Source organism: Alligator mississippiensis, chromosome 2 (assembly GCF_030867095.1).
Source record: "Alligator mississippiensis isolate rAllMis1 chromosome 2, rAllMis1, whole genome shotgun sequence".
Lineage (NCBI taxonomy): Eukaryota > Metazoa > Chordata > Crocodylia > Alligatoridae > Alligator > Alligator mississippiensis.
This window is the reverse complement of record NC_081825.1, coordinates 66389645-66503800: the sequence shown is the minus strand read 5'-3', so window position 1 is coordinate 66503800 and position 114156 is coordinate 66389645. Positions and strand designations below refer to the sequence as shown.

The 114156-nt window shown below is 42.4% G+C and overlaps 1 long non-coding RNA gene across 2 annotated transcripts; it reads right to left on the bottom strand.

Moving 5' to 3' along the window:
* Window positions 1-23486: 23486 nt before the first annotated feature.
* On the bottom strand, window positions 23487-113766 carry LOC109281595 (uncharacterized). Of its 2 annotated transcripts, XR_002088261.2 has the most exons (8): window positions 107121-113766; window positions 106399-106421; window positions 104751-104819; window positions 104525-104617; window positions 104087-104204; window positions 103652-103744; window positions 37874-37976; window positions 23487-24586 (listed from the first exon to the last, which is right to left on the bottom strand). It is a non-coding gene; the product is annotated as an uncharacterized LOC109281595 (long non-coding RNA). The 2 variants fall into 2 exon arrangements; XR_002088262.2 differs by lacking the exon at window positions 106399-106421.
* Between the last annotated feature and the right edge of the window lie 390 nt (window positions 113767-114156).

The window sequence follows — 114156 nt, the reverse complement described above, 5'->3', positions numbered from 1 at the left end:
AGCCCCCCACTCATGACTGGAACCAAATGTTCTCATCATGAGTACTGGGATCCTCCAAAACTTTATATGTAGGTGAGACAGGGCAACCTGATCTGGCTCCACCTCATGGAAGGTGGGACCACAGTAATCATATGTGACAGGAGGAGAAAAGGAGTGACAAAGGGGTTCTCGGTGAACTGTTTGGGGTCCTATTTGGTGATGTTTGCCTGACATTTAAGGCTAGTAAAGAAACAGGAATCATTGGTAATGGGGAAAAGGCACAGCTCAGTTGGATGTGTGAAGAGGAATTAAAATGTATTTGGTGTAGTGGCCCACCATGCTGATTAGGCAAAAAAACTCATCTTGTATTTGAGTAAATACAATTATCAGCTCTCATTATTATAGTATAAGGAAAGTTGTAGTTGGGTTTAAAATTAAATACATCATTTGTAAACAGCTTAATGAAAATGTCTCCTGTCAAGAATCAGAGTAGCAAGCAGGCTAAATTGGTTACCAAGTGGGCTGGGCTGTCAGTGTCCTAACTACTCCCAGCTGGCCTCAGCTGTTGACATAGGCATGGCTCTCTTCTTACAAGCAGCATTTCTTTCAGGATACTCAACAGGACAGATGCCTCTTTATCTAGCTTTGCACCTGACTCCTTGTTCTTGGTTTTCTGGTTCCTACCTTGAATTTCTAGTTTCCTAGTCCCTTGGTCCTCCATGTTAGTTCCTAGTGTCCTAGGTCCTGTTCATTTAACCTGGTTTTCTGTTTCCTACTTGTTGGATTCTGGTCTTCATCCTGGTTCCTGGTTTGTACCTACTGGACACATCTATATGAGACATTTCCTGCAGTTACCTAACTAGCTATGCAGTAACTGTCTGAGAGTCTACATGTGCAGCTCTGTAAGGCTGCAGGAAACTAATAAACTCCACAGCAGGTTAGTACTTGTAAATACTAGTACTATCCTTCTGTGGAGCTTTTTCATGCACAGCTACTTAAGTGTAGATGCTGACCCAGCTGGCTGGGGCATAAGGTGCTTCAGTGTGGAGGCTGCCTGCCAGCTAGCTCCAAACTAAAGCACCCTTGTACCCAGCCAGCTCCTCCACGGCACACTAAGCCAGGTCAGAGCAGCCCTGGGTTGGTGGGCTGGTGGGCTGGCAGGCTGACCGCCCCCCTCTCCTCCTCCCCACCCCCAGCCCTCTGCCAGCCAGGGCTGATCCAAACCAGCTCAACATGATGCAGTCCTGGGCACACATGTAAATGCAGCTCCCAGAAGCAATAAACTCCGGTTCAACACAGTTTATTGCCATGCATTAATATGCACGTGTAGATGTTCCACCAACTCCTTGTTTCAGACTCCAGCTTCCACCACTTTTGTCTAGACTGCCTTGCCAGCTCCTTGACCCCCTGTGCTTCTTTGCCAGCTCCTAGACACCTTGTACTTCCAGTCCAGTCCAGACAGCTGGTCTCTGACAGCCAGCTCCTGGCTTGTGGTTAATCACCTATGTCTCAGTGCTATACAGCTACAGTTGCCTGATCCAGACTCGCTGGTGCTAGTGACTAGTCTGGATATTTACCTCCTGTTCCTGACTCCCTCATGGCTCATGGTTCTTCCCATGAAGAAGGTGGTAACTACCTACTTTGTAGTCTCTCACAGACCTCAGCCTCCTACTTTGCCTGAATCAAATTGCTTTCCTAATCTTGTCTAGTCCTGATCCTCTTGACCCTCTAGGGTCAAGCCCTGACAGCCTACATCCTGGTCATGCCTCTGATAGTATCACAGTAATATTTAGGGGACCCAATCAGAATCAGGGCCTTACCATGCTAACACATAAAGATATGGATCCTCCCTAAGTTTTTTTACAATCTAAGAATTCAAGAAACATTTACCCAGGAAAGGTAAAGAATAGTGTCAGCTAAATAAAATGTTTATGCACATTAGCTAGGGAGAGCTAGGGAAAGGTCTCTGCAATATTCTCATTATTTTTAAAATAACAGTTTCTTCTGTTGAAGTTTCGTCATAGCTGAAGTGTTGCCATAGCTGTGAGGCTCCAGGAAATCTGTGAGAAGCAAGGGTTGTTTTTTTTATTGGTGATCTCTTTAATTGGACCTGTATAGCTGTATAGTTGGGAAAGATATTAGACAAGCTTTAAGGCACAAAGTGCCCTTCCTCAGGTCCTGAAAGAATGATCTCGCTTCCTAAAATTATTATAGATGTTCCAGCAAAAATGGTTTCTTATTGGCAGAGTTTAATGATGCACATGGTAACCTGAAATATACCTAGATCCCCAGCATACATTTTTCTACCTAAACATGGAGGTCTGAAAACAGAAGGTCTTCAGGTATAGTTCCTCAGGAAAAGTTAAAATTCCCACACCCCCAGGTCAAGAATTCATATTATTCATCCTCTACCTACTAAGAGGCTGTTGTTTGTTTATATCTTCAAAATAATAATAATTTCTATAACTTAATGTTGAGCAGAACTGTCTTGTACTATTCTACTCTTATTAACAAAATCTTAAGCTGTTGTTTTGTATTCCCAACAAAAAAAGGAATCAGCAGCATCCATTCTCTAAGGCATGAAGGAGTGAACAAAACATCTACTCAGAGAAAAATGAATCAAAGCACCAAAACAAGGAAAGCTACAAATAAGCAAATGGGAAGAACAAAGAGCTCAGACTGAAGTAATCCTAATAAAACATTACCATCCTAATTAACAGAACCAAGTGCTTTAATCGTAACCTTAGCAGCTCTTTGATAAACAGCAAAAATATTTTCATGGAGTTGGAGTGTAAAAAAAAATGCATAATGTATGAGACAATGGCAAAATATCTCCTATCCCTGAAGGAATGGCTTTTGTCTCACATGTAGGTCATTCCAACATTCATAAGATATTTTCAGTATCCTTTATAAAGCCATTCAAATGTTATAGATTATTATGTCAAACTTTCCTCACTGACAAGCTGGAATTTTTTATTTCAATTAATATCCTTGTAAAAAGATTGTAGACACTGAATTCAAATACCACCAAAAGCAATTAAAGCGATCAAAAGTGTGAAATGGGCATTCCAGTCAGCTAACAGGAAAAGTTGTGCAGCACAGCTGTCAGCCACTGAGAAAGATTACAGAAAATGAATGCCACAACACTGGAGAAGTCAACAAGGCATGAATTCAGAAGAGAACTGAAGCAGAAGGAATAATATAAACTTTACTGGGAAGAACAAACGTTCATGAAACAAACAGAGATATAAACTTGCCTATTTATAATGCTTATATTAAACCTTTTAATAACATTAAAGTGAAAGGAGAGAAAGACAATTTCTAATTTTTTGATAAGCAGAGGTGACCAAACAGAGATCTAAAAGGAGTCTAAGAAAACAACACATCAACAACACTGAAAATGAAGTCAAGATAAGAAATATCAAGTTGGGTACTTATCAGGCAAGGTTCCTGAAAGACATCAGCTGATATAGGTCTTTTAAAAAAAATCTTGGCCTAATACTTTACAGAGACATATAGATTGTAAAACAATATGAATTCTTATAAAAAATATGCTATAGATAAGGTTGTAGCCACTTTCAGTTAGCTAAAGTTCTTGTCCTTCAGACCTGAAGGAGGGTTCTTTGTTCAAAAGCTTGTCCAACATCTCTCTCAGCTATACAGCTGGCTCAATAAAAGATACCACAAAAAAATCTTGCTTTTCATAAATGTCATAGACCATCATGGCTGGAAGATTTAAACCCTACTAATATATAAGTATATAGTCACATATATGCACATAAATCATAAAAATGTACACTATATATGACTAGGGATCTCTGGAAATTGCAGAGGAAGTGCCCCCTGCAGCAGTTCCTTTCATTTTTTTTCATTTTACTGCTTGTGCCCCCACATCCCCATCCACCCCACCACCATCCCTGATTGGCAGAGGGACACCGCTAGCTGGGCCTTTTGCAGCTGATCACCGGGAAAGGGAAAACAGTGGCTTTAAATATGCTGCGGTTTTTGACTCTCTGCTGGTCAGTAGCAAGTGCCACGTCCACTAGGGCCCCTCCACCAATCAGGAGAGGAAAAACCATGGGATATTTAAAACCGTGGTTTTTCTTCCCCAGGGATCAGCAGCAAATGACCCAGCCAGCAGAGGCCCTCCCCCAATCAGAGGTGGAGGGGTCAAGCAGCAAAATGAAAAAAAAATAGAGGAGCCACTGTGGGTGGTACTTCCTCCATGATTTACGGAGATCCCTATACATGGTATTTAGTAAATATTATAAGAAACAACATGGACGGGTGTGCAAATGTAACCACCATTTCCTAATTTTTGAGCACCCGACTTTGCAGCCTTAATTATATTCTTTTAACACAGTGGGTGCATCTACACATGCCCCTATGGTGCTGTTGGTATTACACCATCATTTAGTACTAGGGCTCAGCAAAATGGCTGTGTTTTGATTCGGTTTCAGATTCAGCCGTTTCGGAGGACAGTGATCTGTTTCGGTGTTTCAGATCACTGTCCTGTTTCATTTCAGCTAAATATGTTTCAGAGATTCAACTCCCCTGAATTTCCTCTAAATCTGTTTTGAACAGGCTACAAGGGAAGCTTTGCACAGCCCTACCCAGCCGGGCAGGGCTTGGGGCCAGGGCTTGGGGCCCCAGTGGGGAGCAGGACGGGGCTGTGGGTGGCTCATCTGGGAGAGGCGGAGGGCCACTGCCCTCCGTGCAAGCAAGAAGACTCCCCCACGCAGATCTCTGATCCCTTTCATTCCTGGTCATGAGGCAGGGAAGCAGCACAGAGTGGCGAGAAAGCCTGCTGGTCCCATCCACATGACTCAGCTCCACAGGGAGCAGAGATCTGTCAGGGGTTTCTTTGCCACCGCTGCCCACCCCACACTGCCCCAGCAACATGTGGCTGCATGGAGCAGGCAGTGGCGGCAAGGAGACACTGGCATGGATCTCTGCAGAACCAGGTCATGCATCAGGGCAGTGCTGGTCCCTTCCACATGACCTGGCTCTGCAAGGAGCAGAGATCTGGAGCTGCACAGGGTAGGCAGCAGCGGGGAGGAGACCCCAGTGCATATCTCTGATCCCTGTGGAGCCAGGTTGCATAGCAGGGCAGTGCTGGCCCCTGCCACACAACCTGGCTCTGCAGGGAGCAGAGATCTGGGGCTGCATGGGGTGGGCAGCAGTGGCGAGGAGACCCTGGCAAGGATCTCTGCTCCCTGCGGAGTCAGGTCGCACAGCAGGAACCAGCACTGCCCTGCCATGTGACCTGGCTCCACAGGGAGCAGAGATCTGTGCCAGGGTCTCCTCGCCACCGCTGCCTACCCTGTGCAGCCCCACATTGCTGGGGCAGTGCAGGGCAGGCAGCGGTGGTGAGGAGACCCCCGGTGTGGATCTCTGCTCCCTGCAGACCCAAGTCACATGGCAGAACAGCAGTGTACAGCTGTTTCCCTGCAGGCCTGGCTCTGAAACTCTGAAATTTTCTGAAATATTTCCAAAACATTTCAGATGCCTTGTTTTGTTTTGGAGATGTTTCTGAGCCTTCTGTTTCGATTCAGATTTGGTGTTTCAGGTGCTGAAATGGCCCAAAACACCTCCAAAACAAAATGGCTACCAAAATTTCACAGGCCTATTTAGTACTTCCTTTAGGATGGCTCAATAACAGCATTTATGATAGCGTAGTAACAGTCAGCAGTAACAGCCAGCAGCGTAGTTACTTTTTAGCTGCTACTTTGCTGTAGTGACGTGCTATAACAATGGAGTACATCACTATGTCGACATAGCTGTGGCATCACAGTTTGTGCCCATGAATGCTACATCACTGTAGCAGGTTGCTACGTTCACATAGCATCATGTGTAGACGTGCCCACTTTGTATGTGTGTGCATATGTATATGAATATGGGTAAGAGAGGTGAAAAGGGAAAATTATGTTCTCATATATTTGTATAACTATGAATTCTCATTCTAGAACATCAAAAATATACAATCCCTGGTTTATGTGAAAACAAACTATATAACTGTACTGATGGAATGTACTGTGATAACAGAGTGCTGTTGCTTCTCCTGTCTTAACTCATGGATGCACACTTGAGCACTAACATGTGCCTTTACCATTCAGGAGTCATCAGTCTTCTCACTCATGAAGACAAACGTCATGACAGGACTTGGTTATCATTAATTTTCTGGGCATATCTCTGTATTGCTCATTTCACTGTTACAGCAGACTGCAATCAACTGTCACCTATGAGACTACCAGACAGTGGAATAATCTTCCATGGGAAGTGTGGAAGATTCTATTTACAAGACATTTGACTATGGTGTGCAGAGAAATGGAAATTATTGGGAACTAAGCAAAATAGGCTGATAAATTAGAAGTTTCCCATGATTAACTTTCATAATACCTGTAGTCCATAACACTGCTTACTATAAACCAGCTTGTGCTACTGTAAACTTCAATTACTAAGTGATTCCAGAGATAGTCCCATTGAAAGATCCTTGCCACCATTTCTGTATGGTAGGAATGTATCCAGGTTACACCAGGACTAAAACTGGTTGTCTATAGTCAATGTTTTTAAACCTGGTTGTCTAAACATAGGCCTCGCACATCTGATGCAAAAGCCATTAAAAATTAATGGAGTCATTCCCTTGATTTCTGTGGGCTTTGGATCACACTCCATATGCTTATTTAAGCCACTAAATCAATGGGATTGGTTGCTACTTAATATAAGTTATGGTTGTACAGTCTAGCTCAGTGCACATAGGCAGAGAACAGAAATGTGTAAACAGGAGATGTCATGACTAGTAGGGGTGTGCAAAGCAAACAATATTCAATTTGAATTCAGATTCAGCCCAATTCAGGGCACAGGGATTTGATTTGCTGATTTGGATCACTGTCCCAATTCAATTTGGCCAAATCTTTATCTGAAGATCTGATTTTGATTTGGAGAACTGGCGATTCGGCCATAGACACAGCTTTATATGTTTTTTCTATGTACATCGAGGTACGAGGCCTGGCTCGTGAATACTGAGAAGGTAGAGAGGATGGAGTGTCCCACAGGAACGCAGTGGGGTCCCCCACGTGCTTGGCAGCGGACCCAGAAGTGGACCAGAAGTTCTGGAAGTGCTGGTCCACTTCCGGGTCTGCCACTGAGCGCATGGTGGACTGCCCCGCACTCCCATATGACGCTCCATCCACCCCACTATCTCAGCGTACATGAGCTGCACCTGGTCCCTTGAGGTAACATAGAGAAAACATACAAAGCTGTGTCTATAGCCTAATTATCGAATCTCTCCAAATCTCTCTGAACCAAATCGGAGGCCTCCAGTTTAATTCAGAGAGATTAATGGGTCTCCTGATTCAATTTGTATTCAGAGATTCAGCCACTGAATCGGGCCGGATTTCTTCCAAATCAAATCAGCGACCAAAGCTTCACACAGCCCTAATGACTAGGCAAAAAATTAGCCACTTGTGGTTTCCAGGAGTATCAGAGAGCCTCCTTATAGGTAGGCGGTGATGATTTTGTGACCATTTAAAAAGAAGGATGGTCTTGTAGCACTGAACTAAGTCAGGAAGTATCACTTTTATCCCTATTTGTGTCACAATTCCTGTAGTCAGCTAAAATTGTCCAGTTTGGATGCATAAAGTAAGGCAGCTAAGTTTATGCTTTGATCTGACTTACAGAGATATTTGAGCCTCTGAAATTCACTGTTACAACTGTCCACCACCTCTGAAAAAATCAGGCCCTTTGAACATCTCATTATGGACTAAGTTTACAAAAGCCCCCAAAATTCTGCCCTAAGGGCAATATTCTCATAACTAATTTACACTGTGAGGCATTATGCATGCTGTGAATGGGGCTTTGCTATCACAGGTGAGTTCTGAATTCAGGATGAATAGAAACTATGCAAATTTTATCTGGAATACAGACCCAAGATGAGAAATTTCCCTAAGTGTGGATTAAACTAAAGCAAATATTGGGTCATTTTACTGCAAGTGCCCTATTTGATCTAAGCTCCTCTGTGCTAAGCCTTCTTTAAAGTCACAATTGTTGATCTACTGGTTGGTATTTTAATTTTAATCAACTATTTAATTTAACTTAATTTAAACTGAATTCTGATTATTTGAATACTGGTCTTCTAGAATGCCATTGAGACAAATTATTCTAGGTCACATGAGTATGTAGAAATGAACTGAATGATTTCTGATGTGGATATGGAGTAATAGATACATGCTTAGTTTTTTTTTAATTGCATTGAATGCTTTTTAAATTTTTATTTATTTACAAATACAATATCAAAATCAGAAAAGCATATCTATCAACTGTGCATATAAAACCAAACTATGCTACAAACAATAAGCAATAAAAGGGAAAAAAAGGAGAAAAAAAGAGGTGGGGAAAGGGCTAGAAGAATTAAAAAGAAGTATGCAATGAGCAACAAACTAGCTACCAATATATTCCAAGAATTCCTTCCAAACTGCAACAACCTTTTCAAAGCAGTTAAGTCTGCTAAACACAACTCTCCATAGATGCCAGCTGTACCATCTCATTGTACCAGATTTTGACCTTTGGAGATGTCTTATTTTTCCAATGTAGCAATATAATCCTATGCGTTACTAATAAACCCCACTGTAAAAATGCAATTTAGAAAAGATTCAGTTTGAATTCCTTTGGGATATACCCAAGAATACACACATTTGCCAACATGTTAACTCCAGGTATAATTTCTTTCCAAAAGAATTGAAAGCATATGACCAAAACATGTGACCAGGCATTTCCTGCAAAGCGTCACATCAACTTGTGTCTACTGGCAGGATATTTTTTTATTTAAGTTTAGAAGGAGCCCAATGCAGGTGAAAAATGATCTTTTGTTGTATAAGACCATGTTTGAACATAAGAGTCCATAAAACATATCAGCAAAATCCTCCTTCCAAACTAGCTGTTTGTGCTTGCTACCACTATAGTAGTTAGGATACAAACCCCAGAGGGTTATCCCAATGAAATGTAACAGCATAATGCCAAATACAAATTTCTACCAGGAAAGAAGCTCAGAGCTGCAAGTAATATTTTCTAGATACACTTATATGTAACAAGATCCAGCTTTGGTGTTAAACAGTGAATGTCTAGAGTTTCTCCTCTAAATGGGGTTCCTTTCTTCTGGTCCTGATCTTTGTTTTGCATGTCTGGCTTGCTCTTTTAGCCTTTTTCTTTTTTAATTGCTTTTACAATGACACCTTCAGCTATCAAGCAATACCTGAAATGTAACAAGACATTTTCCAGTATCTCAAATAAGCCTGGCATGATACTTATCAGAAGACAATAGTGCTTTACAACAGTCTGGAAATAAAAGGAGAGAACACTAAATAGCTAGTGAGGATTTGTAGATAATTATATGAATTGCATGGCATTCAGAACTCAAATTATAGGATGGAACAAATGGGAGGAAAATAAGGGCATCCTTTTAGTGTTTTGAAATACATAAGACTGACATTTCAGGAAGACAGAATGGGAAAAAATTTAAGCACTACAGGCCAAGGTATTACCTCCTTCAGAATTTAATCTCTCAATAGAAGTTCATTTTGGATTCCCATGTAAATAGTATGTTGCCTGGAGCTAGTTTTGCTGGAGACTGGTGAAACGCACAAGACCCCCTTCTACTGCTGAAGTAAGATGTAGTAAAACCTTTGCTAATCAAATCTGACAGCTCTCTCTTAATCAGGGACATAAAATGATATTGTCCAATACTAAATTGCTTATCTTATTGCAATGTGGCTTCTTGTACATATACCATCATCAAACTGATTTGAATTTTGATTAAATCACATATAGGTATAACTGCTAAAGTTCAGGTCTAGGGATTTTAGTTTTAGTGCTAGTGGATTTTCAGACCCAAGATTTTGGTTCCATTCATCATTCAGATGCAAACCACAGATCTAATTTTCAATCCATTTTACACAATATTCTGACATTTATGGACAAGGTGTTGGGGTTCATGCCCATTTTTAATGTAAACTTATGAAGAGGAAACTAATATAACATTAATTCATTATAGCTTTTTAGCCTGCATTAACACCACGTTTTGTTAAAAATGCCTGCTTCCTCTTAAAACATGCTCATTTTGTATGGTAGTGATGACAGGAAGAAGGGATAGGTTTTTGCAACAGCTGGGTGAAAATGTAGTCTCAAAGATGTATCATTCTTTCTATATCAGTCCTTTTTGGCTGTAGTAAATAAAACCAAACCAATACTACAGCATATCTAAACATCACAAAGTCTCATTAAATCCATTATGTATCTTCAGGGCATTCAGATATCCTTGTTATGGTTTAAATGCCACATTCAGATAAATCTGGATTTTAAAAATGCTACTTACCTACTTCCATTCTTCTCTTTCCTGAAAGGTTATTTAAGTGAAAATGAACTAATTAGTAAGCAAAATTAGACTTTGGTGATTGTAGTTTGGCAATTTACGCTATTACCCTTCTAAATTTTAAGGTGAAACCAATTAAATTAAGGATGACTTTAATTCTTCTTTATTACTATACCTTTATGTGCTGTGCATTGTTTTAATTAATGCTTATGAAGTGTGTAAAAGGATGAAAAAGAGATAATCACAATCCATTAACAAAATTTAACATTTCAGTTTTAAGGCTTGATATGCTAATTGTGTACTGCTGTTTTCAAACCTTTAAAACCCATAATTAATTACTTCCAATAAGGAGTAGAAATGAGGCCATCTGTAGAAAGTGAAATCCTATGCAATACTGAGGCAAGATACAAGACAGATGAAGAAAGGAGTTGCGTATTGCCTGGATGTCTCTTAAGGTTCTATAATCTATACCATCAAATCCACACTGTCCAGGTGAGCCTTACAGAAGTATCTGTGGCTACTAATGAACACTCTCCTCAGAGACTGGAATACTAGCCAGGATCCCCAAGTCTTATCATTTCTCTGTCAGCAAATGGCTGTGAAACACACTAATGTCAACAGCAACTGCATTAGCTCAAGTGACAAATACCTGCACAGCAAATCGAAAAGGTGGGCAAATCCTTTGACCCATTTGATAGTCAATAGGGTTCCCTCCCAGTGGGGGTGGGTTTGCTATTTAAAATCTAGGACATTACATTAAAACAAGCCTCAGAGACAAAAGAATGCTCATGTAATTTTAATTCTGTCCCCTTAAAAGTAAATAACTTTTAATTAATAGACTATCATACCATTTTGCCCCAGCACCCCTATCTCACTCAATATGGGCTTCCATATTTCTCCTAACTCATGGAATGTTATTCCCAAGCTAGCTCATAAAGCCACCACCCAGTTTTCCTCCAAATCTCTCTGAACTATGGGTGACAGGATGGCATATGTGGTGTTGTATTCACTTGTAGTCAACACAGGTATGAGAGTTGGCTCTTGCGTATCTGACATTTGTCACTAGTAGTCTATCTATCAATGGCATCACAGATTTTATGATATAAGGTTCCATCAGCATTTCATTCACACCTGGGGTGATAAGATAGTTCCCTGTGGTCATGTAAGTAGCAGTATTGTAGGTAACTATATGGCAGTTTTGACACCTATATGCAGGGAGCTACTCTATCCTGGACCTGTAGGCTTGCACATGTAGGTGCATACATGAGTGTAAGTCCCAAAAAGAAAACGGAAGAGAACAAGTGCTGCCCTCCCATGTTATATCCCTAATAACTAAATGGCTAGAGAAATCACTAGGGAACCCACAGAGCCAGGTTCCAAGCCACCCTTGCTCAAAAAAGATTCAAATCCAAGCTACTCACTTCTCAGCACAAGTGGTAAACACCATGCCAAAGGTCAGGAATTAATCAAGGTCTCTCTCCAGAACTCCTTGTGTTGTCAGTGCCCCTTTTGCAAGGAGGAAGTGGAGGAGACCCTCTACCATGCCTTCTTTCACTGCCCCTGGCTGCAGTCAATCTTCACTGCCCTTGACACCCTCTTTGTTGTAGTGGACTTGAACTTCAGCAAGTTGGCATACTTATTTTCAATCCTGTACCAGGCCTGGCTAACTCCCTCCTGCCTGAATAACTTCCTCCTGGACCAAGCTAAGATGGTGACACTGAAGAGTCACCAGAGCTAGCTTACCAGGTCTGGCTCTGATGATGCCCTCCACCTCTTTTGGTTCCTCATTCAGACAGATCTGACCTTTGAATTTGGGCACTTTGCCTAAAACAAAATGTGGACCAGTTGGCACCCCTCTAGGTTGTTGAGGGGGTCCTATGCACTGTGGAGCAGGGTATTGTCACTTTATTGAATTGTTCTTCTTTGGTTGTTTGTCTTCATGCCTATCCCCATGTGGGGTTCTGTGCTTGTAACTGATTGATTTTGACTTTTTTTTTAATATGTTTTACTTTTTTATATAATGATTTGAAAAACTTAAAAAGTATTCCTGATACCTGTGAAGATAGGAGGAAAAGAACAAGTGCAAAGTGGAGAGAAGATGATTAACTGTCCCTTGCATTTCTTAAAGTCATTGGGGGAAAAATGGATGAAGGACAGTGTAAGGGGAAGTTTTTGCCTCACTGGGAGAAAGGGCCCAGGCTAGTATCCAGGGCCTCCTGCCTTCCAGCAGCCACCTCATGGATGCATCTACACAAGATACATTACTGAGCAGTAGACTAAATCTACTGTGCAAAGCATCACTATCTACACATATACAGCATTTACTGCACAGTAGTTTAGTCTACTGTGGTGGTTGGCTACTAGATACAGGTAGTAGATTAACCATGCATTAGCTACTGCACAGTAGCACATGTGTAGACAGCTGATAAGGAGCAAATTGCTCCTGGTTGGCCCAGGCAGCTGTTTCCCGGATCCCCTGGGTAGCTGTTTCCCAGTCCCACAGTCCAACTGACAGATTGGAGCCCAGGCTGAGAAGCTGTCCTCTCCCCCAGCAGCTTTTTCCTAGACCTGCACCTCAATCAGCAGATGGTAGATAAAACACAGATTGGCAGATTGGACTGTGGGGCTGGGAAACTGCTACTGGGGAGCAGACAGCTCTCCTTGCTCTCCAGAGCCCAGACCTGACTCAGATGCCCCCTGCCAGACCAGGACTAGCACCTGGGGGAGCCTGGCGCTCCCCCTGGCTGCTGTAGAGAGGCAGGGCAGGGCAGGGCAGGGCAGAAATAGCCCTTCACTGAACTGCTCCTGGCAGGAGCAAATTTAGACGCATTTAGACACGCTCCTGGGGATAACTTACTGTGCATTATTTTATTGTGCAGTAAGCTTATGGTGCATTAATAGCAAATATAGATGTGCCTACTGAGTCACACACCATCTGGCTTGCTCTCTGGCTTCTAAGAGGGCCAGCTTCAAAATGAACACCAAAAAAGGGTATGGATAATGTCTGAGCTGTAGCTTCATCGCTAGAGCAGTGTACTTAAAAGATGTTAGTTCAGATTTCCTCCAGCTTTGCAGGTGAGTGCCTTATAACTATTCATTCCTCTCAGCCTTGTTGTATAGCCTGTTTATTATTCTGTGTATGCCATGGCAGCTAAATAAAACCTGGCATAGGCACTTCAAGTTTGCCCCATTTTTTTGTTTTTTTATTCATTACAAAGCACTTTGGCATTTAACAAATAGTGAATAATACTCTTGTTGTCATATTTCCAACTTTATGCAGTTCCTATGTTTTATTATGGCAACTAAACATGGAGCCAAACATATACACACTGTTCAGTGCAAGGCCTTAAAGTCAAATGGAATTTTTCTTATTTCATTTTTTTAATTTCAGTTTACTATTGTGTTTATGATGGGTTAATGTTTTGTGTTCTACTTATTTTTCTTACTGCAAAATGAAATAAATGTAAACATCTCCCAACAAATGTACCCTTCGAGACCCCTGCTAATTGGGACAACTGCTGTAACTGGCAGATTTTTCTTTTTACTGGGGTCTGTGCCAAGAAAGAGATTTCCACTGTATCACATTAAATACCAAGCATAGTTTTAACTCAAGAACAAATGCAACTATCACCACTCTCTCCATATTGAAAATACTATAGCATTTGCAACCAAACAAAATAAGATATTATGACAGGACACAGAACTAACAGAGTGCAAAATATCTATTTTAAGTTAGATCATTATAGAACATACATAATTATGCACTCTGCTGATCATACAATAAGAATATAGAGACAAATCCTATAACCCTTACTCATGCTGCTCTATAAATAATCCCATTCAAGACTAGTGAGTAATTGTTTAGTATAAGTAAGGACTACAGAATCTGGGCCCTAATGATTTATTCAATAAATGTATGTACATACCAGGAGACAGGCATATCATCCACTAAACATTCTAGATAGCAGGCAAAACCTATACTTGTCACAAGTCAATGCTCTTATCTCATAAAATATAGCCTTGGCTTTAGGGTATTAATTTGTACAACAGAAGTGCCCTATTGAGGCATTCCAAAACTAACACTTTGGAGGATTACTGCTGGATTAACTGTGTTTTCAAGAGATGGTTTTTAGGCTACTAAGGCTAAGACTATAAATCTGACAAGGTACACAGTGCGCTTTCAGGAAGTTAATTCTCAGTTTAAAGAACAAGCAAGTCAGCTATCAGGTTAACATGTTATCAGTGAGAAAAGTATATTGTTATTTTCTTCTGGAAGCCCTAAAGAAGAGATCTTTACTGAATCTTTAATGCTCCTTTATTATAATCTTTATTAGAGTTGAACCAGCTCACTAGAACTAGCTCAATGAATGGCACTGTAATTGAAATCACCCAGGTTAATTATGGGTCACTCTGACTGTACTGAAGAAGTACCACACATCTCCTAGAAAGAACCATCATTCATTAGCTTTGATAATTAATGAATGAAGCAACAGCCTAGAAGGTAAATTTTCTGCTGAATGGCGGTGAGACAGATGAAGAGATGAAGGAGAGGCTAGACCTGATCACTCAGCCAAGGCAAAGGATATACATGAGAGCTTCCAAGCTATGCAGAACTAACATGGTTTGCTTTTCAACATAAACAAGGAAGCCTAACACGCCACTGGAGGGAGAAAGAAGATTCATCTATAATCAGGCCAGACTGGGAATTAAAACAATAACAGCACAACCTTTTGAAGAGAAGCCCTTTATCCAGTACCTCAAAATGAAGCAATTGTCAGCAATGCAAAAATATGCTCAGCAACTAATGCCTGGTGGGCATCAAGGATAATGATTCTGTTGATTTTGTGTGTGTCAGATTTCTTCACATGTCAGTTAAGAAAACTCTATGACCTTGACACTGGAACTACAAAAGACTTCTGAAATCTGCAGACTCTCACTGAAATGACAGCCTGAGAGAAATGTCAATCATGTACACTAAATTGCTCTACAGCACCTGTAAAGACAGACAAATTTCAGCTGCCAAACTAATTTTCAGAAGAAAGTATTCTGAAAGGGGGACTAAATATGGACCCCTTTTCTTAGTTTCTCATTATTACTGCAGAAACTCGAAAAAAGATACATTTTACTTTACCTCTAAAAAGAGATTACCATTAAAAATTAAATTATTAGAACAATAATACTTATCACATCTATAGTGCTTCCTATCTAGAGATAACATTTTATAGACATTAGTTAATTTTCTCCTAGCAGCATATCTAGTATGAAGTAGGCATGCATATGTCTCTCACTTAGAGATCTTAGGTTCAAAAAGATTACCTAATTAAATGAGATCACACAAAAGCTGTGGAAGAGGGGGGAGTAGAGCCCAGTCATCTGACTGCTACTGATAAGCCTTATTCACTGGACTGTCCTCCATCAGACAGGTGAGCCAGCCATCACTTCTCAGAGTTTTTTCAATACAGGACACTCTGGAAAGTTAAGGTGAATCACCTAATTGTGTGAAGTAAATTGTGTATACCATAAAGTACATTAAACACCCTTGTGGACATTCTCAATCTGAAGTAAAGTAGCCTTACATCACTCTAATTTAATCCCCCTCTTTCTACAGCAATATACTGAGTGTAGAGGAGATGATAATGTTTCTTGTCTGTAAATATTTGTACCCCTTGTGTGCATTGACACATGCTATTAAGGCAACAAAATAAACTCTGGCACAGTTTGCACCAGTCAGCTGCTCCCAGGCACAACATCTATACATGCACCCAGGGCTACAGCAGTTTGAGCTGAGGCAGAGCAGCCCTGGGCTGGCAGGGGGCATAAGAGGTCAGCCCCAGGATCTGGGTGGTGACATTGGGCAGTAGAAGAGCTGGTTGGGGCACAAGGGTGCTAAAGTGCAGGGCTAAGCAGCAGGCAGCCCCTACACTTTAGCACCCTTGTGCCCCAGCCAGCCCCTGTCGCTGTCTACACCCCAACAATACTATCTTATGGAGGAGTTGATTAATTTACTGTACCCTAATACCAGCACATGTAGATGGTGACCACTTTACTGCAGAGCTAATTAGTCAACTCCACAATAAAGCTGTGTAGATGCACCCAATAGAGAGGAAAAAATAAGGTATATTTCTTAATGCATGGCTCTATTTCTTTTTTTCCTCTCTCTAAATTTAAACTACATTTATTCAATATATAAAAGGAGCTTGTCTTGCTTGTATCTTGAGCTTATTGTCTGTTGCCCCTTATGGCATTGCCATCAAACATCTGGGAATGGTGCTAGACCAAAGTTAATTATATATCAGGCCCAGAAAAGGTTTGTAGTTTTTCCTCATCCACATTACAGAAAATGGCTTGGAGTAATGCTTTGGCTAGCTAATCAAATGTCTTCACAACATTTGTCCCTTAGTCCTTAGTAACTGGAAAACATTAAAGAAATATAGTGATCTTAATGGCACTCTTTTTGGGGGATGCATATCTAAAAAACAATATATCAAATTGAAAAATTGTATTTTTGCCTCAAAATGTTGTCCTTATGACAGTTATAATGAACTCACAATATGTCAATAGTCAGAAAAGGCTAAATACGTATGCCCCTCCTCCCCAGCAATAATTTTTTTATTGCATTTAATACCAATTTAGGTTTGATGGAAATCTCATTAAAACAATAAACATTTTCAACTGAGTTCAACGAATATTAGTTTGGGGACTTTCAATACACAGTCAAACCCAGGTAATATCACTCTGCCTAATATCACAACTTTTATCATCAGTGGTTAACCCCCATACATAATAATGCAAAAAAACCCTCAATTTATTGTCACTCTGGACATTGTCACTAACCACTTAAAATCAACAGCTTAAATTATCTCTGCCGGGTTAAATTTAAAATATAATGTCACAAATACTGAATGCTGTGCCAAGACTGTATAAGTTAGGAGACAATAATTTTGCCTTGTTGAAGAAGTATATGAAAACATAACATACACAACAGTAAAAGAACCGTAAGTATCTTTTATAATTCTAATATAGGCTTCTCAGGTTTTACTCAGAGCTTAGAAATTTAAAGTATAATGGGAACCTGAATGTGGCTTGCCTATTTATCTTATTGTTAAAATTAACAAAGTGTGCATGAATTCTTACCAGGTGAAGTGACCTCTAAAGTGAACTTGTGAAACTCTTAAAAAACACATTTTTAAAAGGGTCAGCTAATGGATGGGGCTTACATGTGAGAAGTTAAGGAGGCTCCCATCTTTTCCATATAATGATATAGCTTCTCCTCCCTCCAATTAATTAGTACACTATTGTTATAGGTTACCATATCAACATAAGAAATTAAGTATATTAATATCACAATTGGACACTACATAAGTGCACAAAAGAATACAAAAAGAGCAGGGAATATGTTTTAGACCTTCCAAATTTAGAGCCAGGACACCACCCTTCATGAAGTGATCACAACAAAAATAAGCACGTTTTATGGACACTGGAGGCATTCTTGTCTTCTATTGTTTGCCATCATCTTGTGAACCACTTCATCACGTCACCACCTGGTGTGTAATTCCTGTTGTTGTCAACTCTGCTAAACAGCAGAGTCTTTTTTTATTGGATGTTATCAGGGGTTGACAGTAGTCAGTTTGTTTTATGTTCATGGTGGTTATATTGCTAAGATATCAAATCAGCTTTTTTTGGTAAAAAATTATTAAATCCAGCCTGTATAGATTGTGCAATCCTTAATACAGTTAAAGCCACAACAGGGACGTCTTTAATTCCCTTGCCTGATGAGAGATGTGGCACACTGATTACTTCGGGTTTTTCTCCCCGTAATGTTGACATTGCAGCACTTGTAAGGGAATGCCAGGGTTATGGTTACCTGAACCTGGTCCCTTGAAGATGTGAAGGTCTGTTAAGGAGATCAAAGGTGACTGAAGGGATGGTTACTTCAAGACTCTAAGTAAATGCAAAGAAATGACTTTTGCAGTCCAAAATAAAGGTGTTGGATGAATTTAAGCACATATTAAATCTGTGTCTACTAAAGGAGAGTAACTCTACAGAGCTCTTTGGAATTTAAGTAAAGAGATTATACCCAAGTGTCATTTAGGTACTTCCAAGTGCTTTTGTCCCTGCCACTTTGCCTGAAATAATTTACAGGTACTTCTACAAAGATTTGCCTTTCAGAGAGATCAGATCATTATAATTCAGACTCTCTTGCCTAGCTTACCAAATTTTACTCTCCTAGACCAGGGACTGTTTTAGAACTGGAGCCAAAACCTACTGCACATTGCTAGCACATTGCTTAGAGTCCCTCCAGAACAACCCAGGGGCCAGAGCACCTGTCTCCCACCCTCCAATTTAAATGCTCCAGGAGAAGCAGCCAAGATCCAAGGAAAGCATGCAGAGTCCAAGTGTAGGGGAACCGAGCAGAGATCCAGATGTTTAAGCACAGCACTGGGTCAGCAGGCTAGCCAGGTCAGGAATCCAGGAGATCATACCACAGTCAGGTCAGGGAGCCAAAGGCTCAGGCCAGCTCACGTTCCATGGTCCCTGACCTGGGTAAGCCAGGTCAGGGACCCAGAGAATCCATCAGAGAGCCAGTAGAGACACAAACCAAGAGCACAGCAGCCAAAGCACAAGGTTGAACCTTGTTGCCCAGGCACTTCCTCTTCTGGGTGAAGGGTTTATATTGTTAGGGGTGAAGGGTTGCCTGGCCCTGGCTAGCCACTCCAGTGGTAGGGAGTGGTTGTGTCACTGGGCCCAGCTGCAGGGTTCTGGCCACGTGTGTCTGCCCCAATGCTCCACTGAAGAGGGGGCAGACTGGGAGGAGTGGCCATCCCAGGCAGGATACAGCCCAATACCATCATGCCTCTGATTGAATTTCTGCAAGGGGCATATTTCCATTACTCTTCTATTCCTGTTTACGGTGGGTCAGCTTCAAGAGAAGGAGTAGAGGAGTTTCTCACAGCAGCTATTCTATAGCCTGGTGGTAGAGCATCTTCCTAGAAAATGGAAGATGTGCATTTCAAACCTCTCGGGTTGAGTAGAGCTCAGGCCTCCCACTCTCTAAGTGAGTGATTTAGCCACTAAGCTATTAGACAAAATGCTATAAGGCATTACCAGCAGCATCTCATTAAGCTCTTATCCCCAGAAGAAGGGTACCTGATCTGAATGAGTAAAATTTGCTGACCTAGGTATAAGAGCCTGAATTGCAGTGATCTGATCTGTCTGAGGCAAATCTATCTGGACATACCTGTAAATTGTTTCTGGATCTAAATTAAAATGGAAGTGCCTAATGTACCATCAAGCATATAAGCTCTGGAGAAAAGTGGTTAACATTTCTTATTAGCTGTCTTTAGGTGCCTCTGAGTTTTCTGGAATTTCCTAAGGATACATCTACACCCAGTCCGTGATGTATCCCCGCAGGGATGTTCCTGAGCTCCTGCCACCATGTACCAAACGTGAAAACGCAACAATGAAGTTGCTTAGGGAGTATCTCACCCACAGCCACTCTCAAGACTTCAGTTTCTGGTGGGCTCAAAACCTGGTGAGCTCAAAACCTGGATCTGGCCCTTAGCAGTCTGCAAGCACTATCACTGGAAAGAGTCGTTGGACCTTCACATGGAGGTAGGTGAAATTTAACAGCAGCTCAAGGATAAGCATTTAGGAAAAAATCTGTGATAAATCACAGGAAATTACAGCAAAAGCCGTCTACCTTTAATCAAATATATAGGAGGCAATTTGAAGAGGAACAGCTAGAAGAATTGGAAGATCTGGGGTTGCCGACACTGCTGGAATTAAAGGATAAGATTCTACTGCTCAATATTCTAGCAAAAGATGACTAAAGCAAGACAACTAAAGTAGAGGCAAGACAGAAAAAAATCTAGTAAAAAATTAAAGTTGCTTGAAATATCCTTTTAGGAAAGCAGGAAGGGAATTAATAGCCAAGCTGCTGTGCAAAATCTGTCACTTTCCCACTCCATCAAACAGAACCACTTTAGAAGAAGGACTTCAAAACAACAGAACTGATTGGCAACTTTCTACAAAAGGACAGATGAAGCCTAAATAGTTTGGCTTATCAAATTGAATGTGGGATTCACAAAGGACGCATGGGGACAGGGATAATGGAAGCAGTAATCAGGGGAGGCTGCCCAAGATAGCCTCAGGAGCAACTTGAAGGGAAAAACTGATCAGAGCTTGCCAAAACCGAGGAGAATCTTGAGGTCCTATTATCAGATAAAAGATGCAACTGAACTTTACCTGCAGCTATTAATAGCAGCATAATAGCCTGAAGAGTCAGGATTTTTTTTTTTTAATCTGAGCATTTGATTTAAGGCAAAAAAAAATTGTTTGCCTCACAAGACATTGACTGACCTAGGATATGAATCTGTTTTTGTACTGAACATGTTCCTCCCTTCACTCCTGACATGATCAAGAATGACAGCATTCAGACAGTGATAAGATGTCATTCAAGAGAGATTCAGGCTGCATATTAGATCTTACCTGAGAAGTTACATACTTTTGTAAGTGAAGGATAAAGAAACAGAAGGTAGGGAACAAAACCATGCTAAGGCAGCAACATTTCATACAATCACTCATATTGAGTGATGGTATGAACATAAGCCAGTTAAATAGTACCTTCTCCCAATGGAAAAGAAACCTCAAAGGTTGACTCACTGATGAATAAAGGAACTAAAACCAGTATTGATGTTATTAATTAATCAAAAGGTATACAAGCCATAAGTATATTACAGCAAGTGTTTAGAACATATTAAACACACTAATACTTACAGGAGGAAACGAGAAGACAACCCCAGAAAAGAGTATGTTCTACTTGTATGTATAGGCAATTTTTGTAACCACTGTTTCAGAAGACAAGTAAAGGAAACTGTATAAAGAAGAGATAATAGTGCCCACCTAGGATGTTGAAGAGTGTAGCAGAGACTTGAACTTCAATAAATATTTAATTTATACAAAGTAAAACAGTTGTAACAAGACAGTTTGAGAAAGATCTACCCCATAGGTAGGATAGCCAATGGCAAGGGTATTCACATAGGATGTTGGTGGCTGAAGTTGAAGTCTCTAGTTCTAATGACACAAAACAGGGACTTGAAAATTTGTCTCCTCCATCCTAGGTTATTTCCCTACCCACTACACCATTGGTTATTTTGAAGCAAGTCACTTCATCTTTGGCCATAAAGAGGTCCCTGGAGCTGAGAAATATTTCCTGACAAAACTTTTCTCAAAAAAGCTATTTTCCCACAACAAATGTTCAGTTGTTATGATTTAGCATTATCTGACAAGAAATCATTTAAGCAGAAATCATCAGAAAATTCCTGATTACTTCTGTTGATATAATAGTCAAACATTACTCCTTCTATTGACCTTCTATTAAGCACAAGCATTTTGTTTCATTAATAGTGTGAAAATGCATATTTCTCATGTTGGTGTAGCAAAAGTGGAAGCTCTTGTGAACTACAACAGAAATAATTCAGGGACTAGATTCAGTCTTGAACCAACATCAATAAGATTAACTAAGGGCACGTACAGACATTGTACTTAGTACACTCTAAGTGAACATAAATGGTTCTAAAACCATAATCATACAGAAGTTGGGTACACATAGACCAGTCTTAAAATGGCACAAGCAGTCTAAGATGAACCTGCTGTGAGGTACACTCAATTAAGATCTATTTAGGTTGGACCAGTACATTGAACTTCTGTACTCTTCGCCCATCGATTCAAATGTTATAAGCAAAATTTTAACTTCATGCAAAGGCTCTGTGTCTCCCCTGCCAAACTACAAAAACACCACCTGTGTGAGGGAGGACAGCACACAGAGAATGCGATGCCAGCTCAAGGATGGGGAGCCACACAGCACATGAGGGATGTCCATAGAAGGCATTGAAGAAGCAAGGAGGAGATGCTGTAGGCCTTGGTCACTGCCTCTGAGCACTGAGCACACAGCTAACTCCTGGCACCATGGGCTGCAAACCAGAGTGAGAAGAGATTCCAGGCATGGAAGGGGGGCACTCTCAGGCTGGATGCCTAAACTCAGGTTGCTGAGGTGCAAGAACAGGAACTCAAGATGGCCACCTGCTGTCTTGAGGAGACAACCTGCACCTTTGTGGAACTGACAAAGTCCCAGCAACAGGAGAAGGAGTTTATAAACTGGATCCTGGATTGCTTTGCAGCCACTTATAACACCCTTGACTGGTACCAGCACTGCCTCCCATAAAAAGCCCATAGCCCCCTGGGTCAGAAGTGGTGGGAGAGGCTTTCTGACCAACCCCCAACAGCAGTTTGTGTCAATGGGAAGAGGGACCAGGTTGAGACACAAGCGATGTTCAACAGGTTTTCTTTATTAAAAACAAGAAATGTTGGCAACTGCAATGCTGTAAACTGAGGCACATCTCTCCCTCACACATCAGACCACATTCCCTTACGCCCAGTGTGTGTTTCTCAGGGGAAGAAGGGGATGGGAATGGAGTCCAAGCAGCCTGGGTTGTGGGCAGTGCTGCCTAGGATGCAAGACTGGAGGAGCCCGTGCCAGGGCATGGACACTCAGTGATTCAAAGCCCTCTGGCCCTGCTTATCCAAGGAGTCCTCCTTGTTCCCAAGGGTGAAAAGGTAGTCAGCCAGGGCTTCGCAGATCCAAACTCCCTGCTGTTGTGCAGGACCAGTGCCCCCAACATCTGGGTTGGGCTTGTTGTCTCCAGCATCCCTGCACCATGCATGCTCAGTGCACAATCTGCATCTCCTCTGCCCAAGTTTTGCAGAAAATCTCCCCATTGGTCTTGCAGATGTTGTGGAGGATGCATGTGGTGGTGACAAGGTGCAGCATGTTCTCCTCCACCTTGAGGCACATGCTGAGAGCCTGCCAGTGCACTTCAGAGTGGCTAAAGGTACACTTCACAGTCATGTGACACCCATTCAGGCAGTAGTTTAAGTGCTCCTTTCAGTGGTCCAGCTGCCCATGTAGGGCTTCATGAGCCAGGGCAGGTGGGGGTAAGATGGGTCCCTGATGATGAGGGAAGGGTGTCACAGGTCAGCTGGGCACTGAGAGTGTATCAGTTTAGTTGCAGGCTGACTGAGTGCTGCAACTGTATCAGCCACTGGGCTGTTTGGTTCAGGATTGAGGAGGCAGAGTTGGGAGTGAAGCAAAGGCAAATTTATTATAGCTTACACACACAACAATTAACAGAAAGATAAATGCGACAAGCAGATAATGCAGAATTAAAAAGCTAATAGTAAATAACAACAGATAGATGGATCAATCTGTCGCAGGTAAACTGGGCACTGCGAGGGTATCAGCCACTGGGCTGTTCAAAACAACAGGTAGACAGACATGGGTTGGCAATTTATCGATAGTCCCTTGATGCCAGGTGCACGCCAAGTGATTCCAGAGAAGTCAGGCATCCCCGATCGACGCTGTCGGAGGGATTACTAGGGAAGATCAGAATCCCTTGATCAGAATCCGATCCTCACTCACACCAGGAGTCCGGAGTCTGGGCTTGGAACAGCAATGACCGTTCGGTTCTCTCCTTCCTGCTGGTCACCTGACACATGCGCTTTTTATACCTAGCCTTATGCTAATCTCTTGGCTTTAGAGCCACTCAAATGTTGCCCTATAGCTGTTACCCTATGGGATTGAAAAGTTTTAAATATTATTGTAAAAGATTACTACCCAGACTCAGGTTTATCCAATAAACAAATTACAATGCAGCATTTTTAGGTTTGAAATTAACATTACTAAACCCAACCCTTTTAGGTTTTTCTGAATATGCTTCTTGAGACATGCTTTCCTGGAATGTGTTGGGTGTGCCAGGTGGTTGGATCCAGTTTTCATCATCAAGGCTGAACCCTGAGCAAAAACTGTTAGGTCAGCTAATCTTGCAGCTACAGCTTCGCTTTTGGGGCCCAGTCAGTTCCACGAACAGTGAGTTTTTATCATTTTGGTTAAACTTATGACAGACACATTACATTTGCAGGTTACAAACTTACAAGCTTTATATTAGGCAAAAATACCAAATGCCTCCAAGAAGCACATATTTATTGCTTATTAATCCCTCTGGCTCTGGCCATCACAGGAGGGACAATGATGGCACCAATGATGATACTAGAGACTCTTGAAGCATAGTAGCCATTCTTCATCATCTGGGTAAGTGGGAAGTTGTGGAAGATGCTGGCATCATGGGCACTGCCCACCCAGCTGGCAAAGTTGCAGGTGAAGCAGCCCTGGTTGTCGATGATACCCTGTGGGATGACAAAGAAATAGTCTTTGTGGTTTATAAATGCCCAGGTACCTTACGGTGAGAAGAAGATGGGTGTGTGGGTTCCCTCCATGGCCCCCACAAAGTAGGGGAAGCCCATGTGGTGGAAGCTAGCAGCAAGGTGTTGATGAGGTGGATGAAGCAGATGGCCAGGATGTTCTGAATGACTAGGCACATCTCCCACACAGCCTCTCCAATCATGGACATTCCACGCTGAACTGATTGGTGCCATAGCAGAGACTGCTGGGGGGTGGCTAGCTTCATGATGTTGATGACCACCTGCTTCCCCAGAATGAGGGGTGGCCACATACTAACCTCCTGGCAAACTATGTGGAGGGCCACCTGGGTGGCAATGTCCATGAAGCTGGTCTGGTGCAGGCAGAAAGTCCTGATCAGCATTTAGGTGTTCAGGACTATCTGTTCCCACCAGTCACTGCTCATGACATGGGCCCAGAACCAGTGCTCAACAGTCTGAAGGTGATGCCAGAGCACACTGGCATCCATGGGTGGCCTTGTCCTTGCCAGCCACATGGAAGTCAGTGGCCCAATCAGGATGCTTGGCAGGCATAGGGTACAGTAAATGGCCCTGCATGGGATAGTTGACTGCTGGCACAGGGGCAAAAGGCTGCATCCCCTGGTGACTAGCTGCCAGATGATGTCCAGATGGATGAGTGTGATGTCCCACACTCTCACACAGGATGACAAGCAGGACATGCCATAGCTCTTGGATCTCTCTGTTGGGCATAGGCAGTGGGGTGCCATGCACAGCCAGGCAGAAGCACATGCATTTCATGAAGAAGGGCACTTGCTTCAGGGCCCTTCTGGAAGCCTAAGGCTGGGGTGTGGGGGAGGGTCCACATTGACATCATGAGGGGTTGGGGGTGTGCTTGCCCATGCCCAGAAGCCAATCAGGGGTGCCCAGGGTGCTCGGCTGCACTCAACAGTCTTCAGCAGCTAAGGGAGCCTGCAGGACATGCTGGGAGGCTTGCAGAAGCACATCTCTTGCCCCACCTCCCAAAGGATGAACTTATATGCTGTTCACTCTCCATCTAAATTAATCCACTTAGAGAAAACCGCATAACTTAGATCAATTCCTCTTCAGACTTTTTGAACATCTGTACGTGGGCTAAGAGTTGTTAGTTATGGGTCAAGAACTAAGATCCATCCAGAAGAAAATTTGCTAGCTTTGAAATCGGCTATAGCTGAGAAATTTAATAACTACCTTTATCGTACACAATCCTTCACAGTTTACATCAACAACCAGTTAACCTTTGTATTCATCTCACCACAACTGATCACCACAAAATACTGGTGGATTGCAGAAAAAACTGACTTTAACTTCAAAGTGAAATCTAGTGGGAAAACAGATGCTTTATCCAGAAAGTGCCTTGATGCGGGAAAATATGACAGAATACACAAAAGAAATATGTCCTGGGATAAATAATGAAATGGCATGTATCTTAATTAGCAGCTATTACTACCAAACTTTTGGCAAAAGAAGACTTTCCCTTGTGCATTAAATCTATATCAATATATGTGATGCAACAAGGCATTTTGGTAGAGTGGAAGGAAGCAGTAGCTATGGCTGAAATACTTCATTATAAGCCTTTGGGGGAAAAAACTAAGCAGCAGAAAAACAACAGAGAAGATGGCAAAGTCTCTGCACTGAGGTGTGAATGCAACTGGTTGCTTCCGAATAAACAAACATGCAATGCTGAATAAGAAAACCAAATTTCATATTCAACTGGCACTGCCTGAAAAAATAAGAGGGAAATAGAACAACAAAACTATATGAAGAGAAGATATTCTAGAAGCCAAGAGAATAATCAATCAGTCTCACAGGAGATGATGACTAAGGAATATCTACTTCTCATTTTTCAAATCAAACTATTGGTCTGGTGATTACATGAGGGGGTTATCCTCATATGCCAAACCCAGTAATTTGTCCACCAAATCCCAGAATACTAGAACTAGGGGACACCTACTGAAATTAGCACAAGACAGGTTTAAAACCAAAAGTACTTTTTATGAATAATTAACTTGTGGAACGCTGTAGGTTGTAGAGACAGATATAGCCAGGTTCAAAAGAGGGTAGATAAATTCATGATAGGTCCATTAATAAATATTAAACAGAACAGTCAAGGATATACCCTCTGACATCCTTAAACCAATGATGGTGGATGCAAGAGAAGGTATGGCAAGGGATGGGTCACTTTTCATATGCCCTGTTCATATACTTTCCCTCTAAATTGTCTACTGCTGTCACTGTCAGTAATAGCATACTTTGTTAGGTGGACCCAGCATGGTCCTTCTTATATTCTTATTTCTGTACCCTGTCTATCATTCTAGCCAGTACTGATGTAGTAGTATAAAATGAAGTGATGGAGATATAGTATGGATAATGCCCTACAATGCTTAATAAATTGTCAGCTTAGTATATTTTTTTCCAAACTGCTTGCCATATGCGCAATGATTTGAAGTTATATGATTATATGATTCATCATATAGGAACTGTTATTGCCTTAGATATGAATACTCTTGGAATTTCAATTGTTTAGAATTGGCTATTCTGTTTAACAGTTAAAAAGAAAAAAACAAATTCCTTGTTAATATTAAATAAACTTGAGAGATGGAGAAATGTCCATCACCAATATTAAAAGCTGTGAAAAACGAAAGCGTTCTATAATTGTTAGTAGAAATGTCATGATGATATAACATTTATGAGGGAAGACTGTAAAAAAAAATCACATGAGAAAGCTACAGTTATACATATACACACAAGCTCTGTCCCTTTTGGGATTGCTGTTACAGCAACAGAGTTTGGCATGCAAATGAGCAGCAACTGGACTGATATAACCACATTCAATTTGGATGCTTAGGTTATGTTAAAGTCCAGTTTTAAAACTCTTCTTGCTCTGGGGATTTCACAAAAGCATGCACAAAAGAATTAAAACATGGATTTGACTTAGCTGTTGGCTATTTTAAAGAAGTTTTGAAAGCCTCATATGACCTGGTTAAAGACTTTCAGGATATACCCTCAACTTTTAAACAGTCTGTCTGGAAACATGACTCTTTTTATGGCTTGGACCTTGGCTTCCACCTCCTTCCCAATTTGAGTATCAGATCTTCTCTACTCAGAGGATGGGTTCTCTGGCTTCAGAAAAATTGGTCTCCAAAGGGTTCAAATAAGTATAGACCCTTTTAGAAAGCAAGACAATCATTCGTATTTATAGCATGTCAAGGACAGCCCTTACAGAGCAAGATAACATTCATTTATCAGTCAGAATACAGAATTTAGGATCCTTCAGTTAGGAGGATACATGAAGCTTACATGAAATCTGTAAAGCCAGAGTGACCAGCCTCTCTCCCCACCTAGGATTCCTCCCTGTTTCTCTCTCAGCTCAAGCCAGCATGCTCTGGCATTGATTGGTCCCTCCATTGAAACATACTCCTCCTTCCCTCTTATCCCAGCTATAAAAATATATTTGTCTTTCCCTCCCTCCTGCACCAGTACTTCTTGGGTAGCACCTTTGTGCCCTTTTGACCCACACAACTTCTGTAGTTTTTAAAGGCCAGCATTCAACCGCTTCCTGCAGACAGGCTGGGAAAACTACTTTCTGGATGCTTCAGTCAATATACTGGCTCCCTACTATTTCCACCTGAATAGATGAGCATTCAGGTTTAATAACCAACTATTATCCCTAATTTGACAGAGATGTGCTATAACCCTAGTAGTCAATGGTTCATTCCACTTCCACTGAGACAGTTAATGATACAATAACTTTGTAACAACTTCATAACTTCAATCAAAATTCATAAAAAACGTTTATAGACAGATTCCACAAAGCATCAGAGGCCCTGCCGCTGTTCACCCCAGAACAACTGAAGACATTATGTAAAAAGCATGTCCCATGCAACTCCTATTTTGGAAATCCATGTTGATTCCATTGCAAGTGTGGTTTTTCCAGGTAATGGTCACCCAAAGTGGGACTTTGTAATGTGACCTCAGGCTGAAGCCTACCTATGAGGACTGCTTATGAGTAGGGGGACCATATGTGCCTGTTTAGCAGGGACAGTCCCAAATTTCAGAGGCCAGCCCCAGTCAGCTGCTGAAAATTAAAATGAACATCCTGGAAACACAGGGGTGCAGGGTACAGTCCCACTGGGAGGCAGAGTGGCATGGAGTGGCACAACACACCAGGCAAGCACCATTGCTGCCTGCCTGCCTGTCCGACACACCATCCCACCCCACCCTATCTCTGCCTGCAGCAGCACCACTGGCTTGGGAGGGGAGAGTCCCAGATTTCCCATTCTCCCAGACAGTCACTGTACCTATGAGGAACAGCCTATGAGGACTGTTCCACACTGACTGACCCTAGGTCATGTGCTCAAGCTAACTGGCTTGAGAGCAAGCAAGATGGTACTGGAAGGTGGGCTACATGGAATTCACCTCACATAAGGGTCAAAATAAGGAAAATAGCTCCCAAGGCTACTACAGGCTGGGGGATGACCTTCTCAGCAGCGCAGCAGTGGAAAAGGATCTTGGAATCATAGTTGACTCCAAGATGAACATGAGTCATCAATGTGACAAACTGATCAACAAGGCTAACCACACTTTATCATGCATTAGCACATGCATGACAAACAGGTCCAGGGAGGTGATGCTTCCCCTCTATGCAGCACTGGTCAGGCCGCAGTTGGAGTATTGCATCCAGTTTTGGATGCCGCTCTTCAAGAGGGATGCAGAGAATCTTGAGAGGGTTCAGAGGAGGGCCACTCGTACAGTCAGAGGCCTGCAGGCAAGGCCCTACGAGGAGAGGCTGAGGGACATAGATCTCTTCAGCCTTCACAAGAGAAGGCTGAGATATGATTTTGTGGCTGCCTATAAATTCATCAGGAGAGGGCAGCAGGAAATAGATGCTCTATTTACTAGGGCACCCCCTGGAGTAACTAGGAACAATGGCCACAAATTGACGGAGCAGATTTAGGTTGTACATTAGAAAGAACTTCTTCACAGTAAAGTTTGCCAGAATCTAGAATGGGCTTCCAAGGGAGGTGGTGCTCTCCCCTACCCTGGGGGTCTTCAAGAGGAGACTGGACAAGCACCTAGCACTCTTTCCTGCCTAGGGCAGGGGGTCAGACTCAATGACCTAGTGAGGTCCCTTCTGACCCTAACATCTATGAATCTATGAAAATATCTAACAAAAACATGCCTCCAATTTCCATACACAGGACACTATGATGGACATAGGTCAAAATTAAATAATCTCCTACTGCCCAAGAGTACAAAAGTGTTATCACCTGTTCCAATACCTACAGTCACACACTTCTACAGGATTCAAAGATCACAGGACCACAGAACAGAGGATTTTTAAAGCTAAACTACCCCTCCCCCCCCTTTTTTTCTTTCCTTTTATTGGTGGAAAAAAAGCCATTTCTGTTCTCTTACCTCAGGGCATAAATATGTGGCCTGTGTGTATGTTTGCATGCATTTAAAAAGTACACACCAGGAATATCATGGATAATTATCCCATAACCTTTAAATGTAATTCTTCAAGAATATTCCTTGATTACTATGACTGCAATTTGAAGCTGTTGAAACAATTTTCCCACATATGCTTTTACTTTTGCAAAAATAATTTAGTAAACCTGCATCTTGGATTAATCCAGAGAGGGAAGGGATAGATAATAAAATAACAATATTAGTCACCATAACAACCAGTGAATGTCTTGAAGGAAACTTCTATTAACATTTAGGTCATAATATAAAGAAACCAGAATTTAGTTTCTGACTGCCTATATTGATTTCATGTCAGGTAAAATCAGTAACAGCCACATCTTCACCCTCTAAATTGACTTCAATGGCCAGGATGTTTAAAAGCCAAGAAGCTACCTTCTTCATTGTTATGATTTTTTTAAGTGATTTTGTTATATTAACCATGTGATTTGATTGCCTGCTAAACTGATTCACTAGCTGGACCAAATGCTGGCATACCTGTTGTAAGCCCTTGATTCAGTGATTGGATTTTAATTAGGAACTTGATCTGATAAATGTAATGATTAATTTCTTGTTAGTTTAGTGAAATGTATATAATTTCAACTTTAGCAATATGGTTGGTTGCTTGCTTGCTCCTTATGGTAGAATTCATATAAAAGCACATAACGTGTGCTTTTGTCCCCTTAATTCCAATTTATATCAGAATCTTGAGGGCTAAGGTAAATTAACGAACTGCCACTTGGCTCTTAAATCTCTGTGTCTTATAAACCATATTTAGGTGCCTAAAGATACAGATAAATCCTAGTAGGCACCCATCTGCTTCTGAAGGCATCTCAGTACCATTTGCAAACATGGTTCCCAGTGTTTTGCCCAGAACAAGTCCCACTCCGGCATAGCAATTTAAATTAGACAGCGCCAACACCTGACTTCATTCAGGCATTATGAGGGGTTTGTGTACACAATTATTTTGTAGTACTGAGGCCTTAGATTTTCTATCACAGAAAAGATACTTATAAGCAAAAGGATGGGGAGGGGAAAAGTTTATCAAAGCTTTTTCTGTTTGTTTGTTTTTTAATTCAGTATTCTCTATTTAAAGGGTGCCCCCAAACCAACTTTATTTCTTATATAAAATTATAAAATTAAAAAATAATAATTTAAAGGTGCCCCTTTCATTTAAAAACCATTATAAAATTTACCTTCCTATACTAAGTATCCTATTTCCCAGACTGGAAGGAGCTATCACAAGCTTTGATATGATGAAGCAAAGTTCTGTAAAAGAACTTTATGATCATGCCCTGTACGATGACTTAAAATCATAGAGTCATAGAAAATGACTGAGGATCCCTTCCAATGAGCAGGGGTCTCATTGGAAGGGATCTCAGGAGGTCATCTAGTCCAACTCCCTGCTCAGAGCAGGACCATCCCAGGCAAAGCTTTGTCTAGCCAGGTTCTGAAAACCTCCAAGGATGGAGCTTCCATCACCTCTCTGGGTAACCTGTTCCAGTGTTTTTCTCCTAGTGAGAAAATTCTTCCTAAAATATAACCTAAACTTCCCTTGCTGCAACTTGAGGCCATTGCTCCTTGCTCTGTAATCTGTCACCACTGAGAACAGTCCAGCTCCATTCTCTTTCGAACCCCTCTTCAGTTAGTTCAAGGCTGCTATTAAGTCGCCTCTCAGTCTCCTCTTCTCTAGACTAAATAAGGCCAGTTCTCTCAGTCTTTCCTTATAAGTCATGTCCCCCAGTCCCCTCAGCATTTTTGTGACCATCCACTGGACTCTCTATAATTTGTCCACATCTCTTCTGTAGTGTAGGGGCCAAAACTGAACACAGTACTCCAGATGTGGTCTCACCAGTACTGAATAGAGGGTAATAATCACTTATTGGCCTACTTATGACCTATTGGCAACACACCTACCAATGCAGACCAGTATGACGTTAGTCTTCTTGGCAACAAGGGCACACTGCTGGCTCATATTCAGCTTATTGTCCACTGTAACCCCCAGGACCTTTTCTGCAGAGTTGCTGCCCAGCCAGTCAGCCCCCAGCCTGCATGGGATTGTTCTGTCTTAAGTGCAGGACTTTGCACTTGTCCTTGTTGAACTTCATGAGATTTCTTTTTGCCCAATCCTCCAATTTGTCTATGTCCCTCTGAATCCTAGCCCTACCCTCCAGTGTATCTACTACTCCCCCCAGCTTGGTGTCATCTGCAAACTTGCTGAGGGTGCACTCTATGCCATCTTTCAGGTCATTGATGAAGACATTGAACAAAACTAGCCCCAGAACCTCCTTTGAGTGACTTCACTTGATACCGGCTGCCATCTGGACATTGAGCCATTGATTTCTACTCTTTGAGCCCAATGCTCCAGCCAGTTTTCAATCCACCTTACAGTAAATTCATCCAACCCATACTTCCTTAGCTTCCTGGGAGAATGCTGTAGGAGACTGCATCAAAAAAACCTTGCTAAAATCAAGGTACACCACATCCACTGGTCTCCCTGGATCCACAGAGCAAGTCATCTCATCGTAGAAGACAGTCAGCTTAGTCAGGCATGACTTGCCCTTGGTGAATCCATGCTGTCTGTTCCTAATCACCTTCTTCTCCTCCTCCAAGTGCTTAGAAATGGATTCCTTGAGGATCTGCTCCATGATTGTTCCAGGGACTGAGGTGAGGCTGACTGGTCTGTAGTTACCTGGATCCTCCTTTTTTCCTTTCTTAAATATGGGCACTGTGTTTGCCCTTTTCCAATCATCCAGGACCTCTCTTGGTCACTATGAGTTTTCAAAGATGATGTTCAATGACTCTGCAATCACATCAGCCAACTCCCTCAGCACACTTGGGTGCATCCCATCCAGCCCCATGGACTTGTACACATCCAGGTATTCTAAGTAGTCCCTAACCTGTTCTTTCACCACTAAGGGCTGCTCACCTCCTCCCCAAACTGTGCTGCCCAGTGCAGTAGACAGGGAGCTGACCTTGCCTGTGAAGACTGAGGTGAAGAAGGCATTGAGCACTTCAGCCTTTTCTGCATCCTCTGTCACAAGGCTGCCTCCCCCATTCAGTAAGGGACTCACACTTTCCCTGGTCCTCCTCTTGCTACCTACATACTTGTAGAAACCCTTCATGTTACCCTTCGCATCCCTTGCCAGCTGCATCTCCAGTTGAGCTTCGGCCTTCCTGACTTCATCCCTGCATGCCCGAGCAATGCTCTTATACTCTTCCCTAGTTATTTGTCCAAGTTTCCACTTCTTATAAACTTCCTTTTTGTGATTTAGTTTACTGAAGAGTTCCCTGCTAAGCCAAGCTGGTCATCTTCCATAATGGAAAACTCATAAAAAGCAGTGACATATTTATTCTCTCTCAGGTTCTTCCTGTTGAACAGTTCAACTTATTAAGGTAATTCCTCATTACATTTACTGTCATAAAGTTTATGGTTTAAAAAATGAGAGACTTCACACTATTAGTGGTCTATATGTGTTTGCTCTGTCACAGTGAAAATGCACATCAGTCTTTTAATAAACATAAAATACATTGCAATCCGAGAAAATAATTAGAGAACAATGCACTGCTCCCTAAACTATATTCTGCAAATAGATTTCATTATATTATTCTCTACTAAAAATTGTTAAAGATCTTTTATTTCAATATATTTTTATTACATTAAGTAAATTGGGAGTAACTGATTTTCATTTCACTCTATTTTGCTTCCATTAACTGTCATTTTTAATTCTATTATTACTTTAATTCATTGCAGTTACTTTTGATAGTTCAATTGCTTTAAAATAAGGATTTTTTTCTCTATTTCCTTAAATTAATTTCCATCACAATTTATTATCTCCTATTGACTTATTCATAATGTCATAGTAAAATACATATTTTTCTATAGGCTTCAGTAAGTTTCTCTTCAGTGATTAGACACTCCCATTTAAATTAGTATGACTAACAATAGTTAGTATGACTAACTGATCACAGTTCAGTAGCTACAATATATCTCAATAGCTGATATTAATATCAATTATTTTTATATTAAATTAAGTGACTTGTCCAAGGTAAAACAGCAGTACAATGGTAGAACTAGGACCATCACCTACTTCCTCTAGCTGAGAACCCAGTGCCCATGTCCACTATTAGAAACAAATTCTGCTTTTCATTATATATTGGGAACTGAAATCCACAGAATTGCTTAGTTGTAAAAGCAAGTGAATTAAGTCCAGTAAAATGACTTGGAGACCAAATCTAACCACATCTAGTTCCACTGATTTTAATTAATTTACACCAAAAATAATTTGGGTTTTACCATTCATGTTCAATAATGTGTGTCAGATTGTGGCTTTAAACAGATCCTATTGGTAAGCTGGGAGGGCAGGCGCAGAGCAGCCCACAATGTGATCCCCGAAATAGTGGCCATAGTTCACCCCTGCATATAGGCAGAGCCTTATGTGGTAACTAAGGGAAGGCAACTGGCATTGCCCTGTGGTGAGGCTGCTGTTCCTGACACAGTAACACCTCCTCTGGCCCTTGTCACTTCTGACTGGACAATAGTTGAACTTAAATGTGGTTAAGTAGACCCCATTCAAGTACATCAGGGCATTAAAAGGCAGACAAGGTTCTTTGGCTAAATGTGATATCTTTTATTAGACCAACTAAATAGTTGGAAAAATTGTTCTTTGCAAGCTTTCAGGCACAAACACCCTACTTCAGGTATAGGGAGAGTCTGCTGGTGTTATGTGTTCTCCTAGATGGAATACAAGCCAATAGGCAAAATGCCGGTCTGTGAAAATGCAAATGCCAATGAGGATCAGAGGTGATGAGAGACAATAGGTGTAAGACAGGTAGGCAGGGCGGGGTGGGGGGAAGTGGGGAAATGTTAACCTGGTGGTACAATGTAGCTGGTAAAATCATAGCATTAAGCCTCCTTTTGTTCAGGTTCTCTAAAATGCAATTGGACTCCTCAGGTTCAACTGAAACCAGTGTCCATAAGTTTCTTCGCCAGGTCTCTGACAAGAAGGTGTTCAATATCCAGTCCCATTAATGACTATCTAGATGCATACCCTGTTACAGTAGACCGGGGGTTGTCAACCAGGAGTACGTGTACCTCCGGGGGTACTTTAAAAGGTCCCAGAGGGCACCCGGGGGCAGGCAGAGACATCTGCATCTGGCTGATCACCACCCCCTCCCCTCCCCACTCCACATCTGGCTAATCGCCACCCCCCACCCACTCCATGTCCAGCCACTTGCCACCCCCCACACACTTATTAAAAAAGGGAGCTGCCAGGAGTACACTTCTTTTAAAAAGTTAATAACCCCTACAGTAGATAGTCCTTACAGGTGCTCTTTGACAAAGCTTTCTATGTTTAACCAACTCCAGGGAGAGAGTAAATGAAGAATTTGTGCATCAGTGATTCATATCATGCCTTTCATTTCTATGTTTTTCCATAGCTGGTATGACTCCAAAAAACATTATGCACTGAACATAGCATTGTTAGCCACAAACATATTTTCTCATGCAAGCATCTCTTAGAAAAAAATATACTCAGTATTCCTAACAATTCAGTGTTTGTTTTAAATTAATTTTATGCATATTCAGAATCCTTCTTGAATTCATACCTGCCATTGTAAAACAAGAGAAATGTGAGTTATAAGAGCCTTAAGTAATATATATGCAAAAGATTAATCAGACTGCAGTCAAACTGGGCACTGAATGTCACCATTGCTTTACACAAATATTGTAGCACTGAAAGTACAATTACCAGGCTGCAGATAAAGTGAGCCATAAAGAGAGAAATCTCACATTTGGCAGCACATTGTCAAACATTCTCCATTAAGGGATGGAAATAAAATGTTTATAAACTAATTTATTCATAACATGTTTGCAAGTGCCTGTTTAATATTACTCAATTACAGAAAAGGTTAGACTGATTTAAATAAGAAAGACACAAAGCTTCAAACTCAGGTTAGCACAATGTAATTTTCCCAATCAAGACTATATCAAAAATATTACCAGCAATCAAATCACACAATTCACTGTTTCCCTACTGGCCATAAGAAACTCATTGTTTGCCTGCTGATTCTCTTCAAGTAATTTCCTAACTGTCTTTCCTGAGATCATAAATAATAGTATTGCCAAACAATCCATTGCTGTCTCTCTTTGGTTAAGAAAATATCAGAGTGTATGCTTATGATCTCAGTGATATCAGCCTAAACACTAAATATCAGAAGATCTGACAAAGTTGCACAACACAGGGATGAAAAACTATATGGCTATAATACAACAGCTGAGAGGTCGTGCTATTTATTGGACAATAGCTATTGAAAGAAAATCAAGCTCAGGAGTATCAAACCAAAAAACCCTGAAACAGCTGCCAAAGCTTAAAGTTATCATCTCAACTGTAAAAGAGGTGCAAGTCTAGATGACAATAATGGTCATGTAGAATACCCTCCATAAACTGCATCTGACCTCTTTCTGAAAAATAAAACACAAATGCTAATACTCCCAGTTTAAGTGATAGCCTATTACTTCTGAAAAAGCAATCACACCTCCCCCTCATGGTAATTAAGATTGCTGTCATCTCCTTTAACTTGCACAGCTGGCAGTATGTATATCCACCACAAAGGAGACAGGTCAGGATTGAAACCATAAAGGCTCTTCTACTAAAATTATCCAGTAGCACCAGGAAAAAAAATATTCACTTACAGGTTGTTAAATTAATTATGACCAGGAACATAGGAACACTTTGAGGCTGATCGTGCTCTTGTTCTTATTTTACACTAGCGTCACTCCACTGTAGTCAATGGAGATGCACCAGTGCAAAACACATACACCTACCATCCCAAAGTGCAGGCACTAGCACTAATAGAATATAATATGGTTCCTTGGGGATGGTCCCTCAGATAAGAAGTCAGAAAGGAATAGAAGATAGAGTTAAATTATGCCCTTGGTTACAGCAGCACAAATTGATTTCTATATTAAACTTCATTGCTGAACAACAAGAAGATTTCTACACCTCCCTGACTTTCTGCCATCTGACACCACCAGAGAAGAAATCCTGCCTTATCTGCACATCAAAGAGCAACTCGCAAAGACACTCTCATGGACCCAGAGGAACAGACCTCCACCTTCAACTTCCTCTGTGCAAAAATGAAATTTATTTTCTACCTCTGGGGACTTTTTACCATCTTTACTTTTCCCTGAGCCTAAGGAAGGGCGTGTGCGCCCACAAGCTTGCAGAAAAAGAACATTTTTTTGCAATTTCTTAATTGGTCTAATAAAAGGTATCATCTCTAAACCAAGAGTGCTATAGTTTTACATTTCTTATTTTTTTCTCAGAATTTACACTGGTTTAATTAAGACAGAATCATCAGAAGTGGCAGCAGTACAATTTCTGCTAATAAGCTGAGTTAAAAGCAAGCCAAAGTATTACTAGAAAATTTAGGCTAACTAAGCCCAAGTTTCCATTACTTTTGAGGAAGGAAATCTATGAAACCTCCCAGTTTCTCTTTGCAAGAGTGCGTACAGCAGAAGGGGGAGTTCCACAAGTATTTCATGCCTTGTAGCAAGTGAAGTTTCACTGGTGTTTACAAGAAAACGGTGATTTTTTTTTCCCGCAAATTTCCATTCTGGAAGACTATAAAGTTTGCCCAAATCTGTTGCTATTTTAGTAGCAAAAAAAGCTCTTCTGTAGCAAATTGGCTCAGTGGATAAAAAAAAGCTACCTTTTATTTTTGTGCCAAAAGACAAAGTATTTGAAGTATGACCAGAATATATAGCCTTACCACAAAAGGATTATTTCTTTTTCTGATGATTCATTTTTCATTTTAAGGGATTGCTGCTCATACTTTAAAACTCTCCAGTTCTTCACTTATACAATGCTGACACCTAACATGAAGGAGAAAAAATAAAAGCTTTAATAGCACAAACTGAAACACATTTATTAGGCACAGTATTCTATGTTGGAGTCACAGACCTAAAGGAGCATATGCTATATTCTTAGGTGATAAAAACTGGTCTTGCTCCTCTAAAGTCAATGAAATCAGTATCCATGTTCTTTGCCTGTGGATTTGGCCTAAAAGTTTTACACTAGGGGCCCAATCCTGCTTCTACTAAAGTAAAATTAGTAAAGTTTCCAGTGAAACATTTTGGTTGGAAAATGCCAATGACATTCTGGCAGAAACCAGGGGTAAATTTGCCAGTTCACCACCACCCAACACAGTGAGCCCAGAAAGCCCTCAAACTTCACAGTTCCCCAGTATGCTAAGCTCCAGGGTACTGCAGACTCCGCAAGTTAAAGGCATCCCACCACACAGAAAATCATGGAGTTATGTCTCCTCAGCAGCCCACTTCAGCTTTCAGACTCTTGCTCTGCAGAGGCTCAAAACAGCACAAAGAACCCCAGAAACAATTTTTAAAAGGTCAAAAAAGAAATGTAATTTTGATTATTTCTACAGTAAATGTTGGAATTTCTATTTTATAGGAAACTTCAAACTTTTATCTTTCATTCCCTCTCAGAATAGATATTTTTTTTAATCAAATTTCTCATAGTTCTATATTAAAGCCAAAAATGACTATTTCAATTAGCTGTGGAATCAGAAAAAATATATGCCTTAAACTTTGATTATTTTAGTTATAAGATAACATAACTGCTTTGTGTAGAATTGCTGGCTCTGTACAGTAGAACAGATAAGGGCAAGTGTTTGTTCTTTGTAACTCTTCTGCAACTGCTTCGCTCACCGCGGCCTTGAAGGTAGCAAAAAAAAGTATGTACAAAGTAGATTTCCAGGTGCAAGAAGGAGGCTTGTGAACTAACCTCACCTCCCCCATAATTCCCATCCTGATTACAGCAAAGAAATAATGAAGTAATATTATAGCCGCTTTTCATGCTAATTTCACTATATGATCACGTGAGTTGTAAGCAACTGTTAAAAAGTATATAAGCCTCCTGATTTTGCTCTTGGGGGGGGACCCCTTCCAAGTGCTTGGGAAATCCATGTCACTTTGGAACTCCCCCTACAGCTGTAGTTCCTTTTAAATAAAAGCTTCTGCTGACCTGACCCAAAAGTACTCTGTGTGTGTTTCCACGACATAGCATAACTGCAACAAGGCTGTGATAATACAAAGGAATAGTACAGCCCGCATAAAAATACCAGACCCTCCAATTTTATACCAGGATTTGGACTCATTTTACAAGCTATTGTAGTATTTGAGTTTCTTTTATAGCAAGTCATTTGCTCTTATATCGCATCAGATTACCCTGCCACAATGACAAAATCCTGTTTTTATCACTATTAGATAATTTAGAAATACACTGAAAATACTGAAAAGTACAATGTCTCCTAATTGTAGCAAACCACTTTTATTGCAGGCTCCAGCACCCACAGTAAATTGATTTAATAGCCAGACACATTCTACCCAAGGTGCACAACTCCCATTGCAACGAGTTATCAGGTGGAAAACAGCCCTTGCTGGTGGGAACTATTGCTTAAACAGAACATACATTATCTCCAAAGCAGAAAATGATTTCCCAGGATGCCTAGTGAAAATTGACAAACTGCATTATCTTCCAGCTTAGTGACGTGCTCTTCCACTTGAAAAAGTGGCAAATGTACATGGTTAGGAAGTTCAGCCTCAGAAATGAGGCTCCAAAATAGATTAGGGATGAAAGAGAAAGGGCAAAAAAAATCAGAAGCCTGAGAAATAGAGAAAACTATATAAGCATATGGATGGAGAGGACAGGAGGAGAGGGACAGGTTGACTAATTAGCAGAAGCAGCTAGGGCACTGAGAGAAGAAATTAGAACTAGATTAATATATTAAAGAGCATGCTGCTTCCAGATGAAATATATTTTTTTATGAAAACAAGGCATCTGAGAACTTTTTGCCTCTGTTATTTCCATTCATGGTACTTGATTTGTTGTCCAGCTAGTAGCAAAAGAGAACAATCATAAATAATTTTTGCTGTAATAACTCCCATTTGAGAACAGACCAAGACATTTTTATGGATATGCCTTCTGGTATCTCTCTAAACATTTTATGTGGCTTCTGATTATCTGACCAGTTGGGTTCCCTTCTTTCCTCCTAACCTTCCCTCTTGCAGAATACCCAGTTTTCATTCATAAAGAGATTACCATGATCTTAAAAACTGAGTTTTATATTCAGCAGTAAGCCCCAAACTTTGTGGCAAACATGCCACAAATTTGCCCCACCCCCTCCATGCGGGCCACTCTGATCCCTTTTCTTTGCCTGATTTGCTTTCTACTTTCCTCCTTTTGCCCTATCTGCTGTTATGCTGCCTGTCTCCTCAATCTGTAATGTGCCACACAGTGGCTGGCCATGCCATGTATAGTATCTGTGCAACAGGCTGGCCAACCCTATATTGAAGTATTGTACAGTTTGCAGCCGTTATTTATCAGATCCTGCAACAAACCTATGCCTGAAATTCTCACTATGGCATGTTCAAAGTTGAAATATAAGTAAGAAATTTGTTGAATAACTGACCTTTACATTAGAAACAGTTCCATCCCTTTTTAGTAATCTTTAGACCCCTAACAATTTATAAAAAGATAATACAAATTAATGCTTAGAAAAAATGGAAATGGAGACACACCTAGGACCAAAAGAAGACAGAGTATTGAGAGCAATAATTATTTGGGTATTGTTAACTTTATCTCAAGAGTTTTAAAACAATGAAACCCCAGAAAGGATGGGATTAAACAGGACCTGGCTCAAGGACTGTCACAGGTGACATCGCTGCAATGCCTGAAGCAGCTTGATGAGGACATAAGGCTCGGATAATATGCACAGCCACAACGGCTGAGTACAGACAGTCCAGAAGCCTGAGGCTGAATTGATTCAATCCTTGCAGGTTATTTTAAGCAGCATAGATTGAACTGATAAGCAAGTGAACAGCCATTCACTTTTCATTCTGGAAATGCAGCCGCATGCCGGCAACGGCCCAACGTCAGAAGCCAGAGAACACTACAGTATTCCTCCCAGCTCAGCTGGAGCAGGCAGTTTGGGCAAAGACTAGCCCACTCACCCTGCAAGGGGGTGCCTGCAGGGGAGGTACAAAGCATCCTGGGATGCAGGGGGACTGTGAGATAATTTGAATGTGGAGGCCTCTGGGACAGAAGTTCAGTAAACTAATTTAACCTACATCAATTAAGTCTGACACTACATCCATCCAGGTTTATCTTAAACTGTTTTCAGGCATTTTGAAAGCAGTTTATGGGCAGTGGACTTCTGTTGTGTTACAAATTTGAACTGATTTTTAATTACTTATATTGGTTTATGTGTACTTTCTGTCCCCAGTCAATGGGTGTGTTGAGGAGCAAGTCACCTTTCTGCAATGTGCAAAACTTTTAAATGAAAATTTTATTTCTGTTTTCAGTGGAACTAATCAAGCTTGGAAACTCTCTAAATCAAGAGGCTTATACACCTATTGGCTTCTCTGCTCTTCAGTATATGTACTAGACAACTCGGGTTCACATGCTGTTAAATGTTCATCGTTCAAGCCCTAAACATCTGGCATTCACTTGTATGTAGTGTAAGTTCCTTCTACAGAGCCTGTTACATCAGTACAAATAATGGCTGGAAGCTATAAGCCACATCAATAAAACCCAAAGTCTGGAATGTAAGAGGTGACATTCTGGTATTAATCAGGATACATGAAATGGTGTAGCGGTCATATGTTCCATTTCTGCATTCTCTACTAAAATGTCTTTTAAAAGAAGAGAAATAAAGAATTCTTTCTTCATACTGCACACTATAGATACTAAACTGGCAAAACTGTCACACATAGTCTCATTAATAAAAAAAACTGTGCCTAAAAGTAAAAATTAAAAAACAACCTACTCAATTTCACTGAAATCAAAATATTCTTTGGATGGCATATGAATTATTAATCCATAAAAGAGAATTAACCTCAGAAACAGTACATATTGGATGTGCCTACATGTGCATTAGATCTGGGAGCAGTTTACTCATGAGTAAATGCTCCCCAAGCAGGTGTCTACACGTGTAGGGAAGTGGGAACAGATTTGCTGCTAATGGCAGATTTCATTTCCTGGGGCCCTGCAATGGGCCCCTGCTGCCACCAGGGGAAGCTCTGGGCTCCCCCTGGGTGAGCTCTGGGTTCCCAGGGGCTGGCAGGGAACATGGAGCCAGGGACTTGGAAAGAGCTGCAGGTCCCAGCCCACTGACCCAATCCACTGGTGGGGCAGCTAGCAGCAAGCCCCCAGCTGGGCAGGGATTCCCCACTCAGCCAAGGGCTCACTACTAGCTGCCCCATTGGTAGATCATGGGAGGGGGCTGGGATCTGCCCACCCCGAAGATCCTTCCAAGTCCCATGCCTCGATAGCCTGATCAAGGTACAGGGCTGGGACCTGCCTCTGACCAGGACAGTTCCCAGCTCTCGCTCCATGACTGCAGGGTGGGAGCTGGAGAGCCTGTTCTCAGCTCAGCTCCACAATCATAGAGCTGTGGGGAACAGTCTGGGGAGCTGTCAGCTGCCAGTATTGGCTCTCCCAGCATGGTCCCCACTGTTGCAGAGCTGGCATTGGAAGATAAGGATCTCTCAGCCTCCACTCCCCAATCATAATATCAGAGTTGGGGGCCTGGAGCTCCCTGCTGCCAGGACAGGGGGACATAGCCCCTGCCGGGGCTTCAGTGAGTGCAGTGGTGCAGCCAGCCCTGGCAGCAGGCATCTCCCAGGAGCAGAGAAGAATCTTTTGCCCCCTGGTGACCAGCTGACCAGGAGCTGATTTGCTCCCATTCAGGCATTTCTACGTGAGTTATTGCACAGTAACTACTCACAAGTAAATTTGATACTTGCATTTGCAGGTAGCAAATTTACTCATGATTAGTGTGGTTTACTGTGCAGTAAGCATGTGTACATGTAGACACACATGTTTACTGCGCAGTAAACTATGCTACTTCACAGTAAAGTGTCTCATGTAGACACACCCATTTACTATCACTCACCCCATCTTCCTTCTATATTTTCCCCCTATTTAATTTATCTGGTACCAGTATAAGGATAATTTACCCATTTACTATTTTCCCTTCAATTTAGAATTTAGAACAGAAGCTGCAGATTAACTACTAATTTCCAAATTCTAAATGCCGACACCAAGAAAATATCAATATTTAGTATGAAAATACCTTTGATGCTCTGGTGAAAGTAAATTATAGCTGTGAAGTGTTGAATTGATAACTATACAGAGTAAAATCTTCACTGACTTCATAGCAGCAGGCTTATATCCTATGAGAGGTGGTTAAATTTGAGTTTGCTGCAGGTAAGCCAATTTATGTTTATATTACTGTAAGATGAATATACTAGGGTCTCCAGTCTCTCCCATCTTGTATTTTAAGCCAGTCATTCTCTAGTCTTTCTCTCCCATCTCCTATTGCTACCATGCCATAAACAGTAGGCAATTATCAATCCTCTTGATTATGATGTATGCATAAGAGGTCTAGTCAGGTGCCTGATGAATCTGCTTTTTCAGAGTCCTGTGACCATCACACTAAGACTTTCAATGTGTATGCCTAGGCAAGAGTATGGAGGAGTGGAGGCTGCCCAAGACCTACCATCCCCGCTTTAGGGTGAGATGGAATGGATGACGCTGTCTCATTCCTACCATCGAGACAGAATCCAAAAGCCAAACTGTTGCCAGCCTTGACCATTTTCAAGGGGCCTAAGCTAAACTGCAAAAGGGTTGCTAAGAAGAAGACTCAAAGCCTGTTTCTGAGTGGCCATAGCGTAAATCTTTGTAGATGTGACAATTAAGTTGGTCAGCAAGTAAAAGAATCCATCAAACACAATTAAACAAAGCACAAGACCTAAGGAGATAAGGGAAAACCATACATTAAATAATCCATATGCACTATATCATAGCTTTATCTTAAAATAGTAATAGTAGTAATAGATGTAACCAAATGCATTAGATGTTATTTTGCTATAATAGATATATTTTTGTTAAAATGCTCAGATAATTTGTAAAAAGAAAAACAGTCTTGTCAAAGAAAACAATAAAGGTAAAGAAGAAACAGGAACAGCATTCCAAAATGGGGAAAATCCCAACTAACTCACACCTTCCAAGTCTACAAGAGATCTGAACCAGTCCAGTTTCAAAAGTTTCAGTGAAGAAAGAAATTTAAATAAAACCAATCAGAGATCATTTATTAGAATATTAAAACCAACCATCTTATATAATAAAGGGCTTAGTCCGTCTGTCTGTCTGTCTGTCTGTAACACTCTTGGAGCACTCTGATTGGTTAGTGAAACAACCAGAGAGCAGAGTGCCTCCATGACAGCAGAGATAAAGGGGATGGAGCAGGAAGAGCTAGGTGGCCTCCTTCCTCCTCCCCCCCCCACCCGTCTTGTCCCTGCCATCATGGCAGTGCTCCGCCACATCTGAGGAGCAGGGCTGGTGTGGGGGGAAAGGCCAGCAGTGCTGGAAGTGGCAGTGGTGCAGGGTGCTGGTGGAGCAGATGGAGAGGCAAGCTTCCCTGCCCCCCCCTCCCCTGCTCCTGGGAGGCGCCTTCCCCACCCCCCACTCTCCCCCATCCTTCCTGATGGGCAATTCACTAGTCTATAAATATTAGGCATAGGCTGGAGGTAAATTTGGAGAACTCAGCAAATTCAAGATCTGCTGCCAATCAGCATGCCACCCTCCTCCCATCTCTCAAGTCTTCCCAGGTGGTATAAGTGAGAATATATGTTGTCCTGTTGCAGGTAGACAGATAGACTTTAAAACATGGAAACAAACATTTATTCCAAAGTACAAGAAAATAAAAGGTTGGACTGTAAACCTGTTTCTGCCTCTTTTATCAGTAGCCTGCACAGAAGGTTACCTGTAATCTGGGTAACAAGACTGAGTTCAGAGGTTCAGTGCCTCAATGGTTGTAGCTTCTGCCAGAGAGCAACAGATAAAACTTTATGCTGACTGCCTAATGTAGAGGAAAGCAATTATTTCAGCTGGAGGGCTGATTAATGAGTTTTGGTGAGCTGTCAAGGGCTGCATAGGTAGCCCTGCCCCTTGACAGTTGCCTCGCTACCTGCTCACCATCTTGGGGCTGGAAGCTCTGTGCCACATCCCCCTTTCCCCTCCCCCCCACCAAACCCCTGACCTTTGCCACCAGAAGTCTCTCCCCTTGGCCCAGAAGTACTCCTTCTGCAAGGGGGTGTGGTCTTGGAACCAGAAGTCACAGCCTGTCACATTGTCTATGACAGAAGATCCTCCCACCCAACACCAAACCTTGCCCCGCTTGCCATGTTGGTCCAAAAATCCCCTGCCTCCATGATCCCTGACATCAAAAGGTCTACCCCTTGACTGGGAAACAGGGCCCACCCTCATAGTGCACAGTGCATGGCCTGCTCCTAGGGCCCCAGGAGTTCTGCTCTCTAGATCACAAGGCACAGGCGCAACCTATCAGATAGCAAGGGGTCATGAAGATAACAAGATATCTGAAGATAGCAAGAAGTTGGAAAAACGTCTTCACAGTCAGAATGTCCAGACTGTGGAATAAACTCCCTCCAGAGGTGGTGCAATCACCTACCCTAGAAATCTTCAAGAGGACACTGGATGGTCACCTGGCTGGGGTCACCTGATCCCAGTTGTCCTTCCTGTCTAGTGCGGGGAGGCTGGACCCAATGATCTTGCAAGGTCCATTCCAACCCCTTACAATCTATGAAACTATGACCCTTCTAACATCCTGCCCCATCACCCTCAAACAACTGATGGACGCTTCAGGGGCATTGGACCTCCCCAAAAACAGCCAAACCAATTAAATCAAGGACTGCACACACAAAATCTTTCAGAAAAAAATTATTTTAACAAAGTATAGATAAAAAATCATACACTAAAAATCAAACATCTACTATAAAAATTTTAATTTTCTTTTCTTTAAAAAATTGAGTAGTGTATGTAGAGACAATTGAATAACAATTGGAAGAAAGCCAACGTGGCCCCCAGCTTCAAGAAAAGGAAGAGGGAGGATCCAGGCAACTATAGGCCCATTAGTCTTATTTCAATCCTGGGGAAACTCTTTGAGAAGATTATCAAGAAGCACATCTGTGATGGGCCAGCAGCAGGGATGATGCTTAAGGGTAACCAGCATGGTTTCATTAGTGGCAGGTCCTGTCAGATCAACCTGATTACCTTTTACAATCACAAAAGCATTGGATGCAGGTGTTGCGGTGGATGTAGTCTTTCTGGACTTCAGCAAGGCCTTTGACACTGTCTCCCACCCCATCCTCATCAAAAAACTAGGTGACTGTGGCATTGATGCTTACACAGTCAGATGGATTGCTAATTGGCTGAAGGGTCGTACACAGAGGGTAGTGGTGGATGGGTCTTTTTCGACCTAGAGGGAAGTGGGCAATGAAGTCCCCCAGGGCTCGGTCCTAGGGCCCGCACTGTTCAATTTCTTTATTAGTGACTTGGACGACAGGGTAAAAAGCAGCCTGTTTAAATTTGCTGATGATACCAAGATTTGGGGTGAGGTGAGCACGCTAGTAGGGAAGGATAGATTACAGTAGGACCTGGACAGGTTGCAGAGGTGGGCTAATGAAAATAGGATGGGTTTCAGTACTGACAAGTGTAGGGTGCTGCACGGTGGCAGAAAGAGATCTTGGAGTCATTACTGACTCCAAGATGAACATGGGCCAACAATGCAAGGTCATGGTCAGTAGGGCTAACCGTACCTTGTCGTGCATCCACAGATGCATCTCAAGCGGGGCCAAGGAGGTGATCCTCCCCCTCTATGCAACACTGGTCAGGCCGCAGCTGGAGTACTGTGTTCAATTCTGGGTGCTGCACTTCAGGAGGGATGTGGACAGCATTGAGAGGGTCCAGAGAAGGGCCACCCGCACAATCCGGGGGCAGCAGGGCAGACCCTATGAAGAGAGGCTACGGGACCTTAACCTGTTCAGCCTTCACAAGAGAAGGCTGAGGGGGGACCTGGTGGCCGTCTATAAACTCACTAGGGGGGACCAGCAGGGTTTGGGAGAGATCCTGTTCCCACACATGCCCCCCGGGGTAACAAGGAATAACGGCCACAAATTGTTAGAGAGTAGGTTTAGACTAGACATCTGAAGGCACTACTTCACAGTCAGGGTGGCCAGGATCTAGAACCAATTTCCAAGGGAAGTGGTGATGGCTCCTACCCTGGGGATCTTTAAGAGGAGGCTTGATGTCTACCTGGCTGGGGTCATTTGAGCCTGGTTTTCTCTCCTGCCCAGGGCAGGGGGTCGGACTTGATGATCTACAAGGTCCCTTCTGACCGTACTTCTATGAATCTATGAATAGCTCAAAATAAATTTCACTCATACGCTGTACACTGCCTGAAGTATAGGTGTGGTGTAGTGGACCTCTCAGACCTCTTGCAGTTGGGCACCCAGTTCCTCCCCTGGCTTGTACTCACCAGTGGTCTCACCTGCCATAACACACCACCAGAAGTAGGTGGGCCAGTAACTGCAGCAGGAGCACTGGGCCTCCTGTGAGAACACAGCATGGCTGTTGCCCATGTACCAACCAGGAACCAGTCCACCCTGTGTTGCCCATGGCTCCAAATGGCAAGCAGTTCCCAAAGCTGGACCTGCACAGTATGGCAGGGAGCCAGCCTGCACCAGCCTGGTAGCACCTGGTTCCCAGGTACAAGGTCAGGACCTGCACAGCCAGGCCCATCCCCTCCTAACAGCACAAGGTTCCCTGCTGTAAGGAAGGGACCCATGTGGTGCAGCAGAAGTCAGCCCAGCTCTCTCTTCCCCTCACTGGTGTGGCATGAGCCAGCCTGACCTGTCCCATACCCATGCAGAAGCCAGCCCAGACTCCCCTCCCCCTCACCAGCACAGCCCAACATGACCATGCTCGTCCCATCATCCAGCATGGCAGAAGCTGGCTCAGGCCCCACCTTCCCCTCACTGGTGCGGCATGGCAGTAGGTGACCCAGTCCCCACTTCCCCTCACCAGCAAGGCAAAACCTGGCCCCAGCTCACCCTGAGCCACTCAGCATGGCAGAAGCTGACCCAGCCCCACCTTCCTCTCACCAGTCTGGCACGACCTAGCCTCTCATCCTGCAGAGCATGGCAGAATCTGGCCCAGCTCCTCCTTCCCACACTGGCATGGCATGACCCAACCCAAACTGCCCCATCTCATGCAGCATGGCAGAAGCTGACCCAGTCCCCACTTCCCCTCACCAGTGCCACATGACCCACCCAGCCCCTCCCACCCCTCCCAAATGGCACAACCTGGCCTGGGCTAGAGGCAGAATGGGGCCAGCTGTGTCAGGTTGAGATTGGGGTTGGGGTTGGTTGCCTCGCAACTAAAGCCCAAGCTGCTTGCTGCTGAAGCTGGCATCTCCTGCAGCCTGTGGCTGGTGCCACCAGCTGCCATGTCAGCTTTCAGACAGGCAGCCACTATTATCTAAATTTTGGAGGGGCCCTGTGGGCTAGATAAAATGGCGTGGCAGGACAGATGTGGCCTATGGGCCATATTCTGCTTGCCCCTGGCCTAACATCTCAGTGAGAGTGCTTTTTTGTCAGGGGTTTCCCTTAGCATTTCTCCAACCAAGAAGTACCCACAAGGCAATGGGGCTAGTATTTTGAAGCACTCTATACTTCCCTTACTCTGGAGGTTGCAACATCGAGTATTTTATAGGAGCTACCCTGCCACAATGAGCCCCACCACATTGCCACCAGACCCTCTAGTCAGATGCAGTTTATGGTCATAGCTGGGACCATGAATATCATATTTTCATGCATATAGCCCACCCATGAAAATAAGCCGCACCCACGTATAACCCGTGGAAAATTAAAATTGTGTTTTTGTAAATTAGCCCGTGTATACGCTGCACCCATGTCTTCCCCGCGACAGTGTATACACAGGGAGGCGACGCAGCCTGGCCCACCCCAGCCCTGGCCCCAGCCCCCACAGCAGCAGCAGTGCAGCCCTGCCTGCCCAGGCCCAGTGGGGAGGCGGCGCAGCCCGGCCCGCCCCGGCCCCTGCAACATCAGCAGTGCAGCCCGGCCCACCACAGCTCCAGCCCCTGTGGCAGTGGTGGCACAGCCCGGCCTGCCCTGGCCCCAGCCCAGGCCCCCGCGGCAGCAGCGGCGCAGCCTGGCCTGCCCGGGCCCAGCGGGGAGTCAGCACAGCCCGACTTGCCCCGGCCCCCGTGGTAGTGGCGTTACAGCCCGCCCCGGCCCCCCACAGCAGCAGCGGTGCAGCCCGGCCTGCCCCAGCCCCCGTGGTGGCCCTCTTTTGAAAAATAGTCCGTCCATAGCCCACACCCCCATATAGCCCGCACCCATCCGGTTTTTTTGTAAAATCGCGTATACCCTGAGGGATATATGCGCGAAAATACGGTAATACTCTGTGAAAACACAGAGGATGTGTCCAGGCAAGCCCGCATGTGCCTCTTGCAGCATCTCAAACTCCTTTGAGATGCTGCAAGAGGTACATGCAGGAATGAGAAAATGTTCCCAATGCTGCAAATTTGCAGTACGCGGGCAAATTAGACCCCTGGATATCCAGGAGTCAAAAAAACCAATTAGGGCCAGGAGGACATGCTATGACAGTTCAAAGCAGGCCACCACACCCGGAACATCTTCTGAGCTATAGCTGCCCAGATGGCCAGGCAGGTGGCATACATGGCAGTAGTGCCAACTTTGCAGCCACAGTCCACTGGTAGCTGGCCTAGTGGGGCAGATGCCTCTACTGGCTGTGCAGTCCCAATCCAGGTCTGGCAGCTGCACAGCAGGTCACAGCCAAGCAGCAGCCCCCACTGTCAGACTGCTGCAGTAAGTAAAGCATGCAGGGAACTCTCAGGGATGCTTCAGCAGTCCAGCTGGCTCAAGGAGTAGTGTACCAATTGGCTGGGGCCCAGAAGCTCCTGAGAACGAGTAGCCCTGAACTACTTGACAGGGATCTTTTTGTACTGATGGGGCCAGGACAGGACAGCTTTTTATATTGCTGGGGACAGCACAGGTGCTTTCCCCAGGCTCTAGCTCCCCCTGGCTGCAGATACAGGAGAAGCCAGGCAGGGTTATTTTGACCCAAGTGGCAAAATTAGCCCCACATGTGCTTGAATGTGTGGACACACCCATAGGGCTTGCGCTTGCAGCAGCTCAAATAGAAATGGTGCAAAATTGAGTCAGGGCTTTTTGCCTCAGCGCACGTGCCCGGACATGCACTTTGGTGGGGGGGGGAATTGACACTGGGAGATCCTGGTTGAAAAAACAAAACACGCCAAAAAAAGTGGCATGGCATATGTGGCTGCAGGCCATGCTGCCCAAAACTAGAGCCTGGCTGGCCAGAGCCACACTCCAGCTGCTGGCCAGGCTCTGAGCCTGGATCATCACTGCTGCAGCCCCAGAAGGCCCCCCAGGACCTCAGGTAAAACTGCTGGGGACAGCCCAGGTGCTGACCCCAGCCTCCCCTACCCCACCCAGGGCAATTTGCCATGTACCAGAGCACGCATGCATGGGCACGCCAGAGCACGCATGCATTTGTACAAGCAGCAGTACAAATACGTGCTGCTACTATTTGTCCTCAGGGAAACGCGAGTTCCCACTCATGGGGACATGCCCATAGAATTTTTCAGTATTTTTATGCTAGTGTAACCTGAGATTAAACCAGTTTATACTTGTATAAGCCTGAGAACTACTGGGGCAAAAGGGTTTCAATACTGTGCCATCTGATAACAGACTTAGCACAGAGGAATCCAGAAGCATTACTGTAGCTCTCCATAGTGTGACTGATCTTGCAAAGTGATCTGCTCAGACATATCCATTGATAGGACTACAAGGATGCATAATACCACTCCAGAATTATACATGTTACAAAAGTAGCTGGCCAGCATCTAGGATCGTGTCATTTTAGCTTTTCTTTATCATGGAATAAGGACTAAATTAAATATTTGCATGGCTTTTTCTAGTGAGCACAATACTGTGGATGAAACAAAGCTTGAAATGCAAAGTGGGATGCTTAGTTTAAGGGCACAGTGGCTTCCACAAAGCAGAAAAAGGCAACTGAGGACACTTGCCTTTTTGTTAAGTTCTGTACCACAAGTTAGAGTCTAGGAAAGATTTCTTTTTTATGTCAGTTGAGGAAATCACTGCTATAGAGGCTTAATAAATGCATCATGATGTCAAACTGAATTTAGTCATTCCTGCAGTTCCTGAAGCTAAGTAACCAGCATCAAATGCATTAATGTCATTTTATCTTTCCAAAAATCCATCTGGTATTAAATCTTTATAACCTTAGCTCTAAATGTGAAGTTATTTTGCATCTGATGCTAGCATGCCTTTTATGGGACTGAGGTTTCCAAACAACAGCTCCAAGATATATGATACCTCTTCAGGGCAAGAACTTGCAAGACACTTTATAGAAAATATACAGAAATAAATTGTAGTCTGCAAATCTAAGCTAACAATTAAAAGGAGAAGGAAAAGAAGTGTTGTAATATTTGATTTAAGGAATGGCAACAAATATAAGCATAACAGAAATCACTACTCACCAATTTACAAAACTCTTGGTTTAGAGCTCAGTCTGCAAACAGTTATGTATTTGTACATAGGCTTCAATTTCAACAAAGCACTTGTTTACATCAATGTAAATATTTAAATCAATGTGACTTAAGAATGTGTTTAAGTGCTTTGCTGACTCAGGGCCATAGTTATATCTGCAACGATTTCTCCTACTCATGAAAAAAAAGAAATATTTACAGGGTCCTAGGCTTTGTGTTAGGGAATAGATAAAGTCATGGGGGAAAAATTATTCCTAACCACTGCCCACAAAGAACCAAAGCCATTATTTATAGAAGACTCAGTGAATGCTGGAACAGGACAAAGGCCCGTGCCAAACACAGATGACCCATCAGGCTGAATGATTAAGTAATTCAGTGTAGCCAAAAGTACACAAGGGAATTGTGTCACTGGCATCATACCTTGCTCCCTTTGACTCCTTCACACAGTGATCAGGAACCAACTCAAGCTGGAGTCAACTGCCTTTGGCATGAGACTCAAACAAAGGCTGCATTTAACCAGTCTGAATCTAGAGTACAAGACTACAACCACTGGGTGACTACATCTCTGCTAAGATGTGAGATCCAACAAAGGGACTGAGGAGCTACAATGCTAAGTGTTGTCACATCAGACTTGTAGGTCTCTCTCATATAGTAGAAGCTACATCCTTCAGTTATATGCCTGGATTTCCTATACAATGCAAAAGGATGGTCAGATGCCTTAGAAACAGATTCACAACAGTAAGTTGCCTAAAATAGCCATTACTACAGAGAAAGGAGTGTCAAATTCTATCCCCATTCTGGGGCACAGGTGCTTCACTCTAACTTGCAGTCTTAATTCACTTAGGACTCACAGCCCAGCCTCCCTTCTGTATTAAATTCCTAAGTACGTTGCTACAAAAACAAAAGAGGAAACAGTCCTTGCTTTGAATTAACTGCAACAGATGCTAGTGATGCTCTGCTGAATAATAGTGGTTAGAAGCCATTCATATTTGCATCTTTTCCCGGAAGAGTGCCCTTCCCAGAAAGCTATAAACTATTTGGAGGGAAAAAGGAAAAGCAGGGAAGATAATTCACAACCCCTCCTACTGAAGGTGTTTCATGTTGCTGGGAATAACTAAAGATTTCTTAGGCTGAAGGGAAAATAAGCAAATGCATGTATCTGTGACGGGCTGGCTGGTAGTGACTTAGCCCAGGGGTTTTGAAAGGGCAAAAGATGATTGGAGGACTTGGGATTCCCTTTCCTCACCAATCTGGTAATGATTTGGCCCAGGGGTTTTGAAGGGGTAAAAGATGATTGGAGGGCTTGGGATTCCCTTTCCTCACCAATCAGGCCCCAGAGACTCACCCTCCATGTCCCCTGATTAGCCCCTTGGGTCACCTGGAGGGGGATAAAAGGGGCAGCGTGGCTGACTCAGGAAAGAGACCAGCGAGGGACAATGAAGAAGGAACTTCAAAGAGCTGGCAAGAGCTGAGCCAGCGGGGCGGGAGCAGCAGCCCCAGAAGAGCCTGAAGAAGCCGGACCTGGAGGCAGCAGTTGGACCCTCAGCAGCTCAGCATGCGGCTGGCAGGAGAGGCTTCCTGCTGGGCTCCAGGATCCCCTACGAGAGGCTGTGGCCAGCAGGAGATGCTCCCCAGCTCCAGCAAGGATCTGAGCAGTGACCTGAGAGGTTACCAGCTTGGCTTCCAGCTCCTCCATCAGAGGCCAGGCAGTTTGATGTGAGGCCAGGGCTCCAGGAAGGTCAAGACCCCTAGCAGCCCAGAGCAGTGGTGGCTGTGTGGTAGTATTTCTGCCTACTACATGAGAGATCTGAGTTCAAGTCCCAGCCAGGGTGACTTGGTGCGAGTGAGCTAACAAGAAGTAAGATGTCTTGCAGTGGAAAAGGGCCATTGTGCTTTCTCCCCCTCTAGGTACTTAGGCCCTATATTTCCTTGTCATTTGACATTTTGTAATTTGTGCCTTTTTATATTTCACCAACCAGTATTGTTTGCTCTGCTGTTTATGTTTTATATTTTGTTAACCCTGTCTTTTGTCAGTGATTGTAAGTGTCTAACCTTTGTTGAATCCTGCCCTGTTGGGGCATTGTGGTGTCCACTATACCCCCTGATTTATGCCTGTTATGTTCCCAGTATTGTTCCCTCATTAAAAGGTATATGGTTAAGTCCCCATGGGTGGTCTGGCTATACTCTACAGGGGGAGGAGAGTCCCTACACCTCCCATAGCACTTGTGCACCTGCTTTGATCCCTTCAATTGGACAGGGGGTACCTCTTGGAGTACCACCTAGGTTACACATCTCTACCATAGTAGTTAGGTCAATGCCTTGGACATAGCAAATACGGATGCTAGTCCTTGTTCAAATAACCAATTTTGCTCATGGGACCCAACTCTGGTGTAAGACATGCAGGTGCAAGCCCGCTGGGCCCTGTGAGCCCAGAGACCCCCAGGAGCCCCAACAAGCCCCAGGCTGCCCCCAGGTAAGCAGGGACCTGTGGTGGGTGGGACTTAGCCAACCTAGCCAGCTGGGAGCTGGCTGAGTGGAGATGGGGGGGAAGAACACGCCCCCCCCCCGGCTCCTACTTGGCCTAGCCCCCTAAGGAGCCAAGCGACCGGCTTCCAGCATGCGAGCCAGGCTAGAGGAGGGCACTCACCTGTCCCCTCCTTTGGTGGGGGGAGAGAGAACCTCCCTTAGCCCACCAAAAACAGTGCAGCACCGGCCAGCCCTTCTGCGCAAGCGCGCAGTTTAAAAAGGGCCCGGCAATGGTAAAAACCGCACTTAGGACCCAGCTCCAGTGCTAGATGCAAGGGTGTGATCCCACTGTACCCCCATGAGCCCAGGGACCCCCAGAAGAGGCCCCAGGACCTCTGATGAGCCCCAACCTGCCCACAGGTAAGCAGGGGCCCATGGTGGGTGAGACTTAGCAAAATTAACCAGCTGGGAGCCAGCTGAGTGGAGGAGGGAGGGACACACCCTCCCCGGCTCCTATTTCACTCAGCCCCCCAGGGAGCCACATGACCAGAGCCTCATGAACAGGCCGTACAAACAGTCATGCTCCTGGGCATGGCGCACAAGTTAGCGCAAGAGTTTGAGCAGGATAGTGCACAGGAGGGCCCAAGGCCCTGCCTGTGAGTTCCCTAGGGTAGACAGTCCCAGCTGCAGCCAGCCTACCAGTGGCATGCTGCGGATGGGCACACACTGCACCCAAAGGGTCCTCTCGGGGTCTGAGGCCCCCCTGCCTCGTCACCTCGGAGGCCTCCACCTAGATGGAGCCCATGGTTCCAGGCTCCACGCAGACAGAGCCTCTGGCTCTCAGCTGCGGGGGCTGCCTGTCACTTTTTCAGGCTCTGGGGTCCAGGATCATGGCCACCTCCCCTTGTGAGGTCTGCTCCCTTTTGGGGTCTCTAGCGTGCCAGCTGGAGGAGCTCCAGGCTGCAGTCCACAGACTGCATGCCATCAGGGATTGTGAGCAGGAGATCGACTCCTACTGTGAGGCCCTTCTCCCCTGGGACACGGAGGATAGATCACAGTCTCCCTCCAGGACAAGGGAGGACTCGAGAACATCCCTTACTGTCCAGCCAAGGGGTTAGACCAAGGTGGTCAAGGGCCCCAAGGCCTGCTACACCAAGGTCCCTGCCCCACTAGAGCTTTGCAACAGGTACAAACCCCTTGCAGCCCCAGCAGAGCTGCTGAGTTCCCAGCTCCCACAGTCAACACGGGCTCTACTGTAGCTACCACCCCCGCTCTCCTCAAGACAAAACGCAAAGTGTTTGTCATGGGAGACTCCATCCTGAGGGGGACTGAGGGGGCAATCTGCTGCCCCGACCCGTTAGCCCAGGAAGTTTGCTGCTCCCTGGAAGCCCGTATCCAAGACATTGTGGAGAAGATCCCTAAGCTCCTCCAGCCCACTGACCACTACCCTATGCTCCTTATCCATGTGGGCACCAATGACATGGCTCGGAGTGCTCCCAGCCGGGTCATAAAGCACTACAGGGATTTGGGTGCAGGGCTAAAGGGTCTGGGGGCACAGGTGGTGTTTTCTTTCATCCTCCCAACCTCGGGCTATAGAATAAGGAGGGAGAGGAGCATCCAGGTAGTAACCAAAGACTGAGGCACTGGTGTCATTGGGAAGGCTTTGGCTTCCATGACCACAGTCTGTTCTTTGGTGAGAGAGGCAGCAAGCTGCTGGGAAGGAACTGCCTCCACCTCTCTCTGCTGGAGAGGAGGCTCTTCTCAGCCAGACTGGCTGACCTGCTCCACCAGGCTTTAAACTGAGCCTGCCGGGGGATAGGGGCACTACTGGCACTGCTGACCCACTGAGCAACCCTTGCAAAGCCAGCAGGCCAAGGCACTTAAGGGAACCCACCCCTACCCCAGCCCTGGGGTGAGCTGCGGGCAAGGCAAGGGCCTCTAAAGGGACACTGGCCTGCCTGTACACAAATGCTAGGAGCTTGGGGATTAAACAGGAGGAACTTGTCCTGGCCACATGCTCCTGGTGCATGGTTGTCATGGGAGACTTCAACTACCCAGACATCTCATGGGAAGAGCACTCGGCCAAATCTGAGCACTTCCAAATCTTTCTCTCATGCATGGATGAGCTCTATCTGACACAGGAAGTCGATGGACAACAAGTGGTAAAGCATTGCTCAACCTGGTTCTGGCAATGGGGGATGACCTAATCAGTGACCTAATGATTGAAGGGAAGCTGGGTGACAGTGACCATGAGCTGATCACCTTCACCACCTGCCATAAAGCTGGCAAGTCAGTCAGCAATACGGAAGTCCTGGACTTCAGGAAAGCTGATTTTGACAAGTTCTGGAGGCTCATCAGGGAGGCCTTAAAGGGCCACAACCCAAAGGGGAGGGGAGTCCAGGACGAGTGGTTGCTCCTCAAAGGAGTGATCCTGGAAGCACAAGCAAAGTCTATCCCATCTCGGAGGAAAGGCAGCAAAAGGTCACAGCAGCCCATTTGGCTCTCCAAGGAACTAGCGGACCTCCTGCGTCTAAAAAGACAAACCTACAAAGGATGGAGGACTGGATCCACCTCCAAGGAGGAATACTGTGCACTGGTCCAGACCTGCAGGGAGCAAACCAGGACAGCCAAGGCTGGGACCAAACTCCAACTAGCTACAAGTATCAAGGACAACAAAAAGTCCTTTTTTAGATATGCGGGGAGCCAGAGGAAAAGCAAGGGCAACACTGGACCCCTGCTAAACCAGATGGGACAACTGACAAGTACTGCATCCAGTACTGGGCACTGCACTTCAAAAGGGATGTGGCCAGCCTGGAGAGGGTTCAGAGGAGGGCCACCCACTTGGTGAGAGGGCAACAGGACAGGCCCTATGAGGAGACTGAAGGACTTGAACCTGTTCAGCCTCAGCAAGAGGAGGCTGAGGGGGGACCTGGTGGCTGCCTACGAGCTCATCAAGGGGGATCAACAGCAAATAGGCAGAGCTCTTTTCTCCCCAGCACCACCTGGGGTGACGAGGAACAATGGTCATAAGCTGATGAAGAATAGGTTTAGGCTGGAGATCAGAAGGCAATATTTTACAGTTAGGGTGACCAAAATCTGGAACCAACTTCCCAGGGAGGTGGTCCTCGCCCCTACCTTGGGCATATTCAAGAGGAGGTTGGATGATCACCTCTCTGAGCTCTTGTGAACCCAGCATTCATTCCTGCCTGTGGCAGGGGGTCAGGCTAGATGATCTGTTCAGGTCCCTCCTGACCCTAGCTACTCTGAAACTATGAAACAACCGACACCCAGAAAAAAGCCAACTTGTTAAATGGGTACTTTGCATCGGTCTTTCATCAGTCCCATGGGACGCCACTGCCCATTACGGAACAGGGAGCCCCGGCTGAGGGAGATACCTTCCCTCCATCAATGCTGACCCTGTGAAGGAACACCTTGAGAGGCTGGATACCTTCAAGTCAGCCAGCCCTGACAGTTTATACCCCAGGGTACTCAAGAAACTGGCTAGCATCATAGCCCAGCCCCTGGCACGGATCTTCAAGAACTCCTGGCACTCGGGTGAAATGATTGGAAGAAGGCCAATGTCATGCCTATCTTCAAGAAAGGGAGGAAAGTGGATCCAGCAAACTATAGGCCCATCAGCCTGACCTCTATCCTGGGGAAGATCCTAGAAAAGATTATCAAAGAGGCCATTCTTAACAGACTGGCCAATGGCAACATCCTGAGGGATAGCCAGCACCGTTTTCTTGCGGGTAAGTCTTGCTTGACCAATCTCATTTCCTTCTATGACCAGGTGACCTATCACCTGGACAAAGGAGAAGAGATTCATGTTGTATATCTTGACTTTAAAAAAGCCTTTGATCTGGTATCCCATGATCACCTCTTAGTAAAACTGGCTAACTGCAGTCTCGGCCACACCATGATCCACTGGCTGGGGAATTGGCTCCGTGGTAGGACCCAGAGGGCAGCGGTTGATGGAAGTCAATCATCGTGGTAGCCTGTGGGGTCCCCCAGGGCTCTGTCCTTGGGCCTATACTATTTAACATCTTCATTAATGATGTGGACATTGGTATCAGAAGCGGACGGGCCAAGTTTGCCGATTACCCCAGAGTTTGGTGTCAAGCGTCCACACCTGAAGACAGGAGGGTGATCCAGGCTGACCTTGACAGGCCCAGGAAATGCGCAGATGAGAACCTGATGGTGTTTAACACTGAAAAATGCAAGGTTCTCCACCTTGGGAAGAAAAACCTGCAGATATGCTCGGCAGTGCTATGCTGGCTAGCACTATGGATGAAAGGCACTTGGGGATCATGACTGACCACAAGATGAACATGAGTCTTCAATGTGGTGCTGTGGCTAGTAAAGTGAGCAAAATGCTGGCTTTCATCCATAGATACTTCTCAAGCAAATCACAGGACATCATTCTCCCATTGTACTCAGCCTTGGTGAGGCCGCAGCTGGAGTACTGCGTCTAGTTTTGGAGTCCACAATTCAAAAAGGATGTGGAGAAGCTTTAGAGGGTGCGGAGGAGAGCCATGTGCATGGCCAGAGGTCAGAAAAGTAGACCTTATGAAGAGAGGCTGAGAGCCACGGGACTCTTCAGCTTGGAAAAGCACAGGCTCAGGGGTGATCTGGTGGCCACATATAAGTTCATCTGGGGTGCTTACCAGGATCTGGAGGAACATCTGTTCACCAGAGCACCCCAAGGGATGACAAGGTCAAATGGTCACAAACTCCTCCATGACCATTTCAGGCTGGACATAAGGAAGACCTTCTTTACTGTCCAAGCCCCCAAGGTTTGGAATAGATTGCCGCTGGAGGTGGTACAAGCACCTACTCTGAACACCTTCAAAATACATCTGGATGTTTATCTTGCTGGGATCCTATGATCCCTGCTGACTTCCTGCCTCTGGTGCAGAAGGCTGGACTCAATGATCTTCCAAGGTCCCTTCCAGCCCTAATGTCTATGAAATCTATGAAATCTATGTATTTTATATCAAACAGTCATGTAAACAGGAGCTAACCCAGGTCCTCTCCCTACTCCCCAGGCAAACTAGAGCTGATGCAGTAGTCAGTTTACACAAGCTGAGGATCTGACCCAATACCTGCTTATTTACCATGCAAAGATAATGTAACTTTTTCATATCATTAAGAGGTAATGGTAACCAAGATATATGGTTGGTGAGGTTTGTCTGTTCTACCACATCCTAATACATAGGTAATGTGCTCAAGAATAGGTTGGCATAGAACACAACTATTCACATAAATAAGCAGTATGAACCACCAAAAATATTTGTGGTATTTCACTCTGTGGCACACTTTCCCTTGTGCTCCTTAAGAATAAGTCACCCTTGTAAGAGATTGGAGAGGGATCCTGTATGGTAGGAAGTAATTAAACTTCTGATATTATAGCTCACTTTTTTCTAATATGGCTGGAAAGTGTAGCAGTGTCCTCAGGTGAAACGGGCCTACAGTCTGTACAGTCCCTCTGGTAAGATGCCAGTGAACAGTAATTAACATTACCATTTTCACACTTTAACTTCATGTGCTTGAGGTAACATAAGTAATGACAGTATGCATGGACCAACTGTAAAAGCCCTGGGGACTGAACTGAACAGTAGAGAACTCTCTTTCTTTGTACCTTTACTTAATTCACAGAGTTTAATTTTCCTCTCACTTACACAGAAGTTAAATCTACTGATCAGAAAGTTAAAATTACTGATGTAAAAAAAAAGGGGGGGGGGCACTTATATAAGAAAAGAATTAAGCAATTTAGACTTTGGTATCCTATAATGCCAAAAATTCATTGCAAGCAATACCCTGGTGCTATTTTCACTAAGGAAAAGAAGAAGAATTATAGGATAAGTTGTAGGTAGTCTAGGTTTGATTAGTTATTCACATTTACATGGGTCAGTACCTGAAAATTTCGTCTTTAATCTATACCAGCAAGCAAAACCCTTTTCATGCTGTGAGGCAGAGTGACCCAGTTCTGGTTAGAGGCGGGTGGATGAGTGGGCATTAAGACCCAGTTACCACTGCTGCTTTTCTCCCCTGCAGTAAAAGAAGAGCAATTGTGGCTGAAGTCTCCTGCCACCAAATGCTGCCAAAGCTCCACATCCATGGGCCTGATTAAATGGCTCCATGGTCCAGATCCAGCCCATGGGTCATAAGTACTGCTGACTACTGATCTATGCAATATTTAAGACACAGACAGAAGTGATGGTTTGTCATGAGATCAGGTCCCTGAAGCACTCTACAGCCATGCACTGACAGAACTGCATGGCTGCAGAGGCTTTAAAAATGCCTGATCATGAAACAATCTGAACCCTCATTACATTAAAGGCACTGACAGACATGTAGCCTTTTGCACCCTACATCAGCGTCTATATGTGCACTACTAGCTGTATGTGTTGGTACTAGCAAATGGTGCATAAGACAAATTTAATGTGCAGTAAAGCATCTCATGTAGACATACCCAGTGGTAGCAGATGACAGAACAAGCAGCAATGGTTGTAAGTTGTGGCAAGGGAAGTTTAAGTTAGATATTAGGAAAAACTCTCTTCGGGAGAATAGTAAAGCACTGAAACAAGCTACCTAAAGAGGTTGTGGAACCTTCATCCTTGGAGGTTTTTAATACCTGACTACACAAAGCTTTAGCTGGGATGATATAGTTGGTCCTGCTTTGAGCAGGGAGTTGGACTAGATGACCTCCTGAGATCCCTTCCAGCCCCAATTTTCTATGATTCTTGTTAAGTACAACTCTGTTTGACTCCATAAAAAAATGTGTGGCTTCATGACTGGAAAAGCATATGTACTCCATCAGTTCACAGGCCTTCAAGGAATAAAACTATGATCCTACTATCATCTTGCTTTATCAGTCCTTATATATGGGATGAAAAAAATTACTAGACTAAAACTAACAGTTTTACTCATAGAGAGTGGTAAAAAATCTTTCCCTAGTAGAGAACTGCTTACAGAAAGTTCTTATGTTTTTCATTAACAAAATGCAATTGTATACTTTCCATCAGGCAATTTATTAACCAGAAATATCAAAGGTAAGTCTATATCAAAAGTGCAGTGTGCATCTTCCCTAAAAAAAAGCTGCAGCACTCACAGAAATAAAATGGCTGCTGTCTTTGAGCACAGACCATATTCATAGAAACCTTAAAATATAGTGTGCAGAAATCAGAGTCTTCACAATTTTGTAATTCATGTATCAGATTCAGACTGAAAGGATTTATATAGCAGGACTGTATAAATCATTAATTCAATATGGCAATTTACACAAGGACAAAAGTTACAAGTAACATGTAATGGAAATCTAATCAGTTAGGAAAGCAGAGACTGGCAAATAAAGAGACTGATCATAAGGAACTGCCCAAACTTAACTGGCTTTCATGCAGATCAAGAGTTAGAACAAGACACAACATTTTCCAGTGGTATAGGTGTTGTTTAAACAGCTCAGAAAAAAGCACTCATCTAATTTTTTTTAAATAGATTTATGGAAAAATGGAATTAATATTTTTGCAGTGTTTTAACCACTGTCTCACTGCTGCGCAGCAGGCAGCTATCCTGTAGACAGAAAAAGGAACTAAACTAGTTACACATACGTCTCAAGGTAGAAGAGGTCTGCATATCTAAAAAGAGCTTTTTACCTAAATCCTGAAATTTGTGTTTAATCTGGATTAGAACAGCAAAATAAAACCACTTTGAACTGTATCTTTATCCAGACAGTGAAATAGAAATAAGATATGATATTAATCTTGCTTGAGGCAATCATCATACCAGAGAACACCAAGATTTTTTGAAGAGGAGATTATTAATGCTGTACCTGGACAAGTCAGCATTTAAGTGAAACCAGCACAGAATAAACTGCAGGGAAAGCAAAAGTGGTTGAGAAAAGTTTCTCAGACATAATGGATTAATGATCCATTAGCTCAAGATGTTTGCCACTCCATTAGAACAACAGCTGTACACAGGTGCATACAGAATAGTTGTTTCACATTCTGCAGCATGATAGCTGTTTCACTTCTTCTCTTAGTTTACACTTAATTTGATACACAGTAAAAAAAGATACTTATTAGACCATTACCACAAAGGATAAACCAACTATAAACTCCAATTCTAGAATACTTTTACTCGTAAAAAAAAAAATCAGTCTAAACTTTTCAGACTGTCAACCCACCAACGTTTGATCCCAGCACTGGTTCTAGAATTGTACACATCTGTTTATGGTGGTAAAGTACTAATAAGAACTTGACAGCAACACCCATCACAATCTCTCTTGCCATTTCCATCATGTGCATATGCATACCTGTCAGTCAGAACAAATCCCAAGTGGTCAGAGTGCTGAAAATGATGTGAGTTGTGACTCACGGTGAACATAAAATGGTTCTCTCAGGAGTCGCCAGATGCTACTATATGGTGTCTGACAATTGACAGATGTGTGTCATCACAGTGAGTCAGCCAAAGAATGTCTAAGTTCAAAAGCAGTACATCTTAAACTCTAAACACATTTTACAAATGATTCACTTGATACTCAAACTCAGACTACTTAGTAGGAACTGTCTGCAAGATATATAGCTCTGCAATTCACAAATAGTCTCCATTTATATAATCTGTTCCATGTCATATTTTTTATAAATGTATTGGCTAGAAAACTGATGCCTTACAACTGTAATATATACAGATCCAGAATTGGTTGTTTTTCTTTTGGAAAGTAAGTCGTTTTCCTGAACTTCCTTTACTTCACCTAATATTCCAATGGATGCTTTCAGCCTTGGAATCTACATGTTGATTTTTTTAATGTGGTGACTGATTAATATTAACTCTTTTAGCACTATTCAATTAACATCAAGAATTTCATGTTGCAAAATTTTATGACATCAGTATTTTTCAGATGATCTTATCTATTACATCCCTGTTGTACAAGATGATTTTTCTTTTAAAGGGCATGGCCATGCAAAAGAATGTGTGGAGCTGTAGTCCAGAATAAGATCACTTCTTTACTGTGGTTAAAAACATTGTTGGAGTCATCTTAATAGTCTTAGTTTAAGAAGAATAACATTCATGAATAGTTTCACTACTTTTTCCCAATAAATTGTTGAAATAATTATTCACAAGCATGTTTTTCACTGTTAATCATCTGTGAAAGTAGTAAGTATTCATTAAACAAGTTATTTAGGACCTTCTTCTGGCAAATGAAAAATAATTTACAAATATGCTTCTTCAGCTGACCAGAACTCTCCTTAATAGCTAGATCTAAAAGATGAAAATGTACTGACAGAAGTGCAGGGCAACAAAGTATAGCATTGCTTTGTGTGCATAGCCCTAACATATCAAGCTGGGTTGTCCTTTATTACCCACAATTACTATGTCCTTATATTTTACTTTTAGTCTGTAACTTTGGAATGCAGTATAGATCAAGATATACCAGATTCATGTACTTTAGTACCATGGAAACAACTGTGATTTCATGCAATAATTTAATTTCCACTTTAAAAATGCTGATTTTTTTAATGATTTATCTAGTAAGTGGCTAGAAGTTGCAACATTTTGCCCAGAGATAGAAGTAGGTAGAATTAGTACAGCTAGGCTCTCTATAACAATATTATGCTATTTAAAGAGAAATATATAACATGTATTCAACCTGGTGGTTTGGGTCATAGCAGACAGAGAACTTTTATTACTCTGTTCTTATAAAGTGGTATTCAGATTTACACTACCATACTCATTATTCATTAATAATGGGTCCTGGTTAGCATAGTATTTGACCCATTATTAATGAATAATGAGTATGTCATAGTAAATCTGAATACCACTTTGTGAGAACAGAGTAAAAAGTAATACTTTTTCAATAATGAGAAACCACTCTGAGGCTAGAAATAGACATCTTCAGTGAAGCACAATCAACTGTATTATGACCTGTCATGGCATAGTTGATTATGATTCAGGGATGTCCATAGACATTCCCACTTGCCTTTTGTTGCACCACTGATTTTCCTTTCATGTGGCACAACAAATGGTATCAACATCTATTTCCTCAGCATTTTTTGCCACCATAAAAAAAAATCTTATAGCAGCACAAATGAGATATTTATCAGGCAATTTCTGGTTCCACCCTTAGTCAAACAGTAGTTAACTCAAATAAACTTAAATCACTCTTTATTTCAGTGGGATTTTGACTGAGTAAAATAATGTAAGGACCTGAGGAGTATACCCAGTGGAGAAACATGCATAAAGGTTTGATATAAGCATAGAGCCAAGAACAGTATTTATAGAAGTATGCCAAACTAGCTTTTGCACTGACTTAAAGACCTGGTCCTAAGGTTTGAGCCAACAGGTGTGTGTGTGAATGCCAATTTGGCTTTTAAGATTATTTCACTATCTAATACACTTTGCTATTCTGAACAAATTGCCTCCATTGGATATTTAGCATGGAAATATTGTTCATCGGTTCCCCCTGCACATATATTTCTTACTTTATCTTTTAACAAACAGCTTTAAATACCAAAATTTGCATTTTTCACTTGCATTTGCAAGTGAATATGAACAATATGTATCAGTTTTGCAGGATGTCACTGATTTGTATCATACTGAATTCTATACATACCTTCTAAATGGTGTTCTGCATATTTAAAAAAAGGTTTTCAGAGTGACATTTCTTTGCTATTCACTGTGTTAGCCATACACACATACACACACACACATTATTAACTATTTATATTACATATCATTATCAAGATAGTTAATTCTCAAGCTAAAATGTTGCAACAAATCCATGGCAACTTAGGGCATTATGAATGCAACTCTACTGAACACCATGCCCATCTAGGCCTTCATAACTAAAGAGAAAGGATAGAACTCTGGTCCTCCACATCTAGAAACAGACATCTTAAGCTAAAGAAAGATCTTCATTAGCTGCCAAGAATTCAAGGATGATGGATAGGATGATGACATTTCAGTGGATATGTACTCTCTTAGCGTGACAAAGTTCATCTTCAAGCATCTTAGTTTGAAAGAGTTCATGTTTAATAAGGGATTTAATGTAATAAAACCAAAGATATCTAGAATTTTATAGTTATTATTGGTATGCTGTACATCATGGCCATTCAGAATGATAGGGTCACAACAGGGTTAATGGTTATATATTATACACACATGCATATATATACATGTCTATGATTTAAGCTAAAATAAAATCTGCAATACTGGGGCAATGAAATAGAACTGAATATTTGGTCTACATGATCTTTATACTAGTTTGTGTGTGTGTATTTGTCATTAGCTAGATAGACGGTTGGATGGATGAACACATATCACACACACACACATATATGAACACACTTATAGGCTGTGATGTTCAGCAGTGGTCTCTCTCTCTTTCTCTGTAAAACTCGAGAGAGAGAGAGAGAGAGAGAGGTGACTCTGCTGAGCATCATGTCCTATAGGGGTGTATATGTATATATGGAGAGAGGGAGATAATATAATGTAATGCAATGTAATGTAATAATACCTTAAACTTTCAAAAAACAACTATATTTATAAAGTATATAAAACAGAAAATACTTCAATATAAGGGGAGGGAAACCCTCATCACTACAAATCTGAATTTGAAAAAGCCATACAATTTAATTAACATTATAGATATGCACTCCCAAGTAAACAGAGAGAAAAGCAGAAGAACAAGTGTGAAGTCAATGATCATAAAACTTGCAGAGCTCTTAACTTTTCCAAACAGCAAGCTCAGGAGATTTGTTGATGTTTTCGATATTTTTCTTATCTATTCACATTTGAAACATATGTGTCTGGATGAATCAATTCTTTAGATTACTCCATTGTAAGACATTTTGCCAATGAACTCTGATCCATCTATATATAATTTGTCAAATTAATGTAATCTGAATAAATAGAACTACCTGTCCTTTTATTGGCCATAAAATGATACTCTGATATATGCTGCACAGTGTATTTAAAGGAAATCAAGACACAAGCTCTAGCACACATCAGTGTGAGATAACACCTAAACTCTAGCAGGATTACATTCTAACTCTTCAATTAAAATTTAAAGATGTGTTACCAGAGCATTAAAAATAATTCTTTCTGCCTTCCCCAGAGTATCTGCAATCTTTGCAAGAAATAATTGCCAAAATGACAAAGGACCAGTGGTCTAATTTCCTACCCACTTCCCCCATAATGAAAGCTATTATTTTGAGGGGAAAGGAAGAAAGGCATTGTGTTTGTATTTTATTTTCTCTGTTTTCCTACCTCTTCCTACTTTTGTTTTCCTTTATGGAGTTTTGTTTTGTTTTGGTGGGTTTGTTTGGTTTTTTTTGGGGGGGGGGGTCTTGCTATTCCCTTTCTACCATTTTTCTCCCTTTTCTTCAATATCTCTAGTTATATCTGTGGAAAACCTAAGTCAAAGTGATTTTTTTTTTTTACGCTTTGCTTGGAGGGCAGTAAGATTTGTAGCCATTCTTATCTACTCCCATAATGAGTTCCAAAGTCTTGCCTGTGCTACTGAGAAAACCCTGTCTCCTGCCCTCTTCGGCTTCACCCTTGAGGTTGACAGCTTCATAATTCCTGAAGAACACAGCTGTCAGGAGAAGTTGTAGTCACAAAGAGAGACTTTCTAAAGTAACACGTACCAGTTCCATGAAGGGCATTGAAGATTAACACTGAGACCTTGGATTTAATGTGGCATTCTGTGAAGAGCTAGAGTTGTGAGTAGAGTATCAACATATATTCCCACTGCCTAGCGTTCTGAAAGAGGCAGGGTACTGAAACTTTACTGGGACAAACACATCCAGAGACATGGATTGATTTTGCATGATGCTGAACAGCTTGGCCTCAATGCAGCAAAGCATTTAAGCAAATGGGGTAGTCACACTGACATGAATGGCAATACTTGTATGCTTACTGTTAAGTGCAGGCTTCTGTCCTGCTAGATTGCAGACAGGGTGTTCTATGTTTGCAGGATATAGCTCATTATGACTAGTCAGAGGCAGTGAAAACATGCATCACTATGTCGTTCCACATTGGTGTGCACGTGCAGGATTCTGGCTGACTGTAGGTAGATCAAACTCCTTTCTTTCATCACTATCTATGTGTCCAGCAGCACTGAGAGAATATTCAAATCTACAGAACAGTTTGACAAACTGATAGATACCTCCCACAGACCACCTCAGGATTCTCGTTTCGCATCTGGCTTGTTGCGGGGTCAGCTTAAGGCAGTCTTTCAAGCAGGCACAGATCCTGACAGGCAGATCAATACCTGAGAGAGAGCCCCATTTGCAGAAGTAAAGGAGATGTAGAACTACACATAGTCTAAATGTTGCTAGATTTGAAAGCACAGCATTTCACAGTCTCTCTCAATGGATATTAAAACTCTGAGGGCATAGACTGAGACTTATGAGACCCAGGTAAGATCCTGGAAGTAGAGAAGAAATTGCTCATTAAACACATTCTGCAAGGCTCCCAGAAAGCAGAAATAGAGCCATTCCAGAACTTCATCATCAATCCTGCTATGTCTCTGAGGCAAGGAGTGAAGATTAGTCATTTATTTAGGACTTTCCAACTTTTGAGTGGTCAAGGGTGACTGGCCCGTGGCCTCATACCATTTGAGCCACATACCACTTGGACATGTGCCATACCAAATAGATACCCCCTCACTGCAAGCTACCCTAGCTGCAGCACATACCTCCTCCCCTGCACTGCACTGCCTCACAAGACAGGGCAGGTAACCCCCACTGCACCACTGATCCTGCACTGTACTGAATCCCTGGCCCTCCCAAGTCCCAACCATGGGCTCTGCCAGCCTCACTGGTCACCCCACCCCACCCCACCACAAGGGATGGGGGCAGACAGAGGAAACTGGAGGAGGGTGGGGGAGCCTGGAGACTCCAGAAGCAACAGCAAAGAAGCAGCCCCCAGACCAGGAGCCCTGGAGCTGCATGTTAACCTCTCAGGCCCAGATGCCACCCTGAGGCCACCAGTTGGACAGATCCAATTTATTTGAATTTAATCAATCATGAAAGGCTAGTTATTCCAGGTGACCTCCCCATCATTCAGGCCATGGATGGTATAGCAGGATGGGCCTTGGGGAAGTCATGGCATTCCCTAGGGGCCGCCCTAATCATACCCGCATGCTTGGTCTTCTATATAACCTCACCTTTTAGTCTTGCCTACCAGATCTTGATAGATTGGGAGACTGCCACTGAGTCCCAGGGTGCTCTCAACAGCATCTAACTGACCTAGCTGACCTCTCATGGTCTCTGAGCCCTCTACCCACTAACCAAAATTGCACGGTTCTCCACAGGTGTCTCTTGAACCCCAGCAGACCTGTTGATGCCCAGTTGACAATAATCCAAGCCAGCTGTCACTACCCTTGGCCCTGCTGGCCTGAATTAAGCCTTAGGCCTTTTAATCATGGCCTCCAGCCTCCTGTAGAGGCTTTGGCCCTCTTAGCCTTAGCCTACAAGTTACACTGGCTCTAGACTTGTAGTCTGGCCCCACTTGCTCTGGGCTGCCCTTTCAGTCTCAGGATCTCGTCAGCCTCAGGCCACCTGTGTCACTCCCTCTGGGCTCAGGCTCTGGCCCTCTTCTCTTACCCTCAGGCCACCTCTGTCTTGCTCCCTCTGGCTCCTGGTCTCACCCTGCCTGTGCCTTGCACTCAGGGTCAGGCTCTGGTCCTCCTGGCCTGTCAGGGCTTGAAACCTGGCATGCCCTGCAGCCATCTCTTTGTGGACTCCTTACCACACCTACTGCCACTAGCCATCCTCCACTTTAAAACTAAAATAGAAATGCAAGCAATTGCTTCCAACTAAAAGACTCAAAGCCCTCTCTAGGTCAACATGCCACTGCAGAAGCCCCCTCCCCACTCACTGGCTCTGAGCCCTGCGAGTACATGACATGACCTGTAGCTCCCACTCCTTGCCAGCCGGAGCTAGCAAGAACTCTTTCCCTCATAGAGTTCAGGGCTGCACTGGCCCCTGTGACTCAGGGCCCCAGGCTTATATCCCCTGGACTCCTCCCCTTCCAGTCAGGTGTTTTCCTGACCGCCTCCCCCCCTCCCCCCCTCCCCCAGTGTGTCCTCCTTGCCTACAGAGCAACTTGCTTCTTTTCATCTGGGAGAACTACAGTAGTTCCCTTGCTGCCTTACCCGCAGTTCTGCCCTATTATCCTATTGCTGGCCAGCTAGCCATACAACAGCTAGCTACACTTACAGCCTATGGGTCCCTGGCTGTCTACTCCCCTGCAGATAGCCCATATTCACCTGTCTTCACCCACTTAGGGATGTACCTCCTGTGGTCTCTGCCATAAAGTAACAGGAGCCCCTGGCTCCCTGTTACAGATGGCTAGGGATCTGGGTTTTCTGTTTCCCATAGAAAAATAGAAGATGACATGGATTTTTGCCTTTAGACCAAGAAAAACACAGATTTTTTTCATTTTAACAGAGAAACACATGGATTTACCACTTTTTCAGAGAGTTCTCTGCAGGCTGGCAGAGTTCCAGCCTACAAGGGGCTGGGGGAAGTAGGAGGAGAGTGGTCAGGCAGGGGGTGCCATGTGCATATGCGCGCTCACACATGCACATGGCCACCAGGTAGCCTAGAAAGCAGCTCCTACAGGTAAGTCTGCCAGAGGGGAGGGGGGATTGAGGCCCCCATAGGGAGAGAGTGAAGGAGTTGAGCAGGGCTGGGGCTGCTGCCCAGCCTGGGCAGTGTGTGAGGCTTGGAGCTTAGGGCATGCATGGCTGCAGAGTCCAGGCAGGGAGCATGATAGGGCCATGGACAGCTCATTCTTAGGGAGTAGTGGGGTTGGCTCCTCACTGCTGCATGCACTCCCAGGTGGGGCAGAGGGGGCACGTGTCCCCAGGTCTGTGTGTGGGGCAGGGTGAGGCGGGCTGCCCACTGCAGGCTCAGGATCCCCACCCTGCTGACCTCCTGCTGGGGCCTCCATAACCTGGTGGGTGGGACCCAGCATGGCAGCGCAGAGAGGGGCCGGGTGGGGAAGCTCCTTGTCTCATGCTGCCATGGCAAAGTGCCTCCAGCCCACCTTGGAGCAGTGAGGGCAGAGGCAGCAGCATGAAGTTGTGCCTTCTGCTGCTGCCAGAGGGGCAGGGGGCACCTCGCTACGGCAGTGCAGGGCTTGCAGCAGTGGCAACAAGCTTTCCTGCCCTGCCCCACTCTACCCTGCCACACTGGGTCCTCTCCACTGGGCTGTGGAGGCCCCAAAGTCAGGGAAGCCTGCCCCTGCCCCCTGACATGGGTTCTGCTCTGACCGCCCCCCCTGCAGGGGAGGAAGAGCTGGTCTCCCCATCCGCTCTGCTGCAGCAGCTGCCACCTCCCAAGGGCACCAGCCAGGGCTCTGGCACTGCTGTGGGGGGTAGAGGGGTGTGGACCCAGGTCTCTGGCCCCATAAACCTAGCAGGTGGGAGCCCCCTTAGGCAGGGCTGGGGGGAGCAGGTGGCTGTGGGTGGGAGTGAGAGGCCTGAACCTGTGTCCTGGTGAGTGGAGGGAGCAGGGGGAGCTCTGATTTTCCATAATAAAATCCCAACATCAGATACCAAAATTTATAGGTACTTAAAATTTATTTTATTATAATGATTGAGGCATTGGTAGGCTTCCAAATTGTTTTAAAATGGTAAATATATTAATAAAACATTGGGTTTAATTGTTACCTATATATATATAGTGGTGTATCATCTTAACTGCAGATTTTGGGAGGTTTTATCACAGAATCTGTGAGTTTTAAACAGAGGAAACCAGTTGCATATTATTGTTATTATTGTTGTTATTATTATTACTATTATTATTAATAGTTGCATATTAAAACTAACACCAAACAGCCCACCCCACTCCAGCAACAGGGTCAGATTCTGCTCTGAACAATCTGAAGAAGCCTATTCTAAAACAGCATCGCCTCACTTGTCTGATTGTCAAACGAAACCCAGCTCTCCAACTCCAACTTTCCCCAAGCACTCTGAAAAAGACACTTTGCAGCATATAATTGATTTAGGTTATTTCAGACAAGGGGGACGAGGAATGAATAATAAATCAAGGGACCCTGCTGAGAGGACACCCTGCCAACTGTTTTCTCTCTTATGTATCAGGAGAGCTCCAGCAAAAGCACATTAATTAATCACAACAGCTCATATGTAAAGAGGCACTATACCAGGTAATACCATGGCCAATAGTACTGAATGCTGCAGAAAGATCTACACATATGAAGAAGACCTCCTCCCCCTTGAAATTATGTTCTATTCCATGACCAGACTCAAACTCTGTTTTCAAAGGTAGCAGGACATATGGATGGAATAGGGCCATTAGGTGCAGTTCTTCAAATTATCTTGCTAAAATATAGGAGTGTTTTTTAAAGTCTGATGCTTCTAGAGATGGATGGGTTATGGATATTTGGTCTTTGAGGATTTTTGGTTGGCTGATTGTTTTGAGAGACAAAGCTGCTCAAATTTAATATGCTTTAAGGTGGATGATAGGTTTCCTTCTTCTGGGATGATGGTAAAAATCTGTCAACATTAACCATAATAAGTATGTCGCTGTCAGGTGTAGGTGCTATAAGGCCTGGGCCCTCTGTGTCCTGACATCTTCCCGGTGAATGACGTCAAGATGAAGTGGGATCAACACTACTCCTTAGCTGCTCTTCAATTTTATTTTTTTCTCACCCACCATGACTTTGATCTTATTTTTAGTTCAGGAGTTGGTTCCACTAGGTGGTAAATCTAAGCCTATTGAAGGAATCTCTTTTTTTGGGCTTTGCCTCCCCTACACTTCACCCTTACCACTTCCTTAATGTTAATTTGACTTCTTCTTTTAGGGAACTGACCCCTTGCAGCCAATTATGGGGCCTCTCCTAGATTCCTGGGATCTGAGTCAGATCCTCTGAGTTGATCCCTTGACAGCCCAATCAAGAGGGCAGCTTATCCTAGCCCCACTGTCTGCACAGGGTTCACTTACTTTCGTCATTATACTCACAGCCTTCCAAGATTAAGGCAGCTCAGGTAAGCTTCCTGGCTCACTACTCAGGTACATGAAGGTACATTGGCTGACGTTCCTTCCCACATTCAACCTTTCACGTTTCATAAGGTGCATTCGCCGTAGTGCCTTTCAACCTTCAGGAGTAATCCCCCCTCAGTTTGTTCCTTAGCAGTCTCACACAACCAAAACCAAATCAACTAAAGGGACTTGCCTTCTTCAGGGTCACCCCCTTCCCCCCTCTCTCTAATTCTCTTTATCAATTCAGGATTAACTATCCTGAAATAAAGTCCAGAAATCAAATTAAAGGGACCAATGTGCCTTCAGGTTCACTCGCCCCTCTCGGTGCTCTCTTTATCAATTCATGTTTTAAGAGTCCAGACAGCAGTCAGAAATCAATTAAATCCAATAAAAGAAACAATTCTCGTTGATGGGCTCCAGTGCCCCACCCCCAGTTCTCTGAGGGATCAGATCTCTGGGTCTCACACACAGACCCATAACCTCTGGCACCTACTTGATTGCCAGGGGTTCAACTTCCTTTGGGCATGCTGCCCCAGGAATCTGTCCATAGCCTTCTGTTACTTGGTGGCCCTAAAACCCCCCATGCCTCTGACCAAGTGCCCTTGTACCACAGGCAGCTGCAGGCTAGCAGGAGAGTCCTCCAGTGTCTCCTTTGCCTGGACACTGCAGTCTCTCCTTGGCTTCCATTCTCCAAGGCCAGAAGTACCTCTCCTGGCTCTGCCACCACCAATCCAGACTGAGCAATGGCTCTGTAAGTATGGCATGGTGGTCCAGTCCCCAGCAGCATTCCCTAATCCACCTGAGGCAAGTGGGAGAGGCGGGTCACCCTCAGGCTTCCCTCTATTCCCTGGCCTCTCCTTCCACAGTCACCAAATCACATGTCATGAGCCTGGTTTCTTTCAGTATTTCTAAAGTTTGTAATTCCATGAACGTTCCAAATACTGTAAAGGAGGAGGTAGGTGTATGCTGCAACCATCTGGACAAGACATCTTAAATATCACTGAATATCTGTGAAAATGTGAAATATGTTATCAGTTTCTCACATCATACAGAGCTGGCTTCTAATGAAAACAGTCTGGATTGACAAAGCAATTTGCAGCACAGGAAAGTTTTTTTGGGGGAAGGAAAAAAATGTTACTGTGATGACAAAGGAGAAATTCCTCTTAACACAGCTGCAGCATCAGTTTTTTAACAAATTTATGTTTCAGTTTACTTGCCTTTGATTGGGTTTCCTGCCAATAACACTCAGTATAATAGAAATATAGCCTATATCATATAAATAACAGTGCATATCTTCTGTACAAATCAGGAAATTTGTATTGATGTAGTTGTGCATGAATGTGGCCAAATTCAGCACGCAGTTATACTTTATAATAACAACATATTGTAGAGTTTAATTTAAAACATAATTTGGTCCACAAACTCTGGGCCCGATTCTCATTTTACATCAGTAAAAAAAAATCGGGAGTAATACAAATGAAACTAACAAATATGCATAGTTGTATTACTGGAGGTAGATGAGAGGAGAATAGTAATGTAAATCAAGTTTGTGCAGCTAACCATGTGATAAATGATAGATTGATATGATCAACTGCATTTACCAGGCACTTGCTTCTGCCTACTAATCCATCTCCATAGGACTTATTCTAACAGTCCAGACCCCTTAGCAGCTTCAAATATATGCCATAAAAAAATCCCATAAAAGATTTCTCCCATTTCTTTCTCCAAATGTGGAATTCACATCAAATGAAATCATTCCAAGGCACTAGACTGTCAATATTCAGCCTGAATTAGCAAGTAGTTTAAGATTTATGTCTTAAACCTGTTTGTAGATGGAAATTTCCATAGGAAAAAGGAGTTTCCAAGATTTCAGTGAATATTAGTATCTAGCCCTGGAAGATCACAACATAAAATAAATAAGTGCATAAGTGAAATGACTTTAAATGTGGGAAATGTCTGTACAGAAAAGGGTTTTTCTTTCTTTTTCTCTTTTTTTTTTTTGTTATTGTACACAGATCAAGAGATATAGCTACAAGATAGCTGCACACAGGATTTATGCATCATGATGCTGAACATAAAAATACCTAACTTCAAGTTTCCTGGTTCTGTAGGAGAAACCACAGTCCTAAGTTAGGTGCTAAGGAAAGTCAGGCAGGCACCCAAGAATAAAATGCACAAAAAAGCAGAACACAGAATGGGAGGTTACCTAAATTAGCACAAAGGAAAATGGTGGGGAAAGGCCGTGTCTTAAATAGGGTTCAGACACCTAGTTCTGTGCTACAGGAAAGTGAGTCTTTCTACTCAGGGATTAATCTCCAAAAGGCAGATACCTCTGCTCTTTTCTTTAAAAAAAAACAAACAAATCACTTTTCTCTCAAGACACAGTTGTCCTGCCTATCCCTGCCCCTTTATCCAATAGCTCAGTGGCTAGAACACTTGCCTAGGTTCAGTTTATTTTGCATTAAATAATCAGTAGGTAAAATATAGAAAAAACCCTATGAAGAGACTGGAGCCTAAGTTTCCATTTCCTCACCCTCCCTGTGAATGCTCTAAGTACTAGGCTCATAAAAGCCATTGTCATTTTTTCTCTATCTTTCAGGACCAATGAATTTTTGGTTCATGAAAAGCAATCTCAACAGAGCAGGGTGGGTGTGCCCCATCCCCAGCTGAGAACAGCCTATACTTCGGTGATTGAGATAGGAAAAGTGGGGTTGAATCCCCTCTGGCAGAGGTGGAATTCATCTCCGTTTCCTGCATCCTGGATGAGTGCTCTAACCACTGAGCTGCTGGATACAAAATAGGGCAACACCATCTCCTCTTCCTGCAGTGGTACTTTAAAGTTGATATCAAATCACTTTGTATCCTGGGTTGGATCTAGACCACAAGGGGTTTGCCCATGGCATAAGGAAACACCCCAAGGGCCATATGTTTGACACCCCTGCCTTAAAGATAACAACAACTGCCACTGAAGTATGTGCAGAGTTCAATTACAGAGACATGCTCTCAGAAGCCCTATCAATCATATTCAGCCCATCAGGGAGAGAGGCAGAGGGATGCCTAAATGGGGCCTAAGATTGGTGCCAAGCTGCTCAGCACCACTTCTTTATCCAGAAGTAAAATTATGGTGCTTAGGGAACTTTAATGTAAGAAAAAACGATCTGTCTTTGGACTCAAGTCCCTCTAGTGTTAGGCTGCAGATAAGTAGGGGATTTTGAGGATCATAATACGGACTTAGATATCGAAATCCCACATTACCTAAGTCTGCTTGTGGATTTGCTCCTATATGTTTTCTCTTCCCCAGAGTCTTAGCTGGTGCTAAGGAGCTTAACTTTAAGAAAGGAGGAATTCATATCTACTTCCAAGTAAAAAAAAAAAGTCCTTAGAACATGTCACTTTCTACCTCCACCTTCTGTTTCTTCCCCTTCTTTCTTAGTGTCAACCCTCGAAACTTCAGGACAGTTTGGCTCTGGAGTTTTGATTCCAACCTGTAATGGGGAGATGCTCCGTGTGATACAAGATCTTTAAAGACTGCATTGCTATCTATAACAGAGTAGAGATTGACAACATAAATTCCCAGAAATAAGGACCCTGAATCCAGACCAGGCGTTAAATGCCTTGACAATCTTTGCAGGGGTGTAGGTTGACAATCTTTAGAACTTTAGACCTTCAAATTCAATGTACACATTTTACAGATTTGCCTAACCTCTAAGATAGACATGGAGACAAATTCCAGCATGAGTTACACCTACTGTAATCTCAATGATCAACAAGGTTTAGGATCATAGGAAAGTAGGGCTAGAAAGGAGGTCATCTAGTCTAGTTCCCTGCTCAAGGTAAGATAATCTCTGACTAAATCATCTCAGAAGCCACATGTCTGTCCAATCGGCTCTTAAAAATTGAGTCTGTTGTAGCATGGCAATTATCATGCTCCAGCCAGCTTCTGCATCTTGAGTATTAGCATCCCCGCACTTCAAAATGACAGTAGCATCGCTTTAACTAAAGCTTGTTCAATGAGCTGTACATAAAGCACCCCTGCTGCCATTTTGAAGCATGGGAACACTGATACACAAGAAACACCGAGTGCTTTAATTACAGCAGTTCTCGGAACCACTCTAATTAAAACGTCCCCACCCCCAGAGCACATGTAAAAGTGCCCCAAATTCTGCTCATCTCCAACCTAAATTTCCTCGGATGAAGCTTAAGGCCATTGCTCCTAATCTTGTTCCCTATGGCTACAGAGAAAAGTCTATCTTCCTCCTGTGTATAATCTGTCTTCAGGTATTTGAAGACTGTTATCAAATCCTCTTCCCTAAGCCCCTCCCCAAGCCTTCTCTTCTCCAAACTAAATAACCCTAGTCCTTTTAGCCTTTCTTCATGTCATGATTCACAAGCCTCTCCTCATTCTTGTCACTCTCCACTGGACTTTTCCATCTGTCTACATCTTTCTTGAAGTGTGGGGCCCAAAACTGGATTTAGTACTCCATGTGAGTGCTGGCTTCACCAGTGCCAAATAAAGCAGAAGAATCACTTCCCTTTATTTGCAAGGGATTTCATGAATATATCTGAGGATATAATTTACCTCACATGTTCTTTTGAGAAATACATAAGAATTTGGCTCACGTGTTACACAAGCAAAAACTGAAGCTCTATTTTTTTTCAATTGAAGTGAAAGGACCTCTGAATTGTGTTGTTTTTAAAACATTTTTTTAAATTCTGTCTGCAAGAATTTGCTAGATTTATCCTTAAAATATGTCTTAAACTGAAAAATGACAAAAAGAACAGAGATAAGAAAAGCTATTACGTAGCTCTCCAAATGAGCAAGAAAAACCAGAGCGATCATTGCAAATTCACAGAATTTCATGAATCAAGGTAGCGTTTTATTTTATAGATGGAAAAATTATAGACAAGACTAACAAGTTTATGTACATTATTGGATAGAAGGAGCCTTTTATTCAGTTCCCACACATACATACAGACCCCTTAAACTAGAACTTGTAAAGGGAAGGGTCTTCAAACAGCACAATGGAGCTGTAAAACTGGCCCTAATTATCAGGTGAAGATTAACCTGTTAAAATCTCTGGAAAGTACAAAGGCAATGCAGACAGACCCATAACACCATCACTAAGGTATGTAGCCAATAAAAGGGATCAGGACAGAGCGCTATTGTGCTTTATCTAATGCTCAAGCAATGTCTATACTGAAATTGAGTGAGTGAGTAATTAAAGCCATTGTGGGTACTATTTACATCTGCTACAATCTAACTAGCTTGAGTACCAATAGCTGATCCAGTGCAACCTAGATCTGCCTATACACGTGGGAGGAGGGGAGAAGTACATTTTAATTAGAGCAGTTCCCAGACAGCTGATCTAATCAAAACATGCCACCTTGATTCATGAAATTATGTGAATTTGCAATGATCGCTCTGGTTTTTCTTGCTCATTTGGAGAGCTTTGGTGGACACTGGAGCATTCTAATTAGAACGTGGAACAGAGTCAATTCATCAAGTCTTCTCCAACAAGTTCTAACTAGAATGTGAACAAGCACGTCTATAGGCACCCTAGCTGCTGAAGTACCCTAGGTCACATGCCAAAGCCATATCCCTTGTGTTTCACAGATTTTAGTACCAGATTACCTTTGGTAGCCAGATTAAATTGAACCAGGAATGTTTATACTTGCTGCAATCATATCTCAAATTGTAAAGTAAACTGACAGCAGAATCCTGTTACACTTTACAGAGCCACATATCACCCGGACATTAACTGCTGCTCTGGGCCCTTAAACAGAATTTGCAATCCTTTTCCATGTATGGTGTGGAGACACACAGCTACTGGGCCCACATAATACATTTCTTCCTGATGAGGCAGGTATGGAGCTCCTGCACCTTGCATTTCATATTCATTGGCTAGAATGGATAGAGTGGTAAAAGCTCTTCCCTGTTTATAGTCAGGGTTGCAGCCATTTCACCAAGTCACTCACCCTCTGGCTTGTTCCCTTCTTCCTGGCCTCATGCATCCCCCTCTTGTGGTTGCCCAGATCTTAAGAGAAGAACTAGATAAGGCACCCCACCTTGGACCTGGTGGTTAAAGAGCTGTTCTGGGAAGCAGGAGAGATGTAGATGCAAACTCCCTCTGATTAAGGGGTGTCTATAACCTAGGCTCCCACCTCCTGGACAAGTGCCTACATTCTAAACTACCGGACTAAAACAAGGGATCCTCCTCCACTTCCAGTGTCTAACACCCACTGATCATGGGGTTTTGCCTGAACATGATTTGGGGACTTAAGTTGATCCATGCCCAACCAGCTTGCAACCTACTGCACATGGGCCTCCATACAGCATGTGAAATAGGATTGCTAACTGAGTGTAAGTGCCAAAAATGGCAGATATGCAGCTGCATACCTGCCTTTTGAATGTGAAGAGTGAAATAGGATTCTGCTTATTGTAACAGATGGCACAAAAGTTCTTTGGTAACCTTTACCAGCCAGGATAGAAATATATTATATTCTCACAGGGACTGAACTGGGCCAGATCCCAGAATTGGAGACACAAAACATAACACAATGCCATCTTTTCACCTATCTCTCTCAAGCCCTGAGCCAAATGAAACTTGTCCAGAGTCAAGGACTAAGATCACTGAATACAATTCCATCTTGCCCTTTATTTAAAAAGTTATTTATATCTGTCACTGAATAATCACTTAAGAGAGCATTCAGTGTACACATTCCAAATTACGTGTAACATTGGTAGTCTATTTAAAGCTTAATATCAGTTAGTTATTAATACCTTCAACTTTCTTTATTTTTCTTATATTCTCAAGGTCACTGAAACAGACAGAAATATTCCTGAAAGTGTATGGAGCCCTTGTAGTGTTGTGTCCTTATATATTGCAATACCATTTGGATTCTAAAATTAACTGGAATGGCTCTATTAAATTACCTTTCTGAAGAAAACAAAATTCTTTAAATTCCATGTCCCAATTCATTCTAATTCTACACACCGATCCCTGTTATACAGTAGATATCCAGGTGCAAATTTACCCACAAAAGGTTTCTTTTCCAAGCACATACAGATCTCTTCCATTCATTGTACTGTAAATGGAGTTCATGACAGTCTTTATTCTGCATTTCCACTGACTGTGCTTTGCAAATTCCTCCTCTCAGCCTGCTCTACTCAGGAATATCTGTTTCTCAAGCCCAGAACATTTGGTCTCTCTCTTCTATTTCCTGGGACATCAACCTTTGTAAATGTGCACTTTCCAGAGCACTTTTCAGAGTGCTTCTGATTCTTCCATTCTACTCCTCCACTTTATGTCAAACTAACTTACTTCTCCACTCCCACTGAAGCTTTTCTGCACCATTCCTTTTTAAGCCTTATTAAAAGGAAACCACTCCCAAAATTCTTTTTTTAGCTCTTTATAAACCAGCTTAATCCCAAAAACAAAAATGTGTTTTTAACAGAACAATGGATATAAAAACAATCGATGAACACTGCCAAGAATCTAAACTTAGAAATATACCAGGCCAAGAAGAGGAATATTTATCAGAAAATAAAATATGCCATAAAATATGGGGGATTTCTTGCATTCTAAACAGACAATAGTTTTCCCCCCAAATAGTTTTGTGATACATCCAGGAAAACTCCACAAAACTGTTAAGACTTCTCTCAGGTCTCCAACCATTAAAAAAATTTTACCCATCTTATGTATAGATCATATACCATTAAATTGCCTTTACCTTCTAATCCCATGAAATCTGAATATCAATCTGCAATCAAATATGTAACAGGCATCCATATTTTGCACCTTAATGACTAAAAGGGATGTTGCCCTGTTAATCTCAAGGAATTGGCATAGCAATTTTATCACATTTTCTAAAAAAATCCATACAGATTTAGGGTTGAATTCTGGATTTAATTGAAGTAACCTTTTGTACAATCTAGCTTTAATGAAGTGCAATGAAGTTAAACTCCATGGGGGCCATTAATCTGAAACACTCCATTAAAACAACTACAAGGGGAGTTTTTAATAAACAGTGTGAACTAATGCCCATGTGGAAAGGTAATTGAGAGGGAACTGGTGTCTGGGCCAGATTGTTATTAAATCCTTATCACAGGTAAAGCTGAAACCCCAAATGGCAAGCTGCCATGTGATTTATAGTGCCCTTCTCTTCCCGGCCTTAAAGAAAAGGCTAAGTTTAATAATAAAAAATCCTGTGACTAAGCTATAAAATAACTGAGCAATTACTTAGAATAATTTATACAGTGCAATACACTGACCTTGCTCTAAGCATAAAATCTACAAAATAACTTCTGTAATAAAACTGTGAACTACTAAAAGGACTAAAGGTTTTAACCATTTTTATTGTGTAGAACCTGAGGGTACTATAAATACATGTTACACTCTAATAGAAGGGCTTAAGAAAATTCATAATTTTTTAATCCTAAAAAAGCTCTTCTGAAAAGTTTGATAGAGCTTGCGATATTACAATGCTGGAATTTACACTGTCACATTTTAGATGCTCTTAGCAGCATACTGAAGTCCATGGTTTCTAACCTGGTTTATAAGTAATATCTGAATCCTATCTAATGCTGGTTTTGTTCTTCTAATGAAAAATAAAAAAAGTGACAGAAAACTGCATCCAGGGGTGAGTCCAATTTTTTTTTTTAATAATTTATGTTTTAGGAAACAAAAATGATGCAATTAACTCTTTAAAGTTTCAGTGGCAAAGTAGCATTACACTTTTTACCTTTTGTTAAAGCTGTAGATTTCTTACTAAATACTTAAATAACAATTAATACTGTACATAAGAATCTCTTTCATAAAGTTGTGGTCAAATGTCTGTGGTGCACAGATGAGGGATAATTAGAAATAAGACTAAGAAATAGTATGGGACAGAAACTATGGACCTGATCCAATATTCACTAGTCATATCTACACTTTCATTAATGTGCAGTGGTTACTGAACATTTAGTTTAGTACTTGCTTAATGAAATACTAACTAAATGCACAGTAACTACAGTTATGGTGCACTAGCATCGGTTCATGGTTTTTTAGTGACACTGTACAGCCTAATAATACTATGCAGTAGCGTATTAGCATGTTTTCTGCCTGGCACACTACTGTGCAGTGTTATTAGTCTGCTACACATTAAGCGTCTCATGTAGACGTGCCCACCCAGCTCAGTAAAGGTATTTTTATTAACAGCAATCAAGTTAGCCTAAATTGTAAAAGAATCTATTTGCTAATTGGTAGCCAAAAAAAATTAAATCTACCAACATCTACTTTTAGTCATATGACATTATCACAGAGTCTATGAGAAGGAGGAGGTTAAAGTCGCTGTCCTGAGGACTGTATCTTACATGCTCAAATGACTAATATAATAGGAAAAAATGAATTACCATGAAGGCAAGGGGAAGAATAGGATGGAAAACAATAAGAAAGGGAAAACAGAAAGAAAATCCACACTGGAGAAAATGTTGTCATAATGATGTCAGATCAGTCCATTTTTTTTTCTCTTTCAGATTTATCTTTCAGTTTATTTATTTGCTTTGGCCCTTTAGTATTGTAACCCATCATAAGAAGGAGAGCAGATGAAGCCAGATTTCACTATTGCCAGGGCACTGTTAAAAGAAACGTATGCTGGGGAAGGGATTTGGAGGAAAAGAGGACACGATGCACAGGAAGAGAAAGGCTGCTCCATACAGTGGAAGCAATACTAAAAACAGGCTTGAGGTTGTTGATGAGAAAAGATGACAACCAAGGGAGTGTTCAAGAAAAATAAATACTGCAGGCCCTGTTCCAGGAGAAGAGATTTCTGAATTCAAAACTAATTAATACTCTAGTAACACTTCCCAGCAATGATTTCTTGTCAAAATAGTGGTTTGAGATTATCTCAAATTGGCATGACAAGATACACAACATGAGCCGCCCACTGAGCAGTTGTTACTGAGCAGTCATTTAGTATTTGCATAACCAAGTACTAAATGACTGCGCAGTAACTGGCATTACTGAGCAGTAGCTCATTACTACTGTGCAGTAGTGTCACATCACGGTTCGTGCCCAGCAACATTACTGCACAGTAGGAATGAGGTACTGCACAGTAAGCGTCTCGGTAGATGCATCCACTGTACAGCAAATAGCACTTACCAAAAGTAAATCTAGGACACCACCAACTGTGTGTGTATGTTTCTTCTATGTTTTCAGTGAATGCAGTTTCCCTCTGAAGGCAGCATTTGGGGAGTGCTGTACTGTAGGCAGAAGCTTGGAAAGGACTGCTTCAGTGGTAGCCCCTTGTGGAAATTCACTGGTGCCAAGTCCACAGAAATAAGGGCAGGTTTGTTTATCTAAAGAAAGCAACCACTTTTATTTTCAGTCTGGCAATAATTCAGGCTACAGCAGATGCCATTCAGAAGAATGTAGTCTGTATTCAGCATAAATGAGAGTCAGAAAGCATAAACAGGCTAACGGTATTCTGTTTCTAGATACACACACTAACGTAGAAGGGTGCCCATATGTGTGACCCTCTGCTTGCATAAGTACATTCTGCCCACTACTGTGGTTGGGTACAACTTCTAAACTCAAAACAGATATGATCCCAATAATAAAGAATGATAATTTGTATGGCTTTTATTCTAATAAAAGAAATATCATCCCAGAGAAGACTAATGATAATACACTGACTAAACTACATAGACAACATATGCACATTGGCACATTCAGCAGCCACTAGTCATTTCAGCTTCAGTGGCATTACAAAGTGTGTGCCTTTCTGCTTTTCCTCCTTTTTGCTTTTGCCAGTATACCATTACAAGGAATAATACTCATTTTAGACCCCATTACTCTGATACTGTACATGGGTATTTACATGGTTTAATATAGGGTATTATCCTATTTCTATGATATTGTACATGAGTATTCTCAAAATAATTTAAGTAAGCCTGTTCTCATTCTTTATTTTTTGAGATTTGATGACACCTTAAATACACAGCTTTAAAAGTAAGGTTATTGGAAATTTTAAAGACATTGAAATAATGTTAAAAATAAACTCCACTTTATTTGTCTGTGGCTGTGTGCAGATATTTGGGAAGGTTAGATTGAATTAAAAATGGCCACCTAATCTAAAGTATGTCAGGATGGGGGGGAGGAGGGGGGGGCTAGCAGAGGAGAGGGCTTGGAGGTATCAGGGGGGCAAACAGGCTCTGAGAAGACTTGGGGTAGCAGGCAGGGTCTTTGGGAGGGGATGGGGGGACTGCAGGGCAAGGAGGGTCTTCAAGAGAGATCAGAGGGTCAGGGGGGTCAGGCAGCATCTGCAGGGGGAGGGATCAAGGAGACTGGCAGAGCCAGCAGGGTCTTGGGAGAGATCAGGGGCAAGCGGGGTTCACAGGGGGATTGAGGGGAACACTGGGGCAAGCAGAGTGCATGAGAGGGATCAGGAGAACAAGTGGGGTCCATGGGAGGGATCAGGTGGCTGGAGGGAAGCAGGGTTCATGGCAAGTTTGGGGGGCCTATTGGGGACCTGAGAGGGATTCGGAGGTTGGTGCGATCCAGGAGAGGTTTGGTGGCATTAAGAGGGGTCGCAGGGTTCATGGCGGTATGAGGAGGCTCTCTTTCCCACCCTGGCATCACCAAACACCAGTAAAACTGGCACTAGGAGCACCTGTGGGATGTGGGGTTTGGCAGGTTGGAAGGCATGCTGGCTGGTACACAGAGGGGGTTGTCTGTCTAGGGGTGGGGTGAGAAGCTAAAAATAAACCAGTATGTAGCCAGTTATGTCACTGTCCCTTATTTAAATAGCAGGATTTACATTATACTTTGGATCTTGTCAATATGGTAATTGTGCCTTTCTAATAGTAACAGTACAAGTCATTGATTAAAAGTTGGGTAAGCACAATACATGCAAACCTGCCTACAATTAAATTAGTATTTCAGTATTTAATTAAATAGGGATGGACTAAAACACATGCCAATATGCTTTGCTAAACTAAGATTTAGGAAACAGTATTTTCAGGTTCTCCAACATGACATCTCCTATGCTAAATCTATAATCCAATGTAACCATTCTATAATGAGTAACTGTGGTTGGCTGTATTGATAGTTCTTCATCTGGTAGATAGTAGTGAAGTTATGCTTACATTAAAAGAGTAAATACCAGTTTACGTCACTTAGGATCTGTCCCTATGTCTAACTGGAAAGGACCTTTGCTTAGTAACAGGCCAAGGCAAAACATCCATTGATATTTTGCCTGCTGTTATGATCTAATTCCTAATTTCTAGGATATTATGAGAGTTATTTGAAATATTCTGTTGAAAAATCATGTTGATAAAAAACACTGTTACCATCCAAAATAAAATGTTTGTGTCACTTTTGACAATTTCACCTAAACAGTTGAAATGAAATGTTCCTCTTTGATACTTACAGCAAATTGTTTCAAATCTTCATTTAGAAATGATGTCAAAATAAAAAATTAAAAGTTTAAAAAGTCTGAAATCAGAACAAAATGTTTTGATTTTATCAAACCAAATATTTCAATTGATGCAAAACATTTTATGGATTTCATTTTAGGGGGAAATTCCAAAATGGATGGATGAACAGGAAAGGAAAGGAAAAATATTACAATTGCTAAATGTCCTGCTAAGCAGTTCAGGTCCAGTGAGGTCCCACATAGCAGTTCAGGTCCGCTGAGGTTCTGTAGGTTGTCCCTTTCCTCCCCGACAAAGCTCATTTTCCTTTTGTACTTCCCCACCATTATTTTCCCAAGGTATGGTTTACACTGGCCGAATTTTGGTCAAAAAGGGCATGAAAATAACAGGTGGCAAAGCTCGTCAAGCTTTTTCTGTTGCTTACAGAAATCAGCAGAGAACAACCTAGTACTGTGAGATCCATCTCCACTAGCGCCAGAAACAAAGTCAAAATCCTAAAGTTATATCACTGTTATACTCTGTGCATTGTTCTGTCCGTGGAGCACTGGGGTAGCCCTTTTTACTGGTTGAAAGATGCCAATTAGAAGAACATTTCATCATTGTTATCAAAGTAAAAATTAATAAATTATCTTTTCTTTGCCTTGTTTTCTTAAAAAAAGTTATATTCTTAACTGTAAATATCTATTTCAGGTTTGCAAAGCTAAGCTAATTTACAGATTTTAATTAAGCAATAGGCCTCTGAGGGAAAACATGTAAGATTTGTTCTCAGAAATGAACACATTAATTAGGGCACTGTAAGAAAGAATTAGACATCAGCTGTCCTAGGAGTTCAAGTCACACTTTTTCCTTCTTTTTATATAAGATTCACTACCCCTTAGCACAAGGAAAATTACCTAAGTTTCCCGTTTAAGCCTAACTGCCAAGCAGTTCCCAAGACAAATGAATGGAAAAAGTATAAACCTCTTTCCTTCTTAAAAAATCCCATTGGTCTTTTTGTGAAAGGAACTTGGCCTCTCAGAAATGGCTAAGACAAAGTATGAAAATAACATTTCATTCTGTGGCAATCTATGAAAGTATCCTTCTAATCCAGCTGAAGAACTAAATGTTGCTCTTATCTAGAGAGGATGACCCAGCAGAAGCAAGCCTGGTTTATGAGATTCATTATCCACAAGCTACTTTAAGTAAATGAGTGATGGACATGTCTTCCAATTCTGCACTGTCATGTGAAGGAGTTAGATCTGCAGATAAATCTCGACAAAGGATTTCATTGACCTGACAATATATTTTATGCAGCATACCTCCAGAAATGTTTAATATCTGTAAATATGTGCTGGCCAATCCAAGTATCAGAGTACAGTGTATAATGAAAACAGTGAAAATAAAAGCAGAAAGCTTTATCTTTACTGCCACCTGCAGTCCAAATCAAATTTGGTGTTATGCAGCTGAACATACTCCTTAATGCAACAGTTTCTTATAGCCTTGCTGAAGCAGTTATTTTTAAATCGGTAATTTTTGTTTAAAAGGAGCTGTCTTAAAATAATCTTTATAAGAGAGTGTGAATCTATGTGTGTGTAAAACTCAAGATATACTGCTGATGGCTTGATTAGTAAAATACATAGTTCACGGTTACCACCGTTGCAAGTAAATGAGAACTACACAGTGACTCTCCCCCTGAATGTTACAAGAAAACAGAACCTCTGCACTATTCATATTAAACAGTTTCTTCATAATTTAAGGGTCTTTGAAAAGCACCAGAATTTAACATTTACTAAATATATCATTTTCTATCTCCTATAAAATGTTTTATATTATTTTTGTCTAGAAAGCATGACTTTATTTTTTCAGATTAAATCCCATGTCAAAATTTTGCCCATGTTCCTAACCTCCTTGTGTCCCCTTGTATTATTTTTGTCTCGTTCATATTCATATCTTCTTAACAAATATGAAAATGGCCTCAAGTTGTAAAGAGTTACTTACACCCTATTCCAATGGTCCAGTGTGGATGATAAATTAATTTAGACTTCGAACCAGTCTGTGGAGTGCCCATGAATCTCTCATTTTAATTCTTTTCCATTTTTCATTTATATGAGAATTCCTATCCAAGCAAATCTGAATTTGGACTTCTAAAAAGTTTGACTGCACAACTTTATCCACTGACTTATGAAAACCCAAAAATGTGTGGTGCTCCTTCATATAGTAATATTCTAATTCCATCAAAAAGGCAATAAAGTTTTTTCTGGCAGTATTTATTTTTATAATCCCATTCTATTTATTGCTCCTGCTTCTATATTGATTGTTATCATCTAGCAAAGGACTGAAAGTGTCATAGCTTCTGTCTTTAAAATATGGGGAAAACCACAAAGAAAAGGACATAGCAATATAAAAGACAGTAAAAGAAAAGATTGAACCACAGATTTTTATGGATTTATATTAAAGTAATTGTCAGGATTATTCTTATTTCCTTTCTTGAAAACCATTAAGAGTTTAATCTTATCTACTATTTCAGTGTTCCCCATTAAAAACATATCAAATGCCAAATTAACCATGTAGGAAAACATAAAATCAAAATTACACTCCCATAGCTATACTATGTATACAAATATTATGCACATTTTACATACAAAGCCTGGGGTAATATCTTGGGAGTTTGCCATTAACTTCAGTCAGGCCAGGCATATATCTCTGAGTCTTTAAATTTACTACTCTGTTGTCATGGCTCCTGACATCTCACCCAAATGCAAAAATATGCTTCATTTGACTTTTGCAGCACCAGTTTTTAATTTTTATGCAACAATATTATTTTACTTTCTATCTGTTCCAAATTTTCTGTTCATCTTTCCTTAATCCTTCTCAATTTTATCCTGGCTTTTGCCCAGCCTTTGAAGGTCTCAGCTTCAGTTTCCTTTACGATTTATTTTTCATTCCATCTTCCTTGATCTAAATCTTTCCTCTGTCCTCTCCATTTTCCTCATCTTTGCCTGCCCCTTCTGTTACCCTCCTTTCTTCTTTTTCATTCTCTCCACCTTACTATCACATTGTCACTCATTTAGGCTTTGACCCTGCATCTTAAATTCAATGGCACAAATAACAGTGACCCTGCATCTTATTCAATGGCCCAAATAACAGTATTCCTGCTAGGGAAGCCAGTGGCAGGACCCTGCCTGCTCAGAGCTGGCACCTGGGACCTATCTGGCTGTAGCTGACCTCCTGGCCAAATGGGGTCAGGAGGACATGCTTTGACAGTTCAAAGCAGGCCACCACACCCGGAACATCTTCCAGGTGATAGCTGCCCAGATGGCTGGGCGGGGGCACACATGGCAGTAGTGCTGCACAAAGGCCAACCCTGCAACTGCAGTCCACTGGCAGCTGGCCCAGAGGGGCAGATGCCTCTACTGGTTCTGCAGTCCCCTTCCAAGTCTGGCAGGTGTGCAGCAGGTCACAGCCAGGCAGCAGCCCCCACTGCTAGACTGCTGCAGTGGGTAGAGGGTGCAGGGAACTCTCAGGGCTGCTTCAGCAGTCCAACTGGCACAAGGGATAGTATCCCCAGGTACCAACTGGCTGGGCCCCAGAAGCTCCTGAGAGCTAGTAGCCCTGAGCTACTTGCCAGGGCAGCCTTATATACTGCTGGGGCCAGGACAGGGCAGTTTTTTATATTGCTGGGGACAGCAAAGGTGTCAGCCCCGGGCTCTAGCTCCCCCTGGCTGAAGATCCAGGAGGAGCCAGGCAGGGTTATTTTGCCCCAAGTGGCACAATTTGCTCCACAACAAAGTGCATATCCGAGTATGTGTGCTGAAGTAAAAAGCCCCAGCTCAAATTTGCACCACTTCTATTTGAGCTACTGCAAGCGCATGTGCTTGCATGTGTGGATGCACCCCAGAAAAGCAGACTCTGATCCCCCTCGGGGAACTACTGGCAGGCCAGTCTGCAGGGCAAAGGAATCCAGAATTGCTGGCTGTATTTTAAGGAAACCTTACTGGAACAAACCATCCCAGCATGCAGGAAGAATAGCAAATAGGGCAGAAGACTAGCTTGGCTTATCGAGGAAGGTCCTGGATGATTGGAAAAGGGCAAATATAGTGTCCATCTTTAAGAAAGGGGAAAAGGAGAATCCAGGAAACTACAGAACAGTGAGCCTCACCTTAGTCCCTGAAAAAATCATGCAGCAGGTCCTCAAGGAATCTATTTTCAAGCACTTAGAGAAGAAAAAAAGTGATCAGGAACAGTCAGCATGGATTCATCAAGGGCAAGTCATGCCTAACCAACCTGATTGCCTTCTATGATGAGACAACTGGCTCTCTGGATGCAGGGAAAGCAGTGGATTTGATACTGTATACCTTGACTTTATCAAAACTTTTGATACCGTCTCCAACAGCATTCTTGCAAGCAAACTAAGGAAGTTTGGGTTGGATGAATGGACTGTAAAGTGGATAGAAAGCTGGATGGATCATTAGGCTCAGTGGGTAATAATCAATGGCTCAATGTCTAGTTGACAGCTGGTACATGTGGAGTGCCCCAGGGGTCAGTCCTGGGCCAGTTTTGTTCAATATCTTCATTAACAATCTTAAAGATGGGATGGATTGCACCCTCAGCAAGTTCCTGGATGACACCAAGCTGGGAGATGTAGTAGATACACTGGAGGGTAGGGCTCAGATTCAGAGTAAACTAGACAAATTGGAGGATTAAGCCAAAAGAAATCTCAAGAGATTCAACAAGGACAAGTGCAAAGTCCTACACTGAGTATGAAACAATCCCATGCACTGCTACAGACTTGGGGCCAACTGGCTAAGCAGCAGTTCTGCAGAAAAGGACCTGAGGGTTACAGTGGACAATAATATGAGTCAACAGTGTGCCCTTGTTGCCAAGAAGGCTAACAGCATACCTGGCTGCATTAGTAGGGGTGCTGCCAGCAGATTGAGGGAAGTAATTATTCCCTTCTATTCTGCTCTAGTGAGGCCATATCTGGAGTACTGTGTCCAGTTTTGGGCCCCACACTATACAAAGGATATGGACAAGTTGGAGAGAGTCCAGCAGAGGGTAATAAAATGGTTAGGGGGCTAGAGCATATGACTTCTGAGGAAAGGCTGAGGGAACTGGACTTATTTAGTCTGCAGAAGAGAAGACTGAGAGGGGATTTGATAGCAACTTTCAACTACCTGAAGGGTTGTTCCCAAGAGGATGGGGCTAGACTATTCTCGGTGGTGGCAGATGACAGAAGAGGGAGCAACTGTCTCAAGTTGCAGCAAGGGAGGTTTAGGTTGGATATTAGGAAACACTTTCTCACTAGAAGAGTAGTAAAGCACTGGTTATCTAGAGTGGTGGTGGAATCTCCTTCCTTGGAGGTTTTTAAGGCCCAGTTCAACAAAGCCCTGGCTGGGATGATCTAGTTGGGGACCATCCTGCTTTGAGCAGAGGGATGGACTAGGTGGCTTCCTGAGGTTCCTTCCAAACCTAATTTTCTACGATTCTACTTTCAGCTGGTAAGACAGCAAAATGCAGTTTGCAGATTATCTCAAACAAGTCCAAATAGATCTCTATACTACCATGCACCATCCTGGACTTTAAAAAAATCTTTCCCCCTCCCCACCTTACTTTCATTTTTTAAAAATAGTCTTTGAATTTCTATTAATTTTTCACCTTCAAGAAAAAGCTACGTTAGACTCTGATCAGCAAAGCATCTAAAGCTTTGTGCTTTTATGAACCAAGCCTTCTGTTACTATCAGTGATCCTTTGTATGATGGAAGTATTTGAGCAATTACACTTTGGTGGAAAATTTGGTTGTGCAAATAATTGTGGGTCAAGATCCTTGAGTCAGATTTATCTTTAAATGGCTGCTCTTGTAGCATGTCCATTGTTGTGGTAAGCTGGACCTAGTAACTGATTAGTAGTTGAATATTAAGCACTTAAAGGGGCAAAATAAGAAGTGTATAGCATATATGCACTATTTATAGCCTAATTATGGGGGGGAAAAGAAAAGAATGTATTGCATCCAGTGGATAATACTAAATGTGGGAGCCTTATGTGCGTGTCTTCATAAATATTTTAGAGATATGGACACCAAATTTTTGTTACTGTTTTGGTGCAGATCTGACAGAAAGAAAGAAATACAGATAGGATCTGGTTTCATGAGTAGGCTGGAATGGAGAGCTTGCTTTCTTTCCAAAGTTGTCTACGGGCTTTATTACACCTTACATTTGTAAGCTGCACAAATGTTGGTCGACTTAGAGAAGGTTTTTAGCTTTAAGCTGCTCCAAACTCCCGAGTAGCACTGTTTCCTACCCGCAGAGCTGTGACTTGCCACTAGAGGACTGGTGGACAGGGCTGGTGAGCCAGGACAGGCTTCTATCCCTGCCCTATGGGCAGGGTTGTGAGAGATGGGTTGGGTGAGCAGAAATGGGACATGTAACTGTCAATGTCACCTGCTTCCCCAAGAGCCAGGCACAGGCACAGGCAGAGGCAGCATGCTGGTAGCTCACTGCAATGAGGCACAGCCTTCCCCTCCTCCTCCTCCTCTCTCCCCCTGCTGCTACCACCAGGGCTGCTAAATGCACCCACCAGATATGACATTGTGCTGTGGGAGGAAGCCAGTGGGGCAGTGTGGCACCATGCAATGCTCCCAGATCAGGAAACAATGGATCCATCAGCACCTAACCAGGCCAGGCAGCAGAGCCAGTACCAGTGCCAGAGCGCATCCTACTCCCACCCCTGCTCCCCAAGCGCAGCCCCTCTTCATCCTCAGCACTACCTCACACTGCTTTCCTCTTTCTCTTGTGCTGGGCCATGCTCTGCCCACCCCAAAGCAACAACCCAGCACACCAGCTCTCGCTTTCCGTGTCTCATCCCTGTCCTTCATTTCCTCCCAGCCCTCACCTTCTTCAGCTGCACATGGAAACATTATGTGGGGGAAGGGCCACTGCATCCTGGGATACTGGCGGACTTCAACTTGGGCAGCACAGCTGTGGGGAGTTGCCACAACTTAATGGAACAGGAGCAAGGTTAGGTGGATCATAGATAATCCTGCCCTGGAGTGGCATAACTTTGAGTGACATAACAAATGCTTTAAGCCACTTAAAGGCACTTATGTGCAGTCAATCCAGGGGTTAAGAGCTCCAGGAGCTGCCTAAAATTATTGTGCCTTCTCTCACAGTTGACCTTAATGCATCAAAGCATCTCTTTTGTTTCTGTCAAGCTGTCCCAACTTCCTGATTACCCTGAGTCCCCTAATTACCCCATCTTTGAAGTTTGTCTGTTTGTTGTTTTGGGCTCCTCCTCTGCCAACCTTTGAGCAATTAGTTTAACAGACTCACAGACTGGAGAGTATTTTTTGTATTCAAGCATGAAATACTGTGGCTGATTGATTTACATGTCAAGGCAGATGTAGCAGCAGTAGGCTATAGTATAAGTATACAGAAAGCACTGTGATTACATCTTTAGCACTCTGCATTATAGCAGACCTGTTATCCACAGCCTTAATTAATGCTCTGGCAAGACTATTAATTGAAACACATATGTACTTGTACAAATAGAAATATAGTAAGAAGTGTTGGTGTGATCATGCAACTGTAATGGTCCAAGCAATATGAGAGAGAGATGCATCATGGTCTACCAAAGCATCCAACTAGGGATTGCAGAGGTGGGCTGCAGGTTGAAGCAACAGAGAGCATCTAAGGTCCAAGCCAGGTACTGGGCTCACAAGCCAAGAGTGAGGAACTAAATAAAAATCTAGGGGACCTACCAAAATCAGGGTCAGGAAGCAAGCCAAGATCAAGCCAAAGTCCAGGAGATTGGATGCATAATATAGGATGCTGGGGAAGATGCCAGGGAAGTTACCAGGACAGGAGCTGTTCAAGGACTAGAGACCAGCAAGTTGTGCAGCCAGGCTCAGCCACTGGAGGAGTTCCTTAAAAGCAGACCCAGGACCAATCAGTAGGAACATGCTAGGTCTCAGCTGGCCCTGGTTAGTTCATTAGGTTTGGCTGAACCAGTTAAGCTGAAGGGCATGAGCCTCACTTAGCCTTATCCTTACAGCAAGAATTTTTTGGGTGGTCTCTTTTATTGCACCAACTGCATGGATGGAAGAGATTCTTAACCATGTAGTTGGTCTTTACATAAAAGACACTGCCCACAATATAGCAAGAAAGTATTTAAACAAGGAGTTTTGTTTCTCAGAATCTTTTCATTGAGAAATAGTGTCAGCTGTCATATATTTAAAGATTGCCCTGAACTGACTACAGAATACAGAATACCAGGAATTTGAAAGCTTACAGCAACACTTTCAGAAGACAAACATTAAGGGGTATTTTCAAGCCTGATCCATACCTCCTCTTTTTAACTGCTTGACTCTGATACTGAGGCTGTGGAGGGCTGGCTATGAAGGTGGAATTCTCTTTCAGGTCATCTCTGGGTGCAGATACAAGCAATAATCAAACCATTCCCAAATGTCACTAGTTGGGAACTAGTTCACAATTGTGTGTGAAGTCCTGTGGCTCCAACACCAGGGGTGGGAGTGAGCACCTAGCCCAGCATGCTTCACAGCAAGTAAGCAGAGAGGAGGGTTTCCACTCATGCTTTAGGAGTCGGGGGGGGGGGGGGGGGGGGCAGTGTGACCTGCAGCTGGGAATGTTTTCACTTTTCTATTTTCTCGTATCTCCTAAACCTGATTTCAACAGACTTCAGAAGCCTGCTCTTGACTGAACTTTTCAATGTGCTTGCCTAATTTGGGGTACCTGGGAGAGGGGGAGTGCTTAGACCCATATTTTTGGGGTTCCCAGCAGCTGGGGGTTGGAGGGCATGATGAGGGGCTATGGTTGAGGACACAGCTGAGGGCTGTGTACCTAGTTACAAGAGTGGAGGGATAATAGGGGGAGGAGGAGCAGGGAGGGATGCCTGGAGGACTGATCTAACACATGTCAGGGAACAGTGGGTGCCAATATTTATCATTGAACCAATTAAAAAATGAACTGTTGCAGGCATCTTTAACCTGGTTTTCAGGCTTGTATGCTTGTGCACTTCAAGTTTAAACTACATTTAAACCTTTCTAAGTCTTACATGTGTCCATATGCTCAACATCCAATTCCATTTATGAGGGAGATGTCCATCTATCAGGTAATTCCTGTAGCTCCTTTCTCTCCCTGCATTATGGGGCATAAAAAACCACCAGAAAACTGGGCTTGGTGAAACAATATTTACTAGAGCCCTCCCCACCATGCAAGGTCCCACAGAGCTATCCACTGCTGCACAAGGAAGCTGTACTAATGCCTCTGTAAGCCATGTCCTTGGCAGTGATGGAGAAATGGGAAGAATCCCACTCAGTAAAACAAATCAAATGATTTAAGGCAAAACTTGCTTAACCAATACTTGGAAGGCAAGGATTTTTGTGGGTGGTATCTTTTATTGCCCCAAATGGCTGGAAGAGACAAGGTTTCAGGTACAAGGCATTCTTCTTTAGGATCAGAAAAGAAAACTGGCAAGGCTTGAGCTAAGTAGCAAATGGAGCAATGGTCTATGTAAAACTCAATATGTAAATAAAAATCTCTCCCAATCACGCAGATGGTCCATTTATTTTCTGGACCATCACAGCTACAGCATCACTTCAAACCAAAAGAAACTGAGAAGCCATGTATATTATAAAAAATGTTACGTGTTCAGACAATGCACTGACACTGACACACTGGCTATAAAAACAATGACATATTTAATCATGTGCTTAACATTGCAATAGTAACAGGACAGGGAGTATTACTATAATTGTCTGATGTAAAATCTAAAGCCCAGCTAAATTCATCTTGTATATCTTAATAAATTAAATTGACAGAAAATATGTTACTAAATGATTGATATTGGCACATCAAAGGAGGCGATACTGCTTAGATGCAGGTGCACACTGCTGATGACACATAGTACCATAATGACACAAACAGAAGCAAGCCACAAATTCTGGTTTAAAGATTTCCTATTTTAAGATTGCCAAGCTTGATGCACACAATACAGAAAATTTGAATTCTTTAGTTAATCCTATACCTCAGGAACAAACAATAGTCCTGTCACCTCACTGCCAATACATCTGGAAACTGAGTCTGGTTTTGATGGGCATGTTTTATTTGTGATTTCACTCATAAATAGCTGCAAATCTTGCAAACATGGGTATTTTGGGGTACAACATCCTTTAATGTCAACAAACTTTCCATTATTCAACTGTGAGCAATATGACTTATTTCTTTTGGACTCCCTGTACAGTATAGAGCATGAAACACAGTGTCCCTAATGTGAAAATGAGAAAAGAATTCTCCCACTGTGTTAGTAATGACATTGTTTGTGAACCTTTCAATGACAATCACTGTGTTATTGGCTGGTCATCACGTTTGGAAAGGAAAAGTTTGAATGTTTGTTTCTACATTTCTTATACCTGTTTCCAGTAGATAGTACTGGCTTCATCATACACACAACTGATGTCCATGCCTACAGTACATTACTACAGAAATCATTGCTACCTTCCTTCATAATATTCCAAACCACTGAGAAATATTATTTTCAATTGCACTGTTTTAGACTATTACCATAAAATATTATCATAATTTTGCAGTAAGGATTGTTTTTGATTCCTGAAAATCCCTTTTCTTATTATAGTGAAAACTAAGTGACTATTTAAGGAGGGAGAATGTATTTTATAAGAAACCATCTTGTTTAATCAACTAATGTGCCACTAGGACCATAAACTCTCTGATCACCACATGGATCCTTCCTCTTCTTTCTTCTCTTTTGGCTTTCTTTATTCTGCCTTAAAACACAATATTCTTGCAATTGTTTCCTGTATTATAAACATTTTTAAAACATTCCATTTCTCCCATTTCTGCATCCACCACTTTGTTGCACATTACTTGCCTTTTTTTTCCAAGTTTCTTAGGCACACTAACTCTCATTGACTGATTTTCTATTGGAACCCCTGCCTTTTGTTTCCATTTTGTCCACACCATTAAGATTGTTCTTTCCTATGACATGTCTCTGATGAAGCCCAGAGGCCTTTTCTCCAGTCTGACGTCCCATGTTCTTTGATAGGCTCAATTGTTATTTTTTTCTTTATCACTCTCTTCCCTAGGCTCTGGGATTCCTTTGCTCAAACAGTTCTTCTAACTTTCTGATCAGTCCTACATCTCCAATATTCAATCAGTATCTTTAAGAACATGACCCCTTACTAATTTCCCTTTAAACGCAAACTTCTTTGTGCATGTCCTAATCCATATTCATGGCTTATATTACCCTACCTACACCAAGGACTCTTTATTTTCCCCACTGTAACATCAAATTCCATTTCACAGCAGCAATTGCAGAAACAGGAGTAAATGTTCCTCCCAGGATGTCCAGCCTTCTTTACTTAGGCCCTGACTACACAGCAGCTTACCAAGTCCAGCACTGGCACCCCCAGCAATGTCAGGCTGCCCCATATGGCCTCAAACTGGAAGAAGGGTAGCCACATCCCATTTGGTGAGCTAATTAATATAAGGATGGTTAAGCAGTAATATCACTCAATAGTGCTAATTAACCTACTCAAAAATACATGCAAATGCAGCTGCACTACTTCTGGTTTAGGATGCCACACGGCATGCCCAAAGTCACCACTGACAAGCATGGTAAAATCACCATGTAGACATGGCCAAGGAGAGCTTAACAAGAGGTATATGTAGCATTATGGACACCACATAATCTTCCTCTACAGAAATCCTCAACATCTCAGGCCACAATTCTTTCCTTTTATCTACTGCTTTCCCTTGCTATAGTAAACATTTCTCACAAGATTAAATAAAACAATAGTTCCCCAGTTATATAAATAAAAGAATGTGTTTGATATTTATATTGGATCAGAGGGCTCATTATTGTGTTATTTGTTCTCAAAAGGCAATAGGTATATAACCCATGATAAATGCCAGGTATGAAAGATGTTAGATGCTGTTCCACAAAGACCCAAACTAATCTACAAAGTTTTGCTATATTGGAAAGGAGTGTGAAAAAGAAAATCACAACACTAGTTGACATAGTTATATTGGTAAAATCACTGGTATAGATGCAACTATACCAGTGGAACAGTACTTTTGTCAATTTAGCTTATGTTGTTCAAGGAGGTGGTATAGCTATTAGGGGTGTGTGAAGCAGGCCCTATTAAATTCAGATTTGGCCTGAATCAGAGACAGTGATTTGACCTGTTGATTCGGATCACTGTCCCTGACTCAATTTAGCTGAATCTGAAGATTCAATGCTGATTCGGAGAATCGGCGATTCAGACATATATGCAGCTTTAAATGTTTTTTCTACATACCTCGAGGTACCAGTGTGGCTTGTGAACGTGGCAATGCTGGGGCAGATGGAGCATCCCACAGAAGTGCGGGGGGGCCCTCCATCTGCTCAGCAGCGAACCCAGAAGTGGACCGGAAGTACTTCCAGTCCACTTCCAGGTCTGCTAGGTAGCACTCAGGGGGTCCTCCCCTCACGCTCCCCTGCCTCAGCGATTGGGCACAGAGGGACCCAAGGTGCCCCCCACCAAGACCCAGGAGGCACCAGTCACCAAGCCAGAAGTGGACTGGAAGTGCTTCTGGTTCACTTCCAGGTCTGCTGCCAAGCGTGTGGGGTCCCCCAACACACTTCTGCACCCCAGCATTGCAGTACTCATGAGCCATCTGCTACCTAGAGGTATGTAGAAAAAATATTAAAAGTTGTGTCTATGTCTGAATCTCTGAATCTTTCCAATTCAATTCAGAGAGATTAAAGAGTCCTCTGATTCGATTCAGATTCAGAGATTCGGCAACCAAATCAGGCCAAATCTCTGCCAAATAGAATCAGGGACCAAAGCTTTGCACAGCCCTAATAGCTATACCAGTCATTTGTCAACATATACTATATCTAAACAAATTGGCACTGCCAATATAGATATAGCCTCAGAGTTTCTATTAGTATTAACATTCCTAGGTAAAAGATACTCTAAATGTGAGACAATAAAAATATATACATTTTTCCTCTCATTTATTTATCTGTGTGGTTTAAGGTTATTGCTTTTGAGTCTTTTTATTATAGATACAAATAATTTAAGCTTTAGATATTTGTGAAATATGTGTGAAGATGTGTGATATGCTAAAACACAGTCAGAAATAGTAGATATATTTTGTAAAGTGATCAAGAGCCTAAGGAAAGAGGCCATCTAAAAAATTCAGATTTTAATTGATCTGTTTATCCTTCTTATTTCAGCCTACAGGCTTAAAATTACAAAAAATATCATCCAACTCTTCGACATTTTAAATAAGACAGAAATGTCTGTTATGATGGTTGGTCTCAAATCACATTTTTCTGCAGCAGTAACATTTGCAGGCAGCAATGTTACTATCCTACATAAATCTCTTGAATGTGCAAAAATGTTCTGTATGGTATTATTTGTATTATAGTAGCATCTAAGAGCTTGTAATACACTTTGAAAGATCTACCACCATTTTTGCTCTTCATGAAAGGCTTAATTTGGTTTTAGTTTAATATTCTACGTGAAAGTTCTAGGAAGGTTTGGCTCTCCCTTTATCCAAAATGGTTCACCATCACCTGACTGTTCCTTAGAGGTATGGAAGCACTCAGATCACAAACTGAAACTCAAAACTGATAACACAGCTAACCCATTTACACATAGTCATTTAGTTTGATTTAAAATATAACTACCACCTCATTTGTCTGGGCATCTTGATACTCTTAAATCCATCAATAATCTAATAATGTCCCTGCAGCCCTAGAACTGTCATTTCACAAGACCAGCTACCTACAGAAATTCCTTTCTAACCCTTTATAGGTATGGTGAGCACACCCTCAGCCCACTCAAAAACCCCTATCAATAATATAGCTTTTGCAATATGCCCAGGAGGTCACCAAACCTAAGCTATGTCAGGTGAATGTAAGGTGAGCAAGCCGTCTCAAAACCCTTACAGAATGCTCCACCAGCCACTCCCTCTTTCATAACAGAATGACTCTATTGCCTCCCCCTTCTGATTGAAAGCAAGATCCTCTAACTTTCAGTGTTCAATCTAACATTGCCCTCTTTTGCTTTGCACCTTGTTCTCTCCACTCCCTAAATAACATCACCTTTGATAACCTATTTGTCTACTGTTTTGTTTTTTTTACATGTCTTCCTATTTTCTTGCATGCCTTCCAAGGCTGATTTACAAGGTGCCCTACTCATTCAAATCATAAGACCCATTTCTGCTGTGATAATTACCTAAAATTGAACTACTGTATTTAGATATTACTCTAGACTTAAGTAACATCATAAATTCTAAGTTCCCCTGTATTGTGCATTAGACAAAGAATTTGACTGACGTTAATGCAGTTTTCTTACCTATGTTTCTCTCTCTCATCTTTTTATCCCCTCCTTATGCCCTATCTAATATAACTTATAAGCTACTTCTGAGCAAGGATCTCCCTGCTTGGACAGTCACCTTGGGAACCTTGATGCAAATATACATAAATAATAAATGGACCATAAAAACAGCAGTCCACATCAATCAACTCTTTCATTCTGTCCCTTCCTGCTCTAAGATAGGGAAAGCAGTCTCTGTTCAGGCAGAAAATCCATAGTGGAGGAAAAAATCCAGTACCTGAATTAATGTCCTGTACTGCCTGAATCTTAAGCTTATGTCCTGTCTGATTTTAGAGGTATTCTACTGCTATTTGCACAGCACACAGTCCATTGCTGCTACATAGCCAATCTGTTACTTTATGCTCTAAAAGGTAAAATGTTTCTACACATCTAGGTAATCTGGAGATTATTGTTGTTGTTATGAGCATTTACTCAATTCATATCACATTTTGGGCACTCCTTCTGTAAGGATGAGAGCTTGTATATGTAAGACATAATTGCTAACAACCTGGTAAAAGAGTCCAACAAGCTCAAACAAACATATCATTACCTTTTTCTTGTTTGTATATCACAGCAGAAGTAGTGAAGTGTAAACAGAGATATCTAGAAATATGAAACACCCCTAAAGGCAAAGTTATCTTTGAAAATTTCACCCTTAAATATCTGGATGCCGATTTACAACCATTGTAATTAAGATTTTCAATGTTAATTGCATTCAGTTTCTTTAGGCAGCTTGAAAAGCCTCAGACTTAGGACTCATTTGAGGTTCAGGCTGCCAAAACAGCAGGAGGAAGGGAGGAAAGAGGGCTTTGCATAATGAGCACAAATACCAAATGTTCATCAGAAGTGAGAATAGTGACCTAATGCTATAAGCTGAATTTAAGAAAAAAATTAATGGTTTTTGCCATGCTTACAGCAAAAAAAAAAAAAAAAGTGTTATCGGAAAATATCATTTCTCATTGAATTATATTCACTATTTTTGTCCAATTCATAAGTATTTTACATGAATAGTCAAAGCAAAGGCTTTCTATTTTGCATAGCTCTGCAGTCACACTCTAAGATGGTTCTTGATATTATTGACCCCAGTAAGACTTGCATATATAAAGAATTCCTTAAACATTTAAAAGGCTGAAATGCAGCAGTCTTGCATGTATTCCTACATTTTCAGAGACTATGATAGGGTGATACGGTTACAATTCCATACATTGTTTTCATTCGTAAGAAAAACTGCAGATTGGAAGGAAGAATGTAATACAGGTGTCTAGACTTATACTGGTATATACTTCTGCATATACCTGGTTTTTTACATATGTGTATACTTGCACTGAGTAACTGATTGCTGCTAAATGTCTTGCATTCAACACTGTACTTTTAGAAGGACAACTTTTCCCTGTCCCCCTACCACCTCCAGACCTAATATTGTCAGAAGGCAGGAACTTGGCAATACTTTAGATAAGGATCTTTTCAGATGTTTGCAAGCTGAGCATCCAGAAACTGAGATGCCCAAAATCACCTGTCACTTCTGAAAGCTTGGGCCTTTTACTTTAGAAGTTTAATGCAAAACCTGTCACATTTAATTTACTTCATCTTAATTTCCAGCTTTGACCTCTTAGTATTTGCAATTGATACCAAATTAAATGCATACATTTCTTCTCTTGGTTTCCTAATCATGTAGTCTTCTGAGAAATAGAGCTTACTTAACTTAAAATAGGGGGTTGCTTTTAAAAACACGTTACCTGCCACATTTTATATGGCTTTGCTAAGTTCTGTTAACAAGATTCTCAAGGGCCCATTTCTGACTTGCTTGTTCTTTAAACCATAAAATTCCGGCTTTGACGTCCACAGGAATTCTGCCTGAAAAGGAAGTACAAAGTAGCTCCAAGTGTTCACTGGAAGTGTGTGAAAGTCAATGACAATCAGTAGCATACCTAAGCTGCATCATACAGATCACATTCATCTCTCCACCAGGTTCTGTAGTTATGAATCATAGAAAATTAGGTTTGGAAGGAACCTCACAAGGTCATCTAGTCCAACCCCTTGCTCAAAGCAGGACCAGCCCCAACTAGATCATACCAGCCAAGGCTTTATCTATCCAGGTCTTAAAAATCTCCAAAGATGGATATTCCACAATCTCTCCGGGTACAAGATTTTATTTGTGCATTTTTTACACTAAAACTAAAAACCTCTGTGTTCTTCTTAAATATTTAAGTTAGCTAGTTAACAAGTTTCTCTCATTCAGTACCCAAGGATTCTTACACAAAATGTGTTTTTAACTGTAGAGGGGATTGATTAATGGAAGAGTTGAGGGCTGGCTTATGTCATGACCTTTACCTTCTTTCATAATCTATCACTCAAGAAGCAAAAGGTCATAACAGGACTATGCTATTATGTATTCACTCACCTTTTCTTGAGATAGTTAAATTCAGAGAGACATAGAGTCTGACATAAATGGGGTCATCACTGTGCTTTCCCATTTTTATCCATTTCTTTTCTCATCATAAGTGAAAGTGCCAAATGTCAGCAGGCATATCTAACTGACCAATATTATTTTCCATGCATTTGTGCATTCTTATTGACAGGCATCGCATGAAATCAAAAATGGATCTCAAGATTCTTCTACTTTTCTGACAACCCTCTTTCAGGGACTGAAATGAAACTGGCAGAATGAATAGAGACTGTGGATGATATCAGCTTAAACAGAGAGGAATGAATCTGCACAAAACTCACTGGCTTTCCTGTGGAAGGGTATTAAAGGCATCAATCTGTTTATATTTGTATTCATCCTCTATGCATTTTCTTTGAGCTTGGGTATAAACTAACTAAAAAAATCTCAAAGCAGAACTGCATGGAAACCACAAGTTTCACATGATTCTCATGCAAAATCATTAATAGCAACCGTATCAGGAGATGACATGAAGCAAAGGGAGCTTTGCTTTCTGATACCAGGAAAAGCCTTCATTTTAGCTACATGTCTAGAAATAAAGCAATTACAAGAGCACATTGTAATAATGCATCAGAACAATTTTGGTTTTGAGAAAAGGAGTGTCATGCCTATAGCAAAATGACATTTGTTTTTCTTCCATGGAGAATAAATAACTTCAAATGTATGCAAATGAAAAAAAATGTACATGTATCAAGGACATCCCATTATCACAAAATGAACAGGCATATGCACTCAAATGAGGGGTCCTCTACCTCTAAATAAGTACACTTTAGGGGACATTCACAATTTTGTATTTGACAATATTTACTCAGTGTTTCATTAGTTCTGTTCATTTAATTATGTCTTGTCTAAATGATGTATTTTATTACTAATAACAGACTCTGTTCAAACAATCCTAGTTTCTGTTCAAAGAAGTCATTCACACAGTTCTAAAGGCATAATGTTTTACAGCTTCCAGAATCCTTTAAAAGGAGCATGCTCCCCCTGGACCTTAGTAGGGATTCAGGGGGTGTTAGTACACTGACATGTTATCAATTTTGCATTACTCTTTCTTATGCAGAACAGGTGTCTTGTTGTAAAACATTCCTACAGGTGCTGGGAGAAGATAAACCAGAGAGGCAGATAACAGCTTTCCTTTAGGACAATTGTATTAAGAAGTACAACCGCACTTTTACAGATGTGTTGCTTTCTACAGTGTTACTGGCATCTCCCTGCAATACCCAAATCTTTCAAGATTAACTCTTTCTTTGCACCATGCTTTGGGGTTTTAAAGAGACTGATAAAGAATAAAACTTACAAAACCCAAGGTAGGAATTCCTTAATGAACCATGAAAGAAGGCTTAAAGCTTTTATGATCCTCCAAATACTTGAAAGACTTTCTAACTCAGATTTTTTTCTTTAAAAATCTCTAATTTATCCCTATATGACAAAGGAATGCATTTTCTGGCATTCTGAGCCTCTTTCTTTCCCTCTTACGTGAAAGTGTTATAGACATCCATAGACACAGGTCAGGCTAGAAGATCATAGTGGTGCCTTCTAGGTTTATTCTGATCTATTCACAAAATGAAATCCTAGACTAGGGTGCCACAGCACTCTGAGATGCTGTAAGCTGCACTTCAGAATGTTGCTCAATATTAGTACTGTCAGGCATGCAAACACCTGCATATGATTCACAGGATAAAACCGGTGATTTCAAATACAAATCCAAAGTGTTAAAAACATTCTGACTTGTTGTGGCCTAAGTTCTGGGCAACAGAAGAATTGCTGTATTCTTTTTCCATAGACAAAAAAGTGAGTGAAAACTAAGAGCTGGCATTTTCCTAGGCTTGCCTTGAATCTTAAAAAAAACCTGAAAACCACTGTCCTAGATCCATTAAAGCCAAGGTCAAAAAAAATAATGCCCTGGGACGAGCACCAAAGCAGCCATTGCATGCCCAGCGTGACAGTAGTCCTTTGTCCATGCTCCTTGTGGGGACAATGGCTGGTATGTTAGGACAGTAGCAAATTTTCCCCTTCATCCTTTACACATTTCCTAGCACAATGCTCATCTGATGAGACTGAACAATGACTGAAGGATTTAATCCTAAATAGACCACAATCACTGTTCTCTTTTTTGTTTCAGCAAATGCCAAATGAGCATGCCCCATTACAAAAAAATGTCTATAGGTAGGTACATAGATTTGCCTCCAGCTACATTATTAGTCTCCATTTATAAACAATCTAAGAAGTAGGGGAAAGTATAGATTATTTATAGGCGAGGAGTAGAAGATTCTGTGAGGTTTGATAATGGATAGCATCAAGAGAGATGAACAGAAGATACCTGTTATACCGCAAGCAGGAAAACCTGAGGACTCTTATGTGCATCATTGAAAGTGAAGTGCTTCAGCTTCAGTGTATGATTGTTTCTGAAATCCTGAAAATGACAGTTTGAAGTGTTAGAACATAATGTCTACCCAAACACAGATTACAGTTATTACCTGGATAAGGGAGTCTTTCAAGAGGAAAACAAAAACTGACTCCATAAACAAAGAATGCACTACAGCACCAAAATTAAACTCTTTGTTTGCATAGTTTGAAAACACTTGCAAAACATCAGCTGCTTTGAGGCTTACTGCATGTCTAACCACCTGGATTCTACAGTGATAGACACCTTAGATGTAATGCAGTCATGATTATGCTGGAGGACTAATGTTTTAACGTTCCATTTGACCTAACCAGAAAACATCATAATGAATAAGTGAGCAGAGTTACCTACCACGTCTCCACATCTCTGTGCGAGTTCCTCCTATATACCTGCTTCCTTAGATGGTCAGGAAGACAACTAAAATCTCTGCACTGAAATCATTCCTGAATAGCCATTTCTTCTCTAATGCCTACAAGAAATTAACCAGTTAGTTAAACAGAGGTTGTAGGGACCACCTGGGCCTAATCTATTTTATTAAAAAACAAAAATAAAACCTTTAAGGCATGATAATATTATATCATTATATTACCAAACTATGACCAGTTTGTATATTGAACACTGTATTTAGGTGTCCATTTGTGGCAGCGAAGATTGTGCTGTCAGCTCTGAGGATGGTCTGAGGCCCAAGGGAAAGGGCCTTGCAGACCCCAAAGATGGCTGGAGAGTTTGTTTCAGGCATGAGTACTTACCTTGTCAGGAGTGAGAGATGAACAGGAGCACAGAACTTACCAGAACCACAGACGATGCGATTTATCAGTTCCTGCTGGCTCCAGTTGTCTGGGTGCTCGATGAATGACATCAGAAAAGTGCACCCAGCAACAGCTGCAGAGAGAGACGAGAGACATGGAGAAGGGAGAAGTTATTGAAAGAGCAGATGCTTGGACTATGCCCCAGCAGGGGTGAAGGAAAGTAGAAACTCTCTCCTTTTGAGACTAGGAGGAGTCTTTTTACTCACCTGAGTTCAGGGATGAGAAGAAGATGGGCCAGCATTCGGAGGGATGCAGGCTGTCCTTTTTGAGAGTACCTACAGGAGCAGAGAAGATGACTAACCATGAGTGGTGGCATTTCAGGGTTCTCAACCAGGGAGAATCCCGAGACAAGATACCCTGCTGCCAACCCGAGGATATTTCTTGGATCTAATATGGCCAAATCACCAGGGGTCCCATGGCTATGGATGGTTAAGTTGTGCTAGCTCAAGGACATGAGTTATATTGATATAGAGAGCTAACAGTCCCTGTGGATAGTGTCAGGGTTGAGTCTGCAGACCTGTTGTCATTGCTTGCCTGTGACCCAAAAGCAGGTTACAGTGTGCAAGGAACAGCAGTTAGCCAAGGGTCAACAGTGATTCAGGCAGCAAGCCTCCCTTTTTACTTAACTTTACATCAAAGTTGTGGCAGGAGAGATAGGGTGGATATGCTGTTGAAAAATCAGGTATAAGATACCTACTGGGACGCAAGGGCTAACACACACCTAGTTCTACCAGGAAAGTAAGCAAGCAGATCCAATAAAAATTGTTTGTTTACACCATTTATCTGTTTTTATTTCAATGCTCTTCCAAGCAGGGATAATATCTCATTTTTGCAAAGGGCTAGGTACTTTTTAGTTCCTGTCAGAAGCAAATAATGTATATTGTGGTAATAATAAATGTTCAAACTGAAGTTCGAGACTTTTCAGCCCATTTCTTTACAAGTCTATGAAACCAAACCCAGACATGAGGAGCTGAATTCAGAATATGCAGAATTATTCCACACTGGTGTACAAACTTAGTTGCATGCTGCTGGCTCAGAAGGACTATGTCCTATGTTGCAAGGACTACGTCCCAGACCACAAGAAAGAATGTAGCTAGCCAAAGGGTGTAGTAAATGACCAAGGCTAGGAACAGACATTATACATAAACCAGTTTAAGTGATCATAAACTGGTTTACACTTGCAACAGAACATAAGTTCAGTGCACATAAACCAGTTTCAAAATAGAAGAAACTGGTTTAAGATAAACTTGGTTGAATATCAGACTCAACTGATTTGGATCAAACCAGTTCATGCAATGTCTGTCCCAGACCCCTTCCTGGTTCAACTTAAACCAGAGTCGCCCAGAATCCCACATGCTTTGCAGCCCTGGGCTGCACTGTGTTGTCTGCTCCAGAGAACAGAGCTGGCCCCACCCCTCTGCTCCCTGGGCGGAGCTCTGACAAAGACTGCAGGTACAACAGTGTCTGCCTAGCTTCCTCCTGCCCCACCCACCCATTGCTGCTCGCTGCTCAACCCACCTCTGTTCCATCTCCCAGAGTATGAACCCCAGCCCCATGGACCTTAGGCATGTGGTGTTAGCTAATGCTGAGAGAGGTGTGTGTGTGTGTGTGTGTGTGTGTGTGTGTGTGTGTGTGTGTGTGTGTGTGTGTGTGTGTGTGTCTTCAATTTCATTGGAACAGGCAGACAAAACAGTGTCCACTTAGGGCTTTTTGGAGCTAATCAACAAGTCAGCTGGTAATGTCCTCCCCTTGGAAAAAGCTGTTTAAGAAGAAGAGCTTGAACTAGTGAGAGAGGCTTTTGTTTTGTTGATGGGCTGATAAAAACTGTTATCAGCTCCCTGCTGGCTCCCTTACCTGTCAGGTTTGCTGCAGACAGTCTGAAAAAGCAGGGAGAGGGAGATTGAAAAACTCAGTATCTGCACTGCACACCCTGCTACCCCCCACCCACCCTGTGCTTTGCCTCAGAGTGCTAGCTGGGGACTGGAGTCTGGCAACACTCCCGCCCCTTGAGCAGCAAGCAGGAAAAACCCTGGGGCAGTGCAGGCAGGGTAGGGGTTTATACCCTAATCAGAGCATCCTGCCAGGGCCTGGCCATGTCCCCCCACAGCTCACTACTGTAGAAGGGAAGGGAGGACAGCTCTAGTGCCCTCCAGTTTCTAGCCTGAGCCACTGCAGGCATGTGCCTGCATTTCTTCAGTCCAGAAGGAATGTCTGTGTGATTGCACACTGGTTCAACCTAGGCAGATTAAACTAATCTGCAAACCTTGAATCAATTCAGGCTCAGGCTTTTTTGAATGTCTGTCCCTAACCCAAATGTAAATACCATTTTTCAATCACCCTGAGATGTAATAGTCCCTGGTCTTATATTAAAGATAACTTTAAAAGTTAAAAACTCCTATATTTTACAAGGGCCTATACAGCTCTTACATTCTAAAAGTCTTATTATTCTCTTATTTGCCTGTGGGGAAAGGGTAGAGCATTGGTTAAGGAATTTTGCTATGAATCCAGAAACATGAATTGGAGTCTTAGTCCAGGTATATACCAAAAGCTACCCAAGTTAATCCAATAGTGAGTACCTGTCTTTCAGCCTGGAGAACTCAAGGCAAGCAGACATGGTGTTGGCCACTTCACTTCTTTATATACTGTTGGTTACAGACACGCAGCAAGGCTTGGGACAGATTTTGGATTGGGTGTATTTAGTTAAAATTATTATAATTTCTTGTCCTTCTTCTCAGTGTCTTGAGCCTTAAATAGAAACTTTAAAAAATAACTAATCCTTTTAACAAGAGATGGGATATGGAACAACTCAACTTTTCTGCATAACAATGTAGAGAGGTATTTAGAGAATTCTGACAGGTATCACCCCAGCCCTCTTTCTTATATCAAAACCTCTTATTATTAACCATTTCCTTCAATGTCAGAGCACAAAAAACCTGGACAACAGATAAGCATCTATTTATTAAGTGTTTACTAGCTGCAGGGAAGACCTCCTTCTTGGGAGCCTTTTAGGCCATGTCCACACAAGCAGGGGCACGTGTTTGCAGCAGCACAAATCTGCTTTGTGCCACAGTGCACACCCCTGCCCATGCGCTTTGCAGCGGGACATGCTGTCCCACTGCTTCATGTGCTGCAGGGGGAGCTAGCTGAAGAACAGGGTGCCTCAAAGCATAGCTAGCTGGCAAGCAGCCTCCATGCTGAGGCACCCTATGCCCCAGCCAGCTGGGGAGTGGTACATGAAGACAGAGAACTAAGCAGCCTAAGGCTGCCTGCTCCACCATCTGAATACACTGTGGAGCCCCTGCACTGAAGCACCCTGTACCCCAGACAGCTGGGGAATGCCACTTTTTTCTTCAGGGGGTTGGGGTTTTTTTGCTCCCAGGAAATCAGGAAATCCCAGTAGCAAATTTTGCCCCAGCTCTACAAATTAGCAGCACAGTGCATGGTTTAACTTGCAATGCATGTGGTCTGTGGTACCATAAAGAGGTTCGTGATGCCACCAAGTACACATGCCTTCACATCTGGATCCAGCCTTAGTGTTTGTTTTATTTATGTAATATTATGAGAGTAATTCTATATTCCACTTTTTGTAACAGTTTCTGATGGTGAAACAAACTCTCAGGTAACTTTTTTTTGGTTGCTATCAGAAAATTCTAAGAGGGAAGGAAGCTTTTAAGATGTCATAAATGGGAAATAAAAAAGTGCTTTAGTATGATCCCTGAATCATCTTACATGGTTTCACATATGGATTCTTCAGGCCTCTCTGCAGCGTCCTAATACTGTGCGCACCCAAAAAGAGTGAAGAGGTTGTCAGTGCATTACAGAAACAATGGCACTTATGAAGAATGGCTAATTGGCCAGGTTGAAAAGTCATCCTCAGGTGTTTCATTTGCAAAAAACCTTGCAGCATCAATCAATTTCAAAAGTGCAGCCACTACACTATGCAATTTTCTGACAATTCCTGCTCTAGCTCTGTTTTTACACTGAAGTAAAACTTGGAATAAGAAAAGTATTGCAGCTGAATAACACTGCCACGTTAGTACTTACATTTAGCAGCTCTTCAAAACCTTGATTACTTGCCACCTGTCTCATGGTGATATATGGTTCAACACTAAGAGCCAAAGCTATTGTGGTACCAACCAAGAAGATGTTATTACCGAAAGAGTAGCAAAAAAGATTGTATATACAGTATTATGTTACAAAACTTCTGAGACTTATTTTCTCACTTAACTCATAGACATCTATAAAATCTCTCCTATTTGTTTTAATTAATCTTTTAGCCAATTAAAATTTCTTACTAAGATTTCCACATTCAAGAAGTGTAAAGAAAATATAAATAATAAAATATCTATATGCTTTTTTCCCTGACATTTAGATCTGGTTCTTGTAGTCAGTCCAAGACTAAGCCTGCAGTCAGTACAAGACCAGGACTGGACTAAATAGTCAGAAAACTTCATTTAGAAGTGACCCTTAATTGTCAGAGCAGCCCTGTTACTTTAAATAACAAGGCAAAGACCTGTTCCAAAATGCTGGAGTCTGGATCAAGCTCTAAGTCTCTTGGATGAAGAGTATATCATGACTTACCCTCTTTCAATACTCATCTTGACACCCCCAAAGGATCTAAAGTATTCTAGCAAATACTCTGATCCAAAAAACTCAGGTATTTAGAGAGCTAATCATTTTGGCTATACTAACTAGAAGTAGACTTTTTTTTAAAAAACCTCTCATATACCTTGTGCTTGCCCATTTTTATTTGGAACTAGTTCTCCCCCTCTCCCTCCTCCCCAGTACAGTCTGGAATTGTCCAACAGTCCATTTAACCAAGTGAGAGAGAGGGCTAACCAGTCAACAATGGTCCAACTATTCTTGTATTCCTCCTCTTCTCCAGAAAGAATTCGGCAGTCAAGGTTCTTTGGGTGAATCTGATATCTTTTATTAGACCTACTTAAATAGTTGAAAAACAATTATTAAGCAAGCTTTCGGGTTCAAAAACCCTTCATCAGGCTAAGGAAATTTCAGCAGGTGGTGTGTGCTCTTCCTGGATGGAATGAAAAGTAAAGAAGCCAGCGGCTGGGCTGGTATGCATGCAACACAGGTAGTCAGTGAAAATGTAGATTGAGGAATCAATGGGTGAGAGACAGGCTGGAGGGGGGAGAGAAAGAGAAGGGAGATGAAAGTGGAGAGATACCTGGGGAGTCAGATGTCAAGCAGGTTATAATGTGTCATAAATCCAATGTCTATATTTAGTCCATGACCTCTAGTATCCAGGAGGTTGATGAAGTGGAGTTCATAGGCTCGTCTCTGGGAAGTGTTTTGTAAGTTTCCTTTGAGGATCAGGACTGAGAGATTGGAGAGAGAGTGGTTTTCTTGTGAGAAAGATGCCCCCACAGGTAACTGGGTATTCCTGTCTTTGATAGATTTCCGGTGTGCATTCATTCTGGTGCGCAGTTGTTGTTTGGTCTCTCCTACGTATTTTCCATCACCTCACTAACCTCATTACCAGAAGCAAACTTCCTCAAACCCACAACACACCAAAAGGATCCAGACCGTGCCATGACAAGAAATGCAAAACCTGCCAACACATCTCCACCACCCCCACAATTACTACACCCCACAACAGAGCCATCAGCATTCCCGGATCTTACAGCTGCACCTCCAGAAATGTAATATATCTCATCCAGTGCAGCAAATGCCCTGATGGACAATACGTAGGAGAGACCAAACAACAATTGCACTTAATAAACATTTATTTGTTCTACAATCAAAACACACAACTCATATTTTAATATCAGTAGTCTTACCTTACAAGTATAGATATTCTCGATTGTTCCTCAACCTTTCTGCAGACCACCTGAATGGAGCTCACGGACCAGCGGTGGTCCGTGGACCACAATTTCAGAACCTCTGGTCTAAACTATTCAGACCCAAAGAGAGTATCATCATCACTGTAACACTGCATGAATGAAGAACCCAGAGCAAAAGCTTCAGAAGAGAATCTATACCATCTATCCACAAGGTGGCCAGCTGCATTTTATACTAGCTAGACTGCTTAGTTGATGAGTAAGTTAGGTGACAAAAATGTCTAGTGTCTTTTTTTTAAATCTAACCCACGGATGCCATGTAAATTGTTTGCAGAGTGTAAATATTAAGCAACAGATTAATATACTGTCATAGTCCTGGGAAAGTTTTTCCTGGCTGGATACTCACCTGACTCCTGTCACCTAAATTCACCAAATTGTCAAAGATGGAAAAACATTTGGAGACTTGATTCTCAAAAGTACTGAAAGAGTAGATGGTTCCCCTGGGATGGAGTTTATGAACCACAATTCTAGCATGATCAACATGGGGCTGACGGCAAGTCTACACTGCCTCAATGGAGATCTTGGAAGCACTGCTGAAAATCAGGCCACACTCTGTTACTTCTGCTCAGCACTCCACAATGCCTGGAAATGAAGCAGCATAGTCAGTTTAATGTAGCTCTGAGTGTATGACAAGAAGCATGCCTAAGAGAGAGAGCCTGAGCAATGCTGGGGGTGTGCTCAGGGCTATGCTAAACTAGTTTCACTGTCTAATTTCCAAACATTTGGTGCACAGTGAGGGAGCGAGTAGGCACAGCATGCTTCTTGGCAGTGTTTGCAGACTCATCGCTGAGGTAGTTGACTCATGCCCAGAATATCTACTAATAAAGCTTGTTTTGGACCATTGTCAGGTAGCTGTTTGATTGTAACAGAGTGCTAGTAGACACCAAATAGTATGACTTCTGTATGGGTATGATATACTTAGGCCACGTGTAGATGAAACGAGGGGCGTGTGCGCACAACACTTTAAAGCAGGCTAAATGCTTTTGCACCACTTTAACAGTGTCAGTGTTTGCATGCCTCAGAGGCATATTGCGCATTAATTCTAGCCGCTGTAGGAAATTCAGCTGCATAATGCACCCTAAATGACTTGTGGGCACAGCAAACTCAAAATCCTCCAAGGAGTTTATTTTGCTGCCCTACAGCCGCAGAGCAAAGCACTGGGCTCTGTGCAGCTCCACAGCTCTGCAGGAAGCCCTGCAGGCAGTCTGGCAGCAGCCTGGGAAGGCAGCTCCTCCCAAGAAAAGCAGTGAGCCAGATTTCCTTCCCCCCGCCTGGAGCCTGCCTGCCTGCCTGCCTACCTGAGCTGCACAGGGGCCCAGTGCTTTCTTTCACAGCTGCGGTGTCCCCAGGGACCACCCAAGCTGGGTGCCTGCAGGCAGGTGCTGCCTGGAGAGGGGGCCACCACTCCCGCGGAGGGAAGCACCAGCCCCCCCACAGCCCAGGGACTGCTCTGCCTGCTGGCAACTCGCCATCCCCTCCCCATCAGAGAGGCAGGTAAGCATGGGGGACGTGCATGACACTGGGGTTTACTTCACCCTAAAATGAAGTGGTGGGTTTAAAAACCCACCGTTTCAGTTTAGGGCCCCCGTTTTGTCTACACACATCTTTAGATGTTATTTCTTTTGCTTAGGGCTGTGAGAGGAGAGAAGTGCATGCAATTCAACAGAGGTGATACTCTGTGGAAGAGCCACAAGCTCTTCTATGCTGTATTCAGAGGTCTTCACACTTATCATAATTTCAGGCTCTCATTTTGAAAGGTTATATTTAAATATTTCTCTGTGTGTTATATAGTCAAACTCCTGCCAAACACTATGGATTACTACAAATCAATTTATTGTGGGATTCCTTTAAACACACTACTATGTATCTAGTAACAAACTGCTTGTAGGGCATGTGATGTTCCAACTTGTGTGAGCTCAACTTAGAAGGCACCTGCATAAGGTTTTTCAAAGCAACTGTAATAAATTTCACTGGATGTGGCAAACCTTATAAAAATTAAATAATATGCTCTATAAGCATTTCATTCAATGCGACTAAACACATGGAGGGCACTGAGGATGATATTTAACTTTTTCCATGTGTTGATTTAATACCACACAAAAATTTGAGTCCCATATTACTAATTTTCCACCATATGGTAACTATTTAGTTGGTTTTAAAAGTTACTGAATTACAGAGTTGAATTACAGAGCACAGCAACTACCAGTGGGCGTTGGGTGTATGCCTGTCCCTCTGGCTTAGCACAGGGTCACATATACTGGCAGTAAATCATGACAGCATTCCAATGGCAGTACTGATCGGTTAACACTGGAACAAAAATGCCAGGTTGCAAAACCACATGCTTATGTAGCTCTAAAAATAGAAAATGTTAATGTTGGATTTGATTGATGTGACTCCATTGAGTTCATGTCACTTTTAGTACACCTGTGGAAATATAGTACAGTATAGGAGGTCTGGGATATGATTCTGGTAGAGAAGCCTTCTAAGTTACATGGAATCAGTGAAATCAAGTTGAGACCATTTTATACATTACAAGTATAACCAAAGAAGTACCAGTGAAAATGAAGCCTGGAATTATTAACTTCCACATCAAAAAGGAGTAGCATTTTGAGCTCTTCTTAGTGTTTTTCTGGTTACAGTAAATACAGATCTGACAACTCAGAAAACAGAAGATGCTTTTACAATACCTCCCAAACTCATGACACAGAAGGGGGACACCTCAATCAATACATTCCTCTAGTATCAATGATGACCACTCTTTAAAATCAGTGTGTTCCAGGTAGCAAAGATCAACTGCAGAGTATAAAAGTCTTTAATGAATTAACTAAAAATTCGATCTCTCTCAGAGTTTTATACTGCCACTGATCACCATGGTATCTGACCACCTATCGCATCAAATCAGTAACAAAGATCTGCAAAAATGTACACATCTCAGGGTAGGCTGAAAATATACTGTAGTACTAGCAGCAGTATAATGCCATGGATATGTGGACTTGTTATAACCAAGCATATCTTCAGTGTTATTTCGGAGGATGCACAACGGTATAATAATGGCACAGAGCATGCACAGAAGGGAGTAAACAAACCAAAGATTTCTGAGCAGGTAGGTGCAGGGACTTTCCCTGTCTCTTCTTACTCATCCACTTGTGATTTTCCCACACTTACAGCAGAGCAGCAGGACCACTGGCTGGGGCTCCTACTGCACAGTGCAACTCCTTCCAGGAAAATCAATAGCAGTTAATGCTTGAATCAGGCATACATTAATTATTTCTGCACAACTTCTTATCTGCTTCTCAGGTAGAGGAGACATGATGCTAATACATCCCCTCCAGTTACTTCCCAGTTTCTGCTGCCCAAACCAGGGAACATAAACAAAAACTTGGAAGGCAGTCGAGAGCCATATGCCCCCTCCATATGAATCTATTATAGCTTTTGCCAAAGATTTCTTACCTGTACATCATATAGTGTAGGGGGTTTAGTCTCGGGTAATATCTTATTATTTATTTATTTATTTCTATAACCCCAGAGACGTGCACAGTTTGTAACACTTTTAGACAAGTTCCCCTCTCTATGATCTAACAATCTATATTGATGGATATAACAGGCACAATGAAAAAGCACAAAAACAGAGAAAATGGGGCTTTCCCATCAGTAACGGTAAGCTGGATGAGATAATGGGTGGGTGAGTGTATAAGAGAATTAAAAGTGCAAATGGGAGATGTTCCAAACAGGAAAAAAGACAAAATGAGTCAAG